This window comes from Miscanthus floridulus, chromosome 1, assembly GCF_019320115.1.
Source record: "Miscanthus floridulus cultivar M001 chromosome 1, ASM1932011v1, whole genome shotgun sequence".
Classification (NCBI taxonomy): Eukaryota; Viridiplantae; Streptophyta; class Magnoliopsida; order Poales; family Poaceae; genus Miscanthus; species Miscanthus floridulus.
The window spans coordinates 156,900,181-157,044,359 of record NC_089580.1 but is presented as its reverse complement, the minus strand read 5'-3'; the positions used below and the strand labels follow the sequence as shown (position 1 = coordinate 157,044,359).

The 144,179-nt window shown below is 44.1% G+C and overlaps 5 protein-coding genes, 1 long non-coding RNA gene, 1 other non-coding gene and 1 pseudogene across 12 annotated transcripts; 4 read left to right on the top strand and 4 right to left on the bottom strand.

Annotated features, from left to right (window-relative positions):
• The first annotated feature begins 20,601 nt into the window (after positions 1-20,601).
• Positions 20,602-22,849, top strand: LOC136466041 (uncharacterized). Its single transcript, XM_066464546.1, has 4 exons — positions 20,602-20,687; positions 21,122-21,177; positions 21,310-21,764; positions 21,935-22,849. Exons 1-4 carry the CDS (start codon positions 20,602-20,604, stop codon positions 22,847-22,849), a joined length of 1,512 nt encoding a protein of 503 aa, XP_066320643.1.
• Positions 22,850-43,508: 20,659 nt separating this feature from the next.
• Positions 43,509-45,610, bottom strand: LOC136499256 (uncharacterized). The gene is made up of 3 exons (XR_010769960.1): positions 45,195-45,610; positions 44,078-44,279; positions 43,509-43,966 (listed from the first exon to the last, which is right to left on the bottom strand). It is a non-coding gene; the product is annotated as an uncharacterized lncRNA (long non-coding RNA).
• A 12,868-nt stretch (positions 45,611-58,478) lies between these two features.
• On the top strand, positions 58,479-62,814 carry LOC136544950 (superoxide dismutase [Cu-Zn] 4A-like). Of its 3 annotated transcripts, none has more exons than XM_066537009.1 (8): positions 58,479-58,632; positions 59,872-59,959; positions 60,053-60,154; positions 60,265-60,360; positions 60,553-60,584; positions 60,666-60,741; positions 62,428-62,481; positions 62,582-62,814. In XM_066537009.1, exons 2-8 carry the CDS (start codon positions 59,884-59,886, stop codon positions 62,602-62,604), a joined length of 459 nt encoding a protein of 152 aa, XP_066393106.1. In that variant the 5' UTR covers positions 58,479-58,632; positions 59,872-59,883; the 3' UTR covers positions 62,605-62,814. The 3 variants fall into 3 exon arrangements, with proteins under 3 accessions (XP_066393106.1, XP_066393119.1, XP_066393113.1); XM_066537022.1 differs by having other exon boundaries at positions 58,521-58,632; positions 59,862-59,959; XM_066537016.1 differs by having other exon boundaries at positions 58,626-58,764.
• A 949-nt stretch (positions 62,815-63,763) lies between these two features.
• Positions 63,764-63,835, bottom strand: TRNAP-UGG (transfer RNA proline (anticodon UGG)). The gene has a single exon. It is a non-coding gene; the product is annotated as a tRNA-Pro (tRNA).
• Positions 63,836-97,376: 33,541 nt separating this feature from the next.
• On the top strand, positions 97,377-98,508 carry LOC136499250 (uncharacterized). The gene is made up of 2 exons (XM_066494966.1): positions 97,377-98,197; positions 98,281-98,508. The coding sequence occupies exon 1, from the start codon at positions 97,642-97,644 to the stop codon at positions 98,146-98,148; it is 507 nt and encodes a 168-aa protein (XP_066351063.1). The 5' UTR covers positions 97,377-97,641; the 3' UTR covers positions 98,149-98,197; positions 98,281-98,508.
• Positions 98,509-101,144: 2,636 nt separating this feature from the next.
• Positions 101,145-107,454, bottom strand: LOC136466033 (uncharacterized; annotated as a pseudogene).
• Positions 107,455-127,721: 20,267 nt separating this feature from the next.
• Positions 127,722-129,902, top strand: LOC136499239 (nascent polypeptide-associated complex subunit alpha-like protein 1). Its single transcript, XM_066494954.1, has 4 exons — positions 127,722-127,876; positions 128,276-128,360; positions 129,123-129,250; positions 129,331-129,902. Exons 1-4 carry the CDS (start codon positions 127,805-127,807, stop codon positions 129,667-129,669), a joined length of 624 nt encoding a protein of 207 aa, XP_066351051.1. The 5' UTR covers positions 127,722-127,804; the 3' UTR covers positions 129,670-129,902.
• Positions 129,903-132,568: 2,666 nt separating this feature from the next.
• LOC136499223 (probable E3 ubiquitin-protein ligase RHC1A) lies at positions 132,569-134,749 on the bottom strand. Of its 4 annotated transcripts, none has more exons than XM_066494938.1 (3): positions 134,543-134,749; positions 134,143-134,179; positions 132,569-133,641 (listed from the first exon to the last, which is right to left on the bottom strand). In XM_066494938.1, the coding sequence occupies exon 3, from the start codon at positions 133,601-133,603 to the stop codon at positions 132,746-132,748; it is 858 nt and encodes a 285-aa protein (XP_066351035.1). In that variant the 5' UTR covers positions 133,604-133,641; positions 134,143-134,179; positions 134,543-134,749; the 3' UTR covers positions 132,569-132,745. The 4 variants fall into 4 exon arrangements, with proteins under 4 accessions (XP_066351035.1, XP_066351039.1, XP_066351034.1 ...); XM_066494942.1 differs by having other exon boundaries at positions 134,573-134,749; XM_066494937.1 differs by lacking the exon at positions 134,143-134,179.
• Between the last annotated feature and the right edge of the window lie 9,430 nt (positions 134,750-144,179).

Genomic DNA, 144,179 nt, shown 5'->3' with positions numbered 1-144,179 from the left:
TCATGATCAAGCATTTAAGTGATATTTCATGTGTTGACCTGGATAGCTCTATGAGTGACCACTACATAAAATGATTGGATGGCCTTGCAAGTTGCTCAAACATGCTTAGGATATCATTAGGAACAACTTTGGTATTTAGTGCTAGGGCTAGTTTGGTCATTAAGCCATGCTTTGATGTGTTTCCTCTTTTAAAAGTGACATGTTTGACTAAAGTTGAACTAGGTGTTAGGGACCTTGCATGGAGGAGTTCACTAAAGCAAAGTTGTAGTGTTTGACATAAGGAACAACTTTTATTTTTGGGTCATGGACTGATTTAGCTTCTAACATGCTTGAACAAGTCCCACAAAAATTAGAAAAATCAAGAATTCAACACTTGTAAAATTTTTCTAAGTCTAGGTTTACTGACCGACTGTCAGGCTGACATTGGTGATGATATAACTTGGTTTTGGTTGCGAATTAGAGTATGATCCTTTAAGAACAATTGAAGCTGGTACATAGGTCTACAAAATCTATTCAGGATGTTTGCACGAAGGAGCCACGGATTAGCCGATAAATCGTTTTGAAAACACGCTGTCAGGCACCACGCTACTGATCTGAATCGACTGAATCGCAACGTTCAGTGGCCGACACCGGCAGAACCCGCGCGCCGCGTGTCCCCGGCGACGGCCGCGCGTCGCCTCTGCTCTGCCCAGCCAGGCCACGACGTGCCCGAGCGCGGCCTTAACGTCGCCAGCGCCCGCCCGAGCCATCCTGCGCCTCCATTTGCTTCGCCTCGGCCTTTCTTCATCGCCGCAGCAGCAGCCGAGCTCCCGCTGCTCCGCCGTCGCCATAACCGTGTGCGAGCTCGCGCCTAGCCACTCCAGCACCACCACCAAAGCTCCACCGTCTTCTCAGCGACCCACTGCTCCCTCCCGTGCTCGCTGACCAAGCTTGGTAAGCCCCAGTGCCGTGCAACGCCTCGCCGAAACTCTTCTACCACACTCCGTCACCGTGGTCCGACTGACTCCGACCACCGCATGCCACGTTTGAGCGCGTAATAGGCCAACCATAGCTCGTAGATGCTCGTTCAAGCTTGTGTTTGTGTCACCGTAGCTTCCACCGGCGTTTCACCATCGACCCACACCCCCACCCTGCCATGGCCGCCGCCGTAGCCGCTAGCTTCGACGAGAAGGCCACCCACGTAGCTCAATCGATGCGCGAAGTCGAGTAGATCATCGTGTGATGATGTCACCGCCGACGAGTTCGCCGTCGGTGAGCTCTGGCCGCGCCAGCGCTGTGCAGCGCCGCTGCTCTGCTCCGTGTCACTGACGCGTGGGGTCCCCTGACCAGCGGGTCCCACCTGTCAGCGACAGCAGTAGTGAAGGCTAACTCATTTTGAATCCAGTTTTTGATTTGTTTTGTGAAATTTGTATCTTCAGTTTGGTAGCTCCAAAAATTGTGAAATAAATATGATTGTGTTGCTTAGGAAGTGTAGTATTTAGTAAAAATATGTTCTTGGCTTCAACAGTAGAAATTTCTGGAGATTTAAATAAGGATTTGAAATGTGCTTTTGAATGCATTCAAATTTGTTTATTTTATATCTAGAGTTCCTGTGCTCCAAAAATTATGAAATTTTTGTGGTAAGCTAGTCTTAGCATATGTGAACTCTGGTAAAAATTTGAGGACCAGTGCATGTGTAGATCTATAGTTATAGATTTTTCTTTTATAAATAGTTAATCCTTGCATGAATTTTTATAAATTAATTATGAGTCCAAAATTCATGAAATTTATTGGAGGTGATACTCGTACCATATGGATGTTAAGAAAAATAAGAAATCTGTTGCTTGACACTTTTCAATAGGATTTTCCATTTATGCTATTTCAAGCCTTGCTGCCTTATCATTTTTATATAGAATGTTCTACTTAGTAAAATGACATGAAATTTTTATGGTAGTCCTTGGATAGCATTAGTGAGGCACTGTAAATTTTTGAGAATTTATGAAGTACATCTGATATATGTTTATTATTTAACCTAGATATCTAAATAAAATAATAAAGGCATTTAAATAAATAGTTTGGACTTCACCATTACATCATCTTAACCGTATTTGGTATGCTTAAACTGGTGGTAGAGTCTAGGTTGTCAAATTTTGAATGATTACATGAAGTAGAAGTATGTTTACTTTACATTGCATGTTAAATAGTTTCCGGACTGATTCTAGAATGTGATGAGTTGCATGTTGAAACTGATGTAGACTGTAAAAATGGTTAATAACAAAGTTGTGGAGAATTTGATAAGCTTTCCAGAAAGTCTAGGATCACTATTTTTGGATTTGTAGAACTCCAGTTATGAGTGAAACAAGTAGCTACTGTTCGTGGCATAATCGATGCATTGTAGAAGTAGTTAAGTAATAATCGAGAAGAGATATGCACCTACTCGAACAACGTGATGCACTTGTTAACATATATGCATTCGTAATACTTATACCATACTCATGCATCTAGGATCGGAGGAAGAGATCACGTTGCTGGAATTCGAAGAAGCAGAGGAAGGGAACCCGCAGGAGGATCCGCAAGCCGCAGCTCCCGAAGGCGTGGAGCAGAACCCTAAAGAGCTTCCGGAGTGTCCTGACCACCGCCCTACTTCCTTTCTGCAAGGCAAGCCCTGGAGCATTATAAGTCTCCCAGTAATTTACAAATGTTTACTTACGTATTTATGATTGGTGCATTAGGTTATAAGAGTTGAATGAAACCACTTGATGCATGTACATTCCTTGTCCAGATATTAACCCTTTAACCGGTATAGGTCCAGGATCGAATATATGCTTAGCCATGCTTAGACCGGTAGAAGTTGGGTGATGTCCTATCACCTGCGAGATATAGGTGGATACCGGAGCACGGTTGGCTATATCTGCTATCGTGGAACAGAACCATGTGGTAAAAGTAAATCGAGACCGGACGGGAAGTCGATAGAGAAGCAACAAGACATGGAGGTCTTGGGTGTGGACTTATCCCCATCTGTGTCGATTAAGGACCATACCGTTATTGGCGCTTCTGACAAGATTGAATGCATGCCTCTCACTTAGCTGGCCAGATAACTCGTTCCGACCGCGAAGCCGAGTAATTCAACTCAGGCCAGGAACCATTCTGTTGTGCGCTCCTTCCGGGGAACGATCAGACTGAGCCCAAGGGCAGGCTTGGCCTGAGCATCCTGGCATCTGGTGTTCCAGATTGTGTGGCGCGGTACGGACCCACAAAATGTGTACCTAAGTTGTACCAAAGGTGACCTAAGACTATCGTGGCTGATAGATCTGGGTTTGTGTTAGGAATAAATTCCCAGCTGGTTGAAATCAATTCGAATCGCCGTCTCTCCCGGATAGTGAGAAACTTGGCTAGTCCCAACATCATAGTAACTATATTATGAAACATGATGGTTCAGATGAATATGGAATTACAATACCTGCTATGGTTACTATTGTATGCTTCTAAATGATATACCACATGTTTGGCACAGGATAGTTGCTAATCTAGAAATGGATAGTCATAATTAACTTGATAAAGGAATCATAATGGTACAACGGGTAAATTGCCTTTTTCACAAAATGTTGTCAAGTTACGTCCACTTATACAGCCTTGCATGATCCTTAGAGTCATTTTATTTCTGGTTCATGACGGGTAAGTCTAGCTGAGTACCTTCTCGTACTTAGGGTTTATTTTCCCATTATTACAGATGGCACTGTGTATCATGGTTATTGCAAGAGTTGCTTCTATCCCGCTGTGGATGAGGAGTAAGCCTTGGGCAGGCTTCTTTAGTAATTCCTATCTTTGCTTTTGTGGACCGTGATCTGGCTTGGCACTGTATCAAACTATGTTGGAAACTTTATCTTCGAACTTATTTGCTTCCGCTTTATTTATCAAACTCGGTTTGTAATAACTTTTATTCGTACTCTAATGATGAAAAGTATCTGTGAACTTTATGTAATATGTGGCATGTATGTTGAATCCTGTACGATCTTGGTTGTTGTAAATCGTTTATCGAGATCCGTCGTGGTACTCGATGGACTACCGGGTTTATATGGGTTCAAGTATGACAGTGCGACCACTTGCGGATTGCCATTGTACTTATATTCTTATAAATTGGTTGGTTCTGCGACAGCTGGTATCAGAGCAGGGTTCAACGTTAATTGTCACAAGTGTATTTAAAACAAAAGTTTTTGTGTTCCAAAAACCCTTCTCTAGCAACTAATAGTTATTTAATAGGTATTTGAAATCTAAAGTGTGCCAATGATCATTTTCCTTATGCCCAGATTAAGGACTATTAGGTGGCTATTTAAGTACTAACATGGGGGTTTTTACTTCATCGTCCATACGGTGTGCTATAGTATGGATGCCATTCACTTGAGTGGTAATGGATGGATCAAATGCCTCTACGCCAAGGTAAGATGAGTGTATGACCGCAAGATGTGAGCGTGCAGTCGGGAAGAGTTAGCTTTGGTACGGCTATGTATGCATGCTTGCATGTGTATATGGTACGTATTTAATTGTGGGTTTAAATTATTGTTGGGTAGATTGATACGGAAGTATATGTATGGGGATACATATATGAAAGTATTTACAATTACATTCTGCATATTTCATTATGGGTTTAGGGCTGAAATGAAATTTTATGCAGGTACACTAACAACGAAACGTGTAGTTCGACTAGTTACGATCTATATGAGAGAACGTATGTATGCCACCGTGTCTACCGTTAGAAACAAATTTTTCCTAAGTTTGTAAGGACGTACAGAACGAGCATGCATCATGTTAAATTACCATTCACATAACTACATGGTTCCTCCCCTTATAAAATTCTTACTCGGTTATGTAACTCTTATCCATTATGGCATTGTCTCACCAAAGGGTACATGTTGATGGTGCAGATGGCACGCACCAAGCAGACTGCTCGCAAGTCCACCGGAGGCAGAGCTCCTAGCCGTCAACTTGCTCCACGTACCCATCAACGTCACACGTTCCTTGGAGAGTTTGGGATGCCTACACTCTTGTGGAGAGTGCTCAGCTATGTAGGCTATCCTGATGGAATGGAACCCCACTACTTCTGGGCGAATGAGCGGTTGGGAGAAGGTCTCTTAGTTACTGTGGAGGCCATTGTTCGTCCCCGTGGTGACGATTCTGAGTGGACAGGTTGGTGTTATGAGTCGACTGGCAGGACTGCTGAAGAAGCAGCTGGCAGGGCAGCCTTTGGAATCTTAAGGAATATCATGGATTGTTTTCCTCAGGAGCTAGCAGCCGCTTTGGTTGGAGTCTTTCCAAGAGGTAATCCCTCCACTGACTCATGGCAGCAGGCAAGAGGAAGATCTTTGGAGATTGGTGCAGCGGAAGGGCAGAACAGCGATAACCCTGCCATGAGCGCCATGTTCGCAGTGATGAGAGTGTTAGATGGAGTTGAAGGTAGCCTTAGACATGTGTCTGGTGCTCTTGGTCATGCCCGCGAAGACCGACGTCAGCTTCAGAGGGAGCACGACGCCGAGATAGAGAGGCTCACTGAAGAAATGACTCGGTTAACTCACCAGCGAAATGCAGCTTGGTCCAAGGAAGATGTCCTGAGGGCTCGACAGTTTGAGCTAGGACAGCAGCTGGCCAATGCGGAAGAATACAACAATAATCTGCATGAAGAGGTAAGGTATCCACCTATATCTCGCAGGTGACAGGACATCACCCGACTTCTACCGGTCTAAGCATGGCTAAGCATATATTCGATCCTAGACCTATACTAGTTAAAGGGTTAATATCTGGATAAGGAATGTACATGCATCAAGTGGTTTCATTCAACTCTTATAACCTAATGCATCAATCATAAATACGTAAGTAAACATTTGTAAATTACTGGGAGACTTATAATGCTTCGGGGCTTGCCTCGCAGAAAGGAAGTATAGCTCCACCCTTATGTACCACCTGGAGCCGTAGAAATGGATCTAGAAGGGTACGAAGAAGAAGAAGTGGCACCTGAAGAAGAAGTAGAACCTGAGGAAGGAGATGATTCTGCGTCTGACCTCGATAGTGATCATGATGAGGATTAGGTCGCTTAGCACTTAGTAGGACTCGTGTATCACCTTTATTCGTGTAATGGACCTGTAGTTCCAAGTTGTCATTAGTAACCAGACTATCATGTAATGTTAATCGCACGTTTGGTTGAACGTCAATGCAATTCCAGTACTTTGTCGGTAATCACGCTTTAAAATTGCGTGCGTTATGAGCACGATAAGTGGTCAAATTGGCGATGTCATGTTGTGAGAATGAATTATTATGCCTCTGTTTTTATTGTGCTTTTGAGAAAATTTCTCCAGTAATTTCAGTTTGGCATGAGTACCTAATTCATCTGCAATCTCTTGGCATCAACCAATAATCGCTTATTGTTGCAACTTCGCAGATGACGCGCACCCATGCTGGAGCTGGTGGCAGCCAGGATGGCAACCAGGATGACTTGCCACCCCCACCGCCACTGTCTGCTCAGGAATTCTTTACCCAGTTCCTTGGGAGCCAAAGGACAATGGAGGAAGCTTTGCGCCTCATCGTGCAAAACACTGCTCGTGGCCACCCACAGCAACCAGGGGCCGAACCAAATCAGCACAGTTCATTCAAGGAGTTTCTGGACACGAAGCCTCCGATCTTCAAGGTGGCTGAGGAACCACTACAGGCCGATGAGTGGCTGAATACCATCGAGTAGAAATTTCGTCTGCTAAGGGTCACAGAGCACCTAAAAGCTGAATATGCTTCTCATCAGCTGCAAGGACCAGCAGGAATCTGGTGGACGCACTTCCTGTCGTCTCTGCCTGCTGATGCAAGAGTGACCTGGGATCAATTCAAGCTGGCTTTTAGGGGACACCATATTCCCCCGGGCCTGATGCGCATGAAAGCAGCCGAATTTATGAGGCTCACTCAGGGAACAAAGTCACTCACAGAATATATGCACGCATTCAACAACTTGTCAAGATATGCTCCAAGTTTCGTGGATACTGAAGAGAAAAAGATTGAGAGTTTCAAGCGAGGTCTGGGTACCAAATTAATGAAGACTATGGCAAATTCTCGATGTGCCACGTACAATGAGTTTATTAGTGATGCCTTGACCCAAGAAAACCACAACAACATGCATGCAGTTGCTAAAGGTCGCAAGAGGGCATATGAGGCCGGTGCATCCGGATCTTTCCAGTCAAAAGCGCCTATCGCAGCTAGGCCACAATTCTGTCCACCTGCACCCAAGTTCAGGCCTCCACCACCGAAAGCTCAGAATAACAGGCCACAGAAACCGTTTCGTAAGGCGTTCACTATTGCCTTACCAAAAGGAAATGGCAATCAGGATAGCTCCACCGGATTCAGAAGTAATCAACCTTGTTTCAACTGCAACCAACTGGGTCATTGGTCCAAGGAGTGCCCCCACCCCAAGAGGAATGGCAACTCAAGTCAGAACAATCAGAGGCAGGTGAATGCCAGGGCACGTCAGGGACAAGTGCATTATACCGCTGTGGAGGAAGTGCCCGCCGGGGAAGTTGTCACGGCTGATATGTTTCTCGTCAACAAGCATCCCGTAGTTGTTTTATTTGACTCGGGAGCTTCTCATTCATTTATGAGTCAAGCATTTGCATCTAGACATGATCAAGAAATTATAGAAGTAAGTAAAGGGGGTTTTAACATAAGTTCAGCAGGGGGTACTGTTACTACCAAAAAGATAGTCAAAAACGTACTCATCTTGATACAAGGGAGAGAGTACACAACAGATTTGATAATATTGCCGGGGTTGTCGATAAGTGTAATCTTAGGCATGAATTGGATGAAGGATCATGGTGTTCTTATTGACACTAGCACCCGCACTATTATGTTGAGAGAACCCACGGGAGGGAAAGCTTTTCTAGTCCCACTCTCCCGCGATTTTGAACCCCAACATTTAGCCTGTGCTATCCAAACCACCACCATATGTGATATCCCCGTGGTTTGTGAGTTTCCGGATGTATTTCCAGAGGAATTACCAGGTCTACCACCGGATAGGGACGTGGAATTTAAGATTGAATTAGTGCCAGGTACCGCACCCATATCCAGAAGGCCCTATAGAATGCCACCCAATGAGTTAGCAGAACTTAAAGTTCAATTACAAGATCTATTAGACAAAGGTCTTATCCAACCTAGCTCATCTCCGTGGGGATGCCCAGCATTGTTTGTGAAAAAGAAGGATAAGTCACTGAAAATGTGTGTAGATTACAGACCACTCAATGCTGTGACCATCAAGAACAAATATCCATTGCCCTGCATTGACATCTTGTTCGATCAGCTAGCAAAGGCAAAGGTATTCTCCAAAATTGACTTGAGATCAGGTTACCATCAGATAAAGATCAGACCGGAGGATATACCTAAAACCGCTTTCTCTACTAGGTACGGCTTATATGAGTATTTGGTTATGTCTTTCGGACTAACAAATGCCCCAGCCTATTTCATGTACCTAATGAACTCGGTATTCATGCCCGAACTGGATAAGTTCGTGGTCATGTTTATCGATGACATATTGATTTATTCAGAAAATGAGTCAGATCATGAAGAACATCTGAGGATTGTCCTATCCAGATTGAGGGAGCATAAGCTATATGCCAAGTTTAGCAAATGTGAATTTTGGATGAGCAAAGTACCTTTCTTAGGTCACATTTTATCGAGAGATGGAATCTCAGTAGACCCATCAAAAGTACAAGAGGTCATGGAGTGGAAAGCCCCAACTTCAGTTCATGAAGTTCGGAGTTTTCTAGGGTTAGCAGGATACTATCATTGGTTTATTCCAGATTTCTCAAAAATAGCTAAGCCTATGACCAGACTACTTCAGAAAGATGAGAAATACAAATGGACACCAGAATGTGAAACCACTTTTCACACCCTCAGAACTTTGTTGACTATAGCACCCGTGCTAGCACAACCAGACATTGAAAAGCCTTTTGATGTATTTTGTGATGCCTCAGGAATAGGTTTGGGATGTGTGCTTATGCAAGAAGGGAGAGTAATTGCATATGCCTCTCGGCAATTGAGAAAACATGAAGTCAACTATCCTACACATGATTTGGAACTGGCAGCCATTGTCCATGCATTAAAGATATGGAGACATTACTTGTTGGGCAATGTATGTCATATCTATACTGACCACAAAAGCCTCAAGTATATCTTTACCCAGCTAGAACTGAACATGAGACAACGTAGATGGTTGGAATTGATTAAGGATTACAATTTGGAAGTGCATTACCATCCGGGTAAAGCAAATGTAGTAGCTGATGCACTTAGTCAGAAGTCCCATTGCAACACTATGGAAGCACTATTAGAAGATGGATTCAACTTGCTACATCCTGCCGTACTCCATAATATCACAATCAGTTGTTCGCTTGAGGGCAAAATCATAGAGCTACAGCAGACAGATGTAGGAATAAGTCACATCAAGAGAAAAATGCAAGAGCAAGAAACCAAACATTTTAGATTGGACGAAAGAGGTGTATTATGGTTTGAGGACCGACTAGTGGTGCCAAAAGACCGTGAGCTAAGGAATCAAATTTTAGAAGAAGCTCACTCGTCCAAATTGTCTATCCACCCGGGTAGTAGTAAAATGTATGAAGATCTAAGAACCCGTTTTTGGTGGACTAAGATGAAGAAAGAGATCGCAACCTATGTTGCTAGGTGTGATAACTGCAGTAGAGTGAAAGCCGTCCATATGAAAACTGCTGGATTACTTCAGCCACTGCCTATTCCAGGATGGAAATGGGAGGAAATCAGTATGGACTTTATTACAGGCCTTCCAACAACGCCACAAGGTCATGATTCAATCTGGGTCATTGTTGATCGTCTTACCAAGTTAGCACACTTTATACCCGTGAACATGAGGTATATAGTTGGGAAATACGCTGAGATATACGTATCCCAGATCGTGAAATTGCATGGAGTACCTAGGACCATAATCTCGGATAGAGGACCACAGTTCATAGCTCGTTTCTGGGAACACTTACACCAAGCTTTAGGAACCAAGCTAATCAGAAGTTCAGCTTATCATCCGCAAACTTCAGGACAGACAGAGAGAGTAAACCAAATCCTAGAAGATTTACTTAGAGCTTGTGTTATATCTTCAAAAGGGTCATGGGAGAAATGGTTACCTTTAGCTAAATTCTCCTATAACAACAGCTATCAAGCGAGTATCAAAATGGCTCCATTTGAAGCCTTGTATGGCCGAAAGTGCAGGACTCCATTGAATTGGATTGAGCCCGATGAAAGGAGATACTTTGGTATTGATTTTGTCAATGAAGCCAAAGAACAAGTACGTATCATCCAACAGCACATGAAGGTAGCTCAATCAAGATAGAAGAGTTATGCCGATAGAAGAAGAAGACCACTAACTTTTGAAGTGGATGACTATGTATACCTGAGAGTATCACCCATGAAAGGTGTGAAAAGATTTGGGATGAAAAAGAAGCTTTCACCAAGATATGTAGGGCCATACAGAATTTTGGAACGAAAAGGAAATGTTGCATATAAGCTACAACTACCACCAGAGATGAGTGCAATCTTTGATGTGTTCCATGTTTCTCAGCTAAAGAAATGTCTTCGAGTACCGGAAGAAGCGATTGCACCCACCCACGTGCAGCTTCAATCGGATTTGACCTATGAAGAAAAGCCAATTCGAGTATTAGAAGAGATGGAGAGAGTGACAAGGAGTAAGATTATTAAGTTTTATAAGGTGGTGTGGAACAATCATAGTGAACAAGATGCTACGTGGGAAAGAGAAGATTATCTACGAGAAGTTTATCCCGCCTTTTTCCAAGAATGGTAGGCCTTGCAAATCTCGGGACGAGATTTTTTATAAGGGGGAGGGGCTGTAACACCTCGGGTGTTAGCCTTGCATAACTTGACTTGCATAACATGAGCATGAGCATCAAGCATTCATAAATCATCATTTACAATTGAAACATTTGATCGAAACATATGAAACATTGCTTGTTATCTCGTGTTTCTTGGAACCTATGCATATGATCTAGTACATATGAATGCAAGTGGGTAATGCTAGTCACTAAAACACCTTAGTCACACTTAGGTTAACAAAAGGAACCTTGTTCATGAAGGCCACATCTCATGATCAAGCATTTAAGTGATATTTCATGTGTTGACCTGGATAGCTCTATGAGTGACCACTACATAAAATGATTGGATGGCCTTGCAAGTTGCTCAAACATGCTTAGGATATCATTAGGAACAACTTTGGTATTTAGTGCTAGGGCTAGTTTGGTCATTAAGCCATGCTTTGATGTGTTTCCTCTTTTAAAAGTGACATGTTTGACTAAAGTTGAACTAGGTGTTAGGGACCTTGCATGGAGGAGTTCACTAAAGCAAAGTTGTAGTGTTTGACATAAGGAACAACTTTTATTTTTGGGTCATGGACTGATTTAGCTTCTAACATGCTTGAACAAGTCCCACAAAAATCAGAAAAATCAAGAATTCAACACTTGTAAAATTTTTCTAAGTCTAGGTTTACTGACCGACTGTCAGGCTGACATTGGTGATGATATAACTTGGTTTTGGTTGCGAATTAGAGTATGATCCTTTAAGAACAATTGAAGCTGGTACATAGGTCTACAAAATCTATTCAGGATGTTTGCACGAAGGAGCCATGGATTAGCCGATAAATCGTTTTGAAAACACGCTGTCAGGCACCACGCTACTGATCTGAATCGACTGAATCACAACATTCAGTGGCCGACACCGGCAGAACCCGCGCGCCACGTGTCCCCGGCGACGGCCGCGCGTCGCCTCTGCTCTGCCCAGCCAGGCCACGACGTGCCTGAGCACGGCCTTAACGTCGCCAGCGCCCGCCCGAGCCATCCCGCGCCTCCATTTGCTTCGCCTCGGCCTTTCTTCATCGCCGCAGCAGCAGCCGAGCTCCCGCTGCTCCGCCGTCGCCATAACCGTGCGCGAGCTCACGCCTAGCCACTCTAGCACCACCACCAAAGCTCCACCGCCTTCTCAGCGACCCACTGCTCCCTCCCGTGCTCGCTGACCAAGCTTGGTAAGCCCCAGTGCCGTGCAACGCCTCGCCGGAACTCTTCCGCCACACTCCGTCACCGTGGTCCGGCTGACTCCGACCACCGCATGCCATGTTTGAGCGCGCAATAGGCCAACCATAGCTCGTAGATGCTCGTTTGAGCTTGTGTTTGTGTCACTGTAGCTTCCACCGGCGTTTCACCATCGACCCACACCTCCACCCCGCCATGGCCGCCGCCGTAGCCGCTAGCTCCGACGAGAAGGCCACCCACGTAGCTCAATCGATGCGCGAAGTCGAGTAGATCATCGTGTGATGATGTCACCGCCGGCGAGTTCGCCGTCGGCGAGCTCTGGCCGCGCCAGCGCTGTGCAGCGCCGCTGCTCTACTCTGTGTCACTGACGCGTGGGGTCCCCTGACCAGCGGGTCCCACCTGTCAGTGACAGCAGTAGTGAAGGCTAATTCATTTTGAATCCAGTTTTTGATTTGTTTTGTGAAATTTGTATCTTCAGTTTGGTAGCTCCAAAAATTGTGAAATAAATATGATTGTGTTGCTTAGGAAGTGTAGTATTTAGTAAAAATATGTTCTTGGCTTCAACAGTAGAAATTTCTGGAGATTTAAATAAGGATTTGAAATGTGCTTTTGAATGCATTCAAATTTGTTTATTTTATATCTAGAGTTCCTGTGCTCCAAAAATTATGAAATTTTTTTGGTAAGCTAGTCTTAGCATATGTGAACTCTGGTAAAAATTTGAGGACCAGTGCATGTGTAGATCTATAGTTATAGATTTTTCTTTTATAAATAGTTAATCCTTGCATGAATTTTTATAAATTAATTATGAGTCCAAAATTCATGAAATTTATTGGAGGTGATACTCGTACCATATGGATGTTAAGAAAAATAAGAAATCTATTGGTTGACACTTTTCAATAGGATTTTCCATTTATGCTATTTCAAGCCTTGCTGCCTTATCATTTTTATATAGAATGTTCTACTTAGTAAAATGACATGAAATTTTTATGGTAGTCCTTGGATAGCATTAGTGAGGCACTGTAAATTTTTGAGAATTTATGAAGTACATCTGGTATATGTTTATTATTTAACCTAGATATCTAAATAAAATAATAAAGGCATTTAAATAAATAGTTTGGACTTCACCATTACATCATCTTAACTATATTTGGTATGCTTAAACTGGTGGTAGAGTCTAGGTTGTCAAATTTTGAATGATTACATGAAGTAGAAGTATGTTTACTTTACATTGCATGTTAAATAGTTTCCGGACTGATTCTAGAATGTGATGAGTTGCATATTGAAACTGATGTAGACTGTAAAAATGGTTAATAACAAAGTTGTGGAGAATTTGATAAGCTTTCCAGAAAGTCCAGGATCACTGTTTTTGGATTTGTAGAACTCCAGTTATGAGTGAAACAAGTAGCTACTGTTCGTGGCATAATCGATGCATTGTAGAAGTAGTTAAGTAATAATCGAGAAGAGATATGCTCCTACTCGAACAATGTGATGCACTTGTTAACATATATGCATTCGTAATACTTATACCATACTCATGCATCTAGGATCGGAGGAAGAGATCACATTGCTGGAATTCGAAGAAGCAGAGGAAGGGAACCCGCAGGAGGATCCGCAAGCCGCAGCTCCCGAAGGCGTGGAGCAGAACCCTGAAGAGCTTCCGGAGTGTCCTGACCACCGCCCTACTTCCTTTCTGCGAGGCAAGCCCCAGAGCATTATAAGTCTCCCAGTAATTTACAAATGTTTACTTACGTATTTATGATTGATGCATTAGGTTATAAGAGTTGAATGAAACCACTTGATGCATGTACATTCCTTGTCCAGATATTAACCCTTTAACTGGTATAGGTCCAGGATCGAATATATGCTTAGCCATGCTTAGACCAGTAGAAGTCGGGTGATGTCCTGTCACCTGCGAGATATAGGTGGATATCGGAGCACGGTTGGCTATATCTGCTATCGTGGAACAGAACCATGTGGTAAAAGTAAATCGAGACCGGACGGGAAGTCGATAGAGAAGCAACAAGACATGGAGGTCTTGGGTGTGGACTTATCCCTATCTGTGTCGATTAAGGACCGTACCATTGTTGGCGCTTCTGATAAGATTGAACGCATGCCTCTCACTTAGCTGGCCGGATAACTCGTTCCGACCGCGAAGCCGAGTAATTCAACTCAGGCCGAGAACCGTTCTGTTGTGCGCTCCTTCCGGGTAACGATCAGACTGAGCCCAAGGGCAGGCTTGGCCTGAGCATCCTGGCATCTGGTGTTCTAGATTGTGCGGCGCGGTACGGACCTGTGAAATGTGTACCTGAGTTGTACCAAAGGTGACCTAAGACTATCGTGGCTGATAGATCTGGGTTTGTGTTAGGAATAAATTCCCAACTGGTTGAAATCGATTCGAATCGCCGTCTCTCCCGGATAGTGAGAAACTTGGCTAGTCCCAACATCGTAGTAACTATATTATGAAACATGATGGTTCAGATGAATATGGAATTACAATACCTGCTATGGTTACTATTGTATGTTTCTAAATGATATACCACATGTTTGGCACAGGATAGTTGCTAATCTAGAAATGGATAGTCATAATTAACTTGATAAAGGAATCATAATGGTACAACGGGTAAATTGCCTTTTTCGCAAAATGTTGTCAAGTTACGTCCACTTATACAGCCTTGCATGATCCTTGGAGTCATTTTATTTCTAGTTCATGATGGGTAAGTCTAGCTGAGTACCTTCTCGTACTCAGGGTTTATTTTCCCATTGTTACAGATGGCACTGTGTATCATGGTTATTGCAAGAGTTGCTTCTATCCCGCTGTGGATGAGGAGTAAGCCTTGGGCAGGCTTCTTTAGTAATTCCTATCTTTGCTTTTGTGGACCGTGATCTGGCTTGGCACTGTATCAAACTATGTTGGAAACTTTATCTTCGAACTTATTTGCTTCTGCTTTATTTATCAAACTCGGTTTGTAATAACTTTTATTCGTACTCTGATGATGAAAAGTATCTGTGAACTTTATGTAATATGTGGTATGTATGTTGAATCCTGTATGATCTTGGTTGTTGTAAATCGTTTATCGAGACCCGTCGTGGTACTCGATGAACTACCAGGTTTATATGGGTTCAAGTATGACAGTGCGACCCCTTGCGGATTGCCATTGTACTTGTATTCTTATAAATTGGTCAGTTCTGCGACACTGGACCCTAGCGTCCGGTCACTTCTAGTAAGGTTCCAGTCACGACCGGACGCATTAGTTTGATCATGATCGGACGCAGGACCCCAGTGTCCGATCACTTCATGAGAGCTCCCAGAGCCACTCAACTACGATTGGATGCATCCGGTCGGTCATGATCGGATGCATCCGATCGGTCACGATCGGACATAGCATCAGCGTCCGGTCCTTCTCCTCTTCATCTAGGTTGCCACGTCAGCGGGACCGGACGCACCCACCCAACGTCCGGTCACAAAGTGACCCAGCGTTTAGTCAAAGACCGATGCCTGCGCCTTCACTGCTGCCACTGATCGGACGTAGGACCCTAGCGTCCGGTCACTATGTGACTAGCATCTAGTGCAATTTGTGAAACCCTATCTTTTTTGTACAGGGCGCTGGTGGCATCGTCGGACTGTCCGATGAAGTTTCAAACCCTTTTCTTTACCGAGTTGATCCATATCAACTCCAACTTCTTCTCTAAAAATGTGCCAACACCACCAAATGTACTCCACCATGTGTATGTGTGTTAACTTTTCACAAACATTTCCCAAAGAATTAGCCACTCAACTTGCCACACCACTCGATCCTAGCGACGATGCAAAGTTAGATCACTCGAGTGGCACTAGATGACCGATATGCAAACAAGTTTGCCCCTCTTGATAGTATAGCCATCTATCCTAAACCTAATCATAAACTTCTCTACACACCTATGACTGGTGAAATAAAATGCCCTAGGTTATACCTTTGCCTTGCGCATTCCATTCCTTCTCCTCCAATGTTGATGCAACATATGCACCAACCAATCACCAAATAATATGATCCACTTTGTATCATCATGTGACCGTATTGGTTCATCGATCTTGACTTTACTTTCTTTTCACCATTGCCTTCGTCCATCGGCGCCAAGTCTTGCTTAAGCTTCACCGCCATGTGGTCCATCGCTCCAAAGCCTCTGACTTGCCCTTCACGCTTGCAACCGGTCCATCAAGCCAAGTCTTGTCTTGATCTTCTCCACCTTGATCACATGACTCAATGTCATGTCTCATGTGCAATAAGATCCTTCATCATCATATGTGTGAGTTTTGCAACATCTCCGAGCTATTTTTACCTTCATGGCATATGTTGCTCACACACATATACCTGTGGACTAATCACATGTGTATCTCACATAAACACAATTAGTCCACCTAATTGAGTGACAACCTTAGGTGGACTAATTGTGTTTATGTGAGATACATAGGTGATTAGTCCACAGGTATATGTGTGTGAGCAACATATGCCATGGAGGTGGAATTGGCTCAGAGAAGTTGCAAAGCTCACACATGTGATGATGAAGGAGCTCATTGCACATGAGACATGATATTAAGTCATGTGATCAAGGTGGAGAAGATCAAGACATGACTTGGCTTGATGGACCAGTTGCAAGCATGAAGGGCAAGTTGGAGGCTTTCGAGCGATGGACCGTGTGGCGGTGAAGCTTGAGCAAGACTTGGCACTGTTGGACAAAGGCAATGGTGAAAAGCAAGTGAAGTTAAGATCGATGAACCAATATGATCACATAATGATATGAAGTGGATCATATCATTGTTGATCATGTTGGTGTATGAGTTGCATCGACATTGGAGGAGATGGAATGGAATGCACAAGGCAAAGGTATAACCTAGGACATTTCATTTCATCGGTCATAGATGTGTAGAGAAGTTGATGACTGGGTTTAGGATAGATGGCCATACTATCAAGAGGGGCAAACTTGTTTGCATATCGGTCATCTAGTGCCACTCGAGTGATCTAACTTTGCATCGTTGCTAGGACCAAGTAGTGTGGCAAGTTGAGTGGCTAATCCTTTGAAAAATGTTTGTGAAAAGCTAACACACATACACATGGTGGTGTACACTTGGTGGTGTTGGCACATTTACAAAGGAGAAGAAGTTAGAGTTAATGTGGATCAACTCGGTGAAGAAAAGGAGGCGAAACAGGTCACTGGAAGTGACCGGACTCTGCGTAGCGCAGCGATCGAACATTGGCTAGCGAGTCCGGTCATGTGTTCTTGAGAAGGCGTGGTCTCGATCAAGTGACCGAACACTGGGAGAAGAGGTGACCTGACGCATAGTGGCCAAGTTCGGTCATGGTGACATACGATGACATAGGCGGCATTGAAGTTAGTGAGCGAGCACAGAGCTGATTAGATGCTTGTCTGCATCTAGTCGTGTAGGAGCAGATGCGTTCGATCGCAAAACATAGGGTCGGGGAGCTCTCTAGAAATGATCAGACTCAGGCGTAGCAGCGTTCGGTCATCCTCATTGTGCTGCATCTAGTCGCAACTTAACCATTGGCGCGTGAAGTTACCATTGAGATTGGGCAGCTCTGGTTGAACGTAGAGCGACACAAGGACGATGTAGCACGACTAGACACTGGCCGAGTGCGTCCGGTCGATACGACCAGCGCGTCCGGTCAGCCCAAAAAACATCCAGTGAAGGGATAATGACTATTGTAGCCCGTGGGGCTATAAATAGAAGTGATGGTCAGCCTTTGGCCATGAGAGGAGAAGAGATGAGCACACTAGAGCCTTAGTGGCTTGTATGGTGGTGCTTAGGAGCCTCTAACTCACTTGAGCTTGATAGTGACATCCGATCGAGCGAGTGAGCTATTCTAGTGTTATTGCATCATGAGGTTGCATCGAGTGGCACTAGGTGGTTGTCTTACAAGCCGGTGGTGCTTGTTACTCTTGGAGGTTGCCACCTCCAAGATGGCTTGGTGGTGTTCTCCGTCAAAGCCTGCAAGAAGCTTGTGCGGTGCTCCGGAGAAGAGCTTTTGTGAGTGGCATTGTGCTCGCCCCACGGGAGCTGCAAAGAGCAACTCTAGTAAAGTGAGACGCGAAGGGCGACAAGTGGCCTGGCTGGGTCAAGTGCTAGAGCTTGTGGTAAGCACTCCATGTGGGAGAGTGTGACTTGCAGGTCACCACTAGCAAGAGGACCAGCGTCAACCTTAGAGCTTGTCTCAACAGGGACGTAGCATGTTGGCAAGCACACAAACCTCGGGAGAAAAATCACCATGTCAACATTGTTCCTCCCGTTGGTTTGCAATCCCCTTACATAAGCTTATAATTACTTTCATATACATTGTGCTTGTGTAGTTGCTCTTATAATTAGTTAGCTTGTGTAGTTCACTAGTTATCTACTTGCTTGTGTAGCATAGAAGTATCTCCCTTGCATGGCTAATTTGGTTTGTGTAACTCTATTAGTCACATTGCTTAGTTTATGTAGCTAAGTATTTGTGCTCTCTAATTTGGCATTGGTTGTCTTGTTATTTAGCATTACTAGTGAGCTTAGGAGCTTTGTGCTTTTGCTTACTAGACTTGTGTAGGAGCTCCCCAGTGTGCAAAATACTAGTGGCATAGGTTTATGTGACCTTGCTCCTAGAATTGGATAGGTGAGCTCTAGCTAGCTTGACACCTTTGTTGCCTAATTAGGATGTTTATAAGGTATTTGCGAACTTCGATAGAGGGGTGTAGTCTTGGCTAGACTGATTATTTTAATTCCACATTTGTTTTGGTTAGCCGGCATGATTAAATTTTTAGAAATGACTATTCACCCCCTCTAGTCCGCCATCTCGACCCTTTAGTGTGGCCGTCCATGACGGTGGCGCAACAGTTTCGATGAACTAGGACAGCTACCTACTTAACCAACTAGCTTGCGAGCAGTAGGGGCTCACCATGGACCTGACCGAGGCAATGGTATGGCCGAGGACTGCCCAAGTGAGGTCAGCCATGTGCGACCGAGCGGCACGCCGGCGCACCACGGCGGACACAACTGCGTCCGCAGTGCCGAGGTAGCGATAGAGGTATGGCTAAGGAGCATAGGGTGACATAGAGGTGGAGGCAAAGGTAGCGGTGCACTTGCATTGGGTTAGGGTGGATAGATGGAGGACTACCCACGGCAATGGACGAGCTCGGCATTATCGACACGGTGTCAGGGAAAAACTCCAAATTGGAGCTTGGCTGTGCTCGCTTCAAGGCTGGGTGGGGTCAGGGGTCAGGTGGCTTAATGGAGAAGCCAAGGACGAGTCGAATTGAGTTGAGGTGATCTAACCATGCCAAATTGGGCGAGCAGGGTCGACCGGTCATGGTGGCAGAGAGAGAGGCAGTCAGCTCTTGGCTCGTCCTTGCCTTGGCAGGACGCGAGTGGTGTGATTAGGATGCACATGCATAGGCGCTATGGACAAGGCGTGCACGCGTCCACGACCGACATGGCATGAGCGGATGCCGCACCTTTATGGGCGAGACAACAACAGGCACGCCCATGTGCTGATGCCATGGATATGCCGAGCATGCATAGTAGCAGCAGGGCCACCGGTAGGGAGGACAGCGGTGTAGAGCCATAGGGGAGGTGCAGATGCAATGGTGAGGCGATAGTAGCACAGCGCGGCCATGGCGGCAGCGCAAGGTAGGACAGTAGGGCATGGGGCTAGTGGCTCATCACCGGCCAAGCCTAGGCGGGCTCGACTGACCCAGCATGGCGGCATGGGGTGGCCGCACGGGACATGGCCATGTGCGCAGCGCGGGGTGGCCACGCGGTGACCGCACATGGCACCAAACATTCTGAGGATGTGTCGTGCATGAATTTTAAAGTGTTGATACAAACTAAACTAATGAAGTTAGAGCTAAACCGCCTTCACTATGCTAAAGAGGGTACATCAAACTACCATAAGGAACAAAAACATAGCACTGACCTTTAGCTAAATTTTCCAAAATTAATTCACCAACATGTCATTGTCACACTGTTTTCAAACTTAAAATTCTTCCAAGTGTTGAGTTGAATTTGATTTCAAGTTCCATTTCTAAGCCATTAGAAATAGGGAATTTTTGCCACAGGACATCATGAAAACGCATATTTTGCTGCAACACACCGCTAACGCCATCATTTGCTGAGTACCATTATGAATTTGATTATGTTTGCCACAGCACACCACGACCATTATTTTAATGATTTCTAGAGTTTGGGAGAGAGAAACCTTCTAAAATGACATCAGATGCCCCTGTGGACCGGCATTAGTCGACCAGACCCGACTTGGTGGAGCCAGACCAGGTTTGAGCCAGACCTAACTAGGTCGAGCCAAACCCTAGCCAAACCAGGTCAACGCCGTCGCAGCTCGTCTTCTCCACTCTCCCTTCCGCCATCACCACTCTCCCTCACAGACACTCTCCCTCACCGCCGTCACCTCCCTCATAGCCTCACCGCCACTCACTATCGCCAACCATAGCTGCTACCCTCGCCGCCACCCCCGACTCCACCCTCGCCGTCATAGCCGCCGTGCCATTACATGGATGTGTGAAGATGGCTTCACCGGTGCAACAGAAGCGGCTCCGCCCGAGCATCGATTCACCGTCAAAGGGGGTGAATCTGTCATGGGTTCCTGACGGGTATGCACTTTCCCCTCTTCCACCAATTGTTTGTTGTTCTTGTCTTGCAATGAAATCGAGGACGATTTAGTTAGGGTTTTCATGAATTCTTGTTTTAGGATGGACATTAGTTCTGCAATACGGATAGCGGTGCGTGTCCCAGCTTACTATGAGGTTTGTGATGACGGTAGGCACGTTGGTCATAGTGCAACAGATTTTCAGCTAATTCGGGATAGGGACACTCTTAATCTCAAGGATTTAACTACGGATGTATCTAAAAGGGTGTGTCCTAGGAAGAATCAGGGGTTCAATTTGTGTTTTTTTAACAAGCACAAGCAAAGTTATACCAGTCTAACCTCTTATTCAACTTTGATGAATGCTACTGAGAACTATTGGGAGCTAAGGAGGCTACCTTTGTTTGTGAGTTTCTATGATACAGTTCCTGTTTCATTTAGTCAGAGTGTGTCTTTGGATAATGAGGCATGTGCTACTGTTGATCCCCCATTGCTTGGTAATGATGGTGGGCAGAACAACTAGTCTGTTGATGCAGCCATGTCTAGTTTAGGTTCCTAGGAAGTTAAGTCTCTCAGCGAGGAAGTGAGTGATTCAGACACTGCTGACTCAACTAACTCTGGTGAATCAGCTAAGAAATCCATACCTGCTCAAGGAAGAAAGGGAAGAGGCAAGAAGCCTGCTGATGATGATGTGGCATGGGAAGAAGATGATGAGGAGTATTTTGGGATCAATGATGAGAACCAATATATGGCAGACCAACAAGATGACCAAGAAGAAGGAGCTGCTGACTCTGACTCTTTTGTTCATGATGATTTGTTAGTTGATGATGAAGCTGGTTGTGAGACTTCTGAGCATGTTACTAACTTAGAGAACCCAACTATAGCTTGTGGTGTCACATTTGAGGATAGGGACACCTTTAAGAGGGCTATTAGACAGTATGCTGTTCTAAAAGAATTTGAAATTGCAGCTCATTATAGTGAAGCCAAAAGGTATAGAGGGCACTGCAAAGGATACAAGAGCAAGAAGAAAAGGTGCAAGTGGAGGATACATGCTTCTCAATTGCAGGATGGGAAAACTTGGCAGGTCTGTTCATGATGTTTAATGATGTATACTTATTGATGACTTTTGTTGATGATCACGATGTTTACTTATTGATGTCTACTTGTTGTTGGTAGATAAAGAAGATGTATCAGAAACATACTTGTGCTACCATAGTAAATCTAGAAAAAAACTGCATGGCTAACAATCACTAGGTGAGGGATAGGGTTATTAACATCCTGAGGCATGACCCAACAGCTAGAGCTTCCCAAATGAAGAAGGATTTGGAGAAAAAGTACAACATCACACTTTCATACTATGTTGTTTGGGATGGAATGGCAATGGCTCTGGAAGAGCTTCAAGGCAAGTGGGATGACAGCTTTGAAGATGTTTTTAGATTCAAGGCTGAGGTGGAGAGGACAAATCCAGGAAGCATTGTGGACATTGAGTGGGCTCTGGTTGGGAAGAAGATGAGGTTCACAAGGATGTTTGTGGCATTCAACAGCTGTATTCAAGGTTTTTTGAATGGATGTAGACCCTTCCTTGGTGTGGACTCAAGCCACCTAACTAGGAGATGGAGAGGGCAACTAGCTTCTGCTTTAGCTGTGGATGGACATAACTGGCTTTTTCCAGTAGCATATGGTGTATTTGAGTCAGAATCTACTGACAACTGGCAGTGGTTTTTTGAGAAACTAAAAGTTGCCATTGGATCTCCTCTAGGCCTAGTGATCTGCACAGATGCAGGGAAAGGTATAGATAAGGGAGTTGCCTCTGTCTTCTCAGATGGAGTAGAACATAGGGAGTGCATGAGACATCTAGTGAAGAATTTCAACAAAAGGTATAGAGGTGCAGTGTTCAAGAAGCACTTGTGGCCAGCCAGCAGGGCTTACAACCAAAGACACTTTGATCACCATTACAACATCATGAAGGCTGCATCACCAAGAGCAATGCAATGGATAGAGGACAACCACAAGCACTTGTGGTGTAGATGGAGGTTCTCCCATGCATGCAAATGTGACTATGTTACTAACAACATAGCAGAGACTTTCAATAGTTGGATTAGGAATGAAAAGTCCCTTGCCTTAATTCCTCTGTTGGATAGGATTAGGCAAATGATCATGGAGAAGTAAAATATCAGAAGGGCATTGTCACTGAGGTTGACAGACAAGATCTTGCCTCAAGTCACCAAAGAACTTCATGCTATGAGTAGAAACTTGCAGTATGTCATACATAGGGGGCCCAACAACACTGCAGAGATTGAAGGTACTACTAAAGAATTGAAAACTTGGAGGCATACTATGGATCTTAAGAGCAGAACATGCAACTGTCAAAGGTGGCAGATTTCTGGATTGCCATGTACTCATGCTCTCTGTCTCATCCATTCAATGCGCAATAGAAGTGTTGAGGACTATGTGGATGACTACTTTTCAGTTGATAAGTTCAAGAAGGCATATGAACATGTGATCAAGCCCATGACCGATAGGAATCAATGGCCTGAAGTAGATATGGGTTTCAAACTTTGGCCCCCATTGTTGAAGAGAGCTGCAGGCCATCCAAGAACTAGGAGGATCAAAGGTGTTGAAGAAGGTGGAAAGTCAACTTCCCAGAGACAGTGCAAGAGGTGTGGTCAGTTTGGTCACATGATGAAGACATGCAATGAGACTATGTATGACTCTGATGCACCACCACCAGCAAAGAGACCAAGGACAAAGAAGACCACTGCTGCAGCAACAACTGTATCCACCCAACAATCACAAATTGAAGGTGCACTAGCTCTGTCTCAAGAAATCAGTGTTGCACCACCAGCTCTAACTAACAGCCCAGCAGCAAACACTAGGAGGTATTTAATCTCTGTCTTGAAATAGCCTAGCATTGTCACTTGTTTCCTCACCTTTTCCTGTCATTCCTATTGTTTTATGTGTCTAACAGTCGCAAGAGGGCATTGGAGTATGCTGCTGAAACTTCCCCCCCAACAGCTAACATGAGGCAGAAAAAGAAAGGGAAAAGAATGAAGAAGGACCTGAGCAAGAAGACAACCAAGGCAAGCAAAGTGAGCAAGACAACCAAGAAAAACAAGTCTGAGAGTATGGAAACAAGCAAGATAGTGGCTGTTTCAAAAGAGATGATCAATAAGAGGATCAACAAGAAGAAGTTGATCTGAGAGTATGGAAACAAGCAAGATAGTGTACTGAACCTAGGGTTGGTAGACTATGTTTCCCTTTTGCGTTTAAAGTCACAGCTTATGGCTGCTGTGTTATGAACACTGATATGTAAGCTTGTTATGAAGGCCAGACTTTATTGGCATGCTGACTTTATTATGTGTTATGCCAATTTATCTTAATTCCTAAGTGTGATACAATTATGTGTTATGCCAGTTCAAAAATGAGTGTGACACAATTCTGTTGCAAGAAGATGCAAGATAAGGTGCTGGATACATGATTACATACTGATACATGATAAGGTTCACAAATTGAGTCTTTGAAATAAGCTGCTAATAGCTTGATACATGATAAGCTATTGTTATGCATCACTTAACCAACAACACTAACAAAACCAAAACTAAAATAAACACCTTTACAGCACCAACTACAAGCAGTCTCTCTCCAAACTTATCCATCTTTGTCATCAATTTGCTATTGCTATCAACTAATGCCTTAAGCAGTGCCTCTGAATCTTTGAGATGAATGACTGCACTCTCCATCAGTTCTTGGCAGGCATCAACACCTTGGCAGGCCTTCAACATGTCCTTGCCATCCTTCATCACCTCCAGCCCCACGCCATCATGACCTCTAAGCTGACTGAAATGGCGAGGAAGAACACCTTTGGAGACCAACAAAGGGACATAGTGTTCTTCAAAGTAGTATGTGCGACAGGCATAATTGGTCTGCAAACCAGAGATGAAAAAATCAACAAAAAAACGCATCCAAAAAAGAGATGCAATTCCACCACAACTTACATGCTCCAACAGTGGACACTTGTAGAACCGCTTCCCCTTGCTGCCCTCCTTATGTGAAACGCGACCGATGAGAAGGGTTCCGCACTTGGAGCAAGGTACTAATGGCAAGAATCCTGCTTCATCTCTGTAGGGCCATGCTCTAGAATCCGAAGTTCGTCTCTGTAGGCCGAGTGTGACGCTCCGAACGGCATGGATTGCGAGCTCGAAGCCATGGGGATCTAGGGTTCTAGGAATGGGATGGCGCCAGCAGAGGAAGAAAAACAGAGGCGGCAGTAGGAGGGAGACGACCGGGCCAACTTTACCTAGTCCAACTAGACCAGCAACGCGCAGGGGCAAAATTGTCTCCTCACTGCGGTTTCTCTCTCCCAAACTCTGAAAATCATTAAAATAATGGTCGCGGTGTGCTGTGGCAAACATAATCGAATTCATAATCGTACTCAGCAAATGATGGCGTTGGCGGTGTGTTGCAGCAAAATATGCGTTTTCGTGATGTCCTGTGGCAAAAATTCCCTTAGAAATACTAGCTAGTCATATTATTTTTCTACAGCAAAAGTTGTATTGTCATCTACAAAGTTTGTACTTCTTCGCCGCGTAGCGGGACCATACCGATCCACGCCGTGCTAGCGAGCGCGGGGTCATGGGGACCTCCTCGATGCGAAGATAGCTTCTCTCGGGGTCTTTCGTGCATAAGTGCTGACTGAGTAAATAGGACAAATAGTGGCTGTGAGAATAGTAGGAAGCTCGAGGGTGTTTTCGCTAAAATGCCAGCATGCGTGGGCTCCCCGTCGTGGGCCGCCTCCATGCATGGGCCGCGCCCCGTGTGGGCCACGTTGGGCCAGTTTGGTTCATCTTTTTAGTAAAGAATTGGAAATGATTTTATTTTTTTATTTAAGAACCAGTTTTGTGTAATTAATCTAAAATAATATAGGTGTCCAAAAATTGTGAAACAAATTTTGTTAGGTTCCTAAAATTGTGATCTATCTGCTAGTATATTTTGTTCACATAGTTTTGTAATATTTCTAGAAGTTATCTAATTAATTTGAGATGATTAATATTGTAAGATATACACTTGTAGGAATTTTTGTGATGAATTGGTGATAGTGTTGGCTCTGAAACTTTTACAGTAAATCCCTAACATTATTAGGTGCTCACTGTAATTTTTGTAGCCCCATAATAATTAGTTTGCTAAGGTAGCTAAATGAGCCCTATTTTGAAAATATATATTTAATCAATAAAATACCAAAGCATCTTGGGATTTTAAAACTAGAACATTTTTCAGAGACAAAACCTTACTTGATGACGTGAATACATAGACCAGTACGTTACTCATTAAATCTGGCTCGTTAGCTTATGGAGCGTAATCGTATATTTAAGAGTTGCGGTTATCGTTGATTAATTACCCCTCTGCGTTGTATCCACATATATCATAATAGGAACAACGATGAATCATGGAGTCGACTGAAGTAGCAGCAAATATGATGCCTTGATGATCGTGTCACTATGATGGAATGTAAACTTTTGGTTATATCTTACCCAGGCAAGCCTCGGTGCATAACCCCTATTATTCTGCACTTTATCTTATGCTTGTGTATTAAGTTTTAAGGAGTTGAATGAAAACCACTTGCATATATATATCTTTATCCTATAAGTCCTACTAGTATGTCAGAATCATGTAGATTGCTATGCTATAGGATCCGGTAGAAGTCAAGTGAATATCTGTCACTCGCGAGAGATAGGAAAGATATTATTGTTGTTATTATATTACTGTCACATGGAATATAATGAATAATAATTGGAGACCGGGTGCAATGGTACTTTGGATCTGGACTTGGTTAGGCATTCGAGCGAGGCTCATATTGCACTTGTTCTGTCTGTGTCGATTGAGGATCGTCCGTTGCTGTGGATACACATACTTGCTTATGGGAGTGAGAAAGCTCGTTACACTCTTGTCGTGGGTTTCGGCTCTTTCTGGACCGACTAATTGGAGGCGAGGAAAGGTGGAGGTCTAAGCACCATACTGAGACCGGGTCCCAAGTGTGGGGGTGTCGATGTTTTACCACCGATAGCCTGCCACAGGGGTACCCGGGGCAGTATGTTCGGGCTTCGGCGTATGCCGAACTCGATGGTTTACGCAAGAGACAGCCGATTTATCCTGGTTTAGGCCCTCGATCGTAGATCGAGTAATAACCTTACGTCCAGTCAGCCTTAGCCTTTGCGTTGGATTGATTATGATCTGCTCTGTTCTCCCTTTTGACAGGAGCATTGCCCTCCTTCATATAGTCAGGAGGCCAGAGTCCTAGTCGGTTTACAATGAGATTTCCTAGTAGGATTACTTGATAGTTCTACTACTAAAATTTACATGGGAAGAATCCTAGTTGAACTAGATCTTCTCTCTTCCTTGCGGGGTATCCTGTGGGTCCCGTATCGACAAGCCCCCGAGCACTTCATGGTTGAGCTCTGAAAGTCTCGCTCTGTCCCTTCAAGTCTTATTGAGTAGGAATAAGATGTCATCCTAGTGCTTTCTGGAGTGAAACCTTGTAGCGCTTCTTAGGATCTTTGAGTGGTGAGTGCTTTTCTAAAGAAAAAATACATCCATCTGGTTGTAGCCCCCGAGCCTCTTGCTATTTAGAACAAGGAGCTGGAGGATCTTGCCTTGAAGTTGTTCCGATTGTTCATTGAAGTTTTATCAAAAAGAACTCAAATATGGCTCGTTCCGGGTTCTTTTTGTCGTAATGTCTTGAAATGGTCTGTGTTGAGGAAGTCTTTTGGTGACATGCGCTTTTTCAAAGAAAAAGTGCACTCACTGAGTGTAGCCCCCGAGCCTCTTGCTATTTGGAACAAAAAGTTGGAGGGTCTTGATCCTTTATGTTGTTTGAAAGTTCGTGTTCTGAAGTAGTCCCCAAGACTTGGATTAAACCATCGTCCGAGTAGTTTTGCGGCATCCTTCCGAAGTGGCCTTTTAGTCTTGGATTAAACCATCATCCGAGTAGTTTTGCGGCATGCAGCCTCCGAGCTTATGTCCGGGTTCCTTTTTGGTGAAATTGCACTCACTGAGTGTATTAGCCTCGTGCTTTTGGGTTTATCCCGCAGCTCCGCGCTTTCTCCGAGTTCTTCTCTTTAGAAAAGAAGTCGGATGAAGAGTCTTGATGTATCATCGTTGTTGTAGTCTTGAGTTTCTTGTATTCTTGGTCCTTTGTCTTTGGTTCTGAGCCTCCGGAATTAGTTGAAATGAAAACCGGGTTCCCTAGCTTAGTGTTGATTAGGCTATGGTGCTGGTCGAGCCTCCGAGTGTATGTCCGTGTTGTTTTGTTTAGGAAGAAATTGGATGCGAGGTCCTGGCGTATTCTTTGATGGTCTGCTGTTGCCAGATGTAGTTGTATGGTGGTGGTTGAGTGTAAATGCCTTTTGTTCATGGATTGTACTGTGCTGGTATATTCTTCTGAATATGCCCGTCTTCGAGTACTGCTTCCTCTCGCCTGAGTCATCTATTATTGAGTCCTGTCTTTTCACTGTGTCCTTTGTTAGGCTTATTTCGTTGGTACTCCTAGTCCATGTGCGCTGATCCTTTGGTCTATAAATACTGTCCTGGAGTGCTTGTTTTCATTCATTGGATATTCTGTTGAAACCTTGGTGGTCATGAATATGGTAGTTTGTGAAGTAGAGCAGCCCCCGGGCATGTTTTGTAGTTCCTATGTGTCTTGTCGTAGCTGGAGAAAGTCTTGTGATAGGGATTAGAGGTAGGCTAATCCTGCGACAGCATTGTGCCAGGATGTACGTGGTGGTAGTTGGAGGAAGTCTTGTGATGTGGGCTTCGTTCCTTCATCCGGCAGTTCTGGGTTGATCCTCGTCATCTGTCTTGAGACCATCCGGTGCAGATCAACACCATATCCAGCATCACATCAGTCTTGGGTAGACAGATGCCTGCCGGCCTTCTATGCTCCATGTTGCCCTACCGTGCTATCGATTTCCGCCTTGGATGCACTGCGTCCGTCCTTTGAAGAAAACAGTGTAACTGATGGCGGTTTGTCCTTCTGAGTAGCAATTTGGGACACGTAGTCGTTCTAGAGCCTAGTCGTGTCCGTGTTCCTCTTTGCTACTTTGCTTTTCGTGGTGCCGAGTTCGTTGGGTCTTGTAAGATTTGTAATCTTCTATTTTTGAAGTCGCTTGTAATGTAACGAATCTTGTCTTCTGAGTTGTCTTTGACTTTTCTGTTGTGATCCCTGTCGTTCGTGAGACTACCGAGTTCTTTCTTACATAACCGGGTTCTTTTATTCCTCGTGAGGTAGCCCTTTCTTTCTTCTTTCTTTCTTCTTGGTTTGACGGGTTGTTCTTGTATCAATCTAATAACCCTGCCATGGCGTTGGACGGATAAGTCTAAAATCTGCCCGTTGGTTTGTACCGTTGTGAGGATTCGTGCCCTCCGTCGTTTTAGCTGTGTCGGTAAATGGACCGTTGCGTTCCCACATTGTGTTTTAACGGGCTTTGTGGGCCGTTTGTATCACTGAAAAATCTATTTAAAGACCCTTTATCTTCCTTTCCCTTATCGCCCAGCTCTTGCCTTTAAACCCTAGCTCTCAGAAATCCGCCGCCGTCATTGTCGCCATCACCCGAGCACCATCATTCTAGCTTCATCTTCCTTAGTGCCTTTTTTGCTTCTGCCAGTTCATGGGAAAGAAGAAAACCGCAAGCAAGTCTCAAGCGACCTTCATGGACGAGGAGTCATCCCTGTCTTTGATTGAAAACTAGGAGTTCGTGGCCATGAGGGCAACTCAGAAGGTTTGGCCGGCTCCAACAACAAGCGAAGACTAGCTGCGCGAGCTTGTTAGCGACGGCTTGATCCAAAGCAAAGTCATCGCTGAATGGAGAGTTCTGGGCGAGCATCGGGTTCTGGCTCTGGGTCCTGGTGAGATTGTCCTTTTTGTTTCCTTTGTCCGCGCTGGACTTTGTCTTCCTACTTCCGCCTTCCTTCATCAGTTTCTTGGTTATTTCGGGGTTAGTCTGAACCATCTAACCCCCAATGCCGTTCTCCATCTTTCTATTTTTGTTTACCTTTGTGAAGCCTTCCTTGGGATCCCTCCTTCTCTATCTCTTTTTTGCTTTTTCTTTCGTCTGAAACCTCAACCCCGCTGTGAAGAAACCAGCGCCCTCAGTGGTTGTGGGATTCAGTTTTAGCAGGGTCTCAAAATTAAGTTTTTTATTTATGACCTGGTTGATTCTGTCAAAGATTGGCATGCCGAGTGGTACTACGCTGCCAATTTGATCCCTTCTCTTGTCGTTCACTCCGGATCTGGTCCTGTGGTGAATGACCGATGGGATAAGAAGCTTGAGTCACCAGCTGAGATTCAAGCGATCCAGCCACTCCTTGATAGGATTAGCATGCTAAAACAGCAGGGTTTGACCGGCTTTGGTATTATTTCAAGCTTCCTTCGTCGCCGGGTTTAGCCTTTGAAAGAGCGGGAGCATCTCGGCTTTGAGTATTCTGGGGCCAAGGATCCTTCACGCATGGTCCCAGCTCTTGAGCTGACCGGTGAGGAGGTACTCGAGCGCCTCCAGAAGATGCTAAAAGGAGTGAGCGTCATTCCTCCTGCTGTCTCTGAGTTCTCGACCATCAACCCACCCCCAGCTGTGAGTTGTCTATCTTTTTGTTTGAGTTCTTTATGTACTCTTGCTACATCCGTTCTTGCTTAGCTTTTCCTTGTCTCGATGTTTTATCTTTTTTCGTAGGAGCTTGGGCGGAACTTTGTCGATCTGATCCCCCTTGATGTTCTCCCTGCCGTGGCAGAGACTGGGGATCGTCTAGCTGGTACTTCTGCAATTAGTAAGTCTCAAACTTTTACAGCCCTTCCTGGGGTTTCTTTCAGATTTGTTGATGTATATGAAGAATATGTTCCTCATCTAGTCCCTCGCGGTCCTCGCAGTGTCCCGAAGAGGGGGCGAATGGATAGGTCTTCATCTGGCTTGCCTGTCTCCAAGAAGCCTCGCAAACCAAGTACTCCCTCAGGTACTCCAGTTGTTGCTAGCATGCTCTTAGGTGAGCACATTTAATACTCTTTGTTCTTTTATTTTCATGTTTCTCACTTGAACCGAGTACTTTTCATCTCCTTTTTAGCAGGTGCTCTGGTTTTGTTGGCTGAGGAAGAAGAGGATGATGAAGTCCCCCTCATCATGCGGCGGTGAGTTGTTTTTCATATTCTTGTTGCATTGAATTTCTCCTCTTTGTTTTAAATTTTAGTCTTGAACTTTTTGAAGTAATCGGAGGTCGGGTGTGAGTTCTTCCGAGGCTCCCGCGCCGACTTCTTTTGAAGCTTCAGTGTCGAGTTCTTTGGTTGCCTCTGTCCCGAGCTGTAACGCTCCTCCGGTGCGGAGTTCTCCCACGGCTCCAGCCCCGACTTCTTCCGTGGCTTCGTTGTCGGCTGTCCCGCTCCCGTCGCCGGGTGGCGGGGACGTCTTCGCCGTCGTGGTTCCCCCTGCGAGGCTTTCTCTTGGCTTCGCGAAGAAAAAAGTAGTCGGGTGAGTAGATTCTAGCTTTATCTTTTTGGCTTTTATCTTCCTTCCTCTGGTTTTTATTGGTGCTTCCTTTTATCACTTTTCAGTGTTTCGTCTTCTCTAATTTCTTCATCGACTTCTTCTCTGCCTCCCGCCGTGCCAATGAGTTCCAAACCTCGAGATTCACAACATTCTATTGATGAAGTCGCCGCGGGGGCTTCAGAGCTACCTGGCAGAGTTGCGGACTTGGTCGCTCCGGAGGTAACTGTGGCCGTCGCGCCGGGTCCTTCTGAGGGTTTGGCTCCAGCTTCCCTGGAGGTTGCTTTGGTCATTCCTTCTTTGCCCCAGCTGGCCTCTCCTTCCCCTTCTCTTGCTTCCGGCGGCCCCTCCTTTTCTGGTGATGTGGTGCAATAGTTCGATGCCACTCATCGGTTATCGGAGCTGACCGCAGCCTGGGGGAGCTTGTCGGCCCTCGTGACTTCTTTTGGTGAAAAGCTCCAGGTAGGTTTTACTGCCACTCCTCTTTTTCATGCTTGTTTTTCTTCTATCCTTATGCCTTGTTTCTCTTTGCCTCTTTTTGCTCAGTCTTTCTCTCGTGATCATTCTGGCTTCTTTTTCTCATCTGAAAATGAGAGAAAGTTGTCTTCGGAGGTGGACGCTCTGAAAGCCGATCTTGACCTCCTCCGGGCTGAGTTGGAGACGGAGCGTCAAATGCACCAAAAGGAGGAGAAAGCCCTTCACGCCCGGGTAGTGGAGATGGAGAAACAGAGGGATGCTGTGGTGGAGTCTGTGAAGAATGAATGCAAAGGTGCTGCGGGTTCTGCCTGTTTCTTCTTGTATTTTGACTTCTTTTTCCGCTGACTTGTTCTTGGGTGTCCTGTCTAGCTCTCTGAGTTGAGAAGCAGAAGCTCTCGGAGAGTATTGATGAAATGAAGGCCCTTGTCCGTTCTAGTCATAATAGAGCTGAGGAGGTAATTACTCATGCTGAGGAAGAACTCGCCCTTGCTAAGCTGATTAGGCGCGGAGCTGACAGAGATCTTGTGCAGGCCCAAAAAACTATTGAAGGCTTGTCCGGGAAGCTGGCGACGGCTACTGAGAATTGGAATGTTTTGTGGAAATCTTTTTGTTCAGTAGCCGATGTCCTCCGGACTCCAGCGGATGACGGGCAATCTTGGGCGCAGTTCATTCCCCAGATTCCGACTCGTTTCCAAGAGTTCACAAAGAGGTGTGCCCAAGTATGTACCAAGAATGTGCTGGCCCAGGTCTGGGTCCTTGCTCCAGAGGCGCCTCTCTCCAAGATAGCAGAAGAAGCTGAAAGCCAAGAATATCTTGACGCCGTTGAGAGGATGGAGTCTGAGGTCGAAGGTCTAGCCAGTAGGGTTGTAGACAGTCTAAATATTGACATTTCCCTTTCTGATGACAACGCCTGACTCGATTGAGCATCCCCTTGTAATATTACACTCCTTTTTAAATGAAGATTCTTTATTTTTGTTGATGTATTCTTTGCCTGGGTGCGGTTGAAGTTACTTGACTTGCTGAGTACTTTGTCCTGTTCCCGTCTCTGCTCCGCAAAACAACTTTGTGCATTATTCTGACGAGACCCCTCGATTTGTCGAGTACTTTTCTTTTCTTCCTCCTTTGTGATCCGTCGAGTGCTTTGTCCGTGCTATGACTTGTTAGATGTAGATCTTTGCGTTAACAACCTTTCGCCTGCGCTATGTAAAATGATTCGGTATAGAATGTTGCCTTGGCAAACTTCGGCATCCGAGTGCTTTCTTGAGTGGCGCTTGTGCTTTTCCGAGCAAAAAGTATTCCTATCTAGATGTAGCCCCCGAGCCTCTTGCTTTTCAGAACGAAGTGCTGGAGGGTCTTTTGAAGTTAAATTTCGGTCGACTCAGCCATTTTGCTTTTTGTTTCGGGTGTTAGCTTTTAGCTACCCTCATCGGCAAGCTCAAGCATTTTTTCAGCTATTTTGCTCTCGGCCGGGATGCTCAAGCATGTTTTCAGCCATTTTGCTTTTTTGTTTCGGGTGTTAGCTTTTAGCTACCCTCATCGGCGGGCTCAAGCGTTTTTTTCAGCTATTTTGCTCTCGGCCGGGATGCTCAGGCATGTTTTCAGCCATTTTGCTTTTTTGTTTCGGGTGTTAGCTTTTAGCTACCCTCATCGGCGGGCTCAAGCGTTTTTTCAGCTATTTTGCTCTCGGCCGGGATGCTCAGGCATGTTTTCAGCCATTTTGCTTTTTTGTTTCGGGTGTTAGCTTTTAGCTACTCTCATCGGCGGGCTCAAGCGTTTTTTTCAGCTATTTTGCTCTCGGCCGGGATGCTCAGGCATGTTTTCAGCCATTTTGCTTTTTTGTTTCGGGTGTTAGCTTTTAGCTACCCTCATCGGCGGGCTCAAGCGTTTTTTTCAGCTATTTTGCTCTCGGCCGGGATGCTCAGGCATGTTTTCAGCCATTTTGCTTTTTTGTTTCGGGTGTTAGCTTTTAGCTACCCTCATCGGCGGGCTCAAGCATTTTTTCAGCTATTTTGCTCTCGGCCGGGATGCTCAGGCATGTTTTCAGCCATTTTGCTTTTTTGTTTCGGGTGTTAGCTTTTAGCTACCCTCATCGGCGGGCTCAAGCGTTTTTTCAGCTATTTTGCTCTCGGCCGGGATGCTCAGGCATGTTTTCAGCCATTTTGCTTTTTTGTTTCGGGTGTTAGCTTTTAGCTACCCTCATCGGTGGGCTCAAGCATTTTTTCAGCTATTTTGCTCTCGGCCGGGATGCTCAGGCATGTTTTCAGCCATTTTGCTTTTTGTTTCATGAAAACAACTCGTTGAAGGTCATGACACGACATGCTGTGGATGAATGCCATCTTTATTGATCATGAGTATAAACTACTACGTATGTTGTTGAAGAGTATTGCTTTTCGTCGATTGTGAACGTTGGTCCCTTATGGCTTGCATATCTGTTTTTCTTGAGTTGTTTCTACACGTAGAATCTTCTTAGCTGGCTGATGTGCCATGTATTGCTGACTTCTTTTCCATCTTCGGTTATTAACTTGTATGTGCCTGGTCCGGTGACTTTTGTGACAATGAAGGGACCTTCCCATGGACTGAGTAGCTTATGTCGTCCGTCAGTCTTCTGTATCCTTCTTAGCACTAAGTCTCCGACTTGTAGTGATCGAGGTTGGGTACTCTTGTTGTAATGCCATCTTAAACCTTGTAGGTATCTGGCTGATTGGAGGGTAGCGTTTACTCTGATTTCTTCTGAGCTGTCGAGTTCTAATCTTCTTGTGTGTTCCGCTTCTCCTTCATCGTATTGCTCTATCTTTGGGGATGTCCAGATCAAGTCGGCGGGCAGTACGGCCTCTGACCCGTAAACTAGGAAGAAAGATGAGTAGCCTGTTGCTCTGCTTATTTGAGTTCATAGTCCCCATACTACTTTCGGTAATTCTTCAATCCATTTGGACCCATAGTCCACTAGTTCTTCATATAATCTTGGCTTTAATCCGGCTAGTATGAGTCCATTAGCCCTTTCTACTTGTCCGTTGGCCTCTGGATGTGCAACAGACGCATAGTCTATACTGAAACCACAGTCTTGTGCCCAGCCCTTGAATTCTGTAGCTGTGAAAGGGGAGCCTAGATCTGTGATGATTCGATTGGGCATGCCGAAGCGGTGCATAATGTCTTGGATGAACTCGACTGCTTTGGTTGCGCTGTACTTCACGAGTGGTTTGTATTCAATCCACTTGGTGAATTTGTCGATTGCTACGAAGATGTACTCGAAGCCGCCTTTTGCTTTTTTCAGGGGTCCTACTTGATCTAGCCCCCAACAGGAAAAAGGCCAAGCGGGTGGGATGCAGATAAGATTGTGAGCTGGTATGTGGGCTTGTCTTGCAAACATTTGGCAACCTTTGCATTTTTTGACAAGCTCTTCTGCGTCTTTCAAAGCGGCCGGCCAGTAGAATCCGGTGCGAAATGCTTTGCCAACCAGTGTCCTTGAAGTGGCATGATTTCCACAGCAACCTGAGTGTATTTCATCTAGGATTTCTTTGCCTTCTTCAAATGAGACACATTTTAGTAGTACTCCTGATGATGCTGCTCTTCTGTAGAGTTTATCCCCTACTAGAACGTAGTTTTTGCTTCTACGAACAACTTGTGTGGCCTCTGCTTTATCTGCTGGCAGTTTATTTTCTTTGATATAGTCAATGAAAACTTGGGTCCATGAAGTGTTGATTATCAAGATCTGAACGCCTTTAGCCTGAATTTCATGTGTTGTTTCACCGGGTTGTTTGATAGAGGGAACTGATAGCTCTTCTATGAATATGTCGGGTGGAACTTTTGCTCTGTCTGATCCGAGCTTGGCAAGGACATCTGCTGCAATGTTGGAATCGCGTAGGACGTGTAAAATTTCTAATCCTTGGAAATGTTTTTCAAGTTTCCGTATTTCAGCACAATAAGCACCCATGTTTTCTTTGGTGCAATCCCAATCTTTGTTGACTTGGTTGATGACCACTGCTGAATCTCCGTATACGAGTAATCTTTTTATTCCGAGGGTAATCGCCACTCGTAGCCCGTGGATGAGGGCTTCATATTCTGCTTCGTTATTTGTAGCTTGCCATAATATCTGAAGGATGTACTTGAGTTGTTTTCCTTCTGGAGAAATGAGGAGAACGCCTGCACCGGCCCTGCCTAGTTTGAGTGATCCGTCAAAGTACATCTTCCAGTGGTCAAGGATTGTATCTGATAAAGGCTGTTGAATCTCTGTCCATTCGGCCACGAAATCGGCGAGGGCTTGAGATTTTATGGCTTTCCGTGGGGTGAAATTGATGTCAAGAGCTCCAATTTCAACTGCCCACTTGGATATGCGCCCCGTGGCATCTTTATTGTGTAGGATGTCTCCGAGTGGAAAATCTATCACCACGGTAATCTTGTGGCTTTTGAAATAGTGGTGAAGCTTCCGTGAGGTAATGAGTAGAGCATAGAGTAGTTTTTGTACATGCGGGTACCGGATTTTGGATTCTGACAGTACTTCGCTGATGTAGTATACGGGACGTTGCACTTTATACACGCGCCCTTGTTCTTCTCTTTCTATGACTATTGCTGTGCTGATTACGGTAGGAGTTGCCGCAATATATAGCATCATATCTTCATCTTTCTTTGGAGGTGTCAGGATAGGCGTTGAAGTGAGGTATTTTTTAAGTTTTTTGAAAGCTTCGTCGGCCTCTATTGTCCACTCGAACTTGTCTGTCTTCTTTAGTAGTTTAAAGAAAGGTAACCCCTTTTCGCCGAGTCTTGATATGAAACGGTTGAGGGCCGCCATGCATCCTGTTAGTTTCTGTACATCTTTGACACTTCTAGGTGGGCCCATTTCTGTTATAGCTCGAATTTGCTTGGTGCTGGCTTCGATCCCGCGCTGACTAACCAAAAATCCGAGTAGTTGGCCTGAGGGAACTCCAAATACACATTTATTTGGGTTCAATTTCCATCTCCATTTCTTCAAGTTTTCGAAGGTTTGCTTTAAATCTTCAATTAGAGTGTCTGGGTTCTTTGTTTTCACCACCACATCATCCACGTATGCCTCCACATTTTCACCGATTTGATTCCCAAGACAAGTCTAGATAGCTCTTTGGTACGTGGTGCCAGCGTTCTTTAGTCCAAACGACATGGTCTTGTAGCAGTAGGCACTAAACGGGGTGATGAAAGATGTCTTGCTTTGGTCTTCTTCTTTTAGTACGATCTGGTGATATCCTGAATAGCAATCGAGAAAAGATAATAGCGCAGATCCTGCTATCGAGTCAACTATCTGGTCAATGCGTGGTAGCCCGAACGGATCTTTTGGGCAATGTTTGTTGAGATCTGTGTAATCGACGCACATACGCCACTCGTCCGTGTTTTTCTTCTGTACAAGGATCGGGTTTGCTAGCCAATCTGGATGAAGGATCTCCTTGATGAATCCGGCTGCCATCAGTTTTGTTATTTCCTTTTTAATTGCTGCCTTCTTGTCGGGTGAGAATCGTCGTAGCCATTGTTTTATAGGTTTGGAGCTTTTGTTAACATCAATTCTGTGCTCAGCCAACTCCCTTGGGACTCCTGGCATGTCGGCTGGCTTCCAAGCGAAGATATCTTTGTTGTCCTGAAGAAAGTTGGTGAGCGTGAGTTCCTATTTTGCCGAGAGGTGAGCACTGATAGTTGCTGTCTTGGAGGTATCGCCTGTGCCTAAGTCAATTTGCTTGACGTCGGCTTCTTTTGGTGGTGCAATGATGCTGGGCTTTTTAGCCGGTATTTCTAATTCTTCTTGGCTTGTTTCTGCAGCGATTGCGGCTATTTCTTTTCTTCCATTGTCGGCTTGCGCTTTAGCTGCAATTTGGATCGCCTGAACGTCGCAGTCAAAAGCGCGCTTTAAATCGCTTCGAAGAGAAAGGATACCGTTGGGTCCTGGCATCTTAAGCAGTAAGTACGGATAATGTGGTATTGCCACGAATTTGGCCAGTGCTGGACGTCCGAGGATTGCATGATATGATGAATCGAAGTCGGCGACTTCAAATTTGATAAACTCTGTTCGGTAGTTTGAAGGAGTTCCAAAGGTAACAGGTAAAGTAATTTGTCCGAGTGGCATGGCTGCTTTACCGGGTACTATTCCGTAAAAAGGTGTGCTTGTTGGCGTAATCATCCCGGCGAGTTGTAGTCCCATTTTCCTTAGAGTTTCTGAAAAGATGATGTTAAGTCCAGCTCCTCCATCGATTAGTACTTTGGTGACGGTCATACCAGCAATAGTCGGATCTAGAACCAGTGGATAATGGCCTGCGTTTCCCACGCTAGTCCATTGGTCTTCTCTGGTAAATTGGATAGGATACTGCGACCAATTGAGGTATCTTGGTGTAGCCGGTTCTGCTATCATAATGGTCCACAGTGCTAGTTTTTCTTGATGTTTGCTTCTGCAATCCAGAGCCCTTGAGAAAATCACTGCTACCGTTCCCCTGGGTTTTTGGAATCCTTTGTCCTCGTGGTTGTCTTCTTCTCTTTTCTGATTGTCCTCTTTGGTGTTTTCCTTACTATCTTTTCTTGTATATCGATCATTGAAAGTGTAGCAATTTCCGATGGTGTGCCTCCCACTAGGGTGCAATGGGCAACGTATGTTTTCAATGTCATCATATCTTTTGGGTTTGGGAAACTTCTTTGATTTGTCGGCCATTGCCACAGTATTGTCTGGTCTACGTTTTCTTTCTTGATGTCTGCTATTTCGATGATTTTGCTTGTCCGGGTTGTTGATCTGGCGGGTAGTCTTGATCGAGCTTTCTCTTAATGCGTTCTCGGGATTATCGATCGGAGCAAGTCCTAGAGCTGTTCATACTTCTCACCAGGATGCAAAGTTGCTCCGAGTTCTTCTAATGCTTCTCGAATCTTATCGTAAGGCATATTCGCCGTGCGTCTTCCTTCGACTTCTTGTTGCGATTTTCTTTTGTCGTACTCAGCCAATTCTGACTCGTATCTGATCCAAGCTTCCCTGCGCTGCCTAGCACGGTGTTGGCGCCCTTGCTTCAACTTGTTTTTTCTTTCTCTAGCTTGTTTCTGACTATCTGTTTCTCCATCGTATCCCTAGGCAAAGGGTGATATGTTGAATTCTGATTCATCTGATGATCTGACATCGGGTGCTTCTAGGGGATTTAATGGTGACCGTGGTCGTCGAACCATGAGCACTTCTCGTGCATGAGTCGTTCTGTTATTGGTGTTAGTTTTCATGCTGTCGGAGTCACTGATAACTTTAGTGTATGCTTCGGTGTCATAGATCGAGTCTCCTTCTTGGTAAGGTAAAATAGCTATTGTTGTTGTGCCGACTAGTTGGGTTCCGCTACCCTCAGGAACAGAATCCGGCCAATGGATGATACAGTCCTGCGATGTTATCGTTAGCACGAGACCCTCCTGAGCTCCTGTCAGTGGTATCCCGAATCTTGGATTGAAAAGTCTTTCGACCTGTCCCTAATAGGATTTTGTCATGTTGTCGAGCCCAAATGGAAAAGAACTCGACTTCTCGAGAGAATTCTGGGGGTAATCCGAGTTGTTTTGGGTTGTGCTCTGGAATCTTGCCAAAAAAGAACTCGGTTTCTTGAAAGCACTCGGATAAAACTTCGCCTTGGAGCTTGAATTCGAATCGGATACGAGTGGTCGTGAAATCCGATTTGACTCGGATACTATGAGCTGCGCGAATCTTCTGGTGAGCTGATCCGTTGCAGTTGTTGAAATAGGAACTTCTTTTAGATGATCTGGATCTTCGAGGAGATGGCTTTGAAGCTTGCCGTTGTTGTCTGCCTCGTAGATCCATGAGCCGAAGATGAAAGTTGATCTCGTCGGGAAAATTATGTTGTCGAGGTCCATCGAGCTCTTGAAAGCAAAGTCACCGAAATCCCCTACCTGGCGCGCCAGCTGTCGATGTTTTACCACCGATAGCCTGCCACGGGGGTACCCGGGGCAGTATGTTCGGGCTTCGGCGTATGCCGAACTCGATGGTTTACGCAAGAGACAGCCGATTTATCCTAGTTCAGGCCCTCGATCGTAGATCGAGTAATAACCTTACGTCCAGTCGGCCTTAGCCTTTGCGTTGGATTGATTATGATCTGCTCTGTTCTCCCTTTTGACAGGAGCATTGCCCTCCTTCATATAGTCAGGAGGCCAGAGTCCTAGTCGGTTTACAATGAGATTTCCTAGTAGGATTACTTGATAGTTCTACTACTAAAATTTACATGGGAAGAATCCTAGTTGAACTAGATCTTCTCTCTCCCTTGCGGGGTATTCTGTGGGTCCCGTATCGACAGGGGGCTTGGAGTCCAAGTTTGGACGGGAACCTGGACCCCATGACAGGAGTGGAATGGGTTAGTCTTGATTGTGTCTGGGGTATAAACGGGGCGTGTGTTTTGGGGTACCTAACTAGGATACATTAGTTCGCGAATCGCTATTTTTATGAGATGGTGCCGACTTGGCTATGGTCTAGCACCGTAGTAAGAACTGGAATATGAAATATGGTAAAATGGTTTTGATTGCTTACCACCTACTTGAAAGTAGCATAGGTGCTCACATAGAATAGATAGTTAATGAACTAACGATGACTGCTAATAAAATTGAATATAAGGACACACGTTTAGTAATGCTTTCGCAGATGCAATAACCCATAAGTCAGATAGCCTTGCATATCCTTGGAGTCTTTTATTTTCCTCCTGCCGGGTAAGTCTTGCTGAGTACAATCGAGTACTTAGGGTTTTATTCCCCTGTTGCAGGTGATCGGAGGATACTTAGAGCTGACTTTTTGTGTGTAGAAACCTCCTGGTGGGCTCAGAGAGGATTCCTTTCACGCTACGACCGTAGTGTTTATTTATAACCCTCACTAAATGTTTTTTATAAGAAAAGATGTAAAATCTAGTAGCATCTCTTGTATAAAAATGTCCACTATGTTAATGCGCCACCATGTCATTAAATTAATCCTACTTCCTCTATAACTCTGATAACATTGTTATATTCCGCTGTTATAATCAATTGAGATAATATTCTGGCACTGTAATAAAGTGATGTAAGAAATGATTTAAGAATGTTGTAACATTTATTCTCTCATTTATGATCCTGATGAAAAAATGTGGATTTTCGAGTTCTTCCTTGGGGTGTGCTCGACGGAACTGCGTAGTTTAGTGTCATTTCTTGAGTACTTAATGTCTAATGGAAGACAAGTACTCCTGAGAGACATTGGATTAGGTGGTTCTGCCACAAAGGCCCGGAGCTATCCACAGAGTTACTCGACCGGGAGTTTGGCCCTTGCGGGGGATTTCTTATGAGGGGCTCCAATAAGGACTAGGGGAAGCTTGCGTTCTTCCGATACCTCGGTAAAAATACCGGAGTCGTCGATGAGAGTTTGCATCTCTATATCATCTTTACCTTCCGTATTTATATTGCTACCTTGGTTGTATGCTTTACTTTCCTAGCTTAGTTGATAAGCTAGTGGATAGGATTGGAACCTAGGGTGTATAACTCTTTTGCGGTAGAGATAGCAACACACCTAGCAAAATCTTAGTTGCACATTTAGATAGATTACTTTCTTGCATATGTTTTGACTAGGTAAAATTAGAGGCCATAGTTAGACGTAAAATTTTAAATTGTCTAATTCATCTCTCTTTGGGGTCATGGTCCCTTACAAAACTTAAACCTAGATAGACCGATACTGGCACCGGGAATCTAGCTCAAGGCAATTCTGCTCTCTTTGAAAGGTGTGGCATCATGGCACTAAGAAGTTATCCTGTTACCCAACTGCAGGGTCTTTAAGAGCTCGAGCATCATCACAGAGGTAGTAGGAGATTTCGGCTTCCACTGTTCTTTGGTTATTTCTATAACTAAGGTTATAAGCGGATTTATCCATGAACCAGCTAGTAGGTTTAATTTTATCAGGTTTTGTATCCCTATCTACAACCATTGGTCCTTGTTTTTTTTAAACTTAAATCAGTCTTTTTTAAAGGGTGGAGATCATGAACAATTTGACCGGGGCAGAAAGGGAGAAGCTTCATGACTTCATGAGCATAAATAATAATGCACCTTTGCCGCTGCATTTTCGACACTTGTGGATCAGAATTTAGAAGGGGCACATTGGTTAGGACATGAGCTACTTGCAGACATGCAAGCGTGTGCTCATGAAGTCATGATGATAGGCCAGACGGGTGGCGGGATCAGACCACTGGGCCCGTGCCGACAGTGGACCAAGTAAAAAGGGAGAGCGCTGGCGTCCTGCTGCTGGGCTGGGTTCCCACGCGGCTGCGGCCAGTGCTAATGGGCAATGGCCCACAGAGCAGAAGGGGAGGGAGGAGGAATTGAGGACGACCGGGACATGGACTCGGCCCGATTCAAAGAGAAACACAGGCCGAAAACACCCAGTGGCCAGGCAAAGAAAAGAAAAGACATATTATTATACTTTTCTCTCTTTCCTTTCAGGACTGCAGAACTCTAAATAAATTTAGATATATCATTTTCGACGAACATGTAGAAAATAAATGAGCTGCATGAATGCATCAAATATATATCATCCATGACTGATTTTTTTAGTTTAGAAAAATCTTTACTGCACCAAGTATTCATGAGAGCCACCAGTGCTGGACAAATTTAAAACTATAATATAAGGAAAATGTTGAATTAATTTGTACTTTATATTTAAATCCGTGAGAATGGCGCAATGGAGAGAGAAAGAAAAACATATAGTTGACTATCGTAGAGATTTTCAAACGTAAGGGCTCCCAATACATTAGTTATATTATAGTGCGCATTTTCAATAGGGGTTCTCATCTGCCTCAACATCAACTAGCAATATACGTATTACGTATTAATTGATGTTGTGTCTTTCACCTGTACTCGTGGGCTTATAAGTATTAAAGTTTATTAGGTAACACAATTAAATAGACCTTTGAGGTTTATTAGAATGTCAGGTAGCCCATGCATAATTTTAACAGAATATGATGAAATCACTGATACAATAATTTCCCAGAAGGATACGGATATGCGTATCAGTATTGGAAGGATACGGATACAACAATTTCCTAGAAGGATACGGATACGTGTATCAGTATTTGAAGATACGGATACGCTGATATGGCAATTTTCTAGAAAACATAATACGTGGATACGTTTTACTATTTTTAATAAATAAATAATAATGCAAATTAAAATTCTGAAAGTCTATAACTTGAGTAGTCACTAATCATTCGTTGAATCGCCCTCTCCCCTGCATCGAGGGAGTTGGCTGCGGGCATGGCAAACTGGTGGGTGCTCCCGGTGCGGCAATTTGGAGGGGAGAAGTCGAATGATGGCATGGAGGGGGTGGAGGCTCGTCGCCAGCGGCCAGCGAGCCGCTAGCGGTGGCGCATGCCCTGCGTAGGAGGCGGCGACGCTGGCCGTGGCTATGGCGGACTGGTGGGTGCTCACCAGCGCGGCAGTTTAGAGGAGAAGTTGATTGATGGCACTGAGGGGGTGGAGGCTCGTCGCCGGCGGCCGGCGAGTGGGGCGCAACCCCTGCGCAGGAGGCGGCGCGGGTGTGCGCAGCTGCGACAGTACGTCTGTACGAGCGAGGCGTTGCGACGTGGAGATAAGGAGCCCTTGTTGGGCTGGGCAGTATCCCAGAGGTGGATACGTATCAGGTCACGTACTCAGTATTTCAAAAATTAGCTGCTGTTTGGATGCTTGAAAAAAGTATACACTTGTAAGATGATTACACCTGTAAATTATTGTGCACAAGAAACCCATGCGATAATTATACACCTGTAAAATGGTGTTTGGGTGCACGGTTTTCATTTCGGGCAACAAGCACCATGGCTAGTCACGTTTGCCAGCCTGTTAACATGTCAACGCAGCATACCATTCCAAATATTGGCGTTACACCAAGCAAACTTTACAAAACCTCAAGTTCAGAAATGGTATTATCAGTCATCATGCACATGTTGCTTCCAGACCAAATAGCATCCCGCCAAGTTCAGACCTTGCCAACAATAAACACAACTTGGCAGGTGATGATCAATGCAAGAATCCACTATAACACAAGAACAAAAGGCACGAATAGATGCCCTTTAGTAACCTAATATGCCATAACCACTTGAACTCATAACAAGATCATCCAAGAAACTACATTTGCAGTACAAATAGAACAGTAAACATGGCTGCCTCAAATCAAAATGAAGGTTCAGATTATAATATGGTCCTAGCAAATGAACACACCAGAGAATAGTAGTGCATCAATAATACTCTTCTCCTATGACCAAAAGATGCTTCAATTTTGCAAGGTCTTCACATTCTTGTATCTGCTAACCTGCAACATAGAGCTATACATTGTTAAATTCGCATAGAATCAAATAAGTACTTTCAGATATATTGCACTACAACCAAACAATGATGTGAATTTGAAAATAAGCAAACTTACTTGCATTTGATAAAGTTCCAAGCTTATTCACTTCTTTAGTTAGCCATAAACCACGAAGTCTTGTTTCATAGCCTAGAAATATGTCTCTGTTCATGGCATCCTTAAAAACTTCAGAAACAAAGATCTTTACATCGTCTGACAGATCAACCATCTCCTTCAACACAACATCTTGTCATTGAAAATTCTTGACCTTGACTTATTGCTAAAAATTACATAATGTTTCCAATTAAAATAACACTAGGGTCCATAATTGTTAGTAGAGACAGGACACATGAGTCTAGATTGAGAAATTAAAGTCTGTATGTATCAAGTATGAAGGAAGGTACCTAAATAACACAACATACATCAATCTTTTCTGAAAATGCAAGGTACAGTTACCTTTTCTAAAAAGAACAAGAGGCTGCCAACCAAATGCGAAGTATGGATCAAGTAGGGGTATGGCATGTATGCATATACTACTTTCTTAGGTTGCCGGAAGGGTTATCAGGTTTGCAGCTAGAGGAGGCCCATGCTTGCCATGCATTATCTGACTTGCGAGCAACATTCCAAACCACTAGTCTTCGAGCGTTGTTTTCCAGACAGGTATTTGACCACACGTGTGTATGTACTATCTAGCACAGGTATGAAACACTACTGCATGACGTTCAGAATTTTGTGAGGCCAGTTATTTTTTCTTTCTTTGACAAAGTTGACAATACTGCTGCGAACACGGTTCCTGAAACAGCGGAGGTGTCTGAATTGAAAACACAAGTTTCTGAAGATATCCATCCTAATAACGCCTGCCTGTACAGAGTAAACACTGTATAAGCAATTATTTGTTCGCTGCGTCACTGCGTGCTCAATAACCATCAGAAAAAACCCAAGGAACCAAGGATGTATGGATGATCAGCACCTACTGCCACTTATCTGAATCCAATTTGCGTCTAAAAAACTTTGAACCAAATTGTATTCCTTAGATACTAGGGAAGGTCATCTAGGGTAGCAATCTATTTTTTCTATGCAATGAGTTCACTGGATCTTGCTCATTCACAAGGGTAATTGCCCACGAGTCTGAGTCCAGCAGTTATCAATCGCGCAAAACACAAGGAGAGATGGGGGATATCAAGAGAGAAGATACCTGAAAAACGAGGGACCGATGTACTTGCAGTGGATCTGTTCACCATCGCCTCGGATCAGCTCTCGCCGTGGATCCGCGTTGATGTGGCCGCGCGTGTCGTCAGTGCTGCCGTTCGTAGCCGCTGTTGATGCGCCCGCCCCTCCGAGGAATCGGCGTTGGATTGGTCGGCCGCCGCCGAGCGCGGTGCCTCGACTCCTCGACCGATGGGAGGCGGTGTTGGATCGGCCGGCCCCCGCCGAGCACGGTGTCTCGAGCCCTCGACCGAGTGGAGGAGTCGGGAGGGGAGGCGGCGTTGGATCGGCCAGCCGCCACCGAGCGCGGTGCCCAGCCCTCGAGCGAGTCGAGGAGTCAGGAGGAGACGATATGGAGCTCGATGTCTCAGGTTTTTAAACGTACAATTCTCATCCCGTATATGATTGGCTGTCTTCGGGAACCTAATAAGTTGGAAGCATGTATATATTACATGCGAAAGGTCTGGTAAAGTTAATAAACTTTTCACCGACTAACAAAGCAGACACTGACGGCAACCATTTAGCATGGTAAAATTTGTGAAAACTGTCCACGCAGAGGTCACAAAATGATGTCGTGGACGTCTTGTTCGGTTGCAGCACCTGGTGTGAGGAAAAAATTTGGTTGAATCAATAGATGATAGATATACAGCAGCATGTCTATAGCAAACGAAGAAGTTCCTAAAATCTGGCACATGCATGGGGACGGTATATATTAAACCTGTAGGAATTTTTTTTAATATGTTCATGGAATAAATTGGAGCAACAAAGTCATTAAAATGTGGCTGTCGTTAACTGATTTCAGAATTAGTAAATGTTTTTCTTTGGGTAGCTTTGGATGAGTAGCTTGTAGACTAATAATTACAAGACCTCTACATGAAAAGTAGGTTTGTCTTTTGGTAACTCGGACTAAGCTGAAAACTAAGGAGGCACCATGTATTTACCTATTTTAGGGTCTCAGGTTTCTGTCGGAGGGTCCTTTGAAGATGTTGCCTTACCTCTGTAATTTGTATATGAATGGATGTTCCTGTGTAATTGTCGAAGCATGTTAGACTTCTGTGGATATAATGTAGCAGTCCTAATGTTTTGTGGAAATGATGACTGACCTGAATTTTCGTAGTAGCCTGTTTGGTAACCTGTGGAAATGAGTGCATGAATGCACTGAGAGGAAGAAAGCCGCTGGAATGCAACACAGAGCAAACTATCAAAGTTACAGATGCGGTACTGAAAGAAGAACAAAATGACCAACTGAACCTATAAATCATTACAATAAAAAATAGCAGGAATTTAGTGAATAAGAGTGGTTTCAGAAAGAAACAAAATGGCATCATCTGATCTCTTGTAGCTAGGTACAATGGAATGCACTGAGAAATACCATCCTTTGTAACAATCCAAATTGGGAGCACATACAGCAAAGATGAAAAACTGTAGCCAAGCATTACTCATGCACAGAGCATTGATCTTCCATAAAATTCGAGAAAAAATGTATGAAAAGCAAAGGAAGTTGACTGAAACCGAATGTAGCGAATGTGTACAATGTGTGCAACTAACTGAATTGGGATTTTTTTCCAAGCAAATCATATGGGGAAAGGAGCATTCTTTGTAGCAAGGACTAAAGTATATCCTTTGGCTGTGAAGCAATACATAGATAAGAAGGTAATTATCCATATGTACACAGGTAATATGGTTAAGCATGTCACCTTACATTGCTAAATATCTAAATTTGGCAAAGTAACATACAGATGCCATGTATCATGACATATATCATCTTAACTAAATATCTGAATAATTCGACATGAACAAACTCGAACTCAAAACCTGTGATTGTACTGCCCATAGCACAAATCGACCTGAACAAATTTGAGCTCACTGTTAGTCATTGAATTCTCACTCTTGGAAGTAGCAGAATTCTTACTCTCATCGAGAGAGGATGACACTAAGAGTTGGGACAATTTTCTGGTTTAATTCTCAATGCCATGCCAACCCAAGAGGTTGGGGATACATATTTATAGGCTGCTAGCTAGCCAAGCATATGCCAAGATACTAGTCTAAGATGCTGTCCTAGATGCTAAGATATTGTCCTCTAGATACTAGTCTAAGATGCTGTCCTCTAGTCTAAGATGCTGTCATATACTGTCCTAAAAACACAAAGACCACAACAGCCCCATAAAGACCATAGCAGCCAGACTTATCCATCATTCTCCCCCTAAGTCTTGTGCGTTGTCTTGTGGGAAAATTGAACCATCCCGGTCCTGGAGCAGAGCTCAAGAAACTTGATCCTCCCAAAGAGCTTGGTGAGCAGGTCCGTAAGCTGGTCCTTGGTGTTGATGTAGCTCGCCTTGATGCTCCCTTCCTCAATACAGCCTCGGATGAAGTGGTACCTCACCCGGATGTGCTTGTTGCGTTCATGGAAGACGGGGTTCTTTGCCAGGGCCAGAGCGGACTTGCTGTCCACCCTGAGCTCCACCGCTCTAGTGTCTCTGCCGAGGAGATCACCAAGCAGTCGAGCGAGCTAGAGCGCCTGAGTCGAAGCGGTGGAGGCCGCTATGAACTCGGCCTCGCAGCTGGACAGGGCCACCACCTGCTGCTTGATCGACTGTCAGCTAACGAGGCACTTGCTGAGGAAGAAGAGGATCCCGCTCGTGCTCTTACTGGTGTCGATGTCGCCGATGTGGTCGCTATCGCTGTACCCGATGAAGTGTGCCGCCCCAGGGCACCTAGGGTAGTAGAGGCCGTGGTCGAGAGTCCCCGCAACATAGCGGATGATCCTCTTCACAGCCTGTTGGTGCTCCATTGTCGGTCGCTGTATGAACCGACTAACATAGCCGACGGAGAATGCCAGGTCCGACTGTGTGTGGGCGAGGTAGCGAAGGCTTCCCACAAGACGCCGGTACTACATAGCGTCCACCTCCTCTGTCGTGCTATCGCGGCTCAGTTTCAGCCTCTCCTCCATCGGAGTGAGAGCTGGGTTGCAGTCGGTGAGCCCAGCTAGCTCAACGACACGCTTGGCGTAGGCGGTCTGTCGAAGCGTGATCCTAGAGTCATCCTGGTGCACCTCGATTCCCAGGTAGAAGGAGAGAGGCCCTAGGTCACTCATCTGGAAGGTGGCCTTCATCTCTTTCTTGAATGTCGCCACCTCCGCATCCTTGGTGCCGGTGATCACCAAGTCGTCGACGTAGACACCCACCAGCAAAGCATTACCTCCACTGCCCCGTCGGTAGATGGTCGCCTCGTGCGGGCTTTGCTCGAAGCCCATCCCCTTTAGCATGGAATCCAGCTTGGCATTCCACGCCCTCGGTGCCTGCCGCAAGCCATAGAGGGCCTTGCATAGGCGGAGCACCTTGCCCTCCTTGCCGGGGATCACAAATCCCGGCGGCTAGTGCATGTAGACCTCCTCCTTCAAGTCACCGTTAAGGAACGCCGACTTGACGTCCATGTGATGAACATGCCAGCCCTTCTTAGCAGCTAGCGCAAGGAGGAGTCGCACGGACTCCATCCGTGCCATGGGAGCAAAGGCGTCGTCGAAGTTGACCCCCTCCTGCTGCACGAAACCTCGTGCCACCAAGCGAGCCTTGTGCTTGACGATGGCGCCGGCTTCATCCCTCTTCAGCTTGTACACCCACTTAAGGGTGATCACGCGATGACCACGAGGAAGGTCAGCAAGCTCCCAGGTGCGGTTCTTCTCAACCGCATCCATCTCCAACTACATCGTGATGTGCCATGCCGCGTGTCTCTTGGCCTCTGCAAACGACCGAGGCTCACCGTCATCACACGTAAGGTGCAACTGCGCCTCTAGGTCGTGAGGCACCAGTCCCGGCACCGGCTAGTCGCCGAGAAGGTTCTCCATCATACGGTACTGCAACGGCTCACCGTCGTGGTACGCATCGACGCGCTCCTCGTCATGAGAGAGCGGAGTAATGAGCTCAACCGAGCCGTGCTCGACATGAGCTGGTGGTGGAGTAGACATGCCCGGAGTGGTGCCTGTCGGTGCTGGAGTGCGTGGCGTTGCCGGCTGTGGTGGAGCCGGTGAAGAACTCATCGCAGCCGAGGTCTTGGCTGGAGAGCGTGGTGTTGTCGAAGTAGCAGGCGTCGGGGTCGGTGGAGGCTCAGGGACTGGGGTAGACGCGCTCACCGAAGAAGAGCCGCCTACTCCCCCAGCTCCCTCGAAGTGGACGTACTCGACAGAGAAGTCGTCATACGTCGGAGCCGAGCCATCGTCCACCGCCTTGTCCCACGCCCATCCTCGACCTTTGTCGAAAACAACATCGCGCGCTATGCGCACACGCTGTGTCTTCGGGTCGAGGATGCGGTAGGCCTTCAAGCCCTCCGCGTAGCCGATGAATACTCCCAGAGTGCTCCTGTTGTCGAGCTTGCTGATGTGGCTAAGCTCCTTGGTGAACACGAGGCAGCCAAAGACCCGCAAGTGGGAGACCGCTGGCTTGCGCCCATGCCAAGCCTCATACGGTGTCCTGCCATCGAGCGCCTTGGTAGGCGAGCGGTTGAGGATGTAGACAGCCATCACCATTGCCTTTCCCTAGAAGATAGCCGGCATCCCCCTCTGCTTGAGGAGGGCCCGAGCCATCCCCACAACCGTCTGGTTGCGCCGCTCGACGACGCCGTTCTGCTGCGGGCTGTATGTCGCGGAGTAGTGGCGCTAAATGCCCTCGTCAGCGTAGTATGACGCGAATTCAGCCATCGTGAATTCATCGCCATTGTCGGTGCATAGCACGCATAGCTTACGGCCGCACTCCGCCTCAGCAGCAGCCTACGCGCACCTGATGGCGTCCGCAGCCTCTCCCTTACTGCCGAGGACCATCACCCACATGTAGCAGGAGAGGTCGTCAACAAGCAGCAGGAAGTAGCATCATCCTCCTGGTGTGGCCGATGTCACCAGGCCACACAAGTCCCCGTGCATAAGCTCAATTCTCTCCTTGGCTCAAAAGCTAGCCCGATGTGGAAAGGGGAGTCGCCTCTGCTTCATCAACACGCAGACGTCGCAGAGCTACTCCACATGGTCGAGGCACGACAGGCCTCGCACCATCTCCGTGGCACTGAGCCGCTTCAGGGCCTCAAAGTGAAGGTGCCCGAAACGCTCATGCCACTGCCACGCCTCGTCGTCCCGACGAGCAGCGAGACAGAGGGGTTGTGCCACCTGCATGTTAAGGACATAGAGTCGATTTGTGCTTCTGGATACCTTGGCAAGAAGGCGACGATGACGATCCCAAATCCTCATAACTCCATCCTCAACCACCACGCGTGAACTGTTCTCATCCAGCTGTCCTAAGCTAATGATGGAGTTTCTCAATGCGGGGATGTAGTAGACTCCGGTGAGCAGCCTATGCTCACCAGACACGGTGTTGAAGATGACGGAGCCGACACCCTTGATCTCCACGCCAGAGGCATCCCCAAACTTGACGGAGCCTCGGACGCTAGAGTCAAGCTTGGTGAAGAACTCCCATCGACCGGTCATGTGATGGGTGGCGCCGGTGTCGAGGCACCACCCGTCAGTCTTGTTGTTGCCGGAGCTATCGCCGAGGAGGGCGTGTGCTTTTGGCTTGTTGAGGTGGAGGAGAGCTAGTGCCGCTGGAGGTAGCTCAATGCTTGCATGTGCCATGAACAGAGTCGGCTCCTCCTCCTCCGCCTATGCGACGTGGGCCTAGCCGCGTCGTGGCTATCGACAGTCCTTGGCCCAATGGCCGAGCTGGCCATAGTTGCGGCATGCGTCGTCTCGTGCTGGCTTGTGCCTACCGGCGGCACTGCCCTAGGCACCTCCGTGGGCATCACCCTCAGCATGTCCTCGTGCCTCGGCCTGGGCGTCTCTATGCGCCTTGCGTGGCTTGCCACGCTTGTGGCCGCCTGTTGCGGAAGAAGGCTCCCCCTTCTTCCGATCACCTTGCTTGGCAAGCCACTACTCCCAAGTAAGAAGGAGCTTCCTGCCAGTGGTGATGGGCCCCGAGAGAGACTGTGGCTCATCGCTGTCGATGACCTTGAGGCGACCTATCGCCTCCTCGATCGACATCGTGGAGAGATCCAGCAGGGACTCGATCGAGCGAGCCATCTACTTGTACTTCTCGGGGACACAGCGAAAGAGCTTTTCGACAGCTCTCTCCTCGCCGTAGGTGTCATCGCCGAACTGCACCATCTTTTGCAACAGAGTGTTGAGACGGAGAGCAAAATCATCAACGTCCTCACCTGGCTTGAAGGCCAGGTTCTCCCACTCCTTGCGAAGTGCCTACAGTGTGGACTTACGGGCGCGGTCGCTGTCGATGCGTGCCGCAGCGATGGCGTCCCAAGCCTCCTTGGCAGTTCGCTTGTTGGTAAGAGAGAACTGCATCTCAGACGGGACTGCAGTGATGAGGGCATCCAGCGCCCGTCGATCTAGGTCGTAGTCGATGTCGTCGTATTGGACTACCTCCCACATGTGCCGCAACTAGAGCTTTACCCTCATCACCGTAGCCCACTCGACGTAGTTGGTCTTGGTGAGGGTAGGCCACCCACCGCCAGGATCGATGTCCCTGACAATAGCCTGGAGCCTGTGGTAACCATGGTACCGATTCAGGGAGAGAGAGCCACGCTGCTTGTGAAGGCCGCGCTCTCCATCGACCTGTCGGTACCGATCCGGGGAGACAGAGCCACACTGCCTGTGAAGGCCGCGCCCTCCATTGACCCGTCCGCCACCGTTGCCGTGCGCGCCTTCTCTAGGAGCGCCGTCACCGTGCGCACCTCCTCTAGGAGTGCCACCAGTACGTCCGTGCCTGTTTGGGCTGCCACCGTGCTCGTGGGCGTGCGCGGCTGCCCTAGGAGCGCCACCGCCGTGTGTACCTCCTCCAGGAGCGCCGCCAGCATGTCCGCGCCTGTCTGGGCTACCGCCACGCTCATGGGCGTGCACGCCTGCCCACTGTGCCGCCCACGCTCGTGCTGCCTCCCTCTCTAGCAGCTCGAGATCCGCGTCGGCAGTGTCATCAGTAGAAATGGAGATGCCGATGCTGCCGCGTAGAGCCTCGACCTCCGCTGCCGCCGCACGTGCTGCATTCGCCGTTGCCGCTGCTTCCGCCTCTGCTCTGGCTGCTGCCAGCTCCGTCGCTGCCAGCCTCGATGCCCTTGCCGCCGCTGTAGTGGTCTCTGCCGCCGCTCGCTCGCGTTCCTCTGCCACGGTAAGTTCGGCCTCCTGCCGACGCCGTGTGCTCGAGGCGACCGAGCGCTGAGACTACCCTATGGACATGACGCGCTACTAGGGGGCTGCTGCGTGGGGAGAGGGCTGCTTCAGATAAGCTACGCGGGGGAGGAGTGAGCAGGAGCGACCGGAGCTGCTGCTCGCAGCTGGGGCTATTTGTGTGGCTGGGAGAGGAGATGAGTAGGAGATGCTCAGGCTATAGGATAATACGGCTCTGATACCACTTGTTAGTCATTGAATTCACACTCTTGGAAGTAGCAGAATTCTTACTCTCATCGAGAGAGGATGACACTAGGAGTTGGGATAATTTTCTGGTTTACTTCTCAGTGCCATGCCAATCCAAGGGGTTGTGGATACATATTTATAGGCTGCTAGCCAGCCAAGCATATGCCAAGATGCTAGTCTAAGATGCTGTCCTAGATGCTAAGATGCTGTCCTCTAGATGCTAGTCTAAGATGATGTCCTAGATATTGTCCTCTAGTCTAAGATGTTGTCCTATGCTGTCCTAAAAACACAAAGACCACAACAGTCCCACAAAGACCATAACAGCCCCACAAAGACCATAGCAGCCAGACTTATCCATCACTCACAACCTGTGATGGTACTGTCCATAGCACATAGCACTAATCAAGAACAGCTTACAACCAAGAAAATAGCAAAATACCTTAGACAAACTTATGAATGTACCGTTAGACCCTTGTCCCTGTTTTTTTTAATCTGTCAACCTGTTAATTCCAGTGAAGTTACAACATCTTATTGAGCAATGCAATAGCATAGGGAACCATTCAGAAGGCATAGAAAAATCTGCACCTGTTATTAGCACCATATTGTTTTTTAGTACCATAAGACTTATGTAAGCCTATAAATAATCACATCCAAATATGATGGAAGCACTAAAATAGAGCAAATTGACACTACTAACTACAAAGGAATCACCAGTTCTATAGGAATCGACCTCAGGGCATCAAAGAAATAACCAGGTTGACTTTCAGGAAAGATTGGTATGCACCATTAGTTGAGGCAAACATGCTAAGAAGGGCAAGCAAATATTACACAGTGCCTAGGATGAAGAAAGGAACAGACTAAATATACACACAATAAACAAAAATGTGTCATTTAAAAATAGTCTTCAATAGGGAACTAAGGACAAATTTGCCTGATACAGAAAGCAATAAAAGGAAAATATTTTCTGGTTGTTGTTTAGTTTCCAATACCTAACTCTAAAGCAAGTTAGCAAAATATATACCAAATGTCGCGGTTCGTTTGGATCATCTAGTCCTGTAGGCATGTAGATTGATGTTGCAAGATGGATCTCTGTCTAGATCAGGTAATTAAGAATTCCAACCCTTAGGAAATCAGATAGAACACTGAATAAGGACATTCATTACTGCTTTAGGCTTATAGAAAAAATGTCTGTTACTACAAAGTATCACCTATTGAGGTGCAATCTGATTGGTCCAGTATAGGTACAACACCAAACTTTAGAGCAACTAATACAGTAGGAAACATGGGCATGTCATTATATAAAAAATACAGATAGTAGTCTATAAATTCACCTTAGGAAGACATATAGCGATTAATGGTAGGGATTGATTTAACAACAGCTTAGTAAGGAACATTTTCTACAACAAGAAGGGATAGAGCCTAGGAAAGGCAGCAGTATAATAGTTATTAATAACTATGATTTATCTAAATCAACCTAGGATTACAGTCTGGAAAAGATGGTGTAGAGCAAGCAATTAACATTTTTTCTAGGTTGGCTCAAAACATTTTCATTACTCTACACAAAAGGTAAACAATGATCCACTATCTCCATTTTCTTTGGTTTTCGTTTTCCTAAACAATTTTTCATACCAGAAACTGCTAGCAATATAATAGGATTGAGTATATCAATCCTGAACCATGGGAATAGGAACACCGGATGAAAGAAAATCTCTACATACTCAGAGAAAACTAACCATGGGCAACCTACCGACCATGTCCTCAATTTACATTATCCATGGGCAACCTACCGGCCTTGTCCTCAATTTACATTATGAAACATAGGGCTTTTTTTAACAGATGCATAGTAGCCTAACAGAGCCAAACTTTTGTTTTTAACTAACAAAAAATGGGCGACGTGGAATCTTTTTAGTAATCCATTGAACAATCTATCAATGGAAGAAATACTTAGTTGATGCTAGCTTTGTAGAAGCAGTATACCCAATTTGTTCATTGTCTACTATTCTTATAAATTAAAACCACATTATATCTGAACCAACAAAGCTCTATTACAAGGCTGAAAGCTAAGCAAACCAAACCTCATCACAAATTAGGGGTCCTACCATTACTTCCAGTAAAAAAGAAATAAATTACAGCTAGTTTCACCTATCCTTGAATAGGCATCGCTTTGTGAGGGATAAGAGCACTACAATAAATCATGAATCGTGAAGCACACAAAGAAGAAAAGAAAATTCCACTTACAATGCAGTCAACCCCTAGTTTGCCTGTCTGAGCCAAGTGAGAAGGTTCACGAACATGTGTTGACTTCAGCGGGTCTGCAAAATCTTCTTTTTGTTGTCACCTTCATTACAGGCTTGGACGTTCAATAAATCATGAATCGTGAAGCACACAAACAAGAAATGAAAATTGCACTTACAATGCAGCCAACCCCTAGTTTGCCTGTCCGAGCCAAGTAAGAAGCTTCACGAACATGTGTTGACTTCAGTGGGTGTGCAAATTCTCCTTTTTGTTGTCACCTTCATTACAGACTTGGACGAGCTCTCTCAGGTGGCCTTAACTTAGCCATGGATCTTGCAATTGGCTGGGCATAACAGCTACACATGGATGTAGTGGACGCAAGCTAATCTTGCAAATGAGGAAGAAAGAAAGACGAGAGAGAGCGGGAAATTGAGATCTAACCCTAGCTGGTAGGTCATCATTGCATATGCCAAAGTGCTTCAGTTCATTAAAAATACAAAAAAGGATCATGTATATGTAATGGCTCATCACTCCATATGCCAAATGCATCAGTAAAAAAAGTGGAGTAGAAACATCATAAAACACCGGTGGGCGCCCCCATCACGGTCGCGCCGTGTCGGGAGAGAGGGATAGAGAGTAGAGTCGGAGGGAGAGAGGCAGCGGTGTGGGTAAAGGACATAGAAGCCCAGGATATTTTTCTTCAAGCGATCTGGGCCATCGAACACAAGATCGGATGGCCAAGAAATTTTTGGGCGACGTGGATAGGGCTTCTGCGCGAGAAGCTGTCGCAATTTGTAGTGTTAAACAGTGGAAATCGCCTAGGGAAAACGCAATTGTAAAATCATAATCCAACGGCCAAAACTTTCCACACTAACGTGGCCACCCTGAGCTCACGCCAACAACAGTCGAAGTGTAGAAAGCAATATCCATGAAAACATATGGAAATGCCCCAGAATAAAAAAATCATAAAACACAAACAGTGATAATCATGACCGCATATTCTCACATGGTATAGTTGAGAAGAAGATATTTTGTGGCAAGCAACATTGCCACTGACCTGTGCGGGGAAAAATTACAAAATAGCAATGGCATGTAAATATTGTCAGGTTTGACATGTATGAATACCTGACTCGCAATGACAAAGCAAAAAAAAATCATAAAAGAGTGATAATCATGACCCCATACTCTTGTCTAACGCTGCAAAGCGGCTGGGGTTCACTCGAGGATAGGCCGTCTATGTTAGCAAAAATCAGATCATATATTTCAGAAAAAGATATTTGTTTACAGTATCATTGGCATTGACATATGGTCAACCAAAAAAATACAAAATAGCAAAGGCACAAAAATATGTTCAGGTTTATTAGAAGCACCTCACAGGCATCATCACATCATCAGCAATGGCATATGCTCAGACTTAAATAAATAAAACAGCACCATAGGCACACACATATAATCCGTCAACCTGCAGTACAAAGGAGACGGATGGTCTTGCTTCACCTAGGAGACGCCAAGAAATGAATGCAACAGAGGGGGCACCACGGGCAGAGCTAGCCGCGGCGGCGTAGCGCACACCGGGGATCGTCGCCGGTAGATCCGAGCCCACCGTGGGGTGTGACCGGGGGCCGCGGCCGCGTAAGTGCGCCGTCGTGGCAGGGGGCGGCCACCGCCCGCGCGCCACCGCCCCCCTGCGTCGCTGGGCGTCACACGTCTTGGGGAGAGGGAGGCCGCACCACCGCGCCGCCCGTGCTGGGCCTGGGACCGTGCCTGAAGGAGAGGGGAGAAAGAGAGGGAGAGAGGGGAAGAGATGAAGACCTAGGGTTTCCTCAGAGTAGACGAGGCTACGGTCTTCAGGAGAGAGAAAGGGAGAGGATGCGAGAGGGGGGGGGGCGGCGGAGGTGCCGGAGCACCGCCACTGGCTGGCCGCACGCAGCGCGGGGAGCCGGCCGCGCCTCCCGCTGCCGCATCGGGAGGGAAGGAGAGAGAGAGGAAGGGGAGGGAGAAACGAAGATAAGAGGCAAGAGAGGGAGGGAGGGAGGGAGGAGGAGGAGCACGGCCGCCGGCGCTAGCGCCTCTATTCGCGTGGGGATGGAGATAGAGAGAGAGAGGAGGGAGCAGAAGAATCTGGAAGGAGAAGCGGGAGCCGTAGTATATATTTGGTTCTCCGGATTCTAATGAGAAGCGGGAGAAGCAGAGGATAAGGGGGAGAAGCCAACCAGAAGCACCAGAATCGGTTATCGTCAAGAATCCGCTTCAAGCGATCTGGATCGTCGAACGTGAGATCGAACGACCAAGGGAATTTGGAGGGACGTGGATAGGGCATCTGCACAGGAGCTATCGTGTTTTGTAGTTTTAAAATTTTCAGACATCGAGGGGCAACACTTTTTTTACACTGGTTTTGGCCCGATCCAGGGGTAAATTTAGTGGCCTCACCGTCCATCCAAACAACATTTTGAAATATGCAGCCTGTTCGCTTGCTCGTAAACGATCGTAAATTTCCAGCCGGGAACAGTGTTTTTCTCTCACACCAAACCGGCCAGCAGTAAATAATCCACGATACGATACGGCCTCCCGAACAGGCTGCATGGGCTGTAAAAATATATGGTCTTGCAAATCGGATACTTGGAGGATATATATCGGAGCCGTATCATGGCGTATCCGATACACGATACGGTCCCTCATTGAACTACGTAGGCTACAACTTCTGATAAAGACCCCGTTCGCTTGTCTGAATTCTGGAGGAATCTGGATGGTTTGGAGGAATGCTGGATGAATTTGTGAGAGAAAAACACTGTTCCGGATGAAAAAAATAAGTGGATCAAGTCGGGTTTAAAGGCACGCAAATGGGGCCAAAGTTCAGACTTTCAGCATATTGGCATAAATATAGCGTAACAATAATGAATTAAATTGATGCTCCTAAGAAACAACACTATGATACTATTTATTTGGTAAGTTGTGTCATACTTGTGTTCATGTTATATGCCAACTTTGAAAAATGTTATACAAACAACGCATCAGTAGTAGTTTAATAGCATCGGGACAGTCCTAACTTATAAACTATGATATAGTTTATATACTTATCAAATCATGTAGATACTACATGTAAATACCATAGCTTGTTCGGCTGGCCGCCTCTGGTTGGTTGACGTCTCTTTTTTTCCGATTAGAACAGTGTTTTTCTTTCATTATTTTTTTCTGTTGCTACAGTATTTTTCAACGGCTGTTGTTCCATTTTAATGCCAGCCGAACACTCTCCATACTTCTAGGGGATGGTTTCTTTTTTTGGGGTCAAACCACATGTCTCCTCTCTCCTATAATCTATCTAGCATATCTTTTCATATCTTGATTTTCCTGTAGATTAGTTTTTATTTATAAGAAATCATTTTCTTCTCCTCCTCTCTCTCTCTCTATTTCGGTGACACATCACCATTTTATTTAGTTTGTACCTAACTAATACTATAGAAACCATTCTAGTTTTTGGATTGAGACTACCATCACAATTACATACAAATTAAAGAAACTGAAAGAAAGACATTGGGAAAAAATAATCTTATAAGACCGTATTTAGTTTCCTGAAATTCCTGTGACACTACCTGCTGGTCGTTGCGGAATAGTAGCCACGCAACTTGACTGCTCTGTTCGGTTGCGCCTACAAATCCAGCACACGCGCGCGTCCTCCTCAATCCTCATCCTCCCCGCAAACCCCCCAAGTCCCCAACTACACCCGTCTCGGGAGAGAACCTTCCAGAAGCGCAAGACTCCAAGGCCGTCGCCTTCCTCGCCGCGGGGGTCGCCTGAGGTATGCTACCTACCAAAACCCTCTCACGGATTCCTGGGGTTTCGATCGCCTCAACTCTGCTCTTGTCGCTTCGTATAACCTGGTCTCCGAATACCCCGGAGTAGCTGCGGTTGGTTGGATCTCAGATCGGTGGTGCGGTTCCACTTCTATTTTGTTTTCCCCTTTCCGCCTCCTTCGTTAGCTTCCGATTGATCGTCGAGCTTAGTTAGATCTTACATCATATCAATCCCATCTAGGCGTCACAAGTAGTGGGACTCGATTTGCTTCGTTCCACCGGATTAAGCACTTTGGGAGCGCTAGATACGTGTCATGTTAGTCCCCTTGTTCAGTCTTGTTGCTTGTTCTGGGATGGATGGTCGTGTGTATATTACCTACTTGGAGTACTTTATGCTACTCGTGGTGGACTGGTGGTGTCTCATGTTGGTACGTAGACTGTTGTGGAAGTGTTAGCTGTAGACTTTTTTTTTTCTGTTGTTTTTAGCTTTGATGATGAACTGGATCACCACTACGCCTTCAGTTTTACCCCTGACCAAGAATACCTGATGAAAGAATGAGATTTTTAAAGGTCATACTGGTATCGCTATTTGTGCCAAGAAAAAGTGTGGCTGAATCATGCAGTTTAACTTCTAGAAGTTCAGATGTCATAGGCTCATAGCATCATGATTTCTGCCTGTTGAGATTAGCTATTTGGAGCACGTTTGATCAGATAGGTTTAGGTACCCATATCCTGTTATGGTTTGTCAGGGGATGTGTAGGATGACTGGACTAGCAAGGTGTGACCAGTCGAAATCACCTCTACCTCCATGATTAATTTTTTGAAGTTCTGTTTTGAGAAAGAGTTGTGTGTATTATTTGTACCCAATTGTGTGTGGTGTGATTCTCCTAGGGTTGTTCTTCATGGGTGAAAGGTCATACATTTTTTTCTTTTTGGTTATCTTGAATAAGTGTACAGGTCTGTGTGGTCTGTAGTATGTGGAAAAATGGAAACAGCCACTTGCAACATAGTGATAGCGTCTCATATTTCCTCTTGGTTCACTTTTGATGTCTTGATGATGTCACAAATGAAGGCATAGCTCATGTATTTTGTTTAAAATATTCCATCTTTCACTTACGATGAGATTATGTAGATGATCTAGGGGTTAACATCTAATATGTACTGACATATCTCACTGCTTGCTTGTAGTTTGTGCTACTTTTACCCGTACTGAAATGCCCTGTTACTTGTGGAGTTGTTTGCAGATCACATAAACAATGGTGAAGGCTGTTGCTGTGCTTGGTAGCAGTGAGGGTGTCAAGGGCACCATCTTCTTCACCCAAGAGGGAGATGGTAAGCTATTACATATTCTTTGATCTAGTATTTTATATCCAATTGAATTGTTGTCTTCGCCTTGTTGACTCTGCTCGTTGGATCTATTGTTAGGCCCTACCACTGTCACCGGGAGTGTCTCTGGCCTCAAACCTGGCCTCCATGGGTTCCATGTGCATGCACTTGGTGACACCACCAATGGCTGCATTTCAACTGGTATTTATGCTTCTTTTACTTTGGCTTGGCTTGCTTATGTGATCAGGATGTGTGCTAAGTTATCGACCATTGAACTTTCTACTTGTTGGCGAACTTGTTTCATAATTAAGGACCACACTACAATCCTGCGAGCAAGGAGCATGGAGCACCAGAAGATGAGAACCGCCATGCCGGTGATCTTGGAAATGTGACAGCTGTAGCAGATGGTAATGATCTCTGCCCTTCCTTTCATGATCTGTTTTACATACCATGTAGTGGCTGGTCGGTGGTCGCTAGTACTTGGGCTAAGGAAGCTGTGTTACTTCTGTGATCCTTTAGCCATAGTCCATAATTCCATTCACATGCTGTGTATATGATAATGTACTTTCTTGTCACTGAGTTTGTTTCTCTGCTGTCAGGTGTTGCAAACATCAGTGTTACCGACAGCCAGGTAATCAGACACTTGGTGGACCCTTATGATTCCTATGTCACCCTAGCCTTCTCCTTAACACTGCTAATGATTTTTTTTCAGATCCCACTGACTGGGCCCAACTCAATCATTGGCAGAGCTGTTGTTGTTCACGCTGATCCTGATGATCTTGGAAAGGGTAATGATGTTATTTACTGTCCACACTTGTGCCTTTTGTGTGTTGAATGTGGTGCTTTTCCTCTGTTTTGAGCTAAGTTTTTCACAATGGTTCTAAGTTCAGATAGTCCTATAATCACTATATATACCTGTTTATGGATCACGTGAATAAATCCTTGCGAGAGTGTCTCTAATTATATCTCATTATTAAATGGCAGAGAGAGAAATTTGGCAAGGCTATGTGTCGGTGTTTCGGATCACCGGCTAGTAAATTTCTAGTGTGCGCGTCTGGCCCAGATGGTGTGCTCGGAGGACACATGGACTATACTGGTTTGGGCAGAACGTCCCTACGTCCAGTCTGCTGCTGCTTGTGTTACCGGCACTGTCTGTAGTAGGGGTTACAAACGGACGAGAGAGGGAGAAGGTCCCAAATCTCTGGTGAAAAGATCGAACGGAGTTGAGTCTTGTTGAGCTCGTTCAGCCGTGTGCTCGTGCCTCTCTCTCTCATGGGGCGTCCTGCTTCCCCTTTTATCGGTGAAGGGGAAGGCGCAGGTTACAGAGAGAGAGAAAGAGAGAGAAAAGGAGAAAAGCGAGGGAGAAGAAGGCCTCCAGGGTCGCGGCGTCATTCATCTCCTTTATATGGGTCCCGCCGGTCCTGTAGATGATGACGGTGCCGGCTCCACGTCGCGGCCCTGTTCACCACTGGTGCCATGCCTCGACATCATCAACTGGTCGTGGCGTTCCATCCCATCCCAGCGGGCGGCGTGGTCAACAGTCAGAAGCCGTACGGGGATTAGGCAGCACAGCGCCGGCACGCCCGACACTGTTGGCGACGTGAGCCCCCAGGTATGGTCCGTCACGGCCACGGGTCACGTCGAGACGTGCCCGCTTCCCTCCGAGTGTCAGAAGTTTGACCCTGGGTCGTACACTTAGACCCGTAGTGGCTGGAGGCGGTATAGATCCCCGTTGGGCGAGACGGAACCCGCGCCCGAGGGTTCTGGCGAGATGGAGCCCGCACCCTCGGGGTCGGGCGAGACGGAGCCCGCGCCCGAGGGGTCTGGCGAGACGGAGCCCGTGCCCGAGGGGTCGGGCGAGACGGAGCCCGCGCTCGACGGGTCTAGCGAGAAGGGGCCCACGCCCTCGGGGTCGGGCGAGACGGAGCCTGCACCCTCGGGGTCGTGCGAGACCTTAAATACGTCTTGGACCATCCGGGCGAATGAACGTTCGCGTTCGTGGCCGTTAACTTCCTTCCTCCGGGTATCCCTAATATCGATACCCGACACTATGCTTAAACTGTCCCATAATTCCGTTAAAAAAAATCCAGTTTTTTATGCCATTTTTAAGTCATGATAAAGGATATTTGAACTTTAAATAAGCTGAACTAGGTTAGTGTCTTACAATTGAGTCATCCATTTGGCTATCCTTTGATCTGCTGATCTGAATTCTTTCGTAAGAACTTTGGCTTTGCACAATGCCATCTTTAATCTTGTTTAGGTTATGAATATAATACTTGTAAAAGCTTGTCACTGATCAATCCGCATTTGTCTATTTAAACACCTTGTTTGTGCACTTTGCCAGATTTTGTTGCCTTATCCTTAGTTTTCAAACTGAAGTCTGTACTATTAGGTTCTATTCAGAGCCATTCTCCTAAATGGCTCATCTCAGATAGTAAGCTTAACAACTGTTTGTTTTCTGTTTGTACATTCAGGTGGGCACGAGCTCAGCAAGAGCACTGGAAACGCTGGTGGCCGTGTTGCTTGTGGTACGATCACCCATTTCCCAGCCCCATTCCCTTATGCCAGATTAGCTTCCTGTTCTTTCACACACACTGGATTTCTGATCGCATTATATTATCACTCCAGGGATCATTGGACTCCAGGGCTGAAAATGATCGCCGGACTTCGGGCGCCTGCCTGAGAGTGTCTTCTGCCGTCGCCAACAGACCAGCCTGAACATTCCGAGACCTCGTGAAATAAGAGCACCTGATCAATGATCAGTGTATTTGTCATTAAGCACTTGTAGAAACCGATGAACTAAACTGTGTTGGACTATGCTGGATCGCCTGAGTATGTGTTACATGTCGGTTTTGAGAACATCCTATCGTTTCGATGTGCTTTTGTGGAACGTGTTGTTGCAATCAATGGTGGCGACTTGGTTTTGATATGCAGTCAGCAGCAGCAGCAGCAGCTCGTGATTGCTGCTGAGTGCTGACTTGCTGTTGAAATACGCTGGCTGCATCGCCTGTCTTCAGTGGAGATGGTCCGCGCCAGCGACGGCACATCCGTGCCCACGGTTGCTTTGCTTTTGCTTCCACTGTCGGCTAGATGGACACGACGGTTGCAGCGGCGGTGTAGGCCCTGTTTGTTTCGGATTAAAATCGGATTCTCGGTTGGCCTGCGGTACAGCGGCCCTGTTTGATATTCTAGCACAACTAGAGGTTAGAGTTAGTTTCTAGCTCAGGACTAGTTCTGAGCTAATTCTAGCCTAAGAGATATTTGGATACAAGGATTAAAATGATAATAAATGTACTTTCCAAATCATTAGTGTGGGTGAAAGTAGAGAAAAAACAGTGGACCCCACCTCAAATAGCCCCAACTAGCCTAAATAATCACCTCTTTGGGGGATAGTTTTTTAGGGTGGGCTAGTTGCAAATAACCCACTCTAGCCCTCCTATTTGGCTACTTTATAGTTAGTTGAGCTCTAACTAGCCCAAACTAGCTCTAACCCATGGATCCAAACAGGGCCAGCATTTGGCAGGTGGGGGAGAAAATCACATGGTTTTCTAACCGACGAACAGGGCCATAGGTGTTGCGTTGCCGTGGTGGTCGGTAGTGGCGATCTCGGGATGCCGATGGTGCGGATATGCTCGTGCTGCAGTTTGCACAGTGAATCTGGTAAGGGACGGAAGCGGAATCGATCAGACGAAGGGCGGCATTGCACCGGAGTGAACCAAGATCCGTCGTGGTACAGAAATAAAGAAGGAAAGAACGAAGTGCCGTTCCGATAGGGAACAGAAGAAAAAAAAAAGAGGAGACGGATAAAAAGGGGCATTCCGAGAATCGAACTCGGGACCTCTCGCACCCAAAGCGAGAATCATACCACTAGACCAAATGCCCTGCTTGCTGAAGGAGGGCGGATTAAAACTTTCTTATTAGAATACAATCCCTTTATCGTCCTCCATTTGTCGAGCATGCAATGTCGACAATTTTTTTGTAACTCATGTCGACGTTAGGGGTTGAGTTATTTCTGTCTGATCAAAGGCCGGTTCAGAATAGGTTTAGATCAGGCAAAAGAAAATACTAAGAGGTTGTTTGGTTCCTCGCCTTCATGTGCCACCCCACATATATGGCGGCCACAACAGTTTTGGCCCCTGCTTGGTTGATGACTAAGATGTGGTTGTCACCGCTGCACAAGAGTTAAAGCTTTAGGAATCTCGCCGCAGTCTGTGGCGGTGAATTTGGCAGCCACAATTTGCGGCCGCCACACTTGCGTTGTGGCAAATAAAGGCTGGCATCCAAACAGCCTCTAAGTAAAATCTGGTCCGACTTTGATCCAATGCACTGGCTCAGATTTTGTATCAATCTTTCTATTTTGGGTTGATTTTTTTTCAGGTTAGTTCGGATCATGGACTAAAGATTATGATCCAAGCCTGATCCAACGTACTGACACATCGGGTTAGTCGAGTTGGGTGGCCATGATCAGATGTTCGGCTGACTTTGAACCCAGCTTAATCCGTTTCTTTTTTTCATCCGGAAAAGTATTTTTCTTAAACAAAAATTCAGCATCTACAGTGTTTTCAGCCGGCACAGTAAATTTTTTGGGTCAGCCGAACACAGCCTAACCTCCAACCTCGCTCCATTGCAGCAACGCATAGGCATCCGGCATCCACTGTTCTCCCGTCCCGCACCGTACCAGACAGCGCAGTCAAGAGCCGACAAACCTACGGCCACCACCACGCACACGCAGAGAGCCATACCAGAAACCAGATCCGACAAATCTCGCTCGGCTGTGCACCCGTGCCAGAAAACCACAACGGATCCAGTACGGCAGCCACGAAATGACACCGTAGCATTTTCGTTGTTATTTGATAATTAGTGTTCAATCATAGTCTAATTAGGTTTAAAATATTCGTCTCGTAAATTTCGTCTAAACTGTGTAATTAGTTTTATTTTTTATTTATATTTAATGCTTCATACATGCGTCAAAGATTCGATGTGACGAAAAATCTTAAAAATTTTTATAAAATTTTAGGAATTAAACAGACAGAGCAAGAGCAAGAGCAAGAGCAAGAGCAGAGCAGGACAGGCAGCACTGACACCGACACCGACACCGACACCGACACGTGAGGAATCCAAACGCCCAGCAGCAGCAGGCGTCCCTCTGCTGGCGTCCCTCTGCTGTCCTTCTAGAAGGCATCAAGGATGTTGGACCGGGGGCAATGGAGCACCGCGTCCGCGTGCCGGGCTGCCGGCCCGTCAGCGTCACCGTATCTGCACCGCACTGTGTTTTCCGCGCGCGCCGTTGCTTGCTTTGTCCTGTCGTCCAGCTGTGATCTCACACGAATCGCCAAAGCCCAAGTCTGCATTTGCCAGAAATATGTCCACGAGTCGAGGCTCACAGTCACAGCCAACGCATCCGGCTCCACAACCACAACCGGAGCATCTCCACGCTCCAGCTCCCCCTTTCCAAAGAAACAACTGGAGACTTGAGCTAATTTTCTGCTACAGCGGGCCTAATCGGCTACACTTCTTGCAGCGCTGCAGCGGCAGCAAAAGGCAAGTTCTCAGTAACTCTAGTGCTGAAAAGAGGAAAGATATGTAGCCACAGCGGCAGCCACCATAAAAAAAAGATAGCTGAGCAGAGCCAGCGTATCTCCTTTTTCATTTCTTTTTAATTGAGATAACTACGAACCTGTTCGGCTGTAATATATAACGGCTGCTACAACTATTTGCTACCATGCGAGGTGGCTTAGAGCATGTACAATAATGAGCTTATAGCTAAGCTAATGTTGATGTGGAGGAGAGAAGAGAGGAGAGAGATGAGAGCTTGGCTCCCATTAAAGCACCAAGCTTGACACGGAAACATAGGTATTAGTGGACCCAAGTAGCAAGTGTTGTGAGGAGGAATAGGAGAGAGAGACTTTTTGAAGATAAATAGAAGACATTTATTGTATAACTTGGCTCTTATAGCTTGTCTTATAGCCTAGCAACTTGGTTCTATTATTGACCTTGTTCTTACCGCAGAAGCGGTCGCTCTTTTTTTGGGAGGACGTGTCCGTTGACACGTGTTTCATTAAGATGGGTTAAAAGTACAAAAGAACGGTATGGTTACAAGGTCCGCACGCGAGAGACGATGGACCAGAGCCGCCTACACAAGGCACAACTTGCACACTCCAACTACCACCGAGGTGATTTTCTAAGTGCCCCATTCAATGCCACCTCCGGTGCTCGCTGCTACGTCGCTCCACTCGTCGGTGAGCCGCCATTGGCCTGCTTGTCATAGGAAGCCGCTAGCCACCTAGATCTTCCCCTATGCACAGGAGCTATGAGGGCACGACCACCTTCGAATCCCTGACCATTGCCATGAGCTCCGACACTCCATCACAAGATTGATCGTGGCTGGAGCTTGTCGCCCAAATCCTCGAGCAAGTGAACTGGGACTACAAAGTTGGCGAGCATGTACGATGTCGCGAGCGCGCACTATATATGGAGAGGGTGATGGCGGCGGCGGCTATGGACACTGGTGAGCTTGTGGTGGAGAGGAAGAGAGCAAGCGATTGAGAGGGGTGACCGTGGTAATGATTGTGGAACGATGGTAGGGCTTTGCTTCGAGTCAGGTCAGATGTGAGCCATCCATCGTGATCTAACGATGGATGGTGTATGGACCATGGTGCTGGGACTGAACGGTAAGTTGGACTAGACACGAAGATGAGTTGGTGAGCATGATGACTTGTCGTTAGAAGGGTATTGAGGATTTGCTGCAACACATTTCCAAATAATGTAAAATCGAGTGTTAGGCCAACCCCATTAGCATCTTATTGGGTAGCTGTACTTGAGAGTTTCTAGAGATGCTCTGACCTCCCATTAGAAATGGACCATGGAGTAACCAAGGTTGGGCAACGACGCAATGGTGATGGAGCACGCATGCGAATATATACGCACTTTGTCCTAAAATAAGCGTACATCTCACACTTGAATGAGTCAACTAATTTAAGGGGGTGTTTGGTTCCTAAAGAAAAATTTTAGTCCATGTCCCATCGGATGTTTGGACACATACATGAAGTATTAAATATAGACGAAAAAAATAACTAATTGCACAGATTGTGACTAATTTGCGAGACGAATTTTTTAAGCCTAATTAGTCCATGATTTGACAATGTGGTGCTACAGTAAATATGTGCTAATGGCGGATTAATTAGGCTCAATAAATTCGTCTCGTAAATTAGTCTCCATCTATGTAATTAGTTTTATAATTAACTCATATTTAGTTCTCCTAAATAGCATCCGAACGTCCGATGTGACATGGACTAAAATTTAGTCCATGGAACCAAACACCCCCTAAGCTTACTAGATTTATAAATAAAAATAGTTATCAACATTGCACATCTAAATAGATTTATTATGAAAACATATGACATGATTAATCTAATGATATTTATTTAGTAACATAAATATTAGTAATTTTAATATATATTTGATTAAATTTGATAACGGTTGAGGGCGTTTATTTGTACCGAGGAAGTATATATACAGATCCGAAGTCCTTTTAGCTTGGCCCGTGTTTAGTTGGCTGAATTTTGGAATTTGGGCTACTGTAGTATTTTCGTTTTTATTTGACAATTAATGTTCAATCATGGACCAATTAGGCTCAAAACGTTCATCTCGTGATTTCAAACCAAACTGTATAATTAGTTTTTTTCGTCTATATTTAATGTTCTATACACGTATCGCAAGATTTGATGTGACGCCTACTCAGCGCCTTTTTAGAATTTGGGTTCGGAGCCTTGGTCTCCGTCAGCCCTCGTGCAAAATGCCAACGATGGCGCGCTTCTAGAAGGAGGCGCCGCGCCGGATCGGCCACTGCTGCCACGACGTGGCCGTCAGCGTCAGCCGCGCTGTTTCGTCTGCGCCGTACGTAATGCCTGCCTTGCTTTTGCTTATCCACCTAATAACGATGCCAGGTGCCACCTAATGGCTAATACTACGTGCATCCATCGATTTGTGTTAGTGCTCGCCCATTCGGGTACGTATCTGATCCGGTCCCCAGAGCCTATAACGGTGGATGTAGTAGCGCATATATGTATACTGTATATATTACTCTATTTGTTCAAAATTATTCTAAATTATAAGATGTTTTGAATTTTCTAAATACATTATTTTATATGTATCATATCTGAATGCATTATAAAAATTATTGTTTCCAAAAAAGCCAAAACCGTCTTATGATTTAAATGGAAGTGTTATTTTTCTTCTTCTTTATCTGTCTTTTGGAATGCAGTTGATATTTGAATGAGTCCGACCAGAGCAGTTGGTAAGTCCAAGAGCATCTCCAACAAGTGACCTCAAAATAGGGCCTTTACTTTTTGTTTGAGGGCTTTTCTACTCCTGAGGGCTATGTTTTTTCAGCTATACTCCAGCAGTGGCCCTTGAAACAGAGCTCGTAAAACTATTCTATTAGAGAATGACATGCGAGACCTGCTTGCCATCCTCTTTATTAGCTTCTTCTCCATCGACTAAATCTGGCCATTGGACTGCGACGGGTTCGTCGGGGTCAGGCGAGTTCGCGCGCGCGCCTGTGAGGACCCACACCGGCGAGCCGACCAAGGATCCGCTCGGGAAGGAGCCGCCCACGCCGAGGATCTACGCCAAGAAGGGGACCCTGTAGAGAGGAGCAGGGTGTGTCCACGTGTGGGGAGAAGCAGGGCGTGTCCGAGTGTGTGGAGGAGCAAGTCGTGGGCGGCGAGTAAGAAGCCACGGGCGGGGAGGAGTAGGGCGTGATCGCTTCTCCGTCGGGAATGAGGTGGACATGCCCGGGAGGCCACTAGATCTGGCGGCGGTGGCAGCTGTGGAGGCTTCTTCTAGGGCGACAACAGTGGCTGTGGGGGCGTCTTCTCCGGCAAGGATCTCAGGCCATGGGGGCTTCTCCGTTCGATCGGGCAGAGGAAGAGCGTCAGGGTGCGGCGAGAGGGACAGATGCGTAGCAACGTGTGAGAGCAACTGTAGAAATAACCGAGTAGGGGCTCCCTCTAGAGCTCCCAGGAATGAGGGTCGGAGAGGGGATTTGAGGGGCCCCTCAAATTTGAGGGCCGAAGTAGGGGCCATGCTGGAGTGAGGCTTTTGCCCCTCATGAAAGTGCAATCAAGCTCTAATTATGGGTTTTGATGATAATGACCATGCAATTAGAGAACTAATAAGATTTATCGAGATGACAAGTAGAGAATTTATATTCGAGGATGCTACATGAAACGGAGGAGCCCCCAATTACAAATGTAGATGGCTTCAAACTCAAAGGAGGTTTAAATTCTTTTATATTTTAAATTTGAGTATAGAAAAAGCAGTACTATAAAAGGGGACACAATGTTTAAGCTACTATGTGCTACCAAGTGTTCAAACAACCATATGCATCATCAGATTCACAGCCAAGACAGTCTACACTTCACTATTACCCTTGTTGTCTTACGTGGTGCAGCACTGCCGCACTTGAAGAGAGGCACTGTCGTACTTGAGTTGCGGCACAAGGAAGTTAGCGCCCACGCTGACTTCCCTGGATGGCTCGAGACGCATGAAAAGGTCTCGCTCGACCCCAAGGTCACGGGCTTTGTCTTGCCCGACCTCGAGGCCGCGGGCTCCGTCTCGTCCGACCCCAAAGTCGCGGGCTTCATCTTGCCTGACCTCGTGGCTACGGGCTCCGTCTCGCCCGGCCCCTTGGGTGTGGGGTTTTGTCTCGCCTGACCCTAAAGTCGTGGGCTTCATCTCGCCTGACGTCGAGGCCACGAGCTTCGTCTCGCCCGACCTCGAGGCTGTGGGCTCCGTCTCGCCCGACCCCTTAGGTGCGGTGATCATTGGGGGCTGGGGGTATATATATCTTTCCTCTTCCTCTCCAACGACAATCTACCTCTTCTTTCTCACTTCAGCACGCTCTACTTGTATGTGGTGTTCCTACCACTTCTAGCTCTTGATCAGTGATTATCATGCCTGTAGTACGCTAGGAAATTTCTCCGATCTAAGTTTTTCTTCATGGATTTTGAACTATGATTCGAAGTTGTCTGTAGGTGCGGCAATGCCGCTGTTCTGGCCCGACAGTGCCATAGTCCGGTAGTGCCGCTCTCTAGAGCGGCACTGCCGCTGAGTGAATTTAATAGAAGTTTGAGTGTTTGTTTTGATAGACCTATTCACCCCCTCTCTAAGCTAACCAGAGATCCTACAAGTGGTATCAGAGTAGGTTACCTCATATACGCTTCACCACATGAGGTATGGAGCCCGAAGGAGTAACTAGTGGCGTGAAGCCAGTGGATGTCAATCCAGAGCGGGTTGATCTGCACAACACCAACAGCAGCGAGTTGAGCATGTCGATAGCAAGCAACACCATGCTACCACATCTTGAGGCTACCGATGCCGAAAGAGCTCTCAATGATGATGAGAGAAGAAAAAGGAAGGAAGCAAGAATTCTCAAAAGAGAAGCAAGAGAGAAGAAGAAGAAGAAGGAGCAGCAACGGTTAGAAGACAAGAAGCAAAGAAAAGAAGAAAGAAAACTCAAAAGAGAAGCAAGAAGAAAAAGAAGGGAAGCTAGGAAGAAGAAGGAAGAAGAAGAGAAGGCAACAAATGCATCATCAAGTGACATATCAAGTAGTTCCAAAGATGAAGATGATGATGAGTGCTACCAAGTGTCGAAGGGGGATAAGAAGGAGAAGAAAGAAAAGGACAAAGCCGACAACAACAAATATTCTGCTGTATCCTTTAACTATTCTTCTATGCCTATGACTAACCATGATTGGAGGTCTTTCATCAATGTGCCCATGGGCAAGTTACCTCATTTTGATGGAACTAACTTTGCCAAGTGAAAGCACTTGATGAGAGCCTATCTTATAGGTCTTCACCTCGGTATTTGGGAGATTGTTTGCAATGGATTTAGGCCACCGGTTGATCCCAAGAACCCAACACTAGAAGAGATGAGAATCATTCACCTCAATGGTCAAGCCACAAGTGTGTTGCTTAGTGCCTTAGATGGCGATGAGTAGAATAGAGTGATTGGAGTTGATGTTGCCAAGCAAATATGGGACACTTTGTACCTAGCACATGAAGGGGTTGACAAAGTGAGAATGGTAAGAATTGATTTGTTAATGTCAAAGCTCAACCAGTTTGTAATATTGGATGAAGAGGGGCCACAAGAGATGTTTGATAGGTTGATGACAATGGTGGGCAAGATTAGAGGCTATGGTTGTGATGAGCTAGATGATCACAAAGTTGTCAAGATTATGTTGGAAGCTTATTCACCTAGAAATAAGACTGTAGTCACTCTAATTAGAGACAAGAAGAAGTTTGAGTACTTCACACTAAATGATGTACTTGGGAGGATCTTGACCTTTGACATGCAGAGATAAGAAGCAAATGAGAGGAAGAAACTAGAAGAACTGCAAGCAAAGTTAGAGGGCATCAAGATCAAAGATGTAGCTCTCAAGGCCAACAAATCAAGCAAGAAAGGCTCTACAAGCAAGTCCAAGATCAACCAACAAGCTTCAACTAGCAAGCCCAAAGCAAGCAAGCAAGTTCAAGAAAGAGTAGAGACCACATCATCCTCAAGTGAAAGTGAAAATGATGATGATCAATATTAGAAAGTTGATGATGTTGCTCTCTTTATGAAGAGGTATCACAAGGGGCTAAAGAAGCAAGGCTACAAGGTAGTGAAGAGAAGCTTTCCAAACAAGAAAAAAAGGACATGCTACAATTGTGGAAGCACCGATCACTTCATTGCCAAGTGTCCATATGAGATCAAGGACAACAAATACAACAAGGACAAGAAAGAGGAGAAGGCCGACCATAGAAAGAGCAAGAAGTACATGGGAGAGGCTCACACTGGGCATGAATGGGACTCAACTAAATAGAGCACAAGTGAAGAGGAGGAGAATGTTGCAACTATTGCTATTCACAAGTCATCCCCTACACTAAGGCTCCTCAATGACATGTCCGATGATGATTACTACTCCCCTCACATTTGTCTTTTGGCAAAGCGTGAGCAGGTAAAATTCAAACCAAAGTCCAAATCTCCTTCACCTCCTAGTGATATATCTAGTAGTGATATTAGTGATAGCTCTAGTGATGATAAATCTAGTGATAAAGAAATAAACATGATAACTAAAAATTTGGATGGAAAGACCAAATTATTCATCACTAAGCTAATGGAGGATCTAGAGAGTGTCCAAGCCAAGCTAGAATCTAGAGAAGAGACTCTTATCCAATAAGAGGATCTCTACATTGCTAGCAAAGAAGCTCTTGCGGTAGAGAGAAGTGAGGTGGAATCTTTGCGCAAGGCCTTGGCCAAAGAGCAAGAGGACCATGCTATTACAAAGAAAGCAAATAAAGCTCTCAAGAAAAATATTATGACTTAGATGAAAAACACAAAGAACTTGAGATGCAATATGGCATCCTTTGGGATAGCAACTCACATCTTCCTAAGGCAAAGGAAACCTCTACTCCCTCCACTAGTCAAGGTTGTGAAAAATGTTTTAATTTTGATTTGAATGCTTATTCCACTAACCTTGCAAATATGGAAGCTATGAGAAAGAAGATTGCTCGGCTCAATAAAGTCATTGGAAAAGGGTGGATAAGTGTGACCCAATCCAATGACAAGAAAGTTGATGAATCAAAAGGGCCACAATTCAAGCAAGGAAGGCATCCCTTAATCAAGTGTGGGCTTTGTCACACAAAAGGAGCCAAGACAAATGGAAGAAGGATAGTGAATAGCTATGAGTGTGTGTAGTTTGAGAAGAAGGTTAAAATTGATACAGATCAGCCTGCATAGACCGCGACAATGCAGTGTCCTAGAGCAGCAGTGCCACGGTGAAGGGCGGCAGTGCCGCACCCCGTAAAAATGAGAAGGCTACCAATTCTGTTCCTGATCAAACTAAGCCCAAGAAGAAGGTGTACTAGGAGAGACAGGTTTTCCAGAAGCATAAGGAATCAGTGTGGGCCACCAAGAATAAGTATGCCTATCAACCGAAGACTTATGCACATCGACAAAGCTTGACATCATGCTTTGTTTTGAGGAACAACAATAGTGGGAAAGTGGTTGCAAAATATGTTGGAAAGAAACCAACATATATGGGAATACTTCTATTTGGGTTCCTAAGATTCTTGTGACTAACATGCAAGGCCCCAAGTTAAATTGGGGACCTAAATCTAGTAACTAAACTTATTTTGTAGGCATACTCCTCCGTGGATCAAGTTGGGTGCTTGATAGTGGATGTACAAATTATATGACCGGAGAAAGGAGTATGTTCTCATCATATTCCCCGATGACAAACTCAAATAAAAATATTGTCTTTGGAGACAATTCAAAGGGGGATGTGATTGGTCTCGGTAAAGTTACTATAACCCTTGAGCATTCAATTACAAATATATTACATGTTGATTCGTTGAGTTACAATTTGTTGTCCATTTCTCAATTATGTGAGATGGGCTACAATTGTCTCTTTTTAGATAAGGGTGTGGAAGTCTTTAGAAGGGAGGATTTCTCTATTGTCTTTATGGGTCAATTAAAGAACAAGCTTTACTTAGTTGATTTCAACAAAAGTAAAGCTAAGCTTGAGACTTGTTTAGTGGTAAAATCTAGCATGGGTTGGCAAAATTTGACTAGCCCATGTTGGGATGAGGAACTTGGCCAAACTTCTAAAAAATGAACATACCCTTAGACTAACAAATATTCACTTTGAGAAAGATAGAATTTGTAGCGCTCGTCAAGCCAAAAAGCAAGTTGGAGCACCTCACCCACCAAAGAGCATCATGACCACCAAGCAACCATTGGAGCTAATACATATGGATCTCTTTAGACTGATCGCCTAACTAAGTATCAAGGGTAACAAATATGGTCTTGTTATTATTGATGACTATTCCTGTTTCATTTGGATATTTTTCATGCATGACAAGTGCCAAGTTTAAGAGAAGATGAAGATATTTGTTAGAAGATCTCAAAAGGAGTTCGGTCTTCTCATCAAGAAAGTGAGAAGCGACAATGGAACCGAATTTAGGAATACTCTAGTTGAGGAGTTTCTTGATGAAGAGGGCATCAAGCATGAGTTTTCAACTACATACACCCCTCAACAAAATGGTGTAGCAGAGAGAAAGAACCGTACACTCATTGACATGGCAAGAACAATGTTAGATGAGTACAAGACGCCAGACATCTTTTGGTGTGACACCGTCAACACCATTTGCCATGCCATCAACCACCTCTAGCTACACAAAAAGTTGAAGAAAACTTCATATGAGCTTCTAACCGGTAACAAGCCTAAGGTGTCTTACTTTAGAGTGTTTGGGTGCAAATGTTTCATACTTAACAAGAAACCCAAAACCTCTAAGTTTGCACCTAAAGTTGATGAAGGTTTTCTTCTTGGTTATGGATCAAATGAGCATGCCTACCATGTCTTCAACAAAACCTCTAGGAGAGTTGAGATTGCGGTAGATGTGACATTTGATGAATCTAATGGCTCTCAAGTGGAGCAAGTCGATTCAAGTGTTGTAGGAAAGGAGGATCCACCATGTGAAGCAATCAAGCAATTGGCTATTAGTGATATTAGACCACAAGAAGAAGAAGTCACTGAAGTGGAGGTTCCTCAAGTTGCTGCTGCACCTATTTCCACAGACGTACCTAATGCTACGCTGCAACAAACACCTACTGCAACTCCAGAGCACAGTAGTGCCGCACCTACACAGTCAGCAGCAGCTGATTCGACTCTAGCTCATGGACAAAACCTACAACCCATATTTGAGCAAGATGATGATGAAGATCCAGAAGATGAACAAGAGGCCATTGAGCATCCAAGGCTAAGGCAAACAATACAACGGGATCATCCCGTTGATAACATCCTTGGAAGTCTTCAAAAAGGGGTAACAACTCGTTCACATTTAGCAAACTTTTGTCAATATTACTCATTTGTTTTCTCTTTAGAGCCTCTTAAGATAGAACAAGCACTTGGAGACCCATATTGGGTGGTGGCCATGCAAGAAGAGCTCAATAACTTCGAAAGAAACCAAGTGTGGACTTTAGTGGAATGACCCAGTACCAATGTCATTGGCACCAAGTGGGTCTTCCGCAATAAGCAAGATGAGAATGGAGTGGTGACAAGGAACAAGGCAAGGTTGGTTGCTCAAGGTTTCACTCAAGTAGAGGGCTTGGACTTTGAAGAAACATATGCACCTATGGCAATACTTGAAGCAATTCGAATGCTTCTAGCCTATGTCGCTCATCACAACTTCAAGCTATATCAAATTGATGTGAAGAGTGCATTTCTCAACGACCTTATTCAAGAACTTGTCTATGTTGAACAACCATCGGGCTTTGAAGATCACAAGTTTTCCAACCATGTCTACAAACTCCAAAAGGCACTCTATGGGCTTAAGCAAGCACCAAGAGCATGGTATGAATGCCTTAAGGAATTCTTGCTTAAACAAGGCTTTGAAATAGGCAAAGCTAATCCTACCCTTTTCACTCACAAAGTTAGCAAAGATATATTTGTGTGCCAAATATATGTCAATGACATAATATTTGGTAGTACTAATCATTCTTTTTGTGAGAAATTTAGTAGGATCATGACCAAGAGATTTGAGATATCCATGATAAGTGAATTGAAGTTCTTCCTTGGATTTCAAATCAAGCAAGTGAAGGATGAAACTTCCATTAGCCAAACGAAATACACCCATGATATGCTCAAGAAGTTTGACATGGTGAATGCCAAGTCTATCAAAACTCCCATACCAGCCAATGGACATCTAGATCTCAATGATAAAGGGAAAGCCATGGATACTAAGGTATATTGCTCCATGATTGGCTTTCTACTTTATTTGTATGCATCTAGGCCCAATATTATGCTTAGTGTGTGCATGTGTGCTAGATTTCAAGCTAATCCAAAAGAGTGTCACTTAGTGGCTATTAAGAGAATCTTGAGATATTTAGTACACACTCCTAACCTTGGCTTGTGGTATCCTAAGGGCTCTAGGTTTGATCTACTTAGGTATTCAAATTCCGATTACGTCGGTTGCAAAGTAGATCGAAAAAGCACTTCAAGGACATGTCAATTTCTTGGATGGTCCCTAGTGTCTTGGAGTTCTAAAAGCAAAATTATATAGCCCTTTCCACCACCGAGGCCAAGTATATTACAGCCAGTGCATGTTGTGCTCAACTACTTTGGATGAGGCAAACCCTTCAAGATTTTGGATGTCACTTTACTAAAATCCCACTCTTGTGTGACAACGAAAGTGCCATAAAGTTAGCCAACAATCCTGTAAGCTACTCAAGAACTAAACACATAGACATTCGACATCATTTCTTGAGAGACCACAAAGCTAAAGAAGATATCGAAATTCGCCATGTGAGCACCAAAAAACAACTAGCCGATATCTTCACTAAGCCTCTTGATGAGTTAAGGTTTTATGCTTTGCGTAGTGAGCTCAATATTCTTGATTATTGTAACATGGTTTGAACTATAGCACACCTTGATTGATGAACTAGCATGGATAAGAGAAATGAATTATAAAAGTTCAAATATTGTGCTTAAAATGTTTATCATAAGAAACAAGTACATTATGATCATTGTTTGTATTGATTATTTATTGCTAATCATAGTGTGCTTGATATATATGTCCATATCCTATATATATAGAGAGAGAGGTATTTAGTTAGTAGCTAAATTTGCTGCACTAGGGAGTGCGGCAATACCACGCCTACCCTACAGCAGTGCCACGTGTGGACTACGGCAGTGCCGCACTTTAAATTTCAACTAGAAATTTAGCCCATATCAGCTGTTATCGTGGGGGGCCATCTTTTCTACCTATTTTACCTGGTCCCAAGTAACCCTCTCCTCTCCTATCTCCTAGCCACCGCCTCTCTTCTCCTCCACGCGTGCATAGGCGACGCTGTCGCTCTGTCTAGCAGTGCTGCCACCTCCGGCATTGCCACGGCGTGCTGCTGTTCTTCTACGTCGTCATCAGCAGCAGCCCTAGCTCATGGATGGAGCTAATTCATCTCTTTCCTCCTCAATCCACGAAAACCAAGATGGCCTCCGGAGGTGATGATGACAGGAGGGAGAAGAGGAAGATGATTGAGCCTCGGGACAAGCAAATGTCTCATCGTGGTCATGGCAGGACCACAGGGAGTAGCAGCAGTGCAGCAGGTAGAGATGTTGCCAGATACAGGGGGAAGAGAGATTAGATGATCTAGGATGAGGAGAACTTGGAGAGGGATGGCCGCACTATTCCTCCAAATGCTGGCCTAGATACTCCACCTCATCTTGAGGAGTTTGATAGGAGCTACATCAGAGAGTATTCTGAGGATGTAGTCATGAGATGTCCTATTGACACACGTGCTCATCCTGTGCTCAACTTTGCGGGAAAGCTAAAGATGGTGGAGGAAGCATGTGAGAACAATCCCTATGAGTAGCCAAAGGATTTATAGATAGACTACAGGTTTTGAAATGAGTTTCATTCCAACTTCTATGCATCCGTGAACTTCAACTCTAAGAAATCCAAAGTTGTCAAGATGCAGTATGTTGATTGGGAGGAGGTGAAAGCAAAGAATGAGCCAGAATTCAATAAGGTGATCAAGGCTTGTGAGCTATTTGGCCTCACTGATATTATGAGTTTCTGATATAATTGGAATGAGAAAGTGCTAGCCCAGTTCCATGCCACTTTCTTCTATAGTATCTACACTGATGAGATTCACTGGATGACTGAGGGACAATATTATAGAGTTGATTTTGTGACTTTTAGCCAGATCCTTAGTTTTGGAGAGAAGGAGCGGGGCTTCACTTATATTCATGATGAGGCTAGAGCTAAGATCTGTGATATTACCTATATGTGAATTGATAGGAGAAGTGTAGATAGGAAAGTCAGTGGCCTAAAGAGCTATTATTACATTCTAAATAATTTGATCAGGCACACTATCAATCCCAAGGATGGAGTAGTCTCTGATCTTAATGGCTATGTCAGGAATGTGCTTGCTAGATTTATTCCTGGAGGTGACATGTTTAATGTCCCTCGCTTCATATGGCGTGAGCTGAGGAACACTAAGGAGGATGGAAGAAAAAGGATACCCTATGTCCCCTATCTCATGTTTATGATTGAGAGGGTGAAAGGTCCTAATGGCTAGAGAGGGGTGAATAGCCTATAAAATTTTCTATAACAACTCTTAGCAAACCAGTTAGACAAATATGAGGCGAAGCGAGTGTTGCGCTAGCCTACTAAAAATACAAGCCACCTACCACAATTCTAGTTTATATAGTCTCTATCCACACAATGGCTATGTCACTACACTAAGTTAGTGTGATCTCAAAATCTAACTAAAGAGCCACACTAACCAAACTAACAAGCTCTCATGACTAGCTATACTAATGAGCTTGACAACTAGTTTGCGGTAATGGAAAGAGAGAGCAAGATGGTTATACCATCGAGTTGAGAAATGAACCAATCAATCACAAGAATGAATACCAATAAAGACCAATCACCTCAGAATCAAATGATGACACAATGTTTTTTTACCGAGGTTCACTTGCTTGCCGGCAAGCTAGTCCTCGTTGTGGCGATTCACTCACTTGGAGGTTCACACGCCAAACCCTCAATAGGGTGTCACACAACCAACACAAAACGAGGATCACACAAGCCATGAGCAATTTACTAGAGTACCTTTTGGCTCTCCATCGGGGAAAGGTCAAGAACCCCTCACAATCACTACGATCGGAGCCAGAGACAATCACCAACCTCCGCTCAATGATCCTCGCTGCTCCAAGCCATCTAGGTGGCGGCAACCACCAAGAGTATCAAGAGAATCCCATAGCAAAACATGAACACCAAGTGCCTCTAGATACAAACACTCAAGCAATGCACTTAGATTCACTCCTAATCTCACAAAGATGATGAATCAATGATAAAGATGAGTGAGAGGGCTTTGGCTAAGCTCATAGGGTTGCTATGTCGATGCAAATGGCCAAGAGAGAGCTAGAGCCGGCCACACACCTTTAAATAGAGTCCCCAACGAATAGAGCTATTGGGCTCATAGAGCAGCCCACTACGCACCGACTGGACACCCTAGTCATACTGACTGGACTCAAGACCCCAGCATTCAGTCTAGTGTATGTCTACCACATGTCCCCTCCTTTGATTTTCCATCGCGCGATCTCAATGGTCGAATCATAGTGTCTTTCACGATTAAGTGGTGATCAGGACACGCTGCTCAGAGATGACCAGGACGCACCTCAGCCTGGAGTTCGATCACTTTTAGTAAGCATCCAAAGATGATGAAGTTTTGAACCCTGACTCCCAAGTGCTAAACACAATGTGTATCACCTTTCTGCATGTGTGTTAGCATATTTTTATAAACATTTTCAATGGTGTTAGCACTCCACTAGATCCTAAATGCATATGCAATGAGTTAGAGCATCTAGTGGCACTTTGATAACCGTATTTCAATACTAGTTCCACCCCTCTTAATAGTACGGCTATCGAATCTAAATAGTGATCACACTCGCTAAGTGTCCTGATCACCGAAATAAAATGACTCCTACCACTTATACCTTTGCCTTGAGTCTTTTGTTTTTCTCTTTCTTCTAGTTCAAGTCCAAGCACTTGATCATCACCATGGTATCACCATCATCATGTCATGATCTTCATTTGCTTCATCACTTGGAATGTGCTACCTATCTTATGATCACTTTGATAAACTAGGTTAACACTTAGAGTTTCATCAATTCACTAAAACCAAACTAGAGCTTTCAGAAGGTCACTGGCTACAGATTTGAGAAAGATGGTCTTCACACCATCTACAAAATTGAGAAGACCCGAGGGGCAGGTGCTAACAGGGCAGTGAGACGCTCTCCATAAGTTGAGGACATGCTTGAGTCGTCCCGATCTAGGCCTCATAAGGAAAAGAAGATGAAAAAATTGGAAAGTGGATCAAGGTCATCTTCACCACATGCACCTATGTAGCGAGGACCGCATATCAGGACTGGTTAAAGAACCATGAAGCCAATCGAGAGGCTAGAGAGCATGTAGGCTGCCACCTCTTTCTCTAGTTCAGTCATAGTCGAAGTTTGATGACCTCCCTAGCCTATCTGACATAGATTTAGAGGATGAGGAGGAGGAGGAGGAGCAGGAGCAGCCAGAGCTTGATCCTCACACTAGTTTGAGGACCACTTTGTAGTCCATGAGGAGGAGCACCAGGCGTGAGCGCCAAACTTCGACCACTCATTGCCAAGGGAGGGCGGTGGTGTCTTCTTCTTCCTCCTCCTGACGATGACAATGTTGATGATGGTGGAGAGGAGGACTGTTGTAGGTTGAAAGGTCCTTGTGTGGTTTTGGTAATTGAGTGACAACCTAGGTGGACTAATTGTGTTTATGTGAGATACACAAGTGATTAGTCCATAGGTACATGTGTGTGAGCAACATATGCTATGAAGGTGAAAATGGCTTAGAGATATTGCAAAGCTCACACATGTGATGATAAAGGAGCTCATTCCACATGAGACATGACATTGAGTCATGTGATCAAGGTGGAGAAGATCAAGACAAGACCTAGGCTTGATGGACCGGTTGCAAGCGTGAAGGGCAAGTCAAAGGCTTTGGAGCGATGGACCATGTGGCAGGTAAAGCTTGAGCAAGACTTGGCGCCGATGGACGAAGGCAACGGTGAAAAGCAAGTGAAGTCAAGATTGATGAACCAATATGATCACGTGATGATATGAAGTGGATCATATCATTGTTGATCATGTTGGTGCATGTGTTGCATCGACATTGGAGGAGATGGAATGGAATGCACAAGGCAAAGGTATAACCTAGGGCATTTCATTTCACCGGTCATAGGTGTGTAGAGAAGTTTATGACCGAGTTTAGGATATATGGTCAGTACTATTAAGAGGGGCAAACTTGTTTGCATATTAGGTCATCTAGTGCCACTCGAGTGATCTAACTTTAGCATCATCGCTAGGATTGAGTGGCGTGACAAGTTGAGTGGCTAACCCTTTGGGAAATGATTGTGAAAAGCTAACACACATACACATGGTGGTGTACACTTGGTGGTGTTGGCACATTTACAAAAGAGATGAAGTTGGAGATGATGTGGATCAACTCGGTGGAAGAAGCGGAGATGAGAAAGGTCCCACAGAGTGGACCGGACTCTGGTCATGCATGGACCGGATGCTGAGGCTCAGCGTCCAGTCAGTGGTGGTAGTCAGTGTGCAGCGTCGGTCAGTCGACCGGACTGCTGGCTCTAAAAGTGACCAGACGCTGAGGCAGTGTCCGGTCCTATTGTCGGACAAAGCAGTGTCACTGGAGAGTGACCGGATGCTGGGGCTACATCTGATCACAGTCCGACCGAACGGGTCGGTACCTTACTGTAAACTGACCGGACACTAAGGGTCCAGCGTCTGGTCAGTTGAAGCTGCTACGTCCGGTTAGAAGATGACCATTGAGATCTGAAGAATGCCATTGAATCACAGGTGACACGTGGCTGTCATCGAGCGATCAGACGCTTGAGGTTCCAGCGTCCGGTCAACACGACCGGAGCATCCAGTCGGCCCTGATTTTTGCCCAGTGAAGGGGTAATGGCTAGTTTAGCCCTTGAGGCTATAAATAGAAGTGGCATTCGGCCATGGCTAGTGTGGAGCACCTCAGGGGACTTTGTATCCATGCTTGAGAGTGCTTAGGAGCCCTTCATCTCACACATACTTGATAGTGATCATCTGATTATGTGAGTGAGCGATTCTAGTGCGATTGCATCGTGAGGTTGCATCGAGTGGCACTAGGTGATCAAGTTGCAAGCCGGTGATGCTTGTTACTCTTGGAGGTTGCCACCTCCTAGATGGCTTAGGTGGTGGTCTCCATTGAAGCCCGCAAGAAGCTTGTGCGGCACTCTAGAGAAGTGCTTTATGAGGGGCATTGTGCTCACCCCGCGGGAGCCAGCGAAGAGCAACTTTAGTAAAGCGTGTCATTGAGCTACCCTCACTTTTGAGATAGGTTCTTGCGGCACCCGACGTGTGGGCTTGGTGGGTTGAAGACTCTAGTTTGGTTTTGGTGAATTGATGAAACTCTAAGTGCTAACCTAGTTTATCAAGTGATCATGAGATAGGTAGCACACTTCAAGTGGAGAAGCTAATGAAGATCATAGCATGACTATGGTGATGGCATGGTGATGATCAAGGGCTTAAACTTGAAAAGAAGAAAGAGAAAAACAAAAAGCTCAAGGCAAAAGTATAACTTGTAGGAGCTATTTTGTTTTGGTAATCAAGACACTTAGAAAGTGTAATCACATTTAGGTTTGATAGTCATACTATTAAGAGGGGTGAAACTCATATCGGAATACGGTTATCAAAGTGCCACTAGATGGTCTAACTCATTGCATATGCATTTAGGATCTAGTGGAGTGCTAACACCCTTGAAAAAAATGTTTGTGAAAATATGCTAACACATGTGCATAAGGTGATACACTTGGTGGTTGGCACATTGGAGCAAGGGTGAAGAAGTTAGAAGTGAAAATGAGTTGGTCGTGAAGACGCTGGCGTGGGTCAACTGACTGGACGCTGGGTCTAAAAGCACCAGACACTGGCAGCTTGCGTCCGGTTGAACTGGTCGGTCAGCATAGTACCTAGGGTATTGCATCGGACGCTGGTCTGTGTCCTGATCAAGGTGGACCAGACGCGTCCGGTCAAAGAAATACTGCCTCGGGGAGCTTACTGGAAATGATCGGACGCTGGGGGCTTCAGCGTCCGGTCAGTTTTGCCGGAGTGTCCGATCAGCCTCGTAGCCGTTGACATCTAACGAACATCATTTGAAGCTGGTGACACGTGGCGTCCATCGGGCGACCGGAACGCTGAGGGCTGGCGTCCGGTCAGTTCGACCGGAGCGTCCGGTCAGTCCCGTGTTATGCCCAGTGAAGGGGCATAATGACTCTATTTCGTGGGGGCTTCTATTTAAGCCCCATGGCTGGCTATGGCTCATATCTTTGGCCATTTTCATTGACATAGCAACCTTGTGAGCTAAGCCAAAGTCCTCCCACTCATCTCCATCATTGATTCATCATCATAGTGAGATTGGGAGTGAATCCAAGTGCATTGCTTGAGTGATTGCATCTAGAGGCACTTGGTGTTCGTGTTTCACTGTGGATTTCGCTTGTTACTCTTAGGTGGTCGCCGCCACCTAGATGGCTTGGAGCAGTAAGGATCATTGAGCGGAGGGTGGTGATTGTCTCTGGCTCCGATCGTGGTGATTGCGTGGGGTTCTTGACTTTTCCCCGGCGGAGCACCAAAAGGTACTCTAGTGAATTGCTCATGGCTTGTGTGATCCTCATCTTGTGTTGGTTGTGCGGCACCCTATTGAGGGTTTGGCGTGTGAAGCCAATTAGCGCGTGAACCTCCAAGTGAGTGAATCGCCACAACGAGGAGTAGCTTGCCGGCAAGCAAGTGAACCTCGGTAAAAATCATTGTGTTCATCTTTTGATTCCGAGGTGATTGGTCTTCTTTGTTATTCATCCTTGTAATTGATTGGTTCACTCCTCTACACGACGGTATAACTATCTTGATCACTCTCTTTACATTATCACAAACTAGTTGACAAGCTCTTTAGTGTAACTAGTTGTGAGAGCTTGCTTGGCTTGGTTGGTGTGGCTCTTTAGTTAGCCTTTGAGAGCACACTAACATAGGGTAGTAGTCATACCTCTTGTGTGAATCGACACTATCTAAACTAGAATTGTGGTAGGTGGCTTGCATTTTGAGTAGGCTAGCGCAACACTTGCTTCGCCTCATAATTGTCTAACCCTTTGTTAAGTGTTGTTGTAGAAATTTTTATTAGGCTATTCACCCCCCTCTAGCCATTAGGACCTTTCAAGTGGTATTGGAGCTGAGGTCACTATTATTTGAGGCTTAACAACCTTCGGTGTTAAAATGGCTCAAATCAACAACACCAAGAAGCCACCCCAATTTGATGGCACAAATTATCCTTATTGGAAGTCAAAGATGACCACACACATCAAGTCAATCAATAGAAAGGTGTGGAAGGTGGTAGAAACCAAAATTGAAGATTGATGATCCGGAGAATCCCATCCACCGCCGAAGAAGTGCTTCTCCAAAACAATGACATTGCTCTAAGTGACATTCATGATGCAATTGATGAAAGAACATTTGAGCAAATCAAGAATATTAAGATGGCACATGAAGCTTGGAAGAAGTTGGAAAGAGTCATTTGAGGGCACTCAAGCCATGAAGGGTGCAAAGGCTTACATTCTCAAAGAAAAGTTTGCAAGCTTCAAGATGAAGGATGATGAGAGTGTGCTGGAGATGTTCCATAGGCTTCAAGTGCTTATCAATGATCTCAAAGCACTTGGAGAAGAAGTGAAGGATAAGGACTTCTCCCACAAGTTCTTGAGATGCTTACCCTCAAGATTTGGTACATTGGTCACCATTCTAGTGAGAAGCGGTTTGGACACCATGACACCAAACTAAGTATTGGGAGATATAATGACCGATGATACCTATAGAGATGATGATGAGAAGGAAGAAAGAAGAAGAAGAAATATGAGAAGAAAGATGAGAAGAAGAAGAGCATGGCATTCAAAGCCACATCATCCAAGGGCAAAGCAAAGCAAGAAACATCAAGTGAAGAAGATGAATCAGGGATGATGATGATGATGATGAGAAGATGGCTCTATTTGTTAAGAGATTTGGCAAGTTCATGGTGAAGAAGGGCTACCGTGCTAGAAGAAAGAAGTCTTCATCTAAGAACAAAGAAGAGTCAAGAAGGTGCTTTAAGTGTGGAAGCAAAGATCATCTTGTTGCTCAATGTCCATACAATAGCGACAATGATGATGATAACAAGAAGAACAAGAAGAAGGACAAGAAGGAAAAGAAAGAGAAGAAGGACAAGATGGCCTTCAAGAAGAAGAATGGGTGGATCATATGTGGTCACTTGGGATAGCGATGCTTCCTCAAGTGATGATGATGATGATAGTGATGATAACAAGACCACTAAGAAGAAGATTCTTGCAAGCATTGCTATCAATGAGAAGCCTTCTCTCTTCGAATCTTCATCATGCTTCATGGCTAAGGCCACTAAGGTACAATCTTGTGATGATGAAAGTGATGAAGAACATGTTGATGATAATGAACATGAAAATGAAAATGATAGTGATAGTGGATGATGATGAACCTACTAAAGATGAATTAATTGACATGCTAGAAGATGCTAGAGAACACTTTGATATCAAGAGAAGGAAATAGCAAAAGCTTGCGTAAGGAACTAAAAGCCCTTAAGCAAGCCTTTGATGAGCTCAATGCATCTCATGAGAGGCTAGAGGAAGCCTAATGAGAAGCTTGGCAAAGCTCACAAAAAGCTTGAAAAGGCTCATTCCACTTTGCTTGATGAGCAAAATAAAAGGAAGCATGTTGAAACTTGCAATGTAGGTTTAACTTGTGATATAATTGATGAATCACTATCTATGCCTATCATTGTTGCTCCTACTAACCTCTTCTTATAGCACTTCCACTTCCACCTCATCTAGTAGTGATGGTCTCACTTGTGATACCTCACTAGTGGTTGAGAATGAAAACCTCAAGAAGGAGGTCACTAAGCTCACTCACACCTTAGCTAAGGCTTATGGTGGTGAGGACCGCTTGCTTATGGCCTTGGGTAGCCAAAGAGCTTCTCTCTACAAAGAGGGATTGGGCTATACCCCCAAGAAAGGCAAAGCGGCCTTTGCTCCTCACAAAACTAGTTTTGTGAAGAACAATGGTCAGTTTTATACTAGTTGCAAGCAAGTTAGTCACAAAGAGCAAGAATGCAAAAACAAGAGCAAAAATGCTAATGTATCCTTCATTAAGCTTGATTCATGCTATATGCTTACTAAGGATACAAATGGTGTAAAGGCTAAGTTCATTGGTAAACCTATGGATGGACTTAAAGAAGAAAGCTATTTGGGTGCCAAAGAGCTTGGTTACTAACCTTCAAGGACCCAAGCAAGTTTGGGTACCTAAAAAGAATTGATCTTCGTTTATAGGTTAATTACAAAGCCAGGAGGAAGGCATTGAGTTCTTGATAGTGGGTGCACTCAATACATGATCGGTGATACAAGAATGTTCAACTCAATCAACACCAATGGCAATGATGGCTATGATAGTATCACATTTGGTGACAATGGCAAAGGCAAGGTCAAAGGGCTTGGTAAGATTGCAATATCCAATGACTTGAGTATATCCAATGTGTTGCTAGTAGAGAGCTTGAACTTTAATTTGCTATCCGTGGCTCAATTGTGTGATCTTGGATTCAAATGCATATTTGGAGTAGATGATGTAGAAATCATAAGTGTAGATGGCTCTAATTTGATCTTCAAAGGCTTTAGATATGAGAATCTATACTTGGTTGATTTTCAATGCTAGTGAAGCTAGATTGTCTACATGCTTGTTCACAAAGTCTAGCATGGGTTGGTTATGGCATAGAAGGCTTGGTCTTGTTGGAATGAAATAATTGAATAGATTGATTAAGCATGACTTAGTTAAAGGCTTGAAAGATGTTGTGTTTGAAAATGATAAGCTTTGTAGCTCTTGTCAAGCCAGCAAACAAGTTGGAAACACCCATCCTAAGAAAAGCATGATGAGCACTAGTAAAGCATTTGAGTTATTGCACATGGATTTGTTTGAGCCAACACAATATACTAGTATCGGTAGAAACAAATATGGATTTATGATAGTGGATGACTACACTAGATACACATAGGTATTCTTTCTCAGTGGACAAAAGTGATGTATTTGCAACATTCAAATCATTTGTCAAGGGCATTCACAATGAGTTTGAAACAACCATCAAGAGAGTTAGAAGTGACAATGGTAGTGAGTTCAAGAATACTAGAATTGATGAGTTATGTGATGAATTTAGGAATTAGACATCAATTCTCGGCCAAGTACACACTCCAATCAAATGGCCTTGTTGAGAGGAAGAATAGAACACTCATTGATATGGCAAGGTCTATGCTTAGTGAGTACAACGTGAGTCAATCCTTTTGGGCCGAAGCTATCAACACGGCTTGCTATTGTAGCAACCGCCTCTATTGTCACCGATTGAAAGAGAAGACACCTTATAAGCTCTTGAATGGTAGAAAGCCCAACATTGCATATTTTTTAGTCTTTGGTTGCAAATGTTATATCTTGAAGAAAGGCACAAGATTGGGCAAGTTTGACAAGAAATGTGATGAAGGATTCCTGCTTGGCTATTCCACCACAAGCAAAGCATATAGAGTTTGGAATTTGGATAGTGGTACTCTTGAGGAAGTTCATGATGTTGAATTTGATGAAACCAAAGGTTCACAAGAAGAGAATGAGAACTTGGAAGATGTTAGAGGCATTCAACTTTCAAATGCCATGAAGAACATGGATATTGGTGAATTGAGGCCTAGGCAAGTGAATAATGATGAAGATGATCAAGTGCAAGTGCTCTCTAACTCAAATGTGTAAGATGATACAAATCAAGCTAGTGCAAGTGACTTTCATGATATTGATCAAGATCAAGTGGCTAGTACATCATCTCAACCTAATGATCAAGCAAGTGCAAGCAATCAAGTTCCAATCCTCCAACCAACCAATATTGCAAGAGATCATCCTTTGGACACCATAATTGGAGATATTTCAAGAGATGTACAAACAAGATCAAGATTGGCATCATTTTGTGAACACTTCTCATTTGTGTCATCCTATTGAACCAAAGAAGATAGATGAAGCTTTGAAGGATGTTGATTGGGTCAATGCTATGCATGAAGATCTTAACAACTTCACAAGAAATCAAGTATGAGAGTTGGTAGAAAGACCAAAGGGACACAATGTGATTGGAACCAAATGGATCTTTAGAAACAAGCAAGATCAAGATGGGATAGTAGTAAGGAACAAAGCAAGATTGGTAGCACAAGGATATACACAAGTTGAAGGTCTTGACTTTGGAGAAACATATGCCCCGGTTGCTAGATTGAAAGCAATAAGAATCTTGCTAGCCTATGCTTGTGCTCACAACATCAAGCTCTATCAAATGGATGTTAAGAGTGCATTTCTCAATGGCTACATCAATGAAGAAGTATATGTTGAGCAACCTCACTGGTTTTGAAGATGATAAGAAGCACAACCTATGTGTACAAGTTAAAGAAAGCTTTATATGGCTTGAAGCAAGCACCTAGAGCATGTTATGAGAGATTGAGGGACTTCATCCTCTCTAAAGGGTTCACTAATGGGGAAAGTTAACACCGCTCTTTTCATCAAGAAGATTGGAAAAGATCTATTTGTTTTACAAATCTATGTTGATGATATCATATTTAGATCAATAAATCAAAAATTTTGTGATGAGTTTGGGAAGATGATGGCTAATGAGTTTGAAGATGTCTATGATTGGAGAATTGAGTTACTTCCTTGGTCTTCAAATTAAGCAATTGAAGAATGGTACTTTTGTGAGTCAAGGCAAGTACATCAAGGACATGATCAAGAAGTTCGGAATGATTGATAGCAAAGTCATTAGCACACCAATGGGAACCAATGGCAACTTAGATAGTGATGCAAGTGGAAATATGGTAGATCAAAAGTTGTATCGGTCTATAATTGAAAGCCTACTCTATGTGACCGCATCAAGGCTGGATGTCATGTTTAGTGTATGTATGTGTGCAAGATTTCAAGCCTCACCAAGAGAAAAGTCATTTAAAGGCTACAAAGAGAATATTGAGGTACTTGAAGCATACACCAAATGTTGGTTTGTGGTATCCCAAAGGAGTAAAGTTTGAGCTAGTTGGTTACTCCGACTCGGATTATGCAGGATGCAAGGTTAAAAGGAAGAGCACGTCGGGCATAAGTCAATTGTTGGGAAGATCACTTGTTTCATGGTCATCAAAGAAGCAAAATAGTGTTGCATTATCAACCGCCGAAGCTGAATACATATCAACCGGTAGTTGTTGTGCACAAGTACTTTGGATGAAGGCCACTTTGAGTGACTTTGGAATCAAGTTCAAGAAAGTGCCATTGCTATGTGACAATGAGAGTGCAATTAAGTTGACCAATAATCTGGTTCAACATGCAAGAACAAAGCACATTGATGTCCGCCACCATTTCATAAGAGATCATCAACAAAAATGGGACATTTGAATTAAGAGTGTAGGCACCAAAGATCAACTTGCTGATATATTCACCAAGCCATTGGATGAGAAAAGATTTTGCAAGCTAAGGAATGAGTTGAACATATTGGATTTCTCAAATATGTGTTGATGCACCCCTCCATTTACATGACATGCCTCTCCTTCGAGCAATCCAAGGTAAAAGTTGATTGGCATGGCATACATCCTTGCTAAGGACATGTTTAGTGCATCTAGTCATATTTTCAATCTTATTAGGGACCTTTCAAATGGTTCTATTTTATTAGGCTCATTCATGAAAATCAAACGAATTTGATGTTTATATGGTATCACTATTGCTTCTATGCTTGACTTAATCTAGTGATAGCATATGACATATTTATGGGCTTGTAAACCTAGTGTTTAATCTAGAAAATGAGCTATAAGTGTTTAACTCAACATGGTACAAGATAACCCTTATTTGGAGGTATGAAGAAGCTTGTCCTTGGATCAAACCGAGTTAAATATCTTTGGTAAATGATCTAGACTAGACCAAATTTGGGAAAATGATCATCACCCCATTGATTGACATTGATAATCTTGACCCTAAAAGTAATACTATCTATATTTAGAACCTTTATGGTCATTGATGACAAAGGGGGAGAGAAACAAAGATAGTAGTAGTAAAAATAGTGAAAAGAGGGGAGAAATGTCATAAAGGAAGAGAAACATAAAGATATCTTGATATATAACATTGGGGAAGAGATGTGACAAAGGAAAGGGATCAATTAAAAGTTTGAGCACACAAGTAGGGGGAGCAAGCTCATGGACTTGTATGGTGCATTTGTATGTGCATTTCACATGTTTTGCTTGCATGGCACAAGTATTAAATTTACACATCCATGCTTGTGTGATGAATGTTAGTTGTAAGATTGAATGATGAAATAACATCACTAGATAATTTTCATGTTTTCAAGTAAGCCTTTACAAGTGGTATCTTTCTAAAGTATGTTTCCAAATAGTATTGAGCTAATCGTAGTGCTAAGGATGGTATATTGGTGCACTCCAATTGGTATCACGCTTCAAAGGTCCATCTTTTATACCTTAGCATCATGTGGTAGACATTGACTCCTATATTTCCTATCAAAGCATATGTGCAAGCTACAATCTAAACTCTTAGCATATATGTAAGGGGAGCAATTGCTACCATTTGGGGTTCATGAAACTTGTCTATATCCTTTTACACATGGTAAATATGCTTGGGCAAGCAACATGGATTCAATTGAATTTTAATTCATATCTTTGTATAAGGGTTGTCATCAATTACCAAAAAGGGGGAGATTGAAAGCTCTAGTTTGGTTTTGGTGAATTGATGAAACCCTAAGTGCTAACCTAGTTTATCAAGTGACCATGAGATAGGTAGCACACTTCAAGTGGAGAAGCTAATGAAGATCATAGCATGACTATGGTGATGGCATGGTGATGATCAAGGGCTTAAACTTAAAAAGAAGAAAGAGAAAAACAAAAAGCTCAAGGCAAAGGTATAACTTGTAGGAGCTATTTTGTTTTGGTGATCAAGACACTTAGAAAGTGTGATCACATTTAGGTTTGATAGCCGTACTATTAAGAGGGGTGAAACTCATATCGGAATACGGTTATCAAAGTGCCACTAGATGGTCTAACTCATTGCATATGCATTTAGGATCTAGTGGAGTGCTAGCACCCTTGAAAAAAATGTTTGTGAAAATATGCTAACACATGTGCATAAGGTGATACACTTGGTGGTTGGCACATTGGAGCAAGGGTGAAGAAGTTAGAAGTGAAAACGAGTTGGTCACGAAGATGCTGGCGTCGGTCAACTGACCAGACGCTGGGTCTGAAAGCACTGGACGCTGGCAGCTTGCGTCCGGTTGAACTGGTCGGTCAGCACAGTACCTAGGGTATTGCATCGAACGCTGGTCTGTGTCCGATCAAGGTGGACCGGACTTGTTCGGTCAAAGAAATACGCCTCGGGGAGCTTACTGGAAACGACCGGACGCTGGGGGCTTCAGCGTCCGGTTAGTTTTGCCAGAGCGTCCGGTCAGCCTCATAGCCGTTGACATCTGACGAACAGCGTTTGAAGCTGGTGATGCGTGGCATCCATCGGGCGACCGGACGCTGAGGGCTGGCGTCCGGTCAGTTCGACCAGAGCGTCCGGTCGTCCCGTGTTATGCACAGTGAAGGGGCATAACGGCTCTATTTCATGGGGGCTTCTATTTAAGCCCCATGGCCGGCTATGGCTCATATCTTTGGCCATTTTCATTGACATAGCAACCTTGTGAGCTAAGCCAAAGTCCTCCCACTCATCTCCATCATTGATTCATCATCATAGTGAGATTGGGAGTGAATCCAAGTGCATTGCTTGAGTGATTGCATCTAGAGGCACTTTGTGTTCGTGTTTCGCTGTGGATTTCGCTTATTACTCTTGGTGGTTGCCACCACCTAGATGACTTGGAGCAGTGAGGAACATTGAGCGGAGGGTGGTGATTATCTCTGGCTCCGATCGTGGTGATTATGAGGGGTTCTTAACTTTTCCCCGGTGGAGCGCCAAAAGGTACTCTAGTGAATTGCTCGTGGCTTGTGTGATCCTCATCTTATGTTGGTTGTGTGGCACCCTATTGAGGGTTTGGCATGTGAAGCCAATTAGCATGTGAACCTCCAAGTGAGTGAATCGCCACAACGAGGAGTAGCTTGCTAGGCAAGCAAGTGAACCTCGGTAAAAATCATTGTGTTCATCTTTTGATTTCGAGGTGATTGGTCTTCTTTGTTATTCATCCTTGTGATTGATTGGTTCACTCCTCTACACGGCGGTATAACTATCTTGATCACTCTCTTTACATTATCGCAAACTAGTTGACAAGCTCTTTAGTGTAACTAGTTGTGAGAGCTTGCTTGCTTGGTTGGTGTGGCTCTTTAGTTAGCCTTTGAGAGCACACTAACATAGGGTAGTGTCATACCTCTTGTGTGAATCGACTACTATCTAAACTAGAATTGTGGTAGGTGGCTTGCTATTTTGAGTAGGCTAGCGCAACACTTGCTTCGCCTTATAATTGTCTAACCTTTTGTTAAGTGTTGTTGTAGAAATTTTTATTAGGCTATTCACCCCCCCTCTAGCCATTAGGACCTTTCACTGGGTGATGCCAATTAGCCGTCGAACCACCAAGTGAGCGGTCGACACAACGGGGACTAGCGTGTTGGCAAACACGTGAACCTCGAGAGAAAAACATCGTGTCAACCTTGTTCTTCCTATTGGTTTGCATCCCCGTTACATAAGCTTGCGATTACTTTCATATACATTGAGCTTGTGTTGTTGCTTTTGTAATTAGTTAGCTTGTATAGCTTGCTAGTTACCTTCTTGCTTGTGTAGCATAGAAGTAGCTCCCTTGCGTGGCTAATTTGGTTGGTGTAACCTTGTTAGTCATATTACTTAGTTTGTGTAGCTAAGTATTTGAGCTCTCTAATTTGTCATTGGTTGCCTTGTTATTGAGCATTGCTAGTGAGCTTAGGTGGCTTTGTGCTTTAGCTTACTAGCATGTGTAGGAGCTCCCTTGTCGCTTAAAGTACTAGTGGCATATGTTTGTGTGACCTTGCTTCTAGAATTGGTTAGGATAGCTCTAGCTAGCCTAACACCTTTGTTGCTTGATTAGTATCTTTGCAAGGTGCTAGTGAACATAGATAGAGGGGTGTAGTCTTGGCTAGTCCGATAGTTTTAATTCCGCACTTGTTTCGGTTAGCCAATGTGATTAAGTTTTAAAAAGGACTATTCATCCTCCCTCTAGTCACCATCTCGACCCTTTCACAGGTGCTAGTGGAGCTGCTGGTGGGGATGATGTTGATTGGGACACGATTCAAGATGAGGAGGAGTGAGTGTTGGTCTTTCTTTTTTTCTTCTCTTTTTGGTGCTTTATGCCAAAGGGGGAGAAAATTAGAGGGGTCAACAACTTTTTTGACGCCATGGAGGTTGCTACAACCAGAGTCATGTTCATATATGTTTAGAGTAGTCTTCGTTAGGTGAGAGTTTGAGAGTCCATTAGAAACTCTATTTATGTAATAATGCTACTTAAGTACTTTATATATGTGGAATATGGACATATATTAATCTATGTTGTCACTTGTGATACAATTATGCTAGAATGTATATTTTATATGTATCACATGTTGTGTGGTGTCTGTTCTGATATGTGTTGTTACAGCAAGTGCGGCAGTGCCGCACCCAGCTGCATCAACAAACCATGTTGTGCATAAACTGTCATTTGCATCACGTTTTACATACCTGACATAGTATGCAGCACCCCACAGGACCATGGATGTAGGGTGAGCCCCATCACTTTCACTAAAAAGTGAATCTTGGCTTCTTATGTCAATTTGAGAATTCAATTCTCTATTCACATACTTAGGGGGAGGCTCTACACCCATGGCTTGAAAATATTAGTATTTATTTCATATCTTTTGTAAACTCTAATTGAGTTGTCATCAATCACCAAAAAGGAGGATATTGAAAGTGCAATCAAGCCCTAATTGTGGGTTTTGGTGATAATGACCACGTAATTAGAGAACTAATGATATTTATCGAGATGACAAGCAGAGAATTTATATCTAAGGATGCTACATGAAACGGAGGATCCCCCTAATTACAAATGTAGATGGCTTCAAACTCAAAGGAGGTTTAAATTCTTTTATATTTTGAATTTGAGTATAGGAAAAGCCATACTATAAAGGGGGACACAATGCTTAAGCTAATATGTGCTACCAAGTGCTCAAACAACCACATGCATCCTCAGATTTATAGTCAAGACAGTCTACACTTTAGTATTAGCCTTGCTGTCTTGCGTGGTGCGGCATTACCGCACTTGAAGAGAGGCACTATCGCACTTGAGTCGTGGCACAAGGAAGTGAGCGTCCACGCTGACTTCCTCGGATGGCTCGAGACGCATGAAAAGGTCTCGCCCGACCCGAAGGTCATGGGCTCCATCTCACCCGACCTCAAGGCCATGGGCTCCGTCTCGCCCAACCTCGAGGCTACGGGCACCGTCTCGCCCGACTCACTCGACCCCTTGGGTGCAGGGTCCGTCTCGCCCGACCCCAAAGTCGCGGGCTTCATCTCACCCGACCTCGAGGCCGCGGGCTCCGTCTCACCCAACCCCTTGGGTGCAGTGACCGTTGGGGGCTAGGTGAAATATATACATTTCTCTTTCCTCCCCAACGACAATCTGCCTCTTCTTCCTCACTTCAGCACGCTCAAAACAGAGTAGGAGCTCTCTCTCTCTCCCTCCATTGTTGACCTCAAGCCCCAAGCAAATCTATTGATTTCCCCATCAATCCTTGAGGGAAAAGGGTCCAAAACTCGATTAGAGAGTAGCTCCATTGATTACCCCAACTCTAAAGAGCACTTGGTTCACGTTTTAGCCGACGGTTGTGTTTGTTACTCTTGGAGCTTGGCTCTTAGCCGGCTAGAGCGTCGCCCATGGAGCTTGCCAACTTGTGTGGCAGCCTCAGGAGGTTTGTAACCATCTCTTGAAGTTAGTAAACTCACTACTCATCTCAAGAGTCAAGTCTCTTGATTTGAGAACGAGGAAGGGTTGGAAAGCCCTAAGCCTTAGTTGCTAACCTCAACAACGTGGAGATAGGCAAGCCTTGGTGGTGAGCCAAACTACGGGATAAATCATTGTGTCACTTGTGCTTGATTTACATTACTTGCATGACATATTGTGGTTGAGGTGATTTCTAGGGTTTCTAGTCGATCTACTTGTGTGTGGTGTTCCTACCACTTCTAGCTCTTGATCAGTGATTGTCATACCTGCAGTAAGCTATGAAATTTCTCCGATCTAAGTTTTTGTTCATGAATTTTGAACTATGATTCAAAGTTGTCTGTAGGTGCGGCAGTGCTGTTGTTCTGGCCCGACAGTGCCACAGTCTAGTAGTGTCGCTGGGTGAATTTGATAAAAGTTTGAGTATTTGTTTTGACATGCCTATTCACCCCCCTCTAGGCCAACCAGAGATGCTACACCTCAGCCCCCCAAAAGTAGGATGAGGGCTCAAGTAGAGGCTCCGTTGGAGATGTTGTAAGTTCTTTTTTTTGTAAGGGTCTGTATGGATTTTCTCCTCTAAACTTTAAAACTCTAAACTTTCCAAACAAGAGGTCTAAAAATGAGCTCTAAACTTTAGCTTACCTCATATTAGAGCTTTAGAGCTTAAAAGTGAGCTAAAGTGCTCTTAAGCTTTTATAGCTCTAAAGTTTAGAGAAGGGGATCCAAACAGGCCCTAAGCAAGCTATTTAACTCTTTTGATTCTAATAATAAAATGTACTCCCCCTGTCAACAATATAAACGTTTTCAACATTTAAAATTAATCCATAAATATAGGCATTTATTGCATAATACACCCATCTCCTTCCATCATCATAAAGGTAATCTAATTAGCCACTGCCATTTTAGTTAGAGTTTGATAATATTTAAAATTTTAGTTAGCATCTGTCATTTCTGGCATTCATAGAAAATGTAGATGTTACTCCTCCCATTCTAGAAAATTTTAATTCTAGAATAACACTAAGTCAAATTATCTTAGGTTTGAACGATTTATATAAAAAGATACTAATAGTCATCATACTAAGTAAGTATCATTACCTTATGAAATATATTTTTATAATATACCTATTTAAATTCATAGATATTAATATTATTTTTTATAGATATTCAACGTTAAGATAGTTTGGACTTAAATCAAACCTAGAATTACCCCGTTTCTGAAAGTGAGGTAGTAATTTCATCTATTCTGGAAATACTTATATTTGTGTACATAGGGAGTAAGTCTTTTAATAGTATACACTACCTTGAACACAATCGAGGCCATGTACAAACTTTCTATTCACTCCGTTCTAAAAAAAAAGGTTGTTTTAATTTTGTTCTAAATCGGACTTTATAACTTTAATCTAATTTTATTTATAAAAATATATTTGCAAGCATAATACCAAACTAAAGCACAATTATAACATATTTCATCGTGGAATTAATAAACTGATTTAATGACAGACGTTGGCACATTCGTCTATGAGTTCGATCAAAGTTACGACTCGTGAAAAAAGAAATGACTAAGGTAGCCGAGGAGGCAGAACCGTGCATGCAAGAAGGGAACTATTGTACAGTACGAGGTTTATATGGCCATTTTTACTCAAGAGTTTATAACGTTGTTTTGAAAATTATAGAATGCAATAAAATGTGGATAAATTAACCACTCTTAATGTATAGTTTTATTTTTTTTATAAATTTTATAAAATCATGACTTTTTTTAGAGTTGGAAACTGAGTGAGAGATTTTTGTTCTCGTAAAACTTACTTCTTCTCTCTCTCCTCCGTAGAAACATTATCATGTCATCAAAAGTATTTATATGGTAATTTAATAAATACATATGAGACTATAATAAACTTCCACTAAGATGATCTAATATCGTTAGCTCTGTGAAAAAGAAATTTCACGTGAATCTCCACTAAAACTGATCTAATATCCTTTTCTTAACTTTTAACCCGCATCCTCTATTATTGCGCATGCTTTAATGGCCACCAAACTGCCGGACACTGCATTAAAACTGTAGTGGTACCAGCAAAAGCAGCAGAGCGTCTACCCCATGCAGCGGGCAAAACAAACGTTCGGTTGACTGGTTCATATCGTTGCTGGTTCGTGAAGAAGTACCGCTGGCTGGTTTGTGTGAGAGAAAAATACTGTTCCGGCTGAAAATTTACGATCGTTTACGACAAACCACATCCAAACGAACAAGCTGGACGACGTTTGGTTGATGATCAGATCGTGTCATGGCCTGCCACAATTCAACATGTTTAGGCCCCTTTTGGATTGGAAGAATTTTTTCGGTTTTCTTTGTTTTTTCTATAAAAATGAACTGATTCATATGAAATTTCTCTAAGCTTTCGGTGAGATTCCAGTGTTCCAAAGGATGCCTTAAAGTTAGCTAGTGTTTTCTTTATCACCAGACTTATGGCATTGTCATAGGTGGTGATTAGGCATGTTAGAGTTCATTTTCTGCTATCTATGCCAAAAATAGCCACAAATTCGACACCACTTTCGTTGGCCGAACTTCTACCATAAGCCAAAATTTAGATGCGACATGTTTTAGTTTTGTTCTAAATCGGACTTTATAATTACGAACACACACACCACTAGTTGACGGCCCATAGGAAAAAAGCTAAGCAGCTACAGTGCATGGATATGGATTGCGTGTTTGCTGGTATATAAAAGCAAATGGATTGCTTGCTGCTTTAAAAATGTTCATCAGATCCGGCAAAATGATATCATTTGCACTCGTCTGTCCCAACACGTCGCCATTCCCATCTGTCGACGGCAGCACACTCCCGTTGCCGTCCTCCTCCCTTGCCCAACACTTCTTTGAATCTTGATCGCCTCCTCCGGACCGCCCGTATATATAAATAAATATTCGCACGCTCATGAAACTCATCAAGGCGCCCAAACCAAAACCAAAACGAGCTAAAAATCTTCTTTTTCTCCCCCTACTCCGTTCATAATTCTTTCTCTGAAGCCTGGTCGATCCATCGATGGGCGCCGTGCAGCCGCGCGTAGCCCCACGCCGGCATCCGCCGCCGCCGCCACCGCTGGTTCCACCGCTACCATCAGCGCCGTCGCAGGCGCCGGCTGCGCGGCCGCAGCTACCGTGCAAGAGGAGCCGCGCCGATGCGGTGGCCGTCGCCCACGGCAGGAAGGAGAGGGTGGTGGACTCGTGCTGCCCGTCGTCGCGGCTGGATCAGCTGGAGCTGGTGCTGGTCGACGACGACAGCGGCGAGGAGGACGACGGCTGCGGCAGCTGCGTCGACGGTGCCGGTGGTGCCGGCGGCGGACAGGATGACGACGAGGAGGAGAGCGGGAGCGGCGGCCGCGGTCGCCGCTGCTCCCTGTGGGCGAACGGGAGCAGAACAACGACCGAGGGCGGCCAGTTACGCTCCGACGGCGAGCGCGACGACGAGGACCCCACGGTGGCTGCGGCGAGGCGGCAGGAGGAGGACCGCAAGTTCTGGGAGGCGTGCCTGGCGTCGGGCTACCCCTGAACCCTCTGCAGGACGTGCCGATCGACCGATCAATGGACAGGCCATGCATGTGCGCGTTCATGTTTCTTGATTTAGTAGTAGTAGTAGTTTTGTTTATTTGATTGATGCGACAAGCGTTTGTTTGTGCTGCAGCGTGTAAAATGCGATCATCATGAAACAAAGATGGCCAAAGAGTTGGAACTAACCTACTCTCCGTGCGTGCAACCGCAACAACAACACGTCTCATTGATTCATTCGTCAGAAAATGTAAAAAGAGCGTGTGTGCAATCTTGGCAATATATGTCGATCCGCTTCTTCTTTCTTGGTTTTGGGTTATTTCTCTCTGTGTGTCAGTGGTACAAAATGTGGGAATAATCTACATACTCCCTCCATCCAGAAAAGATTACAATTATGAAAAACGTGTCGGTCAAACTTGCCCAACTTTCACTAAGGTAATAGTAAATAGTATTAGTATTTATGTCTTGAAATAAATTTATTATAAAAATATATTCTATAACTAATCTAATGATACTTATTTTGTCTCATGAGTGTCGGTATATTTTCATATAATTTTAGTTAAAGTTAAAATTATTTAACTTCTCGAAATATGAGAATTGTATTCTTCCGTGGACGGAGGAAGTTCATAGTATGGCCCCGTTCGCTGGTCTGAAACTTGGCTGAAAAACACTGTTCCGGCTGAATTGTTGTGAGAGAAAAACACTGTTGGCTGGTTTGACGAACAGTACAATGGGAGGGGAACCAGCCGGCTGAACTTTTCAGTTCAGACCAGCAACACGGCAGGAACTTTGCCGCCAGTCAATTTGAAGAGAAGATGCCCTGCACTGTGTATCGACTGTTTCCAGAATTTACAACGGAGAGAGAAAAAAAAGGCACCTAGTAGGTTAGGCTAACATTTGTTAACCAGTGTTCAGTAGTAGTACAACCTAAATAAAGCAAATCATTGTCCTGACTACCGGGTTGCTTGTGCCCTTGAAAAGGAGTTGAGGAGTTGCTTTCCTCTCATAGCTAGGAGAAGGGAGCCAATCAAAACGCTTTTGCGCGTGTTTAGTTTTAGAAAGTTGGAATTCGGGGCTATCGTAGTACTTTCGTTTTTATTTGGTAATTAGTGTTCAATCATGGACTAATTAGGCTCAAAACGTTCGTCTCGTAATTTCCCACCAAACTGTGCAATTAGTTTTTTTTCGTCTACATTTAATACTCCATGCACGGGCCGCAAATATTCGATGTGATAGGTACTATAGCACTTTTTGAAAATTTGAGGTGAAACTAAACAAGGGCTTTAGCGATGTTCATGCACCAGCTCCTGACCACTGCCTGCTCATGTCGGTCACCGGCTGCGGAGGGGTTAGTAGCGTCGCTTTCGGCTGGAAACACCGTCCAATTCACCACATCCCCCTAACAGCTTGGATGATATGAACTGGCAACTAGAGAATCTGTGCTCCGATCCAGCAGCAAGGTCAGTCAAAGGAGGACAAGACTACCGCGAGCCAAACCCCAGGTTGTTGTTGTTATATCATGCTGACAGGATAAATGAAGTCATGAAATGATCTTGTAGTTTATAAAATTCCATATCTGGAGCAATTTCGGCAGAGCCGACATGGCTGATTCGCCTTCACGTTTCTATGTTTGTTAGGAAACGTCATTAATGGTCATGTTATTCGATTCATTTTCATTTTTGTGATGGTTTTCTATAATGGTGGCTTACCACTCAGCTGTCAGCTCGCCCTCATCGCCCCTAGATAGGTTCTCTGCATTTTCCATCCGCCGCCTTCCTCGCTTGTTCCTGGAAATGGCCCCCCACTACCTGCAACAGTGTCACTGACAGCTGCTTAATTGGATGACTTTGCCAAATAATAGGGTCAGGTCCTAAAGTTGGCATGGACGAAGCATAGGTTTTTGTGATGGAACCTAACTGACCGGTTTCAAGTCATCGATTTTCTAGGGTGTCTGTACTATGATCTACAAAAGAAAACTACTCAAGTTGTCACAAGCACGCCTATAAAACAACACATTCTGGGTAAAATTTCAACCGATTGCCACCACATTTTAGTCCAAGAAAGGAGGGATTGTTGTACTACATTAGGGCCAACCGGCCAATTTGATGACTCCGTCTAAAAGCACTTAGCCAATGGCATATAAAGTTATCAACCTGAAAGGGAAAGATATGCTGCATCACATGTCATCGATGGGATGGACGATGCAGCATCAATCCAGTTCACCAATGATGCGTACTGCTGGAGAATATCTTCTAGCAAAACACAGCAAATACCTCCTGCAGTGGCTACAATAGATTTTTTTTTGAAACAAAGTGCAACAATAGATTCAAGGAGACACAGAGATCAATAACTTCTAGGCACATTACAATTTGGATACAAACCTACCATGATTAAAGCAGTCCATCAGTCTTCTGTCCGAAGGCTATCAGGTTTCAGGAAATCTTCACATTCTAACACTGATAGGCAACCTTTTCACATGGAGAATACGATGGGAAAAACATATATAGCGATAGATACAAACTTTAGTCACATCAATCACTGTTACCATTACAGTGAGAATAGAATCATGACTAAGATAATAGACCTACAGGAAAAATCATAGCTTCTTTTTCTCGAACAGGCAGGAGTGTATCTTTATATTAAAAAAAAAGGTAAAGAAACCCCAAAAAAAGGAAAACAAGCCAACAAACACCAAGACTCACACACTCACTCACACTTAAGGGGGGTGACAAGGTACAAAAGCGCCTTTTATAAAAGAAAAAAATCATAAAAATGAAAAATACTATGATGACCATATGCCTTATGCCACAAATTCAGGAGTGCGAAATTAGCGAGGTGAAGCTGATGACATGTTTTCCTTGATAATGGTATGCACATGTTTAGTTGTTGCTCCTGGAACATCTAACGCTTCATGAGATATAGATGTGCCTTATTCATTAAACATAAGCGTTGAGAACATTGCTACTTGATTTTCAACCAAAAAGAAAAAGGAAAAAAAAAAGGGCATCCCCTCTCAAACTCATATATACAATTTTACAACTCATGACACAGCAAAAACAGGAAACAATCAATAACATAAGACCCTTTGTATTCTAAATATTGAAGACCTCAATCCTGCACAATAATTCTCAACAAAAACAGAATATCTGAAATTGATCTGCGCATGATTGTACAAAGCAACATAAGGGATGCAGGACCCAAGGGCCTGCCACATTACGGCTTTGACCACAAACACCCCCTCTGCTGCATTATACATATATTTACATCCATTAATGCATCACCAAAGACAACCATCTAACATTTTTTATGCTGAAGATCATTTGAAAAATGGTGATCCAAGCTGACGCAAGAACTTCACCACCTGGGTGAGAAATATGTCATCACTACAACATGGGCCAGTATAGAAATGATGCAATGACCACCCACCAATGGGAAGATAACCTGGAGGCAAGCGCTGCACCATGTTATTGTCGATGTGTTAGACAGCAACTACCAAAAGGATAAGTTTTGCATAAGAAAGAAGTACCAGCTGAAGGAAACAAATTCAAAGATACAGATTGCAACTTTTTTTTTTGATCCCTGTCAGGAAAGCACACAACAAAGTCCCAACACTTCACTTTCATATGTACCTTCAGTTATTACGAAAGAGAATAAAATCTTGTTGTCCCAAGTAGCAAAGATGTTGCAACTGTTCCTTTTCTTTTGGCTCTGTCGGGGAAAGCACACAACGAAGTCCCCCATACTTCACTTTCATATGTCCTTTCAGTTACTAGGAGGGAGGAAGGGAGGGGGGCAAAGGAAGGGAACCCAAAATTTAGCTACTAGTTAACGATTCCGTGCATTGTCATGGTGGAAAGACATTCATGCAAGCTTATAGCCCAAAGTTATCTAATAGCATAGCACTCGATCACTTATATATGATCGTTCGAGAAAAAATTCTATATGATCAATATTCAAGTAGAAGTTAGTTCTTAAATTCTACTGTCTAAACATCATAATTCACAAATTAACAGATTTCAGACTCAAAAGTAGCTCTTAGTTACTGTCATCAATCCTTAATTATCCCCTAAGGTTCCATTAAGGTTATAGAGGTACACAAATATTTGCAAGACATACTTTGTTTATAGTTTTCTCATCAAGTTATCAGGACCTCACATTTCCCGTGAACCCGTTTCAAAAATAACACAAATATCAGTGTCCATTTCACTGAAACTCCACATAAGTGCAATTTTTCTTTAATTTTTCTATACCAGTTTATCAGTAAGTACAATGGTGCTGGTAACTGAAGATAACTGCTCGAGCATGACATGACCAGTATACTGTTCTGGTTCAGCTGTCATGCTACATGCATTACCTATACTATAGGGATTTGTTTTTCCAAATTTTATGATTCCAGATAAATGAATGATTAAAAGTTCAAAAGAACAACTGACAAATATGTTTTAATTATTAAAAGGCACATGTAACCCTACTTAAATGTCCCAAAACATTTAAGCAAACTGTATTATTAAAATCTAAAGCTTGTAGAACAAATTATAAAGTTGAGTGTCACAAAACATTGGCAATTTGGCATATAAATTTCAAAATATGATTTTGTCAACACACCATCATTAGACACTGCACAGCATCAAGCTTAATCAACACAAGCAACTGATTTGGTAAACAGCAAATACTTGGTTAACTGGAGTACATATAGATTATTTCAGTCAGTATCAGTATTTTTAGAATGATCCAAAAAATGCTTGTTACAACTTACAGAAAAAATGCATCCGGACACAAATTTGCTTCAGATAGATATGCAGTATAAGAGACATTATAAAAAATCAGTAAGAATAACTCACAGATAGATGCTGCAGGTGATATCGATGAAAACTTGTTGGGAGGCTTGGAGGTTCTCATACTGGGTGGCATTGCATGAAAAACAACATCAGGAAGTGGAGAGGATGGAATCCTTGGATGAAATGATGGTGGAGGTGGATGTACATATGAGCCTGAAGCTTCATAACTATTTGGAGAAGCTGCGGGCACAATAGGGCGAGGACCCCTGAAGGGAGATGAATGGTGCTTAGGAGTGCTATGTTCTTTCTTGCGTTTACAGGTAGAATCACAACTGGGAAAAGTAGTGCTGTGAAGAGGAGCTGGGGCAGGGGACAAATGCTGCAAATTTTGATGACTATGATCATGGTGGTGATGTTGGTGATGGTGGTTGTGGTGATCATGGTGGTGGTGACCATTGTCGGAATTGTGATCCTGATGGGCTGAGGGAGATTGATTATTAGGTTGAGGAGCCGGACTTGGTGAATGAGCATTGCCTGAGTTGTTCAGTGAATGTTGAAGGTACGAGGACAGACTAACCTGCGTAACTCGTCCAAACACAGTGTGGTTCAAACCCAAGTTTCCAGAAGAAGAATTTCTTAATGTTTGGGCTAACTGTTTTAGTCTTTGCAAGGATGGTGGTTTGTTATCTGCCCCAACAGCAAGGAGAACACACGCTTGAACAACAGTAGGAGGTGCAACTGTTGAACAATACAGATTTGTCAGTGTAACATATAGGATCTGCATTTCAGAAAGGAAAGAGTTACTCAATGATAAAAGAAGCATTTGTGATAAAGCACAAAGATAAAAATAAGTTTGGACAACAATTTTCAAAAGCAGTAAGCATAGCATGTAAAGATTAGGGATTGAATGGGCTTTCAACTCGTACAAGGACAACACAATGCAGGATTAGTGGAGATATTTTTTTTTTCTGTTAACTAGCAAGATCAATCAATAGAGAAGAAACTTCACCAAGTGTAAAGCTTCTTGCATCAATCAGCAAGCACAGAAATTTTACTGGTGACAACAGAGAAACAATGATGATAAAGAAACTTATTTCATTCACTCAGGATGGAAGACTTGAATGCCTTAGTGGCAAATAGTAAATAACTAAAATCACATCCATGAGCTATTTTGTTTTTTGTTTTGGTGCACAAATCCAGATATTTACACCTAACATGTTAAAGTTTACATTAGCTTATGATTCGCTTAACTGTTATGGCCATGCAGATTTGTACTCATTTTTGGCTCTTTAATGCACCACATATTTCAGCAGCACAGCAAGTTTAAGGGTCAAAATGGTCATTAACAAACAAAGCCGATTTGGATTGACCAACTGAAATAATTTAAAAAAATTCTCCAGTCATGAGATGTAAACTGGTTCTTCAGTAATGCTTTAAACAAATGAACTGGAACTTGAGCAGCACAAACCTCATGTTCGTTAAGAAATAATCCAGATTTCATCTGGGCCTTCAATTCACTCAGTTTGTCTTGTACCACATCAATGGGAAAGTTCAACGAGAAATTAAATAAGCCATCAGGCTTCTGAGGAACAAAAGCAGTTTGTGGAGGTATAATCGTTATGCCACCAGGAAACCTCAAGATCTCAAAAGAATAAGAATTCCCAAACAGAGATGGTGTCAAATGGAGGATAGACTGCTGTATAACCAAGGTCACCAAAGATGACCTCAGTATGCTTAACTCTGTTGGTGATAAGGTGAAATTACTAGGATAGGGCCAGAGTCCAAAAGTCACAATAGTCCAGTTTGATTCCCCAGTTGGCTCCAATGAAAGTACAGATACCTAGAGTAACAGGAAGAGAAAATAATTACACTAAGATACCTAGAGTAACAGGAAGAGAAAATAATTACACTAACTCAAGGACAATTGCTATGGACAAGTGAAGTAGAACATACCACAGAATTGTTAATGCCAATCTCTTAAAAAATATCATACTCAAGGTTTGGTTTATTTCCACAAAGCTCAGAAATCATTCTTTGCAGCCTGAAGCTTGCAACCACATCAGCTGTAAGTAAAACAGAATAAGCACATAAGAGAACTGGAAAAAAAGGTTTCATTAAGGCAAATAATATGCGAGCACATGTTAGATCATCCAAACAAACCTAACATGTTTTCCATTAAAAAAATATGAGAACTAAATACAAGGCAAGTGCACGAAACCCCCCAGCGTCAGCCGCCAGCGTCTAGGATGAATCCTGCTCTTGCCATCTTTGTAGTACTCATGGTGAACTGGTGATGTAGAGTAAACTTCAGAAATTTAAATATTATCATGCGCCTAGAAGAGTCTAAACCACAGCTGGGTCTAGAAAAGACCCCGAAGGCTGCCCTAGGTGGCGCTCCCTGCGCCAGCAGCTGAAGGCAGTTTGCACAGCGAGGGACCTTTTGTTTTAATATGCAGACTATCGGGATCGAACCCGGGATGGGAACGCCACAACAGGCAGCTCGAGCACCGTGCTGTACGCACGTCTGCAGTCTTTTTAGGAAAAAAATGGTTTTATAGCACCCAAAGAACCTGACTTTTGGAGCACCAAAAAGTTCCCATAATTTTTTTTGGGCGAATGTGTTCCCCTAACTTTAATAGCACAGAAAACTGTCACCTTCTGTTACTTATCTCCCCGTTTTTCATTTTTATTCATCAAACTAAGTTGCAAAATACCAGCTTTGCCCTTAACTTCCTTCTTCTGTGTTCTGCACATGGGACACCCAATCCAAGGTCCTCCACTTGCGCTAGCACCTCCTCAGCGCCACTATCTACTCTGCAGGCTGGGATCTGCAAACTACCAAGTGTTGTGGTCATGCTGCGCTGCTCTGATGGTCTCTCCTGGATGCTGTGGAGCATGACAATCATGTGGCAAATGGCAGCCGCAGATCATCCTCACGACCTCACTGCTGTGCAGTCCAGGCCTCTGCAACTCCCTTGTCAACGCCCACAACCACAAGACCTCAATGCGCGTGCACAGACATGATGTGACCCTATGAAGCTCCATCCTGTGAACTGTGTCAGTTAGCGCGTTCTTCTGCAACCAGCTTAAGCTCCACAGCACCACAGATGACTAGGACAGCCGGTCAGTGCCAAGAAGGTTTGCGGTCAGAGAAAAAAACTTAAACATTTTTGTGCTATTTTCCGAAAGCCAGATTCTTTGGGTGCTATAAATAAAACCAAAAAGTTCCCATTATCTAAACAGTTTCCGACCTCCATTAGCTAAGCACCAAATTTAATAGTATACAAAGTTAGAAAATGGTCCTATTCAAATGTCAATCAGCACCAACTAACAATTCGCAGTAAACCAATCGTAATTTTGGTGGAAGACGATCAGGCATTGATTCCACAACCAACACAACAATCAAAGTGCTCTATATCTCTAATAATCAAATGTGCCACTGCCACACATCTCAATCAAAGAATGCAACCCATATTAGCTACCACTGTCTCCAACAGAGCTCCTATAGGTGGCTAGGTGAACATGTTGAAACATGAATCCTGCAAAAATCCACGTACAATATCCCCAAACGCAACAACAAATCAACAAGTCAGTTAAATTAAGGTCAAGGCGTGGTAGTTTCTAACCTATTACCTGTGCGACTAAAACGAATATGGAGACGACCCAATTCTCTGGACCAAAAAAATGAAAATCATAGAGCTCAGCGTTACAAGCTCAATTGATCCCCACCCCCACCCACACACAACACACTGGAAACTCCCAATTGAGCATGCTGCATGCCCGTCCGGCCACAGGAATGGACCAGCATTCCGCACCACATCACAGCACGCAACGGCTCCATCCTACTGCAACCTCAACAGACGAGAGCAGAGCACGGGGAAAACTAGTCCCCCGAATCGCGAGTACAAACAGAAGACAACGGTAGCGAGCTGCATTCCACTAGAAGTAGAACCCGTAGCCAAGCAGCAGGAAGCAACGCACTCACCTCCGGCCCAGGGGTCCCTGCGCGCCTGGTCCTCCCGCCGCCGCCGCGCCGCGAACGGCGGCAGCCAGAAGAGCGCCGACAGCACCACGGCGGCGCCGAGCAGCACCGCGGCCGTGCAGCGCCACCACCGGCGGCGGCCGCGCCCCTCCTCGCCAGCTTGGCAGCTTGGGTACTACAGCGAGTTAAATCCTGGAACGGCTCCCGCAGCTACCGCCAAAGAGGAAACACGTTTCCATGACCGGTGGGGCATAGTTGAGGTTGGGCCCATGAGTCGGTGATTCAGTCTGGGAGTGAGATGCGGCGGGTGAGGGAATGCCCGGGGTGGGGGGAGGCAGCCAGGTTGGTGGGAACGTGACGGGGTTGATGACGACAACGGGGGACGGGTGGCGCCCGGCCGTTGAAAGGTGTTGACCTGTGCCGTGCGCCGCGGTGAGCGTGCGTGCATGAGCTCACGTGCGCGGTCCGCGTCCGCCTCCCCGTCGTCGTCTCCTTTGTCGGGTGCGGCCGCAGCACACAAACTCGATGAAGCTCCACCATCAAAGCTCATCACCTTCCTCTGCTTCCTTGGTCTCAGGCGACGCTAGCTTCCTCAATCACTCTGAAACTAAGTGTCAGGCCCTGGCACTTAGAGCATATGCTCAATACAAACATATATATCGGTGGAATGGTGGTCTTAGGTGAGAAAAGACGACAAATACTCTTAAACCCCTACTAAGGTATCAACGCTACAACGCACGACAACTTCAAAAAAAAACGACAAACGGTTTTGCACAAGAAAAAGAAAGAAGAAACATTCAAACAACAACTTTAATTCACCCTCTCTCGGTCTCTCTCCTAGGACTATCACTACCTCTGCAGGTGCAACTACATGCTATTGCCACCACCTTTTGCTTTTCTCCGGCCCCGTTCGCTTCGCTGAAAAAAAACAAGCTGAAACACTGTTCCGGCTGATTTATTGTGGAAGAATAATACTGTTCCGACTGAAAAAATAAGCTAAAAAGACGGATTATAAGAGAAACGAACAGGCCCACTATCTCGATAGCTCCACCTCGACATGACAAGGTGAGACCACTATCTATGTTGAAGCATCGGGCCTAGCCTTACCCATTCGACCTTTTCGCACAAATCCCTCCATTTTGTCGCCCATGGCTTTCACTATCTCCACTTCGACCGTGTTTTACTGTTTTTTTCTTTGTCCTCATCCTGTCTAGGTAAGATTGAGACTATATAAATAAATATGTTATAAATATATTATCATATTATTTTTAGTTTCTGCTGATGTGCTATGCATGAAAGTGGATCATCAGAAGCTGGTCATAGTTTGTTTAGGCTTCTACGTTATTTTAAACCCGATGAGTATAAATCTAATAATAAGTCCATTTAAAGTTTACTTCAAAAAACAACCATGCATATTCTTGAATAGCAGGGGATCCAAGATAGATTTTGGTTGCTTTAAAGCCATTCAGAAAAATATCCAAAGCCAAATAAATTAGGATCCATTAAAGTCTATAATCTAGATAAATGCACTCTCAGAACACATGGCCCCGTTCGCTGGTCTGAAACTTGGCTGAAACTGGCTGAAAAACACTGTTCCGGCTGAATTGTTGTGAGAGAAAAATACTGTTCCGGCTGAAAAAAGAAGCCGAACAAACCGAATATGGGGTAAGCCGAACATGGCCTTTATAGAGATTGTTATGAAATAAATCGACGCTGAAAATGTTTATGCATTTTTCTATAAATTTAATCAAAGGTATTTCAGGATATCGTCTGGAGAGGGAGAGGGTGTTGAATAGGCACTTATGAAAATATTCCTTCACAACTCAGAGTAGCCGATTAGAGCAACTACATATGTTACACAAAAATCTATATAGGTTATGCAATTCACCACGAAGCTCAAGATTAGACTATTCATATGGAATTCTAACTCAAACCAAACTTAGGTACATGATCACCACTTAAAGACCGAACTGGAGGCTTCTAACTGACAAGAACGATTTGTAGAGCTAGCAGCACACATGCACAAATTAAGAGAGATGGAGAGATAGAGTAGGTGGTCGACCTAGCAACAAATAGCCAGGAAGAAGCCCAATAGACAGGGGGCTAAGAGGGAAGGTGATCATCGTTGTTGTAGTGACTATTGCATATGTATAAGGCTAGGAAACATGGACAAGATAAAAGGGAAAGGACGGGACGCCGTCTGTTGATTACCTTCGGCCTATTGGGATTCAGATAAGCCATTCAGGATATGAAAGGATCAAATTAAACATGGGTTCAACGGACGTTAGGTTCCACTAGTAATAAAAGAGCAGAAGGGGATGATTTGCTTGCTTCATGAAGGTCAAGAGGAGGCAGGTGTAGATACCAATTTCAGTTGTTGAACGGATATGATTACATGGGAAGTCAAAAGAAATGATAACAAAATTCAATGCAATGGGGAAGAGAAAGGAGTACCAAGCCATGTGTGACTTGGAGGTTCGTGACCATCCTCGAATAATGTGTCTTCGTGAAACATTGGAGAAATATACTAGTGGGGATATTTAATTTCAGATGTAGTTCGATTTCACAGAAGAATCATAGAAAGAGAGAAAAAATCTTGCATTCAGAACAAGCCCCTAATAATATTTTTGTCAGACTTTATAACTTAAGTCATACTCCCTCAGTTTTATTCGTCGTTTGGTTTTTCTAGATACATAACTTTTATTGTGTATTCAGACATATCCTATATATAAGTGCATAGCAAAGCTATGTGCATAGAAAAGCCAAAAGACATAATTTAAGACAAATAATAGTACACTTGTTGTATGTGACTTTCCTTGCACAAAAATATTTTATTGATGTATATATTCTCTTAACATTTGGAATCTATACTCGACCGTTTTACCGAGTCAGTACCCTCGTGCCACTTACATAGTTAGGACATGTGGCAGATCCGTCTAAAATAACTCACTTCCGGAGGTACTTATCTTCTATTAGACACTAAATACCCCAAGAGTGAGCTAATTTAAACAGTTCTGTTGAGCACACCCCATGGGAGAACCCGAAAATCCATATTTTTCAACATGATCATAAATTGAAGAATAAAGCTTATAATATTTTAGCCATTTCTTACATCACTTTCCATGCATCATCAGAGTATAATATTTATTGTTTATAACAGCGGAATATAATCATGTTATCAGAGTTTCAGCGAAAATAAAATCATTTCATGACATGTTAAACATTAACATGATGATCCGTTATATACATCATAACAGGTTATAAGTTTTCCATTGTAAAACATTTTGGGTGAAAGTTTCAAATAAACTCTATGTCCGCAACGTTAAGGAAATCCTCGTTGAGCACACCAGGAGGTTTCCACACATAAGTGTCAGCTCCACATGTTCCTGTCACCTGCAACAGGGTAGAACAAACCCTGAGTACTCAATTATACTCTGTAAGGCTTACCCGTCAGGAGGAAAGAAAAAACTCTAAGGATATGCAAGGCTATCTGGCTTGTGGGTTATTGCATCTGCAAGAAGCATTACTAAACGTGCATCCTTATATTCAATTTCATTAGCAGTCATCATTAGTTCATTAACTAATCATTCTATGTAAGCACATGTGCTACTTTCAAGCAGGTGATAAGCAATCAGAATCATTTTATCATCTTTCATATTTTAGTTCTTACCGCGGTGCTAGATCGTAGCCTAGTCGTACAGTATCACACGATGATTCACGAACCAATGTATTCTAGCTGGGTATCCCGAAACACACGCCCCGCTTGTACCCCAGGCACAAGCAGGACCAACCCACCACTCTTCTGTCAAGGGGTCCAGGTTCCCGTCCAAACTTGAACTCCAAGCCCCCACACCTGAGTTTCGGACTCGGTGTGGTGCTTAGACCTCTCACCATCCCCATTTCTAATCAGTCGGTCTGGAAAGAGCCAAAACCCCGACAAGAGAGCAACGAGCCTTCCCGTCCCCATAAGCAAGTATGTGCTCAGGATAATAAGTCTATGACCTGACTAGAATCCAATGCAACGATCGGTCCTCAATCGATATAGGCAGGACAAACACAACCAGAGCCTCGCTCAGTTACCTAACCAAGTCCAAATCCAAATCCAAAGTATAGTCCCGCCCGGTCTCTAATTATTATCCACATATATTTCATGTGATAGTAACATGATAATAGTAACAATAATATATTCCTATCTCTCGCCGTGAGTGACAGACAATCACTCGACTTCTACTAGAGTCCTATAGCATAGCAATCTACATGATCCTAACATACTAGTACGACTCATACTGAATTCACAAGCATAAGATAAAGTGCGGAATAATAGGGGTTATGCACCGGGGCTTGTCTGGGTAAGATATAACAAGTTATGCCCTATCCGCTTGGCTTATAAGCCATACTTTTTCAGTCAACGAACATTATTTTTCTTTCACAACAAATCAGCCAATAGTACTTTCAGCCATGGTTTATTAGCCAAGTGAACAAGACATTAGCTTTTATCTTGGTGGCATGATAATCAAGTCACCATCTGCTTCCGCTACTCCGATGACTCCATGATCCAACATCGCTCCTATCGTGAAATACGTGGATGCAACACAGGGACATAAATAATCAACGGCATCCGCAACTCTAAAATGCGATTACATCTCGCGAGCTAATGAGCTAGCTCTAATAACTAACACACTAAGCCATGTATCCACGTGGTCAAGTGAGGCTCGTTTCTGGAAAATGTTTTCGTTCTACAAACCCCTAACTAATATTTGACATTTGATTGATTAAATATATATTTTTATACTAGGATTTATTTAGTTACCTTAACAAACTAATTCCTATAGAGCTACAAAAATTACAGTGAGCATCTAATAATGTTAGAAATCTACTATAAAAATTTTAGGACCAGTACTACTACCACTTCATCACAATAAATTCCTACAAGTTCATATTTTACTCATTTTAAGTGCTTCAAATTAATTAGTCTACTCTTGAAAATTCTATGAAACTAAGTGAACAAAATACATTAGCAGACAGGTCATAATTTTAGGAACCAAAAAAATTGGTTTCACAATTTTTGGTTTACTATAAAATTTTATATTAAATTCTCAAGTTTGCCTTAGAAACTAATTTAGAAACTGTTTTAGAATTCAAAATGTGTTGGCAGCAACCACTTTGGCCCAACAGTCCAACGCGGCCCGCGCAGGACGCGGCCGCGCATGAGTCGCGACGGTCCAGTGCGGCCCAAGCCCGGGGCACCCACGCGTAATTGACATTTTGCAAAAGAGGACTCGCACTCTTAGAAAATCAAATGATACAGTGCGGCACTATTCCACTAGTTTCGAGTTTTGCACAAAGCACCCCAAAATACCTCGTCTTCGCAACAGCTGGGTCCCAGACGTGCCCGTGCGCATCGGCATGGCCCCGACCGGCACTGCCCGACCACGCCAGCCTACTAAGGCCCACAATGACCGTCTACTAGACCAACATGGACCTCCTGACCTACGCACAAAAGTAGAAGGTGGCTGCATGTTCAACGGTGTACTAATCCCACCTATCCACATCGACGGAGGATCCGAGTGGCGACACGAGTGCTTCAGCGAGTCTACACCCTATCAGACGGGTCATGATGGTAGAGAAGGGTCAGAGGCTCACCGCGGTGCACGCTATGGTGATAGTTGAAGTAGGGGAGGGTCGAGGCGACCTAGCCACATGCGCCCGAGCACAGTGGCGATGTTTCATGGCAGCACCAGCGCGTCACCACATCACCGACGGGTTTCCTAGCCAAATCAACATGAGCATCGGATAGAGGAGGCCAAGGTGAGCCTAGAAACGCCACCAATCGAACCCTTACCTCTGGGTTATGGACTTACCCCCAAACCATAGGGCACGTCGCCGCTCATGACCGGCGGTGGTAAAACGCCAAATTGGCGGCCCACAATGCAGCAATGGACCAGAGAGAAACAAGGCACTTAGCCAACCTTCTAAGCTATCCATAGGAGCGAGGGATTTCGTTGCAAAGCTATAACTTGGCAATGGGAAGAGGGAGAAATGATGGCGGCTCTGTGCACAGTGAGGCGGTGGAGTGGTCTACGAGCGAACCGATCAGTTAAGGTGGGCAGCTCCGGTTGGTGGCAAAGTGAGCACGTGGTACAGTTGACGAGACGGGAAGGGTTGTCGTAAAGCGCACGGCATCAGTGGCAAGATGGAGCGGGGTCGCTGGTGGTGGCTAGCGGCAGAGCAGAATAGGGGGGGGTCATCATCGCGGTAGGTGAAACAAATGGTGGGGCAGTCGCCACGTCGTCCGAGGCACGGTAGTCATGGTAGCGCAGCACGGCGGCAGGATGGCTAGGCGCAATTGAACGGCGGGCGCGGTGGTAGGTGAAAGCTCTAGTTTGGTTTTGGTTAATTAATAAAACCCTAAGTGCTAACCTAGTCTATCAAAGTAATTATGAGATAGGTAGCACTACTCTAAGTGATGAAGCAATGGCGAAGATCATGACGATGGTGATGGCATGGTGATGATCAAATGCTTGAACTTGGAAAAGAAGAAAGAGAAAAACAAAAGGTTCAAGGCAAAGGTATAAATAGTAGAAGCCATTTTGTTTCCGTGATTAAGACACTTAGCGAGTGTGATCATATTTAGGTTAGATAGATGTTCTATTAAGAGGGGTGAAACTCGTATTGAAATACAGTTATCAAAGTGCCACTAGATGTTCTAACTCATTGCATATGCATTTAGGATCTAATAGAGTGCTAACACCCTTGAAAGTATTTGTGAATTTTTGCTAACACATGTGCACAAGGTGATACACTTGGTGGTTGGCATATTTGAGCAAGGGTTAGAAACTTCACCGGTGGAGTGTTCGCCCGTAGAGTGCGGACAGTCCGACGATGCCACCGACGCCCTATACAGAAAAGATAGGGGTTCACAGAGTGACCGGACACTGGTGGTGCAGTGACCAGATGCTGGGTTCAGAGTCTGGTCAATGATAGTAGTAAGCACACTATCTATCTTGTGATCGAACACTGGTGTGTATACTGACCGAACGCTCATGGTCTGAGTCCGGTCAGTGCTGACGTACGCTGACGTGAGGCACACAGAAGAAATGTTGAGTGACCGGATGCCGGGTGAGTCCAGTCGAGCATGACCGGACGTGTCCGATCATGAAATTTCATGTTTGGAGCCTTACTGAAAATGACCAGACGCTGGGGTCCTACGTCTGGTCACTTTCTAACTAACATGTCTGGTCATCACTTGACCGTTGAGATCGGGCGATCGGCGTTTGAAGCTGATGACACGTGGCAAGCATCGGGCGACCGGATGCTAGGGTCCTGCATCCGGTCGAACTGATCGGAGCATCCGATCACCCCGTGTTGTGCCTAGTGAAGGGGTACAACGGCTTTATTTTGTGGGAGGCTTCTATTTAAGCCCCATGGCTGGCTCAAGCTCACTCTCTTGGCTATTTACATTGACATAGCAATCTTGTGAGCTTAGCCAAAGCCCTCCCACTCATCTTCATCATTGTTGAGGGGTGATTGTGAGGGGTCTTGTGCCTTCCCGATGGAGAGCCAAAAGGTAACTCTAGTGGATTGCTCATGTCATTGAGTTACCTCACTAGTGGGTAGGTTCTTACGGTGTCCAATTGTGTGGACGAGGTTCCTGCAACACCTCTTAGCCGCCGAACCACCAAGTGTTGGTCAACACAATAGGAACTAGCGTGCCGGCAAGCACATGAACCTCGGGAGAAAAAATGGTTGTCTCTTGCCCTTTGGTATTCTCCCGGTGTTTAATTTAGTATTCATCTTATGATTGGTTCACTCTTCTACATGGCGGTATAATCACCCTACTCACTCATTTATATTCTTGCAAACTAGTTGTGGTAAGCTCTTTAGTGTAATTAGAATTGAGAGCTTGCTTTGTTATTTTAAGTTCATCTAGTGGAACTCTTTAGAGTAGCAAGATTGAGAGCTCTTAGTGAGTAGTAACATTGCAAGTTGTGTGTCTAGTAATTATTGCAACTAGAATTGTTGGATAGGTGGCTTGCAACCCTTGTAGAGCTAAAGTAAGTTTATATTTTGCTATTTGTCATACTAATCAAATTGCTCTAGTTGATTTGTAGATTTTTAAATAGGCTATTCATCCCCTCTAGCCATATTAGGACCTTTTAGCAGGACGACCAGGCATAAGTGAGCGGTGGCTCGTAGTTGGCTGCTAGCAGCGTGCCCACCGTGGCCAAGCTGCGGTAGTAGCAACTGACCAGCGTGGCCACGGGCGTGAGCCCTGCGCACCGACGCCGTGACACCGGGGCTGGATGGCCTAGTGACCGCGCCCAACATGAGAAGACGGCCCGAGTTCATGTTATGCATGGATTTTAAAGCGTTCAAAACGTCTAAACCGTTGATCCAATCCCCAAACCACTTTTGCTATACCTTAGAGGGTATATCAGGCTACTAAAACAAGCCATAATACTACCCTACTCCTTAACCCAGTTTCTCTACAAAATTGCTAAACATCACAATGCCTAACCGTCCAAAAGTTCATGAAATTTTCTAAGTGTTAAATGGATTTCTATTTTTAGTTGCACTTTTAAGCTATTAAATATAGTACTTAACAACATTATCTCTCAACACCACGTATTTCATTGTCATCTACAAATTTCACATTTCAGACTTTATTAAGGTGTCACATACATGTTCTATAGTATTTTTGTTCAATAAAAATTAGTTTTAAACCCTAAGTGATATAACATGACTATTGAATCAACTTTCGTTTCACATTTTTGTTGATCGTTTTGAGTTACAAAAAATGATCTACACACTTTATCACATGCATTAACACATAAACATGATGCTCATGACATAGTTTAGCAAGTTGTTTAAGCGGTAACACCGAGGGTGTTACAGGACAAGATCAACATAGGCTAATACCTATTGGTGGTCACAATTCCATATAGACCAATAATTACTTGAGTACCTAAAGCCACACCATCAGTAATACAAGGTTAGTTGCTCTACTCCTATTCCTGCCTCCTGTCAATTTCATGTGCTTCTCATCCTGAAGGAAACACGTGAGGGAGTTTGCTTTCTGTCACAACACGCGCTTAAGAAGTGGCTTTTGGTTTTTGTCAACTGTTGCTCCTACAAGCCTCTACATGACAACCTGTGGAACCAATACTAGTTGTGGACCCATACATTTGAATTAATTAATAAAATCATTTTCTCTACCAGTGGCTTTTGATTGGCTAGGGTAAAAAAGCTACATGGGTCCATCGGGGTTGATTAAAACCCACTAGACTTTGGAAGCACCACAACATTTGAAGCCTTGGTGGCTCATTGCTGTGCTGACATCTGTCTCTCTGTACATTTTTTAGAAAGGCCCTCTACCTAACCCGCAATCTAGAGTTGGGACATTAGCCTTGGCCTTGCTCTTACACACGCACAAGCAATTTGGTCAGCACCCAAAACCCTAGCCACCACCATTTCTCCCTTCCTTCTCGTTGTTGTCATGGCTTCCCTCCTCTCCCCTCCACCTTGCCTTGTCGGAGGAGCGTGGCTAGATCTTTGGGGAGGTGGAGTTCGTGGCACACTGTGGCGGGTCACGGCCATGTTAGAGCGACAGTGCTTGCATGCTCGGAGCCTAGAGCTAGGATGGGGCAAGGCATGGTAGTTCAACAGGTAGGAGGCTATGATGTGACCACAAGGGTATGGCTTAGCAATTTCTCCTTCTCTTCTCGTGATCTCTATATTCTCTGCATGATCTATTCACTGAAGTTGTGCTTTCTCTCTCAGATCTAACCATGAGCTACTCGACAGCATGAGCTTGCTCTCGAATGAGGCTTTTGGGTGGCCTCACGGTGGCTCGGCAGTAGTGTCATTGGTGAGATGCTACCTCTTTCTATCTCCTGCTTTCTTGCTCCATGAGTCCAATCTCATAGCTGCCTACAAATCTTCTCTCCTCCACTGCTTCTTGCTAACCCAACACAACAATTACATGCTCTTGTAGTCTTTGGACCAGCTCACTAGCGATGCAATGGGGGCAAGAGGGTAGGAGGCATCCATGGATCTGCATGGGTACGGCGTTGGGGTGAGTCCCAATTTATTGGATCTCCCCATCCTCAACCCCTCCGATGTTGTGGTTTACTCGTGGGCGCACCATGGTGGCCTCCACATCTGGCGTCCTTCAACTAAGGTACATGGCCCTCCCTCTCACTCTCATTTCCACATCTAGTATCCTTCAACAAGGTACATGCGTCATCTCTACCCCCATCTGATTTCTTCTCACTTCTTCTATGGTTCAACCGTGCTGGAGGACGACACATGGTGTGGAACCATGGCGAGATAGCTCCTACACAACACACAGGTGGGTAAGCAGTAAGCAGTAAGCAGTAAGCCATACCCATTTTGTTTTCTAATCTGGCTCCCCAAATTGGATTGATTTGTATAGCCTCTCAGATGTGCTTGGGCCTGCAACTATTGTGTTGGGTTAGCTGTTAGCATCCTTCAAGGGTTCCTTAACATAAGAACATTTATGTTGAATGTGTAGTGAGGTGAGATATGCTTTAAATTTCTAGAAGTAGGAATAGAAAACCATTAGGTTTTTGGAAATAAAAAAATCATGTGTCAGATACGTTCGATTTTCTCCATGCCATTCATGGTTTTACAATAGTTGGTTCTTCATATATTCTTACATGCAGATGAAAATATGTCGACGGCGCTATAAAAATACCTACTTTTACACCCTAAGTTGCTTCTTTGGTTCTCAATTCAAAGTAGGTATTTGCTTCATGCCGTAGGGTTGATGGGTTCTTTTTCTTTATTTATATTCAATGGGTCTTTGGTCAATATTTCCTGAGTATTTGAGACTGGTGAATGAAATTCCCATATACTCAAGATTGTGAGAGCCATGTTGAAGAGTAAACATTACCTCAAGTTGCATTTGGTTTCCAGATGTGTCAATTAACAATGAAGTATTTGGCTCAATGAACATTTATACTCGGTTCAGACAATGGGCATGTGTTTTAAATTGGTAAAATGATATATATGCTTCTATATGCTAAAGCTTTCCTTTTTTACATATTGTATCCATGATTCTGCACATCCCCAAGGGAACTATCGTTTGTGGTCCTTGCATCCTAGATATGGACAATACAGTTCCCTTGGAGTCTTATAAGAAAAATGAATGTAATATTTGGAACCATATATGATTGTTTTACTTATTTTTTAGTCATTGTCTCAGTTGATGCTCATAAAAGCAAAAAACTTGACATGAGTAGCTTGAAAATAGCACTGCAAAATGAATCTAGCTTTTCCTTATTGGATTCACTGTCTAAAACTATGGCTTATATTTCTAAAATTTAGTAAGATATGAGCTGCCTCTTTTTCAATAAATCAATACACAGTTTAGAGATACATCAGATGACATCATACCTACATAATGACTAATATTAAGCTTGGACCAGGAAGGCATACTTTCCTTCTATACTAACTAAACCCATTAAAGGATCTAGAAAAATTAAGCTGTAGCAAACACTGTAAAAAAACTCAGGCAAATAACAGGAACCGATACTATTTTCTATATCCAGTAAGGAATTTTTCTCGGTCATGTTGTGCTCTACATATTCTTAATATGTGGGCTTGGTAATTTTCATGTCACTCCTAGCTGCAGAAAAAAGGAACTGTCTAAAGTATGCTGCTAGCCAAAGTCTGAGGTTAGTCTCATTGCTTCATACAGCTGTCGTGTGCTTGATGGTTACCTTGCGCATTTTGTTTGGCGCTTTAAATATACTCCCTAATTTACATGCCTAGAGTAGTAGATGGTGCGAACGTATGTTCTTAGCATTCTTGAGGTGGCTACTTTAATTTTATCTGGCACCTTAAATTTGTGTAGAGTTCTAACTTGTAATCCAGTGAGGTAGATTAATATTTGTCTTATTTAATCCAGTGAGGTGGATTAGATTTGTCTTACAATTGAATGTTAGGCTAATTGTATAGCTATAGATAGTTAGATGAAGCTTGTGCACGTCTCTTAGGTATTATGTGAATTAAATTTTATTTGTGGTGATTGATGTTTCTTATAGTGCCACTAAGGTAGCGTTTGATTGGGAGACAAGGTGGGGTAGGATGGTCCTTATGGCAGAACCGCCTAATCTAATGCCTCATAGGAGTGCTCGTATTCCATTAGACACTAAGCACTCGAAGGCAGACACTAAATTACTCGGTTTCGTCGGACACACCCCAGAGGAGAATCCAAAAATCCATATTTTTCCATTAGGATCATAAATGAGAGAATAAAGCTTACATCACGATTAACCATTTCTTACATCACTTTTAGTATAGCATCAGAGTATGATAGTTATTGTATAATAGTGGAATATAATCATCTCATCAGAGTTTATGAACAATTTATTTGAACAGCAGAATATAAACATGTGGACAGAGTTATAGCGGAAATAAACATCTATTCATGGCATGATGAAGCATTGATAAATAAACTAGGACGACAGATTATAAAACTTTCATTTATAAAAACATTTAGTGAGAGTTATAAATAAAAACTATGATCGCAGCATAAAGGGAATCCTCTCTGAGCCCACTAGGAGGAATCCACACATAAGGGTCAGCTTTAGCCTCCACCTATCACCTGCAATAGGGGGAATAAAACCCGGAGTACTCAATTGTACTCAGCAAGACTTACCCAATAAGAAGAAAGAAAAGACTCCAAGGATATGCAAGGCTCTCTGGCTTGTGGGTTTATTGCATTTGCAGGAAGCATTACTAAGCGTGCATCCTTATATTCCATTTTTATTAATAGTCACATTTGTTCATTAACTAACAATTCTATATAAGCATATGTGCTACTTTCAAGCAGGTGGTAAGCAATCAGATTTCCTCTTTCCATCTTTCATCTTTTAGTTCTTACTATGGTGCTAGGCATAAGATAAGCCGTACCGACTCGGCGACAATTCGCGAACCAATGTCCCCAGCTGAGTACCCCAAAAACATATGCCCCGCTTGTACCCAAGGCACAAGCAGAACTAACCCATCACTCTCCTGTCCTAGGGTCCTAGGTCCTCGTCCAAACTAGGACTCCATTCCCCTGTCCCTGAGTCCCAGACTCAGTGCGGTGCAAGGACCTCCTCCACCAAAAACAAAACACTGACAGTCGGTCCGGAAAGAGCCGGAACCCATGACAAGAGAGTAACAAGCCTTCCAAGCGCTCATATACAAGTATATGCTCAGGATAATAAATCTGTGACTAGGCTCGATGGCTTATGCAACGATTGGTCCTTAATCGACACAGACAGGGAAAGCAGTGTTACCAAGCTATGCCCCGCGTCCACGGTGACACAACCTCTTACACCCACTAATACCCAAACCATATCCCTACCTGGTCATCATTTTCCTTTCCACTATTTATATATTCCAAGTGATAATAATCCAATAATATATTTCCTATCTCTCGCGAGTGATAGCCATCACTCGACTTCTACCGAAGTTCTATAGCATAGCATTCTACACGATCCTGTCATACTAGTAAGACTCATAGGATAAAGATATATATATATATATATATATATGCAAGTGGGTTTCATTCAACTCCTTAAACTTAATGCATAACTATAATTTAAACTATAGAAAGTAGGGGTTATGCATCGGGGCTTGTCTGGGTAAGATATATAACCAAAAGTTAGTATTTGCATCTTTAGCTCATCCACCATCAATGGATAGAAAGCCCATTGCATCATCTCTTGGAGAGAATACCATTACATCATCTTTAGATTCCCAATCATCCTTCAATTGATCTGTTGATTCATCATCGTACCTATATGATATACATGCGATGCAATGCAAAGATGTAATTAATCAACTACAATCGTGACTCATAAAATACGACGTACGCCTCTTGAGTTAATGGGCTAGTTCTAACAATGACTGTACTTAGGCTACATATCCACGTTGTCGAATAAGACATTATTTCCCAACAATTATTTTAGTTATATAAACCCAAGATGTTTCTTTATTGCATTCTATCGATTTAACCTTTATTCAGAATAGGGCATCATTATCTATTTAGCAAGCTAATTATTTTGGAGCTACAAAAATTACAGTGAGTACCTAATATTGTTAGTAGGCTACTATAAAAATTTTAGATCCAACTCTATTACTAATTAATCACAACAATTCCTACAAGTTTATATTTTTACAATATTAAGTACCTTAAATTAATTATATAGCTTCCAAAAATATTATTAAACTATGTGAACAAAATATACTAATAGGTAGATCCTGGTTTTAGGAGACTAACAAAATTGGTTTCACAATTTTTTGATTCCTATACTATTTTATATTGATTTTACAAGTTAAACTAGAAACCTATATTAGAAAAGCATTTCGAAAATGAAAAGGGCCGGCGGCAACCCTTTTCAGCCCAGTAGCTCCCACAGCCCACGTGGAAAGGACACATGCGCAGTAGGCCAAACCAACGAGCGGCCCACGACATGGAGCCTGCGTGAGCACCGGTGATTTTACAGAAAGGTCCCCGTACTACACGGTTATTACACGACGACTCCATGTACTATTACAACAGAGATAGTCATCACACCGACCACCCCAAAAACATCATCTTCGCAAAGACGAAGCCCCCGTCGTGCCTGGGCACAGTGGCATAGCTCTGACCGGCACAGCACGCCTACGCCAGACAGCGGAGCGGGGCACCGCTACCTGAGCAAGCCAACGAGCGCTGTGGGGCCATGACAAACTCCTAGACGGCGGTTGGGAGAAAACCCATGGTCCCAGCGCTCTGTCCGCGCCGCTGAGCCACCCGCCATAGTGGCGCGAGCACGCCGGCGTCCTAGGATGCTAACGGAGAATTAGAGGCGGTGGTAAAGCAGCAGGGGCTCACCGTAGTCCGCGCTATAGAGATGGGTGGAGCGAAAGACGGTCGAGTCAGCCTAGCCATGTGCGAGCGGCCCAAGCAGTGACGCTCCAAGGCAGACATGGCCACATCACCTCATCGCTAGCGAGAAACCTGGCCAAAGGAAGGTGAGCACCTGATAGAGGGGATCAAATCACAACTACTGATGCCATCAATTGAACCATTACCGATGGTGAGGGCCCTACCCCCAATCACGCTTTGCTCTAGTGACGAGCTGACCAACGATGATGGAACTCCAAAATTGGCCATCGCTAACGCACGACTATGGCTAAATGCGGGTCGGGCGGTTGGCTAGCTCCGCAACCTAACTACTTACGTGAAGAATTGCCCTGAGACGGGCCCTGTGTTGTGAATTTGAACGACGCCCGCTGACAGCAGCATGAGGGCGCGATAGAGCATAGCGGGCTGTTGTGCTACGAGATAGCGGAGACGACGTCTACTCGATGGGACCACTTGGCCTTGTCCGCGCATAGGCGGCAGAAATGGAACAACGAGTGCGTAGGAAGGGCATCAACAACCCGACAAGGTGGTAGCTCGACAGGAGGAAAGAAAATATTATTACAATATTAAGTACCTTAAATTAATTATATAGCTTCCAAAAATATTATTAAACTATGTGAACAAAGTATACTAACAGGTAGATCCTAGTTTTAGGAGACTAACAAAATTGGTTTCACAATTTTTGGATTCTTATACTATTTTATATTGATTTTACAAGTTAAACTAGAAACCTATATTAGAAAAGTATTTCAAAAATGAAAAGGGCCGGCGGCAACCCTTTTTGGCCCAGCAGCTCCCACAGCCCGCGCGGAAAGGACACGCGCGCAGCAGGCCGAACCAACAAGCTGCCCGCGACGTGGATCCTGCGTGAGCATCGGTGATTTTGCAGAAAGGTCTCCGTACTATGTGGTTATTACACAATGACTCCACGTACTATTACAACAGAGATAGTCATCGCACCGACCACCCCAAAAACATCATCTTCGCAAAGACGAGGCCCCCGTTGTGCCTGGGCACAGCGACGCAGCTCTGGCCTGCATAGCACACCTACGTCGGACAGCGGAGCGGGGCACCAGCTACCCGAGCAAGCCAATGAGCATCGCGGGGCCACGACAAACTCCTAGACAGCAGTTGGGAGAAAACCCATGGTCCCAGCGCTCTGTCCATGCCGCTGAGCCACCCGCCACGGTGGCGTGAGCACGCTGGTGTCCTAGGATACTAATAGAGAATTAGAGGCGGTGGTAAAGCAGTAGGGGCTCACCATAGTCTGCGTTGTGGAGACGGGTGGAGTGAAAGGCGATCAAGTCAACCCAACCATGTGCGAGCGGGCCGAGCAGCGGCGCTCCAAGGTGGACATGTCCACGTCACCTCGTCGCCGGCGAGAAACCTAGCTGAAGGAAGGTGAGCACCCGATAGAGGGGATCAAATCACAACTACTGATGCCATCAATTGAACCATTACTAACGGTGAGGGCCCTACCGCCAATCACGCTCTGCTCTAGTGACGAGCTGACCGACGACGATGGAACTCCAAAATTGGCCATCGCTAATGCATGACTATGGCTAAATGTGGGTCAGGCGGTTGGCCAGCTCATTGACCTAACTACTGACACGAAGAATTGCCCTGAGAAGGCCCCTATGTCGTGAATTTGAACGACGCCCGCCGACAGCAGCACGAGGGCACGACAGAGCATAGCGGGCAGTTGTGCATGTCATAGGGCGATTCGACTTGCTGTGGCGTGAGGGCGATAAGGAGACTGCGCTATGGGACATCGGAGATGGCGTCTACTCGACGGGACCACTTGGCCTTGGCCGCGCGCAGGTGGTGGAAATGGAACAATGAGTGCGCGGGAAGGGCATCGACAACCCGACAAGGCGGTAGCTCGACAAGACAGCGGAGCGCAGTAGTTACTGCGGGGTAAATAGCTCGGTGGTAGTTGGATTGGGTGGCGAGGCAAGAGCCACGTCGACCCGATGGCTGCTATCATGGCACTAGCCTAGCCATGCATAGCTTCGCCAGCAGCGCGCACACACCACCCTACGGCAGCGACTGCGCTCAGACGGGCCGGCCAATCGGCAACGGCACGCCCATGAGGCGACCCTAGGGCAACAGCAAGGGTAGGCGCGGCACATGCGTGAAGGGTGCCTGAATGCGACGGCGCAACGTGGTAGACATGGTGATCGCGGCCACAGGCTGATCGGCCAAAACAAGTGTCATGCACGTTTTTTAAAGCGACGCCAAAGCTACCAAACAGTGCGGTTAAGGTTCGACCAACCTCACTAACTCAAAGTCCACACCACCAGCTTGCTAGGGAAGCATTCAACGCGATCAAAGAGTGACTAGGGAAAAAGATACAAGAAGTCCAAGACGAGTTCGTCGCGCAGCACGCCGGTTCACGAATTAAACACCGAATGTGGTTCTTCGCGTTTTCTAAAGAGTTTCGAGCAATTCTTGGGGGTAACCCCGCTACGTCAGACCATTCTATGAACCACTCCACGCCAAAGTACTCACCATGATGCAACTAGCGGTACAAGAATATAAAGCCAGTGTTTAAGAAATTTAGCTAGAATTTAAATGTTAACACGCCATTGTCTATCGTCATCTTAGGAATTTCAAGATTTAAGTTATAACTAACAATCATTAGCACTTTTGTCTTAATTTATAGAGGGTCAAAACCTTGTCAATCTGAACTTAATTATCACATGCACTAATCCCTACTTTATACTAACTCATAGAGGCAAAACATTTAAGTACTATTTGATTATTTGCTCAATATAATTCACCAATAATGACATCCTAACTATTACTCAACTTCTTGTCGATTTACAAAAATTCTAGTTTAAATCTCGGATTTGATTTTGGAGCTATCATATATACTATTGAATAGCTTTTTACTAACCAGAACAAGAGTTGCATTTTTCTCTATTAACTTGCACTTCAAACTTTTATCAAATATGAATTACAAGCTATATTTTATTTGGTTTATAATTTTTTAACGCTTAATCCCATAGAACAAACCATCCGCTATCTATTTGCTAGAATTGTTGTCTGACATTCCTAAATATCTTTACGTACTAAATAATTTAACTCGGGCGTTTACTTGAGTCCACAAAACTAAGTCACACGGGATTCGCTTATCGCATCAAGTACCTTTTAAATAAAAAATTCTGAGAGACTCGTTTCAAAATTTTAACTTAGGCCTAAATCGCAGTGCTAAACGAGCTCGTAACACTAGGGGTGTTACAGTCCTGTCTCTGGTTTGTGGGACGGGACGCGTTCATTTTCTGTTTGGTTGAGAAATGACGGGACCAACCCGTTTTCTGTTTGGTTCCGAGACTTCAAAAGTGGGATAAGCTATTGACATACAGGGCCCACATCCATCATATTTTTTTCTTCTCCCTTTTCTTTTTTTCTTTTTTCTTCTTCATTATTTATTTTTTCCTTCCTCCTTTCCCTTCCTTTTTCCTACACATGCACGCATTGTCTTCCTCAGAGTCCCAGGCTCGTAGCGTGGCGTCGGCGGGGCGGAGCTGGCCCTCACCCGCACGGCGGCGGCGGGGCCACTGCTCGCTCGCGCCCTCACCCGCATGCCAGCAGCTGAAGGTCACCCACGGCGGTAGCGGGCCGGATCTTGGCTACGTGCTTGCCCACGCGACGGCAGCCGACTGGATCTCCCCCGCGCGCTCGTTGGCCGAAGCTCCCCCGCGCGCTCGCCGGTCGAAGCCCCCCACACTCCTCTTCTCCTCCGCATCGGGCATGGCTCCTCTCTCCTGTTCTCCTCCGCGTCGTGTCCGACGCAGCTCCTCTCCATGACCCCGTCCGCGTTCGGCACCTCCACGAGCCGCTCGTCCCACCTGGGACAGACCCCGTCCGTGAAATTTTGGGGGACGGAGTCGCCCCGCATCTCACGCGAATATTCGTGTCAGGGACGTCCTCGCTCCACTCCGCCTCCCAACCAAACAACGCTGATCTCGAGTCCATCCCATCCCGTCCCACGTCGTCCTCCCAACCAAACACACGGTAAGAAGACGAGGTTGTATTTTGATTGGTATTATTTAGATTCTGAAATCTAACAATGCAGATGAAACTAACGGTGCATACGCCATGATTATGTAGCTGAATTTGATTCTGGAATCTTAGTTGATACAAATATTTAGGAGTGCATCTGGTTCTGTGTTGTGTGCTTCCCTGCAGGATGTTAGTTCTAGCCTTGATGCAAGTAACCTATAGTTCTTAACTTTTGCAGGCTAAAAGGAGTGTTCCACGTGAGGCAGTGGATGGCATATTTGAGGCCTGCTTGCCCAAACCAACCGAAACAAAGGCCAGGAAATATTGCTGATATTGATATAGATGGGCGAGGGGACACTGAAACGTGTGGATGTTTGTATCATCTGATGCTTCATTTCTATGAGTTCCCGTCCATGGGTGCAATATGATGTGCTGTTGCTTCTCTTGGGTAGTATAGATATATAAATAACTTGTACATTCTTTAGCTTTTTTCTTAACCGATGTCCCCGGTTTCTGGTGACATGTATCAAATTGGCTGGTCAGCCCCTGACACTGAATATGAGGGTAGGCTAACAGCTGGAGGCTGTATACTAATAACTGTTCTATCAGCTGCAATAAATTGTTTGTGGATGATCAACTTATGCTTAGTGTTGGACGTTTAACATTCAAACAAAACATGCCACTCTGTTAATCGACTAAACGATCTTGGTAGACTTATTGGCCGAAAATGTGCAATTTCCTACTATTTAGTGTTCTCCATTGCACATATGGGTTACTATTCTAAGCTACTGGTTAAAGTGTTTGGTAATTATCATCGATGATATTTGGCCATTACAATTTCTGATCTTAAAATGCATAATATAGATCTTTGCATTGCCATGTCTGCTAAAATTAATATTATTTTCTGGTCATGACAGGACACGTGAGTTTCGATCATGAACTGCAATGGATTAATATGTAATGTATGGCTGAATAGAACCATAATGGCTACGTTAGCCATGCATGTAGTGAAGGATTGTGTCATCTATGGCTGAATAGAACCATAACAGTTGCGATGGCCCTGCAACTCATGTTTGTGAATGCTCCATTTCTGCTAGGTTACTCTTTTGCTGTGAAAATATTAGCGATAATTATATTTCGTATCTTAGCCATATCTATTGTTCAAAAATTATTTTTCTTAAGTCATTGTAGGGCGATGTTCTAGTAACGTATTGACTTTTACATGCTCCGCGCTAGAGCTAAAAAAATTAATAGCGATTCACCTTTTGCCCATTCTCCCTTTTCCACGTCAGTCCGAGCCTGCTCCCAGACCTACTCAGGCAGCGACATCGACCGACAACTGTTGGAGATGCCCTAACGGCCAAACCTAGAGGCTGACTGGCTGAGGCACCAACGTGTAGCCTTAGGGTGGGGTTTTAGGGGTGTTTGGTTGCCCCTTCTAAATTTTAGTCGTTGTCCTATCGAATGTTTGATATATGTATGGAGTATTAAATATAGACCAATTACGAAACTAATTGCATAGTTTACGACTAATTTGCGAGATAAATCTTTTAAGCCTAATTAGTCCATGATTTGACAATATTTTGCTACAATAAACATATGCTAATGACGGATTAATTAGGCTTAAAAAATTTATCTCGTAAAGTATTGACGGATTATATAATTTATTTTTTTTTATTAATATTCAAATACCTCATACGACATACTCCCGATATACCTCTTAAATTTTAGTCACCCTATCGACGCCTCCTTTCCACCGGCGCTCCCCGTCACCAACCACACTTCAGACGCTATATTCGTACGACCTTTTTAGATATGCAAATTCCCAACAAATGGAGGTGTTTATTGTGATCCAACCTTGAATAAATAATGCGGCAGACCTTGTGCGAGGTTGCTCTAGGGTTTTTGCCACGCCGCCGCCGCCGCTCTGCCCTCGCATCACCTCTCACAACACCGAGACACCAAGATGACGGCGCAGACTGCGGAGGAGCTCGCCACCCAGATGGAGCAGCAGAAGCTCGAGGAGCAGAAGACCGAGGTGAGATTTCGCACACACTCCTCCCGAATGGTCCGAATCAGAAGGGGAATCGGTGTCGCATAGGCTATGGATACTGTGATCCAAAAGAGAATTGATGTTTTATTGCTAGCTGCAGATCCACGAACCTGAAGTAGATTGATTTTGTAGGTGGTTCTTGGTGGATCATGTAAAGCTCCATCTTTTTATATTATTTGTTATTATTATTATTATGGACGGTGAGGAAATGGTTGGTTCTGATAATTTTGGTCTTTTGCGGATTGTTATTGTTTTTTACGCGGGGTGGCGCGATCCTTTTTATCTCGCTTGCCGTCTTGCAGCATGTTTTCGTGGTAATGTTGTCCATCAACTATTCTGATATGCGTGACACCGGCATGCTTATCTGTTGAATGCCATGGACAGGCAGAGGAGGTTGTGGTGGAGGATGAGGAGGATGACGATGAGGACGACGACGACGATGACAAGGATGATGATGATGAACTCGATGGTGAGTTACTATGATCTGAGAATCTCTCTTTAGTGCTATTCAGGTTGATAATATGTGAAATAGTGACGAAAGAAATGTCTTGATATCTTGGAGCTTGTAATGTTTATAATTTATTGTCACCCTTCACCCGTCTGTCTCATTTCTGTGAAATGATTTGGCACTTCTAATGGTTCTGGATGCTTAATCTTGAACTGCTGTACATAATAGAGCAAGGGGCATGTATAGTTTTGTTTCGGGCAGTGTAAATTGATATGTGAATGTGATTTGGAGTGTAAAGCCAAGTTTGTCGTGAGCAGGATTTCCCCATATCTGATGTATCATATTTCTGTGTATTTTTAGCCTGTTGTTGACTTCTGTATCAATGTATGAAGGTCCAGAGTGGATTTTGTTAAGTTTGAGGTTATGCTTAGCTTATGAATGCTTGTAGGTAGTTGATGTTTTTGCTGTTACTGATTATGTCTGCCCTATTGCACTGCCTATATTGTTTTATCTATATCAGCTACATGTCAACCACATCCTTGAAAAACCCACATATCAACTATGCATAGTCACATACCATGCATAGACATGTAAACTGAATTGCTTAGTTAGGCAGTCTCACTTGTTGGTGATCAGTGCAGAAGCCTGTGGGCAAACAAATGCTATGGCATTAGTTTTCCTGTTTCCCTGTACCTTTTCAATTTGCTGTCTGTTTTATCTCTGGTGTGTGGAACAATTGCAACACCTGTGTCTGACAAGTACTGGTCACTTTTTCATCTTCAGGACAAGGAGATGCCAGTGGCAAGTCAAAGCAAAGCAGGAGTGAGAAGAAGAGCCGCAAGGCCATGCTGAAGCTTGGCATGAAGTCCATCACTGGTGTCAGCCGTGTCACTGTGAAGAAAAGCAAGAATGTAATTCACCACCATTCACTCAGATCTCGCAAACTGGTGTATCTTTTGTGTTGTCTGGCTAACTATATACTTTTTTCCAGATACTGTTTGTCATCTCCAAGCCAGATGTGTTCAAGAGCCCGAATTCGGACACCTACGTCATATTCGGCGAGGCCAAGATCGAGGACCTCAGCTCCCAGCTGCAGACCCAGGCCGCAGAACAGTTCAAGGCTCCTGACTTGAGCCAGATGATCTCGAGCCCAGAGACATCTGGTCCGGGCCAGGAAGACAACGAGGAGGAGGTCGACGAAACTGGTGTTGAGGCCAAGGACATTGAGCTGGTGATGACCCAGGCGTCTGTTTCGAGGCCCAAGGCTATCAAGGCCCTCAAGGCTTCTAACGGGGACATTGTCACTGCCATTATGGATCTGACAAATTAGAGCGTTGTTTCTGTCGAACCATTTTTCCTTTCGAGTGCTATGCAATGCGACTGGAGTGTTATCTGTGGACCATGTGCTTAGATGATGATGTTACCATGATTGCTTCTTCGGTAAGGTCATTCAAACACGGTTTCATCTTTGCTGGCTTGCTATATGGCAATAGTTTATAGCCCAAGCTGTTTGTCTATGGCTATGGTATTTCAGAAATGTCACAGTTTTCTATGGTTCTGGTATTTTGGTAACGTCACAGTTCTCTGGCTCTGGTATTTCTGTAATGCCATAGTTTTCTTTTCTTTATACCTCTATTGCTGTAATATGATCACTGTCAGCTCCTCATGTTTATGTCAGAACCGTCAGTCCTCATGTTTTCATTCCTTGAAGTGCTGCTGCTCTTCTGTAGCCCTGGCAAGGCGGCTCCTTTTCGTGTTTGTGTGATTTGCAGTTGCTCTGTTCTGCTAGGGAAATTAAGAAAAAAATCCCGCTTTGTGCATGTGTATCTCTTCCTCGAATGTCCTTGATTGAAACAGTGATGGGCAAATACAGATTCCATGGGTTTGGCGGAGTTAAAGTCTACGGGACTCAGGAGCTCTGGAGTTCGGGGACGGCGCAATCGAAGTCGTCCGAGGGGCAAAGATGAAACAGAGCGGGCACTACTATTTCCAGCGGGACAGAAACTGTGGGTCCTGAGTCCTGGCCTGAATATCAGTGAATCGATTCACGAAGGATATGCATTTTGCAAGCAATTCCTGAGAGAGCACACTGCACAGTTTCGGCAGCATCCGGATTTTTGTAGGCTCGTAGTTGTACGTAGTCATTTGGTTTGATAAAAACCAATATTACATGTTTTTGATGCCTGGCCCTTGTTGGGTTCAGATCTGTATGCTCCGCGTCTGACCCCAGGCGCACAGGAAGAGCGAGGACATGGACCTTGACTTGAATCTAACGCTTAGCAAACTAATTTCAACCAGTTATACGTTACTCCCTTTAGTCCTGGAAAAAAATACAATTAACAATTCTACGTAGTTACGGGTAACTATTTTAAGTTTTATCCAAATTTATACAAAACAAGTATTATGATCTAAGATAAATATCGTTTTATTCATCATCGAATATATTTTATACATTATGCTGTTGTTGTACTACTACTTGACGTTGCCTCCTTTGTCCAAGGGTTGATATAACAGTAACAGGGCAGGAGCTGGTAAGCTAAAGCCCCTTTGGAATGTAGGATCTTTTTTGTTTTTGCATTTTTTTCTATGAAAAATAAACTGATTCCTACAAAATTTCTATATAACTTCTGTAAAATTCCTACGTCTCAAAGGGACCATAAATGTGTTCTTTTCCACCTGCGTGGTATTTTGCTACTGCTCGCGATCGTTCACCACCCGTGATCTACAGGTACGGAATGTACGACACAAATGGTTACGGTGGTAGCCTGGTAGGCATCCTCGCCTGCAAGACACTGCAAGCCTATGCTGCTCTGATCCCGTCCCCAATCCCATGGGCCATGGCCCATGGTTTCCGTCCCGAGCCCAGGAACGCCTGCGCGCCCTGCAGGCCACAGCAAGTCAGCAACCACAACCCCAACTCCAACTGGAAAAATTGGCCGGATAGCAATGTGTTCTGCTCTCGTGGTCACCACTCACCACAGCACCACACCACAGCGCCCCCTGGGATGGGACGACGACGATGCCAGCAAAACGGCGGAAGTTTCGCAGGAATGCGAGGATAAGGACCCGGCAAGGCACCAACGAGCTTCGACGAATCAGGAGTCAGGACAGGTACACGCCATCGAATCATTCTCATTCGTGCGTCCTCCATCAACTGCCCTGCCCTGCCCCATGGCTGGAAATTCAGGGTTGCCTCACGCCACCACATCAGCACATGCCGGCGAAAGTCCACATGGAGATAACTCTAGCGAAACCGTGGACACGAAGACGACGGGCCGGTATTTCTAGTCTACTAGTCTGCTACCATTGGGATAAGAATATATAGTGACAGACAAAGAAGTACCAACTGCATTAGACCTGACAAAACAGCTTGCCTTGCCATTGTCATCACCTTCTCGTATCTGATGATGATAACCATCCAAAGTGATTAGCGTAAACACGCACTGGCAGGTACATAGTATAGTAAAAAAACACACAGAAAATGAGTTCGAGTGATCTCATGAAGGGTTACTCTAAACCGGGTCAAGTTCTTCAGTGGTTTTCAAATGCTGGCTGCATGTGTGTGCATCACGGATCAGCTACCAGTTTTCAAACGAGACGTCCAACACAGGAGCACATCCACCATTGGGTAAGACAGTCAGAAGGGTCATAATCAACGCATGTTTAACAAAAAAAAAAAAAAATCAGTGAACTGCAAGTAGCTCAATACAGAAATCGACACAACGCCCAATTTCAATACAAGATCCATACTAATTCCTGCCACTGGCTTAATTTATTGATGTAACCCTGAGTAGGTTGGCATACACAAGGTACCATGAGGTCAAAACGAAGCAACAGCTAGCTAAGGGAAGCTAGGTAAACGGTAGCCGGCAGATAAACCAGCCAAAGAGCATTGACTCCAATGTGAGTATTTTTCCAGTCAATTATGTCCATATATTTATTTTTCTCACAAGACAAATCTTTCGAAAATGAAAGCACACACATGTAGCCAAGTTGTGCTAGAGCTGATGGTAAACGAATGGTCAGGTATCTGGCTTCACTATTATCAGATCACAGTCGTCCATCTTTATCTTTTCTGGTAACTGACAGCTTTGTGAATAATTGTACAGCCGCGACAAAAAATCAGCCGAATATGGGCAATCATAACTGTAGCCTCTTCTAAAAAGGAGTTGAACAGCCATTAATTAGGCTTATAATTGTTTGCAAGCTCACATGTAAACAAAACCGAGTAGCTATGATGATAGCTTGGTAAAGTAATATACTTGCAATGAGAAACATTATGTGGCGATCATTAAAAAACCATACAGTACAGATTGAGTACTAAGATCCCACACATTAAAGCCCATTAGACCAGCATATTGACTAAAACAGTATTTCAAACCTGTGTAAGGTTACCACAGACTAATCTAGCGAGAACTTGATGAGCGGAAAGGCCACAGGAACGAGAACGGGTTCCTTCTCCTTTGACGGACATTGGTCCTCCCACTGCTGCTTGAACTACTTGAGCTCTGGCTTTGGTTGGTTGATCTTGTGCGTGAGCAGCTTGGTCCCGTAGTAGAACCCTGTGTTGGGAGCTCATAACGGCAAACAGGGCAGGAATTATGCTGCTCTAACCAAGGAACTATGCAATCGGAGTGGTATAAATGCTTGCATGGCATCTCTCTTGCTTCCGATCCCAACTCGAACTTCTCCTTGCAGACAGGGCAGTGCGAGTCCCCACTGAGATGCCTCTGAGTGATCTTAACTGTGGGCATAGCATCAATCGAGGACTGCGCAGCAGGTGGTGGTCCTTGACGATCGTTCTGAGTCAATTGCTCGATAAGATCATCTAATCCAGGTCCAACAAAGTAGTCTGCAATGTTGGCCCTCCTCATGCCAACACCGCGTCGTCCATTGATGAAAACATCGAATCCATTGTCCTCCGTGAGATGACCAGGGAGCTGACCACGGAAGAGCAGCCATGGCCCTGAACCAAACTCCATCTCCAGGTCTGAAAAGATGTTTGGCCTTCCTCTGACATCAACCTCCCTGTTCATCCCTGCCATACCATGCCGCATCACGGCGGAGATCGCTTCCATGATCCCGAACCTTGGGTCACGATGGAAATCAGGATCCATCCCAACGAAGTGGCTCATGAGAGCATCTACATCATCCATTTCAGCCACAAACCCAGAATCACAGTAGGGACACACCATCTCCCGGCCACGAGGCCTCACCCTCTGTCGGCATTGGTAACACCAGTATGATTGCCTGCCATCTGACATTTCTTCTGGTTAAATGTATCGCCTCCCAACTGCAAAACCTGACAAAATTTCCAAGATCTGAGCACAAAGCTCCACTAGACAGATAATAATCATATAAATTTTGAAACACAACTTACATGATCCAACTAGACCACCCAATACAACTACGTCGATAAGAAACTATGATCAGTATAAAAACTAAAACCGAGAAGACTTAATTGAGTAGCCAAGAATTTTTTTTTTAAAAAAAAACTTTCCAGATAAGCAGCTATAATAATTCTCTTTGCAGTGAACAGATTATTTCCAAGAAACATATAAAACTATGCGTATTTTCGTGCGTAATGAGTCAAGTAAGTAAACTCTTCACATGTCTTACGAGGACCAAGATGTGAACTGGGACGATCGAAATCGTTCAACTTTGCCTCAGACAACAGAAACTACTAAAGCTTTTCTCCAACCCACTTTCCAAACAAATCTCATGCCTTTCTTCCCACTATTATTTTCTTTAATAGGAAGGCAGCGAAAGGAGAGGGGAGAGGCAAAGATGATTCATTCCATACGTGAACAGGTTTCTTCTGATTTTGGCTCGATGAGTTCCTGAAAACAGGTAACAGAGTGGAAAACTCAAAATGGATGAATCCAAGCTCTCTCTCTTTTTTTTTCTGAAAAGAAACTGCACCCGTCACCCTCCAGTCCCCCATCTCAATTGGGCACCAACAAGTTAGTACCGCGCGAGGGGCGCCTACCGAGATCGCTCGATCGATCTCCCGCGCTGAAGAACAGCACCAACAAAACCCTAAACCAACCGCGGCCGCAACGACGGGTCGGGTTCGATTCGTGGGGGCACCACCTGGCACACGAACCCCACAAGGCACAACGGACTGAATGAATGGAGAAAGAAATGTTTGGATCCGAGTGGGCACAAAAACCTCCACAAACCGGAAAGCACGGATTACTAACCAACGGATGAAGAAACCGTCGATCCCTGACCTTAGTCCACCACCGCCGCCACGAGAGAGGAGCGGCGCCCGCGGCAACCACCACCAGACGGGGGTGAGGGGGAGGAGCGGAGGCCGCCACGAACAGGGGGTGTGGGGAGCGGAATGATGAAAAGGAAGAAGACACGGGGGCCGCCAGAGAGCGCGATTTGGTTCCTCCTAAACTAGTTTAGTGCTGTGCCATAGGAGGTTTGACGCGTATTAAATATAGATTAATTATATATAGTTTCCAACTAATTTATAAAAATATATATTTTAAATCTAATTAATTTATTATTTAACATTATAGTAATACAGTAAACATATTCTAATAATAAATTAATTAGATTTAATTAATTCGTCTCGTAAAGCCATAACGATTTGTTTTTTATCAGTATCCGTACAGCATATGCGACGCGCTCGTACTCCATCCCAACACTCCGATTGACTCCGCCCTGGGCCCACACCCCACCCTCAGTGCCGCAGTCGCTGTCCCCCCTCTCTTGGGCCCACACGGCAGCGGCAGGCCGTCCCGGCGGGTAAACAAGGAATCGATGCGATGCCCCCTCGTGTCCCGAGCCCGGGGGCGCGCGCCCCCTTGCTTTCAGCGAGATGCTTCCGCTAGTGGCCGGGCCCGGCCGGGCCGGGAGGTGTGCCGCGCGCCCCGCCGACATGTGGGCCCCGTCCTGGAGCTGAGCCTACCCGTCGGTGGAGGAGGCGGCTCAGTACCGGATGGAGCTGGAAAGGGTTTGGGGAGGGCCCAGCGCTAAATGTTCCGCAGGCCGCGCGATACGAGGCTGGATCGGCCGTCTGTGGGAAGAACGGACGGACGGATGGGGAGGTCCTGTCACGTGCTGCTGCGTCATTGTGTCCGGACTCGGGAGTGGGTTTTTTTAGGCCTGATAGTAATAATAAAATAAATTATAAAAGTTTTTGTTAATATATTATTAAATTATGGACTAATTAGGTTTAAAAAATTCGTCTCGTAAATTAGTCATAATCTATATAATTATTTATTTTTAGTTTATATTTAATATTCTATGTATGTGTCCAAATATCCGATGTGATAGGAAGAAACCTTTAAAAGAGAAACTAAACGAGGCTCGGTTTGTTGGTAAATGCTACGAGGAATCCTAATCTCATGGCACAGGACATGCTTCGGTCGCTTCCGTGTGGACCCTTTCACAGTATACTCCTATAAAGGAACCACAATACCCACTAGTAGTTCATAAATAAATACTCTATTCAACCCAAAATAAATGTGTGGCGGTCAATTTTTTAAGTTTAATTAAGTTTGTAAAAAAAGATAACCAAATTTCAATGAGACGAACAGAGCCAATGAAGCGAACTAATCATAGATCAGTTAGTTGGGTTTCTGGTGGTGGAACCTAGCCACCTAGGTTCAAGTTCTCGACTTGGCACGAGTGCTTACATTTTTTTAGATTTATTTCAGGATTTAACGGCGCTATGTTTTCAGTGGTAGGTGACGTCCCCATCGACAGCGAGGCGTCGGTAATGACTTTGTGAATTTCAAGATCTGTCGGCTTAGTCCTATAGAGTTGTGTGCGTGTGTTCATAGGGGTAAGTGTGCGTACGTTGTGGACATCTATGTTGTATTATGTAATTCTAAAAAAAAAGTTGTAGCCATGAAAGACTCTAAAACCATATAGATGGTAAAAAAACCTAGAAATACTTGAGTGTACTCTCTTAAATCGCATAGAGTATAGATTTTTCATATTTAAGTATGCTTTAACAAAAATAGTGGCTGATGTGGCATAGCGTATATCTAGTGCATAGCAAAAATTACTTTATCTGTTATTACTTCCTTTATTCTAAATTATAAGATATTTTGTTCTAAATTATAAAATATTTTAGCTTTTCTAGATTCATAAGTTTTACTATGTACTTCCTCTTGAAAGCTCTAGTTTGGTTCTGGTGAATTGATGAAACTCTAAGTGCTAACCTAGTTTATCAAAATGATTATAAAATACGTAGCACTACTCCAAGTGGTGAAGCAAATAAAGATTATGACATGATGATGGTGTTGCCATAGTGATGATCAAGTGCTTGGATTTGGAAAAAAAAGAAAAACAAAAGGCTTAAGGCAAAGGTATAAATGGTAGGAGCTATTTTGTTTTGGTGATCGATACACTTAATGAGTGTGATCATATTTAGGATCAATAGTGAAAGGTCCTAATGGCTAGATGGGTGAATAGCCTAATAAAAATCTACAATAATACTTAACAAACCAGTTAGACAATTATAAGGCAAAGCAGTGTTGCGCTGGCCTATTAAAAATGCAAGCCACCTACCACAATTCTAGTTTATATAGTTTCTAATCACACAATGACCATGGCACTACACTAAGTTAGTATGCTCTCATAGGCTAACTAAAGAGTCACACTAACTGAACTAACAAGCTCTCACAACTAGCTTCACTAAAGAGCTTGATAACTAGTTTACGATAATGTAAAGAGAGAGTATGATAGTTATACCGTCGTGTTGAGGAGTGAATCAATCAATCACAAGAATGGGTATCAATGAAAACCAATCACCTTAGAATCAAAGGATGACACAATGATTTTTTACCGAGGTTCACTTGCTTGCTGGCAAGCTAGTCCTCGTTGTGGCGATTCACTCACTTAGAGGTTCACACGCTAATTGGCATGACTCGCCAAACCCTCAATAGGGTGCTGCACAACCAACACAAGATGAGTATCACACAAGCCACGAGCAATTTACTAGAGTACCTTTTGGCTCTCCACCGGAGAAAAGTCAAGAACCCCTCACAATCACCATGATCGGAGTCAGAGATAATCATCAACCTTCACTCGATGATCCTTGCTGCTCCAAGCCGTCTAGGTGGCGGCAATCACCAAGAGTAACAAGTAAATTCCGCAGTGAAACACAAACACCATGTATCTCTAGATGCAAACACTCAAGCAATGCACTTGGATTTACTCCCAATCTCATAAAGATGTTGAATCAATGATGGAGATGAGTGTGAGGGCTTTGGCTAAGCTCACAAGGTTGTTATGTTAATGCAAATGGCTAAGAGAGTGAGCTTGAGTTGGCCATGGGGCTTAAATAGAAGCCCCCATGAAATAGAGTCGTTGTACCTCTTCACTGGGCACTGCTCGGGGTGTTCGGACGCTCTGGTCAGATCAACCGGACGCAGGACCCTAGCGTCCAGTCGCCCGATGCTTGCCACGTGTCATCGGCTTCAAAAGTTGTTCATTAGATCTCAACGGTCAAGTGTTGACCGAACGCTCTGCATAAACTGATCGGACGCTCTAGCACCAGCGTCCGATCATATCCAGTAAGCTTCCACGCGTGACCGGACATGTCTGATCAAGCCCGACCGGACACCCCCAGTGTCCGGTCACACATTGCCTCTCAGTGTGCTACCACGTCAGTGCGACCAGATGCAGCCATCCAGTGTTCGGTCACATTAACGCCAGCGTCCGGTCGAAGACCGACGCTGCACGTCTTCAGCAGAAACTGACCGGACACGCCGGTCCATCTGAGATCGGCATCTGGTCACTGCGTGACCAGTGTGACTAACTCCTTTTCAACTCTATTTTCTTCACCCTTGCTCAAATGTGCCAACCACCAAGTGTATCACCTTATGCACATGTGTTAGCATATTTTCACAAATATTTTTAAGGGTGTTAGCATTCCACTAGATCCTAAATGCATATGCAATGAGTTAGAGCATCTAGTGGCACTTTGATAACCGCATTTCGATATGAGTTTCACTCCTCTTAATAGTACGGCTATCAATCCTAAATGTGACCACACTCGCTAAGTGTCTTGATCACCAAAACAAAATGGCTCCTATCATTTATACCTTTGCCTTGAGCCTTTTGTTTTTCTCTTTCTTCTTTTCAAGTCCAAGCACCCGATCATCACCATGGCATTGTCATTGTCATGTCATGATCTTCATTTGCTTTACCACTTGGAGTGTGCTACTTATCTCATAATCACTTGATAAAATAGGTTAGCACTTAGGGTTTTATCAATTTACCAAAACCAAACTAGAGCTTTCAATCTCCCCCTTTTTGGTAATTGATGACAACCCTTTCACAAAGATATGAATTGAAATTCAATTGAATCCATGTTGCTTTTCAAGCATATTTACTATGTGTAAATGGATATGGACAAGTTTCATGAACCCCAAATGGTAGCATTTTCTCCTCCTACATATGTGCTAAGAGTTTGGATTGAAGCTTGCACATATGCTTAGATAGAAACTATAGGAGACAATGTCTACCAAATGATGCTAAGGTATAAGAGATGGACCTATGAAGCGTGATACCAATTGGAGTGCACCAATATACCATCCTTAGCACCATGGTTAGCTCTATACCACTTGGAAATGAAATCACTAGATAACCTATGCATGCTAGTTTTTCATTTCATCATTTAAACCTACAACTAGCATACACCACACAAGCATGGATATTGAAATTTAAGACTTGTGCCATACAAGTAAACATATGAAATACACATTCAAATGCACTATACAAGTTCATGAGCTTGCTCTCCCAACTTGTGTGCTCAAAATTTTAATTGATCCATTTTCTTTGTCATATTTTTCCCTTATGCCAAGTTCTCCTCCTATCACTTATATCTTTATTTCTCTCCACTTGGTTGTCTTTTCACTATCTTTGTGCACTATTTTTCCGCCTTTGTCATCAATGACCATAAAGGTTTAAAAAGTAGATAGGTTGAGATTATCAATGTCAATTAATGGGATGAGGATCATATTCTCAAATTTGGTCCAATCTAGATCATTTACCAAAGATATTTAACTCGGTTTGATCCAAGGACAAGCTTCTTCACACCTCAAAATAAGGGTTATCTTGTACCATGTTGAGTCAAACACTTAGAGCTCATTTTCTAGATCAAACACTAGGTTTATAAGCCCACAAACATGTCATATGCTACCACTAGATTAAGTCAAGCATAGAAGCAATAGTGGTACTATACAACCATCAAAATCATTTAATTTTCATGAATGAGCCTATTCAATGTGAAAGATGTCTAGATACACTAAACAAGTCCTTAGCAAGGATGTATGCTATACCAATCAACTTTTACCTTAGATTGCTTGAAGGAGAGGCAAGTCATATAAGTGGGGGGGTGCATCAACATATATTTGAGAAATCCAATATGTTCAACTCATTTCTTAGCTTGCAAAACCTTTTCTCATCCAATGGCTTGGTGAATATCGACAAATTGATCTTCGGTGCCTACACTCTCAATGCAAATATCCCATTTTTGTTGATCTCTTATGAAATGGTGGCGAACATCAATGTGCTTTGTTCTTGCATGTTGAACAGAATTGTTGGTTAACTTGATTGCACTCTTATTGTCATATAGCAATGGCACTTGTTTGAACTTGATTCCAAGGTCATTCAATGTGGTCTTCATCCAAAGTATTTGTGCACAATAACTACCAGCGGATATGTATTTGGCTTTGGTGGTTAATAATGCAACACTATTTTGCTTCTTTAAAGACCATGAAACAAGAGATCTTCCCAACAATTGACATGTGCCTGAGGTGCTCTTCCTTTCAACCTTGCATCCCGCATAATCCAAGTCTAAGTAACCAACTAGCTCAAACTTTGCTCCTTTAGGATACCACAAACCAACATTTGGTGTATGCTTCAAGTACCTTAATATTCTCTTTGTAGCCTTCAAATGACTTTCTCTTAGTGAGGCTTAAAATCTTGCACACATGCATATACTAAACATGACATCCGACCTTGATACGGTCACATAGAGTAGGCTTTCAATCATAGACCGATACAATTTTTGATCCACCATATTTCCACTTGCATCACTATCTAAGTTGTCATTTGTTTCCATTGGTGTGCTAATGGCTTTACTATCATTCATGCCAAACTTCTTGATCATATCCTTGATATACTTGTCTTGACTCACAAAAGTATCATTCTTTAATTGTTTGATTTGAAGACCAAGGAAGTAACTTAAATCTCTAATCATGGACATCTCAAACTCATTAGCCATCATCTTTCTAAACTCATCACAAAAATTTTGATTGGTTGATCCAAATATGATGTCATCAACATAGATTTGCAATACAAATAAATCTTTTCCAATCTTCTTGATAAAAAGAGTGGTATCAACCTTGCCCATTATGAACCCTTTAAAGAGTAGGAAGTCTCTCAATCTCTCATACCATGCTCTAGGTGCTTGCTTCAAGCCATACAATGCTTTCTTCAACTTGTACACATGGTCAGGCTTCTTGTCATCTTCAAATCTAGGAGGTTGCTTAACATATACTTCTTCATTGATATAATCATTGAGAAATACACTCTTGACATCCATTTGATAGAGCTTGATATTGTGGGCACAAGCATAGGCTAGCAAGATTCTAATTGCTTCCAATCTAGCAACCAGGGCATATGTTTCTCCAAAGTCAAGACCTTTAACTTGTGTATATCCTTGTGCTACCAATCTTGCTTTGTTTCTTACTACTATCCCATCTTGATCTTGCTTGTTTCTAAAGACCCATTTGGTTCCAATCATATTGTGTCTCTTTAGTCTCTCTACTAATTCTCATACTTAATTTCTTGTAAAGTTATTCAATTCTTCATGCATAGCATTCACCCAATCAACATCCTTCAATGCTTCATCTATCTTCTTTAGTTCAATGGATGATACAAATGAGAAGTGCTCACAAAATGAAGACAATCTTGATCTTGTTTGTACACATCTAGAAATATCACCAATAATAGTGTCCAATGAATGATCCCTTGCAACATTGGTTGGTTGAAGGATTGAAACTTGATTGCTTGCACTTGCTTGATCATTAGATTGAGATGATGTACTAGCCACTTGATCTTGTTCATTATCATGAGAGCAACTTGTACTAGCTTGATTTGTATCATCTTGCACATTTGAGTTAGAGAGCACTTGCACATAATCATCTTCATCATCATTCACTTGCCTAGGTCTCAATTTACCAACATCCATGTTCTTCATGGCATTTAAAAGTTGAATGCCTTTAACATCTTCTAAGTTCTCATTTTCTTCTTGTGAACCTTTGGTTTCATCAAATTCAACATCATGAGCTTCTTCAAGAGTACCACTATTCAAATTCCAAATTCTATATGCTTTGCTTGTAGTGGAATAACCAAGCAGGAATCATTCATCACATTTCTTGTCAAACTTGCCTAATCTAGTGACTTTCTTCAAGATATAGCATTTGCAACCAAAGACCCAAAAATATGCAATGTTGGACTTTCTACCATTCAAGAGCTCATATGGTGTCTTCTCTTTCAATGGGCGATAATAGAGACGGTTGCTACAATAGCAAGCCATGTTGATAGATTCGGCCCAAAAAGATTGACTCACATTGTACTCACTAAGCATAGACCTTGCCATATCAATGAGTGTTCTATTCTTCCTCTCAATAAGGCTATTTGATTATGGAGTGTACTCGGCCAAGAATTGATGTCTAATTCTAAATTCATCACACGACTCATCAATTTTAGTGTTCTTGAACTCACTACCATTGTCACTTCTAACTCTCTTGATGGTTGTTTCAAACTCATTATGAATGCCTTTGACAAATGATTTGAATGTTGCAAACACATCACTTTTGTCCACTAGAAAGAATACCCATGTGTATCTAGTATAATCATCCATTATCATAAAGCCATATTTGTTACCACCAATGCTAGTATATTGAGTTGGTCCAAACAAATCCATGTATAATAACTCAAATGCTTTACTAGTGCTTATTATGCTTTTCCTAGGATGGGTGTTTCTAACTTGTTTGCCAGCTTAATAAGAGCTACAAAGCTTATCCTTTTCAAACACAACATCTTTCAAGCCTCTAACCAAGTCATGCTTAACCAATCTATTTAATTGTTTCATTCCAACATGACTAAGCCTTCTATGCCATAACCAACCCATACTAGACTTAGTGAATAAGCATATAGATAATCTAGCTTCACTAGCATTGAAATCAACCAAGTATAGATTCTCATATCTAAAGCCTTTGAAGATCAAATTAGAACCATCTACACTTATGATCTCTACATTATCTACCCCAAATATGCATTTGAATCTAAGATCACATAATTGAGCCACGGATAGCAAATTAAAGTTTAAGCTCTCTACTAGCAACACATTAAAAATACTCATATCATTGGATATTGCAATCTTACCAAGCCCTTTGACCTTACCTTTGCCATTGTCACCAAATGTGATACTATCATAACCATCATTGTCATTGGTGTTGATTGAGTTGAACATTCTTGCATCACCGGTCATGTGTTGAGTGCACCTATTATCAAGAACCCAATGCCTTCCTCTAGCTTTGTAATTGACCTACAAAAGAAGATCAATTCTTTTTAGGTACCTAAACTTGCTTAGGTCCTTGAAGGTTAGTGACCAAGCTCTTTGGCACCCAAATGGCTTTCTTCTTTGAGCCCATCCATGGTTTATCAATGAACTTAGCCTTTACACCATTTGCACCCTTGGTAAGCATATAGAAAGAATCAAGCTTAATGGAGGATACATTAGCATTTTTGCTCTTGTTGGTGCATTCACGCTCTTCATGACCAACTTGCTTGCAACTAGTGTAAAACCGACCATTGTTCTTCACAAAACTAGTTTTGTAAGGAGCAAATGTCGTCTTACCTTTCTTGGGGATATATCACAATCCCTCTTTGTAGAGAGAAGCTCTTTGGCAACCCAAGCACATAAGCAAGCGGTCCTCATCACCATAGGCCTTAGCCAAGGTGTGAGTGAGCTTATTGACTTCCTTCTTGAGGTTCTCATTCTCAACCATTAGTGAGGTATCACAAGTGAAACCATCACTACTAGATGAGGTGGAAGTAGAAATACTACAAGAAGGGTTAGTGGGTGTGACAGAACCGCCCAATTTATATAAGATCAAGTACGGTTGTCCCCGCTAACACGTTGACACACCCATACTTTCACTCATATAAACCCGGTAGTCCGCCGAGTGTCCCGAAAGACCTCGGTAAATCAACATCACAACCAAGATCGCGTGATTAAGCAAATACACATCACATACATCGGGTTGCAGCGGAAATAATATTACAAAGGGGTTAACAAATAATAGTACAAGTTTGGGTTTCAAAACCGCTTAGTGAAAACAACATAGCTTTCAAATGATTACATTAATATAAGTTCCAAATATATTGCTAGCATAGTGACATCATCCGACAAAAGCATATAGATGAGAAGTAAGTATAGAATCACCGAGCCCACCGGTGGTTAGCCACCATCATCAACAGGTCGAGAACATCACCTGCAACAAGGTGGGATAAACCCTGAGTACTCGAATGTACTCAGCCAGACTTACCCGTCGAAAACCAAAACAAATGACACCAAGGATCATGCAAGGCTTTCTTTAGTGGGCTAGCTGACTTATTTGCGAAAAGCATAAGCTATCATGAAGAAACCAATTTAAGTACTTCGCATCATCTTTATTATGACCTATCCATCTAGGTAAGCACCTGTACTATAGCAATCACTTGATTAACCAATAACATCCAGTTACCAATTTAGATTTAGCATATCCCATACCATCCAGATAACCATCATTGTTCCAT

Bases quoted from the DNA above. Each gene is read 5' to 3' on its own strand.
- LOC136466041 (XM_066464546.1), top strand. From the start codon at position 20,602: ATGGCTTCACCGGTGCAACAGAAGCGGCTCCGCCCGAGCATCGATTCA. The intron at 20,688-21,121 runs GTATGCACTTTC...TGTTTCATTTAG, and splicing joins CTGTCATGGGTTCCTGACGG to TCAGAGTGTGTCTTTGGATA. The intron at 21,178-21,309 runs GTAATGATGGTG...CTGGTGAATCAG, and splicing joins TGTTGATCCCCCATTGCTTG to CTAAGAAATCCATACCTGCT.
- LOC136544950 (XM_066537009.1), top strand. From the start codon at position 59,884: ATGGTGAAGGCTGTTGCTGTGCTTGGTAGCAGTGAGGGTGTCAAGGGC. The intron at 60,361-60,552 runs GTAATGATCTCT...CTCTGCTGTCAG, and splicing joins TGTGACAGCTGTAGCAGATG to GTGTTGCAAACATCAGTGTT. The intron at 60,585-60,665 runs GTAATCAGACAC...ATTTTTTTTCAG, and splicing joins TCAGTGTTACCGACAGCCAG to ATCCCACTGACTGGGCCCAA.
- LOC136499250 (XM_066494966.1), top strand. From the start codon at position 97,642: ATGGGCGCCGTGCAGCCGCGCGTAGCCCCACGCCGGCATCCGCCGCCG.
- LOC136499239 (XM_066494954.1), top strand. From the start codon at position 127,805: ATGACGGCGCAGACTGCGGAGGAGCTCGCCACCCAGATGGAGCAGCAG. The intron at 127,877-128,275 runs GTGAGATTTCGC...TGCCATGGACAG, and splicing joins TCGAGGAGCAGAAGACCGAG to GCAGAGGAGGTTGTGGTGGA. The intron at 129,251-129,330 runs GTAATTCACCAC...ACTTTTTTCCAG, and splicing joins CTGTGAAGAAAAGCAAGAAT to ATACTGTTTGTCATCTCCAA.
- LOC136499223 (XM_066494938.1), bottom strand. From the start codon at position 133,603: ATGTCAGATGGCAGGCAATCATACTGGTGTTACCAATGCCGACAGAGG.